Source organism: Populus nigra, chromosome 2, assembly GCF_951802175.1.
Source record: "Populus nigra chromosome 2, ddPopNigr1.1, whole genome shotgun sequence".
Classification (NCBI taxonomy): Eukaryota; Viridiplantae; Streptophyta; class Magnoliopsida; order Malpighiales; family Salicaceae; genus Populus; species Populus nigra.
In genome coordinates, this window is record NC_084853.1 from 43,317,737 (window position 1) to 43,435,278 (window position 117,542).

At 33.2% G+C, this 117,542-nt stretch overlaps 13 protein-coding genes and 1 pseudogene across 20 annotated transcripts; 8 read left to right on the forward strand and 6 right to left on the reverse strand.

The window, feature by feature from the left end:
- Positions 1 to 367: 367 nt before the first annotated feature.
- LOC133682763 (mechanosensitive ion channel protein 1, mitochondrial-like) lies at positions 368 to 5,959 on the reverse strand. Of its 2 annotated transcripts, none has more exons than XM_062106276.1 (7): positions 5,799 to 5,959; positions 4,623 to 5,531; positions 4,246 to 4,514; positions 3,005 to 3,105; positions 2,363 to 2,470; positions 1,610 to 1,831; positions 368 to 876 (listed from the first exon to the last, which is right to left on the reverse strand). In XM_062106276.1, exons 2-7 carry the CDS (start codon positions 5,414 to 5,416, stop codon positions 772 to 774), a joined length of 1,599 nt encoding a protein of 532 aa, XP_061962260.1. In that variant the 5' UTR covers positions 5,417 to 5,531; positions 5,799 to 5,959; the 3' UTR covers positions 368 to 771. The 2 variants fall into 2 exon arrangements, with proteins under 2 accessions (XP_061962260.1, XP_061962261.1); XM_062106277.1 differs by having other exon boundaries at positions 5,749 to 5,959.
- Positions 5,960 to 7,890: 1,931 nt separating this feature from the next.
- On the forward strand, positions 7,891 to 9,734 carry LOC133682369 (probable receptor-like protein kinase At5g24010). The gene has a single exon (XM_062105687.1). The coding sequence runs from the start codon at positions 8,020 to 8,022 to the stop codon at positions 9,445 to 9,447; it is 1,428 nt and encodes a 475-aa protein (XP_061961671.1). The 5' UTR covers positions 7,891 to 8,019; the 3' UTR covers positions 9,448 to 9,734.
- An 8,098-nt stretch (positions 9,735 to 17,832) lies between these two features.
- On the forward strand, positions 17,833 to 20,299 carry LOC133681943 (ferric reduction oxidase 2-like). Of its 4 annotated transcripts, none has more exons than XM_062105152.1 (5): positions 17,833 to 17,987; positions 18,354 to 18,681; positions 18,784 to 19,027; positions 19,148 to 19,854; positions 19,950 to 20,299. In XM_062105152.1, the coding sequence occupies exons 1-5, from the start codon at positions 17,967 to 17,969 to the stop codon at positions 20,087 to 20,089; spliced, it is 1,440 nt and encodes a 479-aa protein (XP_061961136.1). In that variant the 5' UTR covers positions 17,833 to 17,966; the 3' UTR covers positions 20,090 to 20,299. The 4 variants fall into 4 exon arrangements, with proteins under 4 accessions (XP_061961136.1, XP_061961139.1, XP_061961137.1 ...); XM_062105155.1 differs by having other exon boundaries at positions 17,881 to 18,021; XM_062105153.1 differs by lacking the exon at positions 17,833 to 17,987 and adding an exon at positions 17,994 to 18,220.
- A 600-nt stretch (positions 20,300 to 20,899) lies between these two features.
- Positions 20,900 to 31,883, reverse strand: LOC133682481 (uncharacterized). The gene is made up of 23 exons (XM_062105824.1): positions 31,507 to 31,883; positions 31,282 to 31,389; positions 30,613 to 30,761; positions 30,335 to 30,416; positions 29,795 to 30,210; positions 29,040 to 29,472; positions 28,719 to 28,942; positions 27,550 to 27,745; positions 27,244 to 27,386; positions 26,995 to 27,169; positions 26,811 to 26,864; positions 26,245 to 26,424; positions 25,383 to 25,495; positions 25,018 to 25,200; positions 24,218 to 24,275; positions 23,368 to 23,427; positions 23,228 to 23,269; positions 23,016 to 23,143; positions 22,784 to 22,919; positions 22,631 to 22,708; positions 22,061 to 22,177; positions 21,410 to 21,472; positions 20,900 to 21,320 (listed from the first exon to the last, which is right to left on the reverse strand). The coding sequence occupies exons 1-23, from the start codon at positions 31,654 to 31,656 to the stop codon at positions 21,234 to 21,236; spliced, it is 3,375 nt and encodes a 1,124-aa protein (XP_061961808.1). The 5' UTR covers positions 31,657 to 31,883; the 3' UTR covers positions 20,900 to 21,233.
- Positions 31,884 to 45,135: 13,252 nt separating this feature from the next.
- LOC133681968 (brassinosteroid-responsive RING protein 1-like) lies at positions 45,136 to 45,888 on the forward strand. Its single transcript, XM_062105179.1, has one exon. It carries the CDS (start codon positions 45,288 to 45,290, stop codon positions 45,783 to 45,785), a length of 498 nt encoding a protein of 165 aa, XP_061961163.1. The 5' UTR covers positions 45,136 to 45,287; the 3' UTR covers positions 45,786 to 45,888.
- Positions 45,889 to 51,235: 5,347 nt separating this feature from the next.
- Positions 51,236 to 54,497, reverse strand: LOC133681810 (uncharacterized). The gene is made up of 8 exons (XM_062104964.1): positions 54,251 to 54,497; positions 53,674 to 53,695; positions 52,919 to 52,975; positions 52,749 to 52,830; positions 52,457 to 52,552; positions 52,225 to 52,349; positions 52,114 to 52,132; positions 51,236 to 51,803 (listed from the first exon to the last, which is right to left on the reverse strand). Exons 1-8 carry the CDS (start codon positions 54,348 to 54,350, stop codon positions 51,564 to 51,566), a joined length of 741 nt encoding a protein of 246 aa, XP_061960948.1. The 5' UTR covers positions 54,351 to 54,497; the 3' UTR covers positions 51,236 to 51,563.
- Positions 54,498 to 68,975: 14,478 nt separating this feature from the next.
- LOC133682086 (uncharacterized) lies at positions 68,976 to 70,813 on the forward strand. Its single transcript, XM_062105344.1, has 3 exons — positions 68,976 to 69,363; positions 69,627 to 69,691; positions 69,854 to 70,813. The coding sequence occupies exons 1-3, from the start codon at positions 69,202 to 69,204 to the stop codon at positions 70,533 to 70,535; spliced, it is 909 nt and encodes a 302-aa protein (XP_061961328.1). The 5' UTR covers positions 68,976 to 69,201; the 3' UTR covers positions 70,536 to 70,813.
- Positions 70,814 to 75,485: 4,672 nt separating this feature from the next.
- LOC133683084 (syntaxin-71-like) lies at positions 75,486 to 78,998 on the reverse strand. Its single transcript, XM_062106599.1, has 9 exons — positions 78,699 to 78,998; positions 78,475 to 78,600; positions 78,206 to 78,371; positions 77,992 to 78,077; positions 77,782 to 77,850; positions 77,647 to 77,691; positions 77,227 to 77,289; positions 77,044 to 77,120; positions 75,486 to 75,721 (listed from the first exon to the last, which is right to left on the reverse strand). The coding sequence occupies exons 1-9, from the start codon at positions 78,852 to 78,854 to the stop codon at positions 75,709 to 75,711; spliced, it is 801 nt and encodes a 266-aa protein (XP_061962583.1). The 5' UTR covers positions 78,855 to 78,998; the 3' UTR covers positions 75,486 to 75,708.
- A 925-nt stretch (positions 78,999 to 79,923) lies between these two features.
- On the forward strand, positions 79,924 to 88,068 carry LOC133681903 (uncharacterized). Of its 3 annotated transcripts, none has more exons than XM_062105093.1 (14): positions 79,928 to 80,387; positions 80,975 to 81,033; positions 81,314 to 81,422; positions 81,780 to 81,880; positions 81,988 to 82,056; positions 82,690 to 83,295; positions 84,042 to 84,574; positions 84,654 to 84,718; positions 85,560 to 85,639; positions 85,990 to 86,094; positions 86,542 to 86,681; positions 86,760 to 86,888; positions 87,222 to 87,374; positions 87,485 to 88,068. In XM_062105093.1, exons 1-14 carry the CDS (start codon positions 80,192 to 80,194, stop codon positions 87,627 to 87,629), a joined length of 2,490 nt encoding a protein of 829 aa, XP_061961077.1. In that variant the 5' UTR covers positions 79,928 to 80,191; the 3' UTR covers positions 87,630 to 88,068. The 3 variants fall into 3 exon arrangements, with proteins under 3 accessions (XP_061961076.1, XP_061961077.1, XP_061961078.1); XM_062105094.1 differs by having other exon boundaries at positions 80,335 to 80,387; positions 80,975 to 81,037; XM_062105092.1 differs by having other exon boundaries at positions 79,924 to 80,387; positions 86,542 to 86,888.
- Positions 88,069 to 88,473: 405 nt separating this feature from the next.
- Positions 88,474 to 91,822, reverse strand: LOC133681904 (calmodulin-binding receptor-like cytoplasmic kinase 2). Its single transcript, XM_062105095.1, has 6 exons — positions 91,497 to 91,822; positions 90,454 to 90,695; positions 90,197 to 90,365; positions 89,973 to 90,062; positions 89,549 to 89,850; positions 88,474 to 89,285 (listed from the first exon to the last, which is right to left on the reverse strand). The coding sequence occupies exons 1-6, from the start codon at positions 91,744 to 91,746 to the stop codon at positions 89,019 to 89,021; spliced, it is 1,320 nt and encodes a 439-aa protein (XP_061961079.1). The 5' UTR covers positions 91,747 to 91,822; the 3' UTR covers positions 88,474 to 89,018.
- A 698-nt stretch (positions 91,823 to 92,520) lies between these two features.
- Positions 92,521 to 96,421, reverse strand: LOC133682190 (pentatricopeptide repeat-containing protein At2g46050, mitochondrial). 2 transcript variants are annotated; one of them, XM_062105469.1, is made up of 2 exons: positions 94,270 to 96,421; positions 92,521 to 94,164 (listed from the first exon to the last, which is right to left on the reverse strand). In XM_062105469.1, the coding sequence occupies exon 1, from the start codon at positions 96,236 to 96,238 to the stop codon at positions 94,424 to 94,426; it is 1,815 nt and encodes a 604-aa protein (XP_061961453.1). In that variant the 5' UTR covers positions 96,239 to 96,421; the 3' UTR covers positions 92,521 to 94,164; positions 94,270 to 94,423. The 2 variants fall into 2 exon arrangements, with proteins under 2 accessions (XP_061961453.1, XP_061961452.1); XM_062105468.1 differs by having other exon boundaries at positions 92,521 to 94,174.
- A 5,211-nt stretch (positions 96,422 to 101,632) lies between these two features.
- On the forward strand, positions 101,633 to 104,672 carry LOC133681499 (probable E3 ubiquitin-protein ligase RHB1A). The gene is made up of 5 exons (XM_062104549.1): positions 101,633 to 101,854; positions 102,134 to 102,246; positions 103,126 to 103,498; positions 103,646 to 103,755; positions 104,046 to 104,672. The coding sequence occupies exons 2-5, from the start codon at positions 102,184 to 102,186 to the stop codon at positions 104,082 to 104,084; spliced, it is 585 nt and encodes a 194-aa protein (XP_061960533.1). The 5' UTR covers positions 101,633 to 101,854; positions 102,134 to 102,183; the 3' UTR covers positions 104,085 to 104,672.
- Positions 104,673 to 107,550: 2,878 nt separating this feature from the next.
- On the forward strand, positions 107,551 to 110,529 carry LOC133682729 (G-type lectin S-receptor-like serine/threonine-protein kinase SD2-2). The gene has a single exon (XM_062106229.1). The coding sequence runs from the start codon at positions 107,758 to 107,760 to the stop codon at positions 110,341 to 110,343; it is 2,586 nt and encodes an 861-aa protein (XP_061962213.1). The 5' UTR covers positions 107,551 to 107,757; the 3' UTR covers positions 110,344 to 110,529.
- A 132-nt stretch (positions 110,530 to 110,661) lies between these two features.
- LOC133682730 (protein DETOXIFICATION 34-like) lies at positions 110,662 to 112,818 on the forward strand (annotated as a pseudogene).
- Positions 112,819 to 117,542: the final 4,724 nt, after the last annotated feature.

The following is a 117,542-nucleotide window of genomic DNA, read 5'->3' on the forward strand; positions in this document are numbered from 1 at the left end:
AGGATAAACAAGAATCAATCCAATTAAGTTTAAATTCAAATAAGTGATAGATCTATTTAAAAATGCAATGTAATTAGTAGGATTTCATGTCAGAAGTTTTGCAGTTCCCTTCAAATTCTTGAAAACCCGGACTACCTCGAATCAGTAGAAAAAAACTTCTTTTCTTTTTATTTAGTCCTTGAAAGTATCAATTTTTAATCCAACAATATCCCATATTAGTTACCAATCCAAATCCAATTCAATTTATTGGGTGTGTTCCACATGCTACAGTATAGAAATGCATAATTAATGTCTTTGTTAAGCACTATGTTGTATTCAGTAAGCATGCTACACTATCTGCATGCGTTATTTCGGTTCAAGAAGGCTGTATTTGAAGTCGACGCTCTTTAAGACTGCTGTCATGGTCTATCGCTACACAAAGCAAGAATAATCCTCATGAAGCATGTTCTGGCTTTTTGGTTTTTTCTTTACAAAAAAGAAAGAAAGAAATGATACCTTTTCAGCTGAACAAATGGATTCAAAACTTTCAACTACTGTTGGTCAAGAAAGTTGAAAACCTGTTCTTCAGTCGACTAGAGTTTGTATCTTGTCAGCCGTTACACCACAACAGTTTTTTTTTTCTTTTCTTTTCAGATGCACCATAACAACTCGAACACAAGAATCAACATTATGATACAGGTTTCTGCACAGTATGATATTCAAGTTGAGTGCGTGTAGAGAAGGGTCCAAGCTTCACCATGCGGAATCTCGTTTACCAGCATTGTCACTGTATCACTGACTGGTAGTAGTGATGCCTAATCTAGCACCATGCTCCTTTATTATCCTGACTGACTGCAGAAGAATGTCTTGCTCCGTGGAGTATAATTCATTTTTGCTCTGCACTCAGAGCAGTACAACATCTATTAGTAAAAACAGTGATGACAACAACAATAAAGCCTTAGTCCATACCACATGATTATAAACATATACTAGCATAACAGAAAAGGACATGTGATGGACTCTATGAGAGGATGGCGCATCCAAGTATTGAGATTCAAAACAGAGCTTCATGAGAAGAAAACCAGATCAATGACTGCAATCTTCTTTTATTCAATGGTGAGCATCAAGAGATGAATAAGCAGTTCATTTGGTCCTTGCAAAGAAACAAAAAAAGGGAATGGCTTCTCTGCAATTGCCTTGGTTATATTTGTATGGCAATATTTTGGAAATGTCATCAACAATATGAACCCTCAAGCTTGCATGTTTGGACATGTTATAAATACAATTCTGCCCTACAAAGCTTAACTGAATTTGATGCCAGAATCCTTATGTGATATCATTGAAGGTTATAAAGGACTAGGGTCGCATTTATTAGCCAACAGAGCAGTGACAGCTATTAAAAAAAAATGCCTTTATTCCTTGTTCAACATGTCTTTTAAACTAGAGAGACAAGCACAGAAGACAGTTCCAATCAACAGCAAACTAGATATATGATGTTCAAATTTCAAAGAATCAGAGCCAGGTACAGATGAAAATCAGCAAGTGAACACAGCTCATCTGCAAGCATAATGGTCGATTTTCTGCCCTGCATCAAAAGTAGAAAGAATCCATGGGGGAGATTGGAGCTTACCATTTGTTTGAGATTGCACCCAAGAGTCAATTCTGCGAATGAACTTTCTATTCTAGACAAGTAACAGTAAGGAGCCTCCTTTCCCAAGAAAATGTTTGCGTTGGATTTTAGCATGTTCTTGATGTCATTTGATATCTGGGGTATCTTCTCCACATCATCAACTGTCACAGGAATTTTGGAGACCATCGCACGCCATTGGGCACGAGATTTGTTCACAATTACCTATAACTTTATATGTCAGTCATCAAAGATTATTCAGGCAACAGTATTAGTATAAACATGGCAAAGAAGGTGCTCCTGAATAAGCATTCAAGACGCAGCTCGTTATTAGATACCACTATAATGTGTGTGCACATGTGCAATGCACTGTGGAAGACACATATATGTGGGAGAGAGATGGAGATGATACGCTTCTTTAGATAATGTAAGGTATCTGAGTGGATGCATATCAAAAAATAAAAATAAAAACACACACACCCACAGTTTCAGTCAGAGAACCGAATCAATGATGGATATTCATATGGCCACTTAAATCAATCAAAAATTAAGGATGAGCCATCAACCACTGAAAACTTCAACATCCAGATAAAAGCATAAGAAAAAGGAAATATAAGGCTTGAATATGATGACATCAGCAACTAGGTGTGTGATGTAAATATCCTTGGCAGAAACAGAGATAGAGTCCATGATAACACAGCTTTAGACCATGGTTTCCCAAAAAATACAATATGACTTGTAAGGAAAATGGCCTACCTGACTAGAAAACAATGCATTTGGAACTAAGACAGGGAATTTCTCAGCATTCAATAATGAAGTGGTGGTAAGTCCCATTTCGACCACTTGACCTTCTACAGCTCCAGCCTGCAATCAAAGAATTTCAGTGACTCTTTAAAGAGAAAAGGGACAAGACAAATGGGCTTGCCTAAAATTGCTGAGATTATTACAAATGCATAGGAAGAATAGCCTCTCTTCCATTTTTCACGAGTATTGACGAATAAAGAATCAGAATGGATAGAAACCCTTTTTCTGGTAACAAAATATATATCTGCATGTAAAAATAAAAATGATATAATTGGTTGGGATACTATCTGCACAACTATCATGCTCATTCCTAACATGTTCTACCACAAGTAATGAGGGGCTGGATGAAAGGTGCTTGGCAGTATAATTCATTACAAGATCAACAGCGGGAAAGTAACAACAAATAAAAACATAAACTAAGTTATGGATGTCTGGTGAAACAATGCTCTTGGACATTGTGAAAAGAGACTTCAGAGAACTTTTCACAGAAAGCCATAATTTTGATCTTTACTCATGGACTATTTCTTTATAAAGACTTTTCACTATCCAAAGACAAAAACTTCAATCAACCAAGGACCAATGACATGTTCTCACCTTTATTGTATCTCCAAGTGAAAAGGGCTTTGAAAATTGCATAGACAACCCACTGAGCACATTCCCAAGGACGTCTTTGGCAGCAAAAGCGGTAGCAACTCCTACATAATTTTATAATAATAAGAGAATCAGATTTTTATATATGATTACAAAAACACAAAACTACAATACAACATAGGATTGACCCTAAGAGAAAAGTGAATGGGTGGTCTAGATTGAGATATCATCAATAAGATGCATTTAGTTTTGGGTAAAATGTATGAGGGACCCATGTACTATTGGTCAAAGCACAAAGAGTTCCTGAACAAACTATTCGGCTCAAACAGTCCTAGAACAAAACTGGAGGTAAAAATTAGTTCTTCTGCTAAATGACATTAGTTTTCCATCCAATTTGGGTTAAGTAAAATCAAGTGTCACCATAGTCCACTTTATAGAAGGATCCGATTTCAGTTGAATAATTTGTTCAGGGATTATTTGCGCTTCGACCAATAGTATAAGGGAGCTTGACACTTTTTACCTTAAAAAAATTGAATGAAAACCTAACATCATTTACCAGAAAGACTAATTTTTATCCCTAATTTTGTTTGGAGATTCTTTGTTCTTTGACCAATGGTACAGGGGCACTCTACATTTTACCCTTTAGTTTTCAATGAGAAATGTAAAACTATCAAGCAATAACTAGCATTCACGTGAAAAAAGAAGTGGTAAAAAGATGTTAAGGTGAACAAATAACATGACTTGAGTCTTTTTTGCCACCAGTGTAAAAAAAAAAAAAACTAACTAAAATAGCAGACCACAGTCCCAACAACATAACTAAAGAGTATCCCTCCATTCATATGGAGGGCTTCTGTAGAGAACAAACAGTGTTACACATACATGAAGTTTTGGTAGGACAGTCTCCATAAGGTGTAAAGAAAAAATGGCAAAAAGAATTCCATATTGCTCGCCAAAACTAAGTGACAAGGGAAGTCAACAGATGGAGAGGGAATAGAGAAGTAACTTTGATTTAAGAACTTGTAGAGTTAACGTGTGCATTCAAGAAATCCATTAAGCATTTCAAAAAAAAATGTTAGAATGTTAAGATCGCACTACAATCACAAATAAATAGGAATTTGGAAGCATAAATCGAGCAAGAATAAAAAATCAGAAGATTAGTTAAATATCAGAATTTTTCATGCCAAATATTCCTATCATCACAATTACTGCATGTGTAAAAGCACAAGCCATTTACTAACACTGACCTCCAATGCCACCCACAGTAAGTATAGACTGCACTGCAACCCCACAAGCCTCAGCTAAAGCCATCACTCCAATAACAAAAAGACCAACAGAAGAAACTCTATCAAGAGTTAACAGCTTTTCCCGATCAACTGTTGCCGAAGCTATCACACGATTAAACACATTTGTCTTCCACCGATGCAGAAACCATACAAAAGAAAGAATAACAGCACCCCTCCATGCTTGTGCTATATACGGAGAAGCAATTGTAGTAGGTGCCACCATCACAGCACTGCAAATCAGAGTCCAAATATATTAGTCACCTAATGAAAAATATATACAAAAAATATGAACATTCACATATCATAAAGTGGAAAGGATTATAGTTGGAACTACTAACATTTGTGAAAATGCCATAAAGGTGATTACATATCTTAAAGGATCTTCCAAAGCACCCCAAATGCTCTTCTCATATGAAATTTGTTCACCAGATGTGCCTCCAGATAGTAAAGCAACAGGAGTTTGCACTGAATACTTGTGAAATCGCCTCAAAAGTCTAGGCATAACCACCCAAGCCACAACAGTACCAGTCAAAGTCCAACCAACTGGAACAACCACATTTTTAAGATATGGATGCGAATCAAGCAACTGCTGAACATAAGGGGTCAGTTCAGTGGAGATCTCTTTAGCCTTTTGCTCAGAATAAGTTACTGCATGCACTGCACTTTGCCAAGCTTCTTTAACCTTATCAATCCAGTCACTTCCAATACCACCACTGTTACTAACGTCCACATCACTTCCACTGGAAGAAGCTGAAACTTCACTAGCCCCAGATTTATCAACTTTGCCACCAGAAGACCAAGAGAATGATCTACAGCTCAACCCGGGGCTCATTGAAAAGAAAGGAACAGCACTTCGAAGCAACACATTTGACGAAGTTGACAAAAATCCTCTCATGGGTTTCTTCTTATAACATTGGTTATTGACACAAGCATCAGATCTCATAGCTATAATATTTGACAGATTTCCAGCCAATTTTGATTCATCTTTGTAATAATCTCCATTTATGATAGCAGATGCTGATCTTAGACTACTTCCATTAACATTATAAAATCGAAGCGATTGACGTTGTGAAGTGGGGTTGATGGAATTACAGAAAGACTTTTTTAGCATAGAAAACCTAAGTCCAGCCATGATAGCAACTTACAGCATGAGATGAATTCAACTAAACCATTTCATCAAAAAAATAAAATGTAACAAAAAATTTAGTACCAATTTGCAACCAAGAACTTGTCAAAAGGCTCTCAACCTGCAAAACACAGAGAAAAATAAAAAGATAGGAATCAGACAAACTTACTTGAAGAGATTAAAAGTAGTATAGATAAATTTGGGTCTAAAAACTAAAAAAAACCACCTTAAACAGCACTTTTAAGTTTTAACTATCAAATAATAAAATGTAAAGTTTATAAAAAGAAGAAGAGGAAGAGGAAGAAGATTAAAAACAGAAGCATCCTTGAACCCTAAACCTGTGCTGCAATCAAAATTTTACAGGCGAGCAAAATGAGAATCAGCTTACCAAAATGAGAATTAGCCAGATCTATATTTTGGCTACACAAGGTTTTGTAATTTTTAGAGTAAAATCCTCGCTATTGATAATTAAAAAAAAAAAAAGGCTTAGTGGTGTGTTCTGCTATGAATTATTGGGACTGTGGTATATAAACTTGTAGTATTAACTAGATTAGTGTCCAGCTTCACCGGTGGTCATTAAATGTTTTTAACGTAGAAAAACATTTACAGATCATGATAAACTAGTTAATTCCGAGTTAACTAGATTAGATAACTCGAGGTAAGAAAAAAAAAACACAACACTGAAGGGCTCAATAATATAATGTTAAAGGATAAGTATAAAAAAAAAAATTTGTAATGTCCAAGAAAAAAAATATGTGAACTTGGATCAACCTGATTATCTATCACATATGATATAATATCAAGATAAAAATATTAGATTTTTAATTAAAAAACTTAATAAAAAAAACTGAAATTAAATAAAAAAACAAGAAAAAAAAATGAATTAAAGTTACTTTGATTAACTTGTACTCGATATAATTAAAAAAAAAATCACAAAACTCAAAGATAATAATTCAATATCAAAAAATAAAATTTTAAAAATTAATAATTTTATAAAAATATATTAAAAAAATAAAATCAAATTAAGCTAACTCCACCCTCTCGAATAATCTTACAAAGAAAAACAAATAACAAAGTCGTAGAACTATTCATCCTTCTATCTTTCTTGGAGTTATTTGCATCCTCGAAGTTCTTGTAATCTAACATTTTAGTTCGTTTCTCCATTTAAATTAAAGACACAGGGACTAAAGACACAGGGAATAGCTTCTATTTGGAAAGAAGAGAGAGAGGGTGGAGGGGGTGAAACCATAGTTTCGAAACCCGACTTGGCGGGTCAATCCAGGATCCAGGGTGGGAACCGGGCCGGGTTTAAGAAAAAATAGAAAAAAGGAAAACTTGAGGTGATCCGGTTGATCTAGCAAAACCCGGTCAAAAACCCGATTGCAACCCGTTGAATTTTTTTTTTTTACTAAAATGACTTTATATTGATTTAAAAAACGGAATTGACTTGGGCAACCCGGTGACCCGATCAAGACCAGGAACTCGGGCCTTGAATCCAGCCAACTATCATACCGAGTTCAAAAACTATGAGTGAAACTACGAGAAGAGAAGATGATGGCTTCTTGTCCGCCATTTTCTCTCTCACGCCCAAGCTCAAGAGTGAACACTAACTCTCTTGTGATCGATCCAACTGCATGTATGTATTTTTTTCAATTTCATTTAATAGATACTTGACTGCAACCACTTTTGTATGCGTTGTGGATTCGTTTGAAAACACGGTTGAAATCAAATTTTTTTAAATTATAAAAAAATTTATCAATTTTTTTATGTTTTTAGATCGTTTTGATATGCTGATCTCAAAAATAATTTTTAAAAAATAAAAAAATATTATTTTAATATATTTTTAAGTGAAAAATATTTTAAACCGCAACCGCTACTACAATCCCAAACATGAAATCCTTATACTTTGCTTTGGTTTACCGCACTATAATGTAAATTAATTTGTTGTTTAGGACTATAAATCTGTAATGCCAATCACATAATATTCCATGTTTTTAATGTTAAATTTTACGTTTCGGTTTGAATCTTTCCATCATTTGTAAAGTAGACTTGACTGGAATAATTTTTGTGAAATCATAGGTTAAAACCAGATTTACTTAGACTTGTTTTGGATTTTATATATATATATATATAAATTTTGTTATTTCAAGAGTTTTTTTAAAAAATAAAACATGAATTGATAAGAGTAAATTCCCAACCAGTAACCCAACTTAAAAAAAAATATCATTATAAAAAAAAAGATGGTATGAAAATACCCAGATGATTAAAACTAAAAATAGATTCATTGGGATATTGGCAGAAAAGAGGAAAAAAAACAAAAAAAAAAAGGAAAGGAAAGGAAAAGGCAGCCAAATTCCAATAGCTGGTTCAAGTTAAACCAGCCTGGTTGGGTCCCAACACTGTAAGAGCGACGCGCTGGTTCTACCTCAATACCAGGTTAGCACGTAAAGTGGGGCCATAACCAAAACGCGGACACCAAATGACGCGTTGACCATGTCCCGAAAACCCAATTCAACTCGTCCCTAACTCACTATCACAAAAATAGGAACAAAAACTCTTTAATTTCCTCTTCACTCTCCGAAATCTCTATTCTTCAATTTCTCTCTCAAATGGAGGAGACTAACTCACACAGAATCCATACTTTCTCTCTCTTGATTCTCACCTTCTCTCTTTTCTCCACCCTCTCTCTTTCCAGCTTCTCTCCCACAGACAACCACCTCATTTCTTGTGGCTCCACCGTCGACACCACCGTCGACAACCGCCGTTTTATCTCCGATTCCAATCCGAGCTCGCCGCTTCTCTCCTCAGCAAAAACGATTCCGCTCACCAACCAAAGCCCATCTCCTTATTCTATCCAAATCTACAACTCCGCAAGAATTTTCAAAAAACCTTCAAAATATGCTTTTGAGATTAAGGAACTAGGGACTCATATGGTAAGGCTTCATTTTCACGCTTTTGTTTCTTCCAATTTGGACTTAAGCGATGCTCAATTTCACGTTTTGGTTAATGGATATGTTGCTTTGAGCAATTTCAGTGTAGGGAAAGTTAGGGACTTCGTAGTTAAGGAGTACTTTATATGGGCTGATTCTGATAAGATTGTGATTAATTTTGTGCCTGCAAAGAAGGGTAATTATGGTTTTGTTAATGCAATTGAAGTGATATCTGCACCTAAAGATTTGATTGCTGATGTGGGATTTCTTGTTAATGGTAATAAAGATGAGAAATTTGTGGGATTAACCAAGCAGGCACTTGAAACTGTGCATAGGATCAATGTTGGAGGTCCAAAGGTGACACCTTTTAATGATACTGTATGGAGAACATGGATTCCTGATTATGAGTTTTTGAAATCAAGTAATGATTTGTCGAAACGGATGTACTTTGGTGGTCGTATTCATTACCAAATTGGAGGGGCTAGCAGGGAAGTAGGTCCTGATTTTGTGTACAAGACTGCACGAGTGATTACTAACACTAATGGCTCAGTACTTAATGTTAATATGACATGGGAGTTTCCAGTGGATGAGGGTTATAAGTATCTTGTTAGGATGCATTTCTGTGATATTGCTAGCATATCGCTTGGTTTGATACATTTTAATGTCTATGTTAATGGGTACCTGACATATGAAGATTTAGATCTTTCGTCTATTACATATACGCTGGCTTCTCCGTTTTATGTGGATTTTGTTGTTGATGATGATAGCTCTGGGGTTTTGCGTGTTAGTGTTGGACCTACCAACAAGACCATGGCATATGGAGTTGATGGTATTTTGAATGGGGTGGAGATCATGAAGATGAATAATTCAATGGGGAGTCTTGGTGGAAAGATTTGTGCAGGCATGGTTTTGAAAAGTTGGCCTAGAGGAAACATTGGTGTTCTGGTTCCATTTGTTGCTGGTTTGTGCTTGTTGCTGAGTCTAGCTCTGGTTATGCATAGGAGAACAGTGGGAATGAGGAACCCTGTTTCCTGGTCCAAATTGCCTACAGAGGTCCCAGGAGTTGACTTAAATCATGGTAATCTACATTTTTCTGGTAAGGCGTGATTTCTGTTCTATAGCACAGGTTGTTGTATGATATAACTGGTGATGCAGATGCTATAGAATGATGGTATTCTCACCTTCTGCTATTTAAGGTCATAGTAAGTTCTTATTTGAAGTATCTAAAGCTTAATGTACCTGGCCAGTATTGTAATGCTAATTTGTAAGCAGGCTGTTTTTGTAGCATATAATATACTGTGCAACTTCTATATTTTGTAATGCAGGATGCAATATCTTCAATTATCTCTTGTACTTTGCGATCCTTAAATAAGATTCCAGCTATTTTACTGAAAGCATACCCATTCAACAGTTTGCTCGAACTTTCAACCTTAAGTTGTATTGTTTGCAAGCTTGAACCGAGCCCGGCTTTATTCAATTGATTTTGAATAGGCTGTTTCCGCTTTGGCATGCTGATACGACGAGAGGAAGTAAATTATGCTTAAAGTATCTCACCTAGGGCAGACAAGTGATTACTGTAATGTTATTACGTCATGAATTTCTTCTTGTTAGGATGGTGTTTCCCTTGATTCTTGTTCATATTGCAATGATGTTTCTATTTTTGTAAAGCAATCACTTGATTTTGATTGCATGGAATCACGAATTTGGCCTGCACATATTCATGAATTGGCACTTGAAAGGTAGAGAATATGCCTTGCGGAGGTAAAAAAAAAACTGACAAGTGATAAATTATGAGAAAACCCTTGTCTTGAAGTAATCCTGAAATCATTCATGGCGTTAACTGCTTGCTGATTTGTTTTCCTAATTTCCAACGGTGCCTGTAAAGCATCCCACTACTGCTAGATGATGTCTCGCATTGCTGTTTAGTGGGCCTCTATGGAATAACCCTAAGGGTGTAGAGATGAACTGTTAGAAGGCCGAACCTTTCTTCATGGCGATTTGAAAATTTTCTTAAATTAATATGAATATTATCACATTTACAGTTTGTTTGGGTAAGAAGGGAATGGAGGGGAGGGGTATGGAGGTTAATGATATTTTTAACCTTATTTAGGAAGAAAATATGTGAGGGAGGGGAAGGGAAATGAAGGTTTATTTTTAACCTTCTTTCCTCTTCAAAATCTCACCCTCAAATTTGGAGGTAATGGGTTGGAAGGAAAAAAAATATTATATTCCTTTTACATTAATTTATTATTTTAATCTTATTTCTTTGTGAAAAACTCAATCTTATCCATTTGATAAATAAACATTTTCAATCTTATTTATAACTTCATCTCTTTACCTTTACCTCCAAACTAGAAGTGAACTACTAATAAAGTATTGGTCTAGCGGTTAAGACACTACTATATCCTTACAAAGATGAGAATACAAATTTAATCCTCAAGAAGCGTATTTATTGGGAGAGCCAGCCACAAACTCCAAATAGAACTAGTTTTATTCTTTAAAAGGGTGTGAGGATACCCAGATAAAAATTAAAAAAAAAAAAAACATTATTTTCCATTCATTTTTTTGCCCCTAATTTTTTTTTTTTTCTCCTCCGTCATTTTCTTATCTATCCAAACTACGGGAAGGTAAAAACAATTTACATCCCCTCCCCTCGCCTCCCTTCCCCTCTTATCACAATTTTTTCCCCAAACAAAAGATGATTTAGTAAGAAATTCCTAACATTATTCACTCTTTTTTTTTTAATATAACAAGTGTCACTTTAATTAGTAAGTGTTGGCAGAATTGTGGGCCGCAAAAAAACCTTCTTAATTTTCTTCCAATTCAATTTCTCCCGGCGAAGCAACATATAATCATACAAAGAAGCTTCAGCCACCCTGTTACCTCTTCCTCCTTAATCCAAAAGTAACGAATTTCCATGAAGGTGAACTGAAATAAAGTTTAGTGTGATGGAATATTTGTTAAGGCCGTCGGGGTTATGTGGGACTCGTGGAAGTCTCAACTTTTAGGGCTAAATTCGATTCACGACCCACGGCTGACGGCATGCTTTTAGGCCTTGAAGGATGGCGGTCTTCGGTAATTTGAGTGGAATTAAAATGGTATGGAATTATTTTACGTAGTTGATGTTAATGCATTCGTAAGTTACAAACTGCAAGAGGTGGCTTAGCGAGATCTCATATTCACGTGTCTCAAATTTTTAAACGCGGTCACTGAAAGATTCAAGGCATGTTTCTGAGGCGTAGTGATTGATGATGAATCAGTATTTTTTATGCAATGTAAGAAAAAGAGTAAAATCGTGATTAAAAAGGTTCAGTAATATGGTGGTAACACAGTAACAAATGGATATAATGAGTTTTTAGATCTATAATGTTTGGGTTTTACACTAAAAATAGATGTGGTGAGTTGTCAAACTCAATATATTCATGTTTGATCACATGCTGAGTCGAAGTAAACGTTGTTCTTGTAAACTACCAGACTCAGCATACCTATGTTTGGCCACGTGTTGGATCCAAGTAAACATGGATATGACGAGCTGTCACACCGAATATACTTGGATCCAGATAGATACCAAGCCTAAGTGAACATGAATATGACAAGTTGTCAGATTCGACATACTTAAGTTTAGGCATGTGTTGAACCCAAATAAACATAAGTCTGGCAAACTGTCAAACTCATCACCCCTCAGGCTTGGTTACGCGCCTAGCTCAATTTATCTGAAGGTTGTTATAGACTCATGTTAAGGCCATAAAACTCTGTTTATTTACTTTTAAGACTTTTAATATGAAATATTCATCTTCTACATCTATAGGTATAAAAACTTTACTAATGACATATCATATTTTCATCTCATTAATGATATGTAAAAATAACTCTCCAGTCTCTTCACTCTATTATAAAATACAGAGTTCATGGATTATAAATATCTCTAAACCATCTAAGTAATTAAAAGGTTCACAATTTGTTTTCTTCAAGCATTTGTACTTTAATTTATAAAGTATTTATTATATTAAAATAAAAACAAACATCTTTATTTATAGAATTTAAAAATATTTTTATAATTTATTATTTAAAATTACTGACTTTATCACATGAAAGTATTTTTTTTTTAAGTCTTTGAATCCCACCAAAATGAACCGTTTGAAATGTGTTAGGATTCCCACAGCCAATTAGCTATTTTCTAAGCTCTGCAAAAGAGAATAATGATATAAACAAATAAAAAAAAACCGTCCATATATATTAATTACAAAAAATGAATTTTTTTTATGAATAAACCAATTAAAATATGGATGATTCACTCAAAGATTCAAGGGTAAATACTTAATTATTCAAAATACTTTAGTTGTTAAACTAGTCTCTCTTTTTTTTAGAAAAATAAATATTTTTTTAATAATTTTTTCTATTTGTTTTCTAGTCAATACTTTTATTAAGATTTTTTTAATGGTCTTTGAAGGTTTTACTTTCGTTATACCTCGTCATCATCCAACCAAAAAGGCATAATATATAATTCAAAAAAGCAAACTGGGGTACAAAATTAAGAGCTTGTGCCATTAATTACCATAAGAAAGTAGTTAGTCTTTAATTTATGGCCTGATCATAAGCAACCAACGACGTCCCAAGCCTTCCTTAATTTTGTCTGAAATTAACTTCATCTTAGCAATCTTTTTGGAGCTGGTCTGGTAATTGCTTGATTTTCTTCCGTTTCGATATTTCTGATTTCTAGATATTCTTCCCATACTGTCGCTCAAGTCATCAACATTTACTTCATTAATTACCATTATTTCTTGTTTGGATTTTAACATATATCCCGGAGGGGCACAAGTTAATTAATATAAATGAATTACCTTACCTTCATTAAAAATTAAGTTTTGATAGGTGGATAAAACATTAAAATTTTAAAAATAAAATAAAATAAAATATTGTTTTTATATTTTTAAGAATAAAAAACTATTTATTTATATTTCCTGTAGCAAGTTTGATGTCATTAGGGAGGGAGGCATGCGTCAGCCATACTATTTCCACGCATTACAGAAGGCACACGAGAGCCACGAGCCTAGAACACAGCAACGAGTGCAAAGGTTGCTCTATGCACGAGGCCAGTCATTCTAGATCAGATCCAGCTGCTACGAAATATATGCAGATCACAGTAGCACCCCTCAAATAATTCCCAAGAGTTCGAGAGGATGAAAATTCTTGGCTGATCATCCATTTATAAGATTTCAATGCGAACCATCCTATTTTTTACTTTATATTTTCTGAATTTACTTTTAAAATTTTGGCATTTGTCCCCACTCTTGCAGCTGCAATTGCAATTGAATTGACAAAATAAAGACAATCTGTTTCGAGAATGATTTTTATTTAAAAATATATTAAAATAATATTTATTTTAGATTTTAAAATTTATTTTTAATATTAGCATATTAAAACAAAAATTATCAAAAACATAATAATTTAGAGTTTGATAAAAAAACTAATTGAAATAACAGTAATCACAAATGTTAAATTTCAAATTGGAAAAGCATATATTTCACGAAAACATGAAGACACATTTATGGTTTCGGTAAATAAAAAGAAAAAAAAAACTATGGCACTTGCTAAGTACGTAGTTCTATACAATTAAATGAATTGTACTGAAAAATATTATGATCATAAATGGCATTCAATGCAATGATTTTGTAAGTTATATCAGTATGATTTAATTTTCTTCTTGCATGGAATAAATATTTCTCCTTTTTTTGAATTATAGTATAAGATATAATTAATTAATGTTACTTCTGAAAAAAAAAAATAGGTGTTCGGAGACTTACTATACATCTTGTAAAAACATTACGTACATTTCTTACATCCATACATCTTTCTACAATATTTATATTTATATCAAGATCGATCAAAACTTAAAATACTTCTACCAATAAAATCAATTAAAAATAAATATACTGCCTCTCAAAAAAAGAATGGTCGCACTAGAAATTAAAGCATCAGCTATATGGATCTTTAACCTTGGAGGCAATAAATAATTTTACCGAACAAAACCATACCAGCCTAAGGCATACACATGATCCACAAATTTATAATAAATTCCTACAAGCAAAAAATTAAGCAGTCATTTAATTAAGAAAAGATATGGTTCATGAATATCAACCGTAAGATTTATTGCAAACACAATAATATATATATATATATATATATATATATATATATAGCTCGTCGAGAATTTTTTGCGAGTGTGATCGAATGAGCTTAGTATCATTCCCATCATCAATCGTGTAGGGTGGCATGAGACTTGCCATTGTAGTGAAAGTAAACGCATCAACTTGTGCCATACAGAAAGCCTGGATGGAATGAAAATGGAGGGAGAGAAATTAATAAAAAGGTCTAGCTAGCACTCAAAATTAACATTTTTCTTTTCTTTTTTCGATAATTAAAGGTCAGCACAATCGTTGACTCCTGAACAATGACACATGCCAAGTATCGGGCATGCGCCACGGCCCCGCCTATTGTCAACCACGTAGGATAATGAACCCTGGAAACTTTGTTCTGCTTGCAGGAGGGAGGAGACGTGAGCCACGCTTCATTTTCATGTGCTGCCAAGCCTACATTCGCTATATGCATAAAAAACCATTATATCAATTCTTCACTATAAATAGGGCTAATTCCATTTACATTCTCTGTGTCTACAAGCTCTTAATTAACTCAAGTCTTTCTCTCTTTTCTTTCCCCGTGTCTGATATATATTCAGTGAGAGAAAGAGAGCATAGATTCAAGAAATGAATATGATCTGGGCAGGTATAAGGCTACTACTGATGATAGTGTTGCTGGGATATGCTATGGTGTGGATTATGAGGCCCACCAAAACATTCAAGGAAATATGGCTCCCTAATATCCGAAAGAAGCTTAATTCGTCTACTTATTTTGGAACGCAAGGTTTGCATTGATTAATCTTTCCTGTACACTCAACAAAACATTAATTCTATAGCGTTAATTATTGTATTTCTTTCCCACTCGGCAAATTAAAAAAAGTGTTTGAAATATATATATCAAGTATATATATATATATATGTTTGATGCATGTTTTGTTACAGGCACGGGATTTTTGGTTTTCTCGTTTCCCATCCTCTTTGTTGCTGTTGTGGGCAGTGTTTATCTCCATTTCAGGAAGAGGTCTAATGACAGCAAGCTGGAAAGGTGATTATTAACGAGAGTTTCAAGCACCCATTAATTTTATTTTATTCGTATTAATTTATTAATAATTTTGATTTCTACTAATTACAGCAATGGCAAAAAGAATCGTCTGGTCACGTTGAAAAAGCCGATGCTAGTAAAAGGCCCTCTAGGCATTGTTTCTGGCACAGAGCTAGCCTTCTTGATCATGTTCGTGGCCCTATTAATTTGGTCATTCTCAGTTTATTTACTTAATGGCTTTGCTACGATCACCCCACAATCAGCAGCAAAAAAGGGATTGAAAGAGTAAGAACTTTTTTTTTTTTAATCACAAATTACCACGATATAAATACTAAGGATGACCTTCTCATTGACGTCTTGTACGAAAGATAAATTAAAAATATTGGCGGTGAACTTAATTTTTGGCAGATGGCAAGCTAAATTGGCCAGTGCATCTCTGAGTCTAGGGCTTCTGGGAAATATATGCCTTACGCTTCTTTTCTTACCGGTGGCTCGAGGATCATCACTGCTGCCATTGTTCGGTCTTCCTTCTGAGGCTAGCATCAAGTACCACATATGGCTAGGTCACACGGTTCTGGTCTTCTTCACTGCTCATGGACTTGGTTACATCACATTATGGGCTGTCAAAAATCAAATTTCAAAGGTAAGAAGATTATTTTTTCTTTTTAATTAATTACACTCACAAATGTAATATTAAATATTCATCTCATTAATTTTCCTTTTATTTCTTCTAACCAAGAATGGCAAATAATATCTACCCAAAAGCGCCAAATAATCTATACATACATGAGTTAAATATAAGTTCGGTAACAATATTAATTAATTATTTGTGTTTTTTCAAATTGGTTTTCTTGGTGCCAGGCTGCCTTGCACATGTATTATATAGTTTTCTTTAATCAGAAAAGTTATTATATAGTTTGTATTAAAAAATTTACTTTATAGTTTTTCTTTTCTGATCTCTAATAGATTATCTGTATTATTAATTTATAAATAAATAAGTTTGAATAGTTATTATATCCAAATCAGAATAATCTTTTATATGAAAAATTTAGAATAATTTTACATAAAGTTTGATAAGTTATAGAATTATCTTTGTCCATCGCACCAGTACTATAAATATTATAAGTATCCCCCTACATTTTTTTTAATGAATGTCTAGATAACTAAAGCTGAAATAAAACTAGTTTGAAATTATGATTAAAACAAATATAATGATGTATTAAATAATTAAAAAATTAAAGATGATAATAAACATTCTAATAATTCTGATTTTCATATAAATATTCAGTAAGTATATGTAATTGAAAGCTCTTGTGAAAGCTCAAGAAAAAATAGAATTTGATGAATTATTGTATATCAAAAGCTAATATTTATATTTTATAACTGTTACAACATTGCAATGTATTTGCTAAACAATTTATATCATTATTACAGTATTTTTAAATCCTTTTGTGTTCAAGGTGTCCTATGTTTAACTTGGATTATGACTCTACTAACTTTTAATGAATATTTGTAGCCTTGATATTATATTAATTCTTTAATCATTTTATTTTAAAGAGTTTAATTATATGTGACGTGATTTGAAATTATATGGTGGTGGGATCGAGATCATATTCATGTCCTTTTTGCTAATGAAATCCTACACTATTTTACGAGGAAACAATTTCCCAGTGAAGGTAGAATATTCCGAGAGTTTGTGTCTTAATGTCAACCAAAAAAAGGAAAACTCAATCGTGAGTATCCACCATCGACGTGAATAGGAAACTTTCAAAACTATAACAGCTCTTGCATTTCTTGAAGAAAAACAAAACGTAAAAAGGAAAATCGAAAAGGCAAATGTCACGAGTTTGGACACTCAAAGTAAGCAATACAGTTATGAAAGAAAGCAGCAGCACGATCACGAGCACGAGCACTAGCACTAAGCACTAGCACTGGGGCTCATCCTCAACAGTATGCCTTTGATTAACAGATTACACAATATTGTTCTTGTTCTTCTTGCTTCTTTTTGGAGATCAGACCCCACAAGTCAATTTCTACGGTGGTCTGCTCTGCTTGCCGTAGGAAAGTAGTTTCTTTGTTTCGTTTTGTTTTTTATGTTTTTGGCATTTTCTATATTAGGGATATTGCTTTCTGATCACCTGTTTATCATGCATAAGGTGGTCACTTCATTCATAAATTCGATGGTGAGGATCATCTTATGGGTTGACTTTAGGGCAGGGAATCTACTGGGTAGGGCCCAGACTGGAATGTGCCTCTGAAATTTGATTGTTCTAGTGTTTCTTTCCCTTCCGTTCGGAAGTGAACTGGGCCTAAGATTTCCATCATGATCTTGGGTTTAGCAGGCATCCACTGAAATTCAGTGATAACTCTGCTAAAACAGGCCCCACCAAAAACTTTATTCGCAGACCAAGTGAGAGTCATTTCACGCGGTACTTGAAAAAATCCGTATGTTGCAGAAAGGGCTTTACGTAAGTGGCTCAAAAACTCACCATTGAGTGGACGGTATTTTCCGGGAAGAAAACTCTTCTTTCACAATTCGTTTTATCTTAGTTGCCAAACAACACTAGCTGTGTTGGTCAATTTGTGATAAATTAACTGTGACACAGCACGTACGTTTATATGATTTATCTACCATTGATTAATACGATACTCTAAATAGTATTCTCTTTAATCCTAGTTAACCTGCTGTTTCAGCCCTAGGGTAATATGTGCTTCCATCTTCTTTCTTTTGAGAAAATAATTACACTGTCTGTTTGATGTTCTGCCATTCGAAACAAGAACCTTGTTGGTTTTGTTAAATTTATGGCCTTTATAATGTTTTACATGTAATGCAGATGCTAGAATGGGCTAGAGATGATGTATCCAATGTGGCTGGAGAGCTATCTTTGTTGTCTGGACTTGTCATGTGGGCAACAACCTACCCTGGCATCAGGCGGAAAATGTTCGAGCTCTTCTTTTACACCCATTACCTCTACATCCTCTTCATGGTTTTCTTTATATTCCATGTTGGTATCTCTTTTGCCTGCCTTATGCTACCTGGATTTTACCTCTTCTTGGTTGATCGTTTCTTGAGATTCTTACAATCACGACAAAGAGTTCGCCTAGTTTCAGCCCGGATTCTGCCGTGTGATACTGTAGAACTCAACTTCTCTAAGAATCCAAGTGAGATTAATTAACAGAATTTGTACTTCTTTGTTTTAGTTAATCGGGTCGAGTTCTTCTTCTTCTTCTTTTTTTAACTCGTTTTCTGATTTATATTGCCAGGGTTGAGTTATAATCCCACGAGCATTTTGTTTATCAATGTGCCTAGCATTTCTGGCCTGCAGTGGCATCCTTTTACCATCACTTCTAATAGCAACCTGGAGCCTGAAAAGTTGAGTGTTGTCATTAAGAGTGATGGAAGTTGGACCCGGAAGCTACACCAGATGCTTTCTTCACCTTCTTCAATTGATCGTCTTGAGGTCTCAGTTGAAGGACCATATGGACCTGCTTCAACACATTTTATAAGGTTTGGGCCATAAAAGAAACATTATCTTGTGGATTCTATATATGTTTCAGCAACTTTCGATTTAGCTCTTGGCCAATATATCTTTTGACTTTTTGTCTGAAACTAAACCTTTGTATTTAGGCATGACCAGCTAGTGATGGTAAGTGGAGGCAGTGGCATTGCCCCTTTCATTTCTATAGTCCGAGAACTCATCTTTGCGAGCACAACATACAAATGCAAGACACCTGAAGTAATCCTAGTTTGCGCATTCAAGAAATCTTCAGAACTCACCATGCTAGACCTCCTGCTTCCAATATCTGGCAGCCCATCAGATATTTCCAAGCTGCAGTTAAAAATTGAGGCTTTTGTAACAAGAGAGAAAGGGCCGACAACGGATAGCTCGAAGACCCCTCGAGCCATATGGTTCAATCCCCACGCAACTGATGCACCTATATCTGCCATTTTAGGCCCCAAAAGCTGGCTATGGCTCGGCGCTATCATATCATCTTCTTTCATCATTTTCCTCATTATAATTGGCCTTATTACTGGCTACTACATCTACCCAATCGATCAAAACACCGAGGGGGGTTTCCCATTGGCGTTTAGATCTTTTCTCAATATGTTAGTTATTTGCATATGCATAGCCATGACAGCAAGTGCAGCTGTTCTTTGGAACAAGAAACAAAATGCGAGGGAAGTTAAGCAGATTCAGAACGTGGAAGGGCCAACACCAGCCGGATCACCTCAGTCATGGGTGTACAGAGCTGACAGAGAATTGGAAAGTGTCCCTCATCAGTCTCTTTTCCAGGCTATTAATGTGCACTATGGTGAAAGGCCTGACCTAAAGAGTATGCTAGCTCTAATCAGGATTATAATGATTTTGTGCCTGTTTTATGACTACAATTTTCTCATTAAGCTTTAACCAACCCTTCTTTTGATGCAGAAATCCTGTTTGAATGCAAAGGATCAAGTGTGGGGGTTCTTGCCAGTGGTCCAAAGATGATGAGACATGCGATTGCAAACATCTGTTCATCTGGTTTAGCAGATAATCTGCACTTCGAATCCATTAGCTTTACCTGGTGATTTTGCTCACCTCTGCCGAAGTTGTCTGTTCTCCTTTACAATCGCTTTCCGCTTCCTTTTTTCTTTTCTTTTTTACAGCCGGTGTTCTTCTCTCTGTATTATCAAGATGTGTAATATTATCCTTTTCCTTTTTTTTTCCTGAACAAATCATATGCAATATCTGATGTAGATTTTCTGATCGAAAAGAATAAAATCGATGTGTTAGTAGCCGATGATCTTCAATTATCTAGCGTGCGGAGTTCCATCTCATTGCCTAAAAAATACATGAGATGTTTAGGAAAGTAATGTCTTCGGTAATGGTTGGAGGATTAGTTAATTCTAAGTTTTTTATGATTAAAAAAAGAACTTCCCTACTACTACTACTTTATTATTTTCTTTGAGGGCATGTGGATGGGGAACAGGTTGGTGCTAAATGAAATAAAATCTACAAGCAACGCAAAAACCGTTCCATTAAAAATATTTTTAACTAATTTTGAGGAGTGTAAATTTGCTTCTCAAACATTACTAGTGTCATAAACTTTAACCATTAAAAAACTAAAAATTTACCTAATCGTTATTTTAAAATTTCAAAAAATTAATTAAAAATAAATTAATCAAAATATGCATAAACTAATCCAGATATCCACAGTTATCAAAAAATAAATATATAAAAAACCTGATCGTAAATTGCTATTATTCTTTTCCCTCTTCCTAGAAGGCTCCCGGGGGAAAAATGAAATAAATGATCCAGTCAGGATAGGTGCAAGTGGCAGGCAAAACCATAGCTCAGACCACATTAGTTAGAACATGGAAAATCTAGCAGTAACCAAATGCAGCGGGAAAAGCATTCATTTTATTTAGATGGTTATACAGCAGTAAAAATGATTATACACGGGTGAAAAAATGAAGAGGAACTAACTCCCTTGGTAGTTCTAACCTCTCATATCTACAATAAAGATTTTGTGATTTCAACGAGATGCGTAATCAATAATACGATAAAACGGCCATCCTTAACATCATGTGCACATATTCTCATCTCTTGGTCAAATAACTATACAAGTGCTCATCTACTGCAACATGGTATGGCTGGAAAGTGAGGCTCAATAACCTATCAACCATGCTTCTTCTTTTTATGAGACACCTGGTTAGAGACCCAGACCCGTCCTCATTTCTCTTGCGAGTCTGCGACAGATGAAAGTCTCTCTTCTAAGCCTTCAAGCAGATCATGGTATTCGGAAAATGCAGGGTGCGACTGAAGAACAAATCAATAAGGCTGGGTGAGACTCCATAAAAACAACATTATTATTTTCATTAATCAGCAATGCTCTAAGAGATGGTTACCTGAAGGGTGACGCTATAAGCTTTCCACAACCTCATATCACGCTGGAAAAGATCAAAAAGAACCTATTGAAAAGCATCACACAAGGAATTAGCTTGGATGGCAAGCCACGTGCCAAACTTGGCATCAGACCGCATGGGTTTCTGTGCACCTGCCTATTTAATGAAATTACAAGTGGCAGCTATGCCTCTCTACATGTGCAGTTATTGTTGGTGGAGAGGGAGGGAGGTTGAGGAAAGGGCAATCAAGTTACAAGAACAAGGCCTATATGAAACAATCTTAACAGATATCATGAGCATGTGCATAAAGAGCAAATAATTGGCAACATCTTAACCCGGTCAATCGAACGGAAAAATGCCCTGCTAGTGCAGTAATGCGTCTCATCAGTTCCGTAATTAATTATAAGTACCGCATCACAAGAAAGGAAGTTCAAAACTTCCAGTGCACAACTAGGATTACAAAGATATTGTACCCCAGAAAGAGAAGTTTTAAGATTCAAGCATAAACCACACAAATCAGACCTCAAAGAAGTTTGCAGAGTTAAAGGATTTGCCTAAAGATGGAAGGAAAGACAAACAATACAAAGCAAGCTGGCATACTCATGAGACTACAATAAATGCCAAAGTACTATACATAAACTAAGCTGATTATACCTCAGTCCGTCTTAGGAGTGTGGCAAGAACAACTATCCATTCCTTGAACTTGACAGAACACATATGAGCCAATAGAAACTCCGCATCCAACCGGCTTTGCAATGTACCCATTTGAAGCTGGAAACATACAATAAAGGTTCTGAGGATTAAATAAAACGCAAAGAAAATTTTCAAGTAATAATTATCAAAATATTGACTATGGCTTGGTATTGCTTCAGGCAATATAGAAAATATGATAATGATATCACTACTGGTATAAGATATGTGATATGTCTCCTTAGTACATGTACAAGAATTTTGATTTCAAATATTTTGTTACAAGCTAAGAATATTGTGATTAAAACAAAGAATACCACTGGTATACCACAAAATGGCTCTAAAAAGTTATTTAACCTTACACATAAAATGAGCAACAAGGCAAGAGGTTATATAGGAGTCCCAGTATGCCATTTCTAATTTTTTTCCCCCAGAAAGAAGAGATGAGAGAAAGAGAAAGTCATGCTATGCAGTCTATATGCAGCTTGTCTAAAAGAAAGAAAGTTGCGCAGTGAAGAATTTTAAATTGTTCACCTTCTGCCCAATTAGTTCCAGTCCTGATGCAAAATTCTCTAAGCGAGCACTACCGTATCTTTCTCGTTGAAGGTATTCCTGCAATTAATTCACCATCTCAAATACTGTACGAAAAGCAGATCATCCTTCAAGAAAACTGTAGGTTTTGCTTACCACTAAATCAAACTGGGTGCCTTTTACAAAAGCCACAAGCTTCGAAAGCTCTTTCCCTGACATCAAATAACTAGCATGGCTTTCTAAAATGTTCTTCACAGAAGCAACATGAGCACTTTGCTCTTTGAAGGAAGTACTGCTCCAAAGAAAAGGCACCTGATTAATTAGTAACTTTTGGAAACTATTGCAAGGGTCTGAGAAATGCAAACGAGAACAAGGTGAATATATCAACCTCTTGTCCAATGATGGCTTCTTGTAACTGGAACGGAAAAGAAAATAACCCAAAAATCTGGGAGATAGTCTATCTGAATCAGGTGGTGTCTGGTCATATTCCTTTCCAGACCTGAGCAAGAAGCGCACCTGATAATGACAGCAAAACAAAAGGAAATAAATGTACTAGTTTAGGTAACATATGTTGAAGAATAATCATGCCCAGAGTAATACCAGTTCTCCAGCAAGCTCATATAAAGATTCATCGAGTGTTGCCTGCATAAGGTTGGTAAACCTTGTCAAAGATGTAACATAGAGGAAACCAAAAAGAAAGAGGAAAAAGTAGCTACTGTAAACTACTAGCATTTGCCTACCTGCAATAACCGTAAAGCACAGTATTGGCTGACTGCGGGACCTTCAAGTTTCGCAATCACCTGTAACATTTGCAAAAAGAAATGACTTAATCAAACACAATTTTGACTACAATGCATTTGTTACTAATTTGCATGCATAAAAAGCAGAATGAAGCTCTTGAATCTCATTCATAAATTATGGCCTTGAGAGAATGGATAAGCTTCTTTTTTTCCTTTTTAATATCATGGTGAATCTCGTGAAAAGATTAGAATACCTGTCTTCCCAACCATCACAATCCCTCAGTAAATAAACACGTGATATTTTAAGAATACAACCATTCAGTTGAAACAATTTAAAGCATTGAGCATTACCACTGATTAATGCTAGGGATACTAACGCTTTTTACAAACACACATAGCATCCATGATACAGGAAAGGATTTAAATCACAGTGGTGTGACTTTAAGCATTTAATGATATACTTGCTATTACAGAATTAATCAAATTAATATAACACGGTTAGAACCTACCATCAACCACCACATTATTTAGTAAAACGAATATGTTTGCAAAAGTTCTAGTATCTCTAGTATTATTCATCACCATAAAAAAAACCATATCTAATCAAAAAATACAACTAAAATACAACTATATGTATTGTTTGAAAGTGACAGCATAGAACTATACTTAAGTTTACAGTCAGTTGATCAGAATTTGTCTTTCTTGGCTAAAACTTGAAATGAGAAGAGGAAAGAAAATTAAATAAAAAATTCTTATATTCAAGAGCTATGCATAAAAAAAATTAAATAATACTAGCAAAAAAAGGACTTAACAACAATAAATGTTCAAAAGAGAAAACAGCAATTCTTACAAGTATATAGCAAGCTGCAGTGCGGTACCATCTCTGTTGGAAGCATTCTTCAAACAACCTTAAACATACAAACAATGAAAAAAGTATTAATATAAGAAAGTACCAGTATTGTCTACCCCAGAGCAAAATAGGGTAAAATAAGAGAGAAACCCATCATTTTAACTTTCAAACTCATGAATGAAACTAAAAAAGCTATCAAGATTGCAATTTCTCCCAGGCTGATGGGGTAAAATGGAAGGAATCCTTATTTCTACACTTACCGTGCACTAACATCAAAAGTCAAAACATTTAGCTCCCCTATTTTCATAACTTTATAAGGTGTAGAAATAATAATGTGTGATGGTAACCCAATGAATAGCCTGATTGGTAGCGGAAGGGCTAAACCTTTCCCTGAATGAGAACGTTGCTCTTCCCTAATCATATCAAATAATCAACAAGAATAATGTGTAGCAAATGAAGAATAAAAGGATGCGGTAAACATGAAGGCATGATGGTGTTAGAACAATATTAGGAAATAAATTATCTTTTCTTGCCAGGGCCAAACTATGCGCTAAAAAGGGCAGAGACCTTGCATGCAAATACCTAACCATGTCTATCTAGTACCTACAAAACTGTCCAAAATCTAGAAGAAAGCAACAACAGAAAAAAGGACTTCAAAGCCACACTTCAAATACTGGTGAATGTGTAAATACCAGCCTTCTTCAATGCACAATGTTCCTGTCTAAATATCTTTGAGAATTACCATACAAAAGTAAGGTAAAACTCAAAAAAGGTATCTCTTTAAGGAGTAGAAGTATTACTCTGTTGATCTTCCAGCAGCAGAAAATAAATCTGCCCAGTGTCGACCATCAGTTTTTCTTGCAACACTCACAACTACATCAAAATACTCAGAGAAATTTCTGATCAAATCACAAGTCTTCTCCAAAAGAGAGCGGTTGCCAGCATGTTTAGGGACTGATATCTGGTTCTTGTTTGCATTTTGCCTGCAAGGAAGTAATTTAAATTAGAAAGTCAATAACCGAGTTCATACTGATTGTTTAAATCAAAACATAAAGACATATTGCATATTTCAGTAATATCTGACTTCCAGATAACAATTCTAAGTATTGATCTTCTAATTATCATACATGACATGATTCAATCTCTCTTCACAAAATACACATACCTTGAAATCTCTGCATCAAATACAGTAAAAAGAAGCCACTCCAGGCAATGGGAAAAGTGAGGCTTTTCTGCAGATAATTGTGCTAACCGTAAAGCCTCCTCTTTTTTGTCCCTCTGGCAGACAGAGAAACAGAAGGAATTAGTAAAGTATGCCTTAAAGCTAGCAAGGAACATGAGCATTCAGCTTCAGCAACTGATTTGTTTCAAAACAGGACCAGCATTTTTTTAGATTGGAAAAGGCATTTTATTTGCTCACGTTATCAGTGAGCAGTGAATCTGTGATATCTAAAACTTTTCACATGAAAAAAATACACTTTCATCCTCAGGGCCAATTTATTTCTATCTCCAAAGTGAAAGTAACACTGCAGAAGTAAAGTACTGACAGCCAAAACCAGAGAAGTATCCAGATGCTGGCTTGACAATTGCCCACCTCACAGCCTAACTGCTTAGTTGATTGACAAAAGCTCATGTCATATAAATTGATGATTCATACACAGAAATTATGTTTCACATGAACCGAAGCAAACTTCTTATTTCTAGGGGGCAATCATTACCCCCCAAATTGGTGTTTTTGGAGGGTAAAATTTAACCTCGAAGCAATATTTTCTGTGTCTCCTTTTTGTCTCAAAATACACACCAAATAATTTTTTTATCTCTCTCACCAACCATTACTGATAATTTAACTATGTTCTCTCTCTTTCTAACACGCTAAACATCCTGCAAAACTAACTTTTACGTCCTTAAAAATTACTCTTTTAATAATTCACCCCCTTTTTTTAACCTAGTACTAAACACCACCCAAGTAAAAATCATAAGGTAAAGAAAAGAGAAGTAGCAATAAAAGAGTAAAAATGTAGTCATACCTGAAGAAGGTGTCTGAGTAAGCAATGCAATATAGTTTGAGCTTGAGAAGATGGCTCAAAACATGGAAATTCAGTGCAAGCTGAAAAGGACATTCTCTGGGAGACACAAACAACAACCCCGGCATTTGGAAGAAGCCCTAGAGGATACGCTTCACGATCAAATTCCAGCTCTGGATCCAACTAAAAAATATATCATAAAATGTCAATTTAGGCCTATTCAGGATACAGCAATCAAGAACCAGAGTCGAATCACTGAAAACCAAAAGGACTGTTAATATATATAGATACACACAAACACAACTGACATAGATGGATGGAATACAAAATAAGCTAAATCAAATACATGTAGCATCAAATAATGAAAGACAGAAAAGGATATAGATTCCTTATAAATAAAGACAAATAACCATAATGCTAATATCGCAGTCAAACCAGAATTTGAAGAAATTATACTGACTAACTCAATCAAAGCTAATCTACAGTGCTTAAAATTTAACTTGAGGATTACACCAGCAAAAAGTCTTCCTTATAATCTTGAGCCTTGATGTAACTGATTACATACATACCTGCAAAAAGTCTTCCTGCATAAAAGGATCAGCACCTGGAGATGGATACCAAACCTGTAAAAGAAAGCTTCCAATAAGATCTACAGGTGAGTACAGTAGACAAACACTAGAGGTGGCCAATAATAGAAGCTAATTATAGCTAGTAGTACATGAAAATAGATTATAGAGTTTAGCACTAAATTACTTGCATGCCTCGGTGGCCATAATCCAGCCAAGAGACTTCCTCAATTAGACTTGTCTTCTCCTCTGATTGACCACATGTAACCCAAAATAATTCAACAGAGTCGGTGAGCTCTCTCTCACGTCCATCATCCAAATCCAAAAGCGAAAGTTCCCCATTTGTTCTCAATATCAAACATCTAGTAAAGTGGGCAGCCATTCAGAGACAATTGGTACACAAAAAAATTTCATCAATATTTGCAAAGATGAATACCTTGCAGGCTCTCTGTCCATCAAATCTGAAGATAAAGTATGATTGTTTGAGGCCGACTCTCTTTGAAGCTGTTCAGGGATGAAACGCATAGCTGCGGGATGGCTCTTTGCAGTCATGATAGAAAGTTCTCGTACTGTAGAAAGCTGTTTGTCATTTTATCACTTAAATGTATGAAGGATAAGGTTTCATTAAGAAACTCTCATTCAGAGAGCAAAATTAAACTTCAAGAGCACACGGATATCAAGATATTCATATATATAACAATTACGATGTCTAGTAAAAAGAAGCTGGAAAATATTCATTTACCTGCAAATCTGGAGTGCTAGAAGGAGTCAGTTCACCTAACAGTCTCACATGGAATATGTGGACATCAAATGGGCGATAGGTGACAAGTATATGGTCTTGATAGACATCCATCACCATTGGTTTAGCAAGCAATGGCTTTCGACAAAGCAAGGAGCTCTGGTCAAGATGGTATCTTGGATAAAAAAGTAATTCATACCTGCAGAAAACCAATTATTTGAATAACAAACTATAATACTACAGGGCCAAATAAGATAAAAAATTGTAAATATACCCAAGACACAAACCAAAAATGAGAAGTGCCATAGAGAAATGACCTAAGAAAACAGCAAGGCCAGTACTAAGCATCGCCTAGGAACTTTGTTGGACAAATAGGAAAAAACATTTTTAAGGCTTTCTCCAGTGGCATCTCAATTGTGGAATCCAGGGGCTTTGTTATGGCAAACCTCACAGCAACTTCAACTTCTCAACAACTATTCTTCAGTTTGACTTTACTCTATATATCTTTTTTCAGTGTAGTATCAAGTCCGAGTCCTTATATAACAAGGAAGAATCTGGTGTCCATGAACATCTATATAATCTCTATATTTTTTTCTGTGTAGTATCAAGTCCAAGTCCCTATATGACAAGGACAAATCTAGAGTCCATAAACACCGAATAATCTAGTAGTTTCCTAAAGTTTTTTGTAATGGACTTGCAGATATTTACTATTTCCAAAGGCAATGTCTCAAGCACTGTGTCTATATGCCTACCACATAAATCATAATTCTTCTGATATCAAAGAAATGAAACGAAAATCAGAATTTCCAGATTCACCAGCTTCCCCGCCCCAGATCAGTATTTGCAATCCCCAGATTTTGTTCTTTTCTTGTTTAAATCAGCCCCAACTCTCACCCAAAGAATCAGAAGGGTTCAGCTATCTACCTAATCATAATTCAGGGGCTAATTATAAAACATTAAAACTGTTAGAATTGAACAATTCATGAATCAATAGATACGCAGTGAGCACCATCTGATGCAAATTAGTCAAATAACTGAAAAATTTCCTACATCAAATTGTTCCCACTGCAGATCTATAGATACATGAAATACAGATTTTGTTTCTACAAAAAAATACCAACTTATAAGTTAGAATAACCAAGCATATATGTAAACAGACATTGATAACTCACGTGTTAGAAGAATCAATGTAGTTGCAAACAACAACAATCTTCCCCAGCCATAACAACCCTTTGCACTGAATCTTTTGTTCCTGAGTAATATCTCCAAACACTCGCCACTTTTTCAACCGTATATCATATAAGATCAATCCATGGAGGCCAGCAACAGCTAAGTGCATTCCATCCTTGCTAGCTGCAACATGTTGAACTGGCCAGTTTTGGGAGATATAGGAAACCTGAGCCAAAGCAAGTGCATATCAGCCTCAATAAAGTACAGAGACAACTAACTGGTGATAACAATCAACAGCTAAGTTTGCTATCTGAACACATAACTGGAAGGTTTAGATGTAAAAATTTGAGTTCATCAGTATCTTCGGACTGAACAACAAGCAACCGATCTTCGCCATAAATAACTTGGCAAACATATGTCATTCCTGAAACTCCTCTGGAAAGGCAGCATTTTCCAAATGAAAATGCAATAACTCTTTCCAGAGATCCTTCTTCAATCACATAAAGCCTGTAACCATATTCATCCCACTGCATCAATGAGGTGCCATTCATCAATGGTTCATATTTACGATCTTGGTTTGGCTTAACCTTTGGAGAAGATACAGAACTTAAACCAATTTGACGAATTGTTGACATCAAACGACAGCCAGATACAGACCAGACTGTAAGACCTCTTAGCTTCCACCCAACAGCAAAAGCAGAATAATCAGGTGTCCATGCGATACAACTGACAGGACCAGTATCATCCACTGAATAGCTGCAAAATAATTAAACCATGACAGAGAAGCTTTCAAATTTCGTGATCTAAAAGTCAAAACAAAAGAGGCACGTGACATAGCTTCAAGTCACAAACCAGGAGCAGCTGATCATGTAAAAGTGAGGAGGTTAGTCTGAAAACCCTTGGATAAGGTAAATAAGTTTTTAAGGAATATCCTCATTTTATATCGTTTACATGTGGAAGCAAATGATCATTTCGGAGATCCAGAAATTTTGAGTTCAGTGTCTACAGAACAAACATCTGACCTATTGAATTACCTTACCCCTACAGTAACTCAAATGATAGGATGGAAAAAACTTACCCCCAGTCACACAAAGACACAGTACGAATGAGAGATGCAGATTCTGCTAGGTCATATAACTTAACAACCCCTCTTCTGGTACCAACAGCAAGGATTTGTTGATCTGAAGCTACTGAAATGCATACAGCGTCACCAGAACCCAACTTTTTTTCAGCTTTGATATAATCAACTTGCTTTAAACCTTTCTTGCTTATAGAGCATGATATTAGTTGTCCATCAGAATACAAGACAAACAGCAACCTCATCAGCAAGCAAAGCTCCAGCTGCACAATAGCGGTCTTCCTGGTCATATTATGATTAGATTCCGAATCTGTTGGAGCCCTTCCAGAAGCAACACCATTACCTAAAGAATGAGGTGAAACAGAGGCATCGCTGCTGTCACGTGAACAGTGATCAAGTTCGAAAGCTCCATAGAACTGTTATGAGATTAAGATAGAATCAAAAAAGAATTCACTCAACAGCCTCTGTTAATGGACTTTTAACATTAAATAAAACAAGCATCGCAAGTAATAATAATCAATGCCTATTCTATCTGATTACCTCCCCCTTCCAGGAGATACTGTATAAAGATCCATCGGAAAGTCCTAGTAGCAAATGTTTGTTATCACTTACAAAATTGCTCCTGGACAAAAAAAAAACAATATCAGAGGAAAACTATCAAGACCGAGAGTAAAAGCTTGTGAGAAAAAAGAGAGAGAGAGAGGGAAGACCATATGAAAAAAAACAAGAGCTATATAAATTTAAAAAAAAAAATCTCAAAAACACTAGCATTATATACAACGGTACCGAAATAAAAATGGGCTGGCAAGGTTGCTTACACTGTCAAGTCCTTATCTGCAAAAGGCACTTGCTCACTAAGAAGAAGAGATACATTAGCAAGAAGCAAACCAGAAGGTTGCTTCCCTCCTATTTGTATTCTTTTATCAGAGAACTGAACCTTGAATATATGTAGAAAGAAAGATGATGTCTGCAAACAATAAAAAACATATATATGAGCAACACTATCAGAATTCACTTTCCATAAATTCAATGCGGGCTTTATTTTCAGATCAGGAGTCGAGAAAAAAAAATTAATTAAGAACCGCTCTATGTGCCATTTTGTCTATATCATTATCCCAGTAAAAAATAAAATAAAATAAAACAAGAAAGAAGATTGTTCCCCATAAAACTAAGTAGTAGTACAATAATTTGGTCGATAGCACCAAGTTCTGGTTTCAATTGTGCATCCAGTGAAGCTAACTAGCTAAACTCACCCTTGACACCTGCCGATCTTCCAATTTCAATAGAATATTAACAAATGTGGATACGTGAACCACGTTATTTCTAAAATGTGATTCGACCAGAACCATGTACATGCATTTGCAAATCGTGTAATAGGTGTAAATGTATGTGAATATATTACACGAGAATAATCAAAATTTGCCATAAATAATGCAATAGTATACATAAAAGAAATCAAAATGTAAAAAAAAATAATTAATACTGACAAGAATGGCGATCAATTTGGTATCAGGTCTCCACACCGCTTGTAAATTCTCGCCTTCTCTCTCCAGCGACTCTGCATTCCTCTTGTACTTGCCTAACCTCACTTTATGCTGCAGATAATCACAAAAACGAACAAAAATTCACAAATATAAAACCCTAGTTTTCCACAATCAAAGAAAAACAAGCACATGAATGCGATCACAAACTCCGTGTAAATGTGAAAATACCTGAGAGGAGCTCCAGAGCTCAAGGTGAGAAGGAGAGACAACGAGGAAGAGACGATTAATGACTTTGAAATAAATGATATGCTTCTGTGAAGAAGGACAGATTCCTTGTTCTAGAGGTATAACCTGCGGCCATCCATATGCCATGTACATCTTTGATTCGGTCTTGATGCGTTGGTTTAGATATCAATCTAGTAGCGATGTATGGAATTTGATGGAGAGGTTATTAGGGTTTGAGAGACAGGGAGATCTGTTGCATTTGCAGGGAGAGTGATGCAGCAGCGTAGCAAAAAAAAAAAATTTCTCAATTCCATTCAGTTAGATCTCGCAGATCCATTTCAGTTATTAAGTGTTGGTTTTGTTTTTTCGGGTCTTTACCATATTTGAGTCTTGATGGAAAAACGACGTTGCACCCAACTAAAGGCATTGAAGATTGAAGAGGAATTTTACACGGTGCGTTTAATTTTATTTTATTTTTATATTCGGATAGTGGTTGATTTTTAAGATATTTTTATAAAAATATATTAAGATAATATTTTTTTATTTTAAAAAACTTATTTTTACTATTATAAAACAATATAAAAATATTAAAAAATATAAATTTAAAACAAAATAAATTTAAAATTTATAAAAACCACACCATAGAGAAAAACAGTCTTTTAGTCTTTGTCACTTTTTGTCTATATGTTAAGAAACAAAAATCTTAAATTAAATTATTTATGATTTTTTATCGTTTTAATATGTTGATATTAAAAATAATTTTTTTAAAAGAATTATTGTTATATATTTTCAAGTAAAAGATACTTTGAAAAGCAACCGTTATTATAATTTAATAAGTGAAAGTTTTATTTCATCTTTTTAAAACACCCCAGGGAATCTGGACATTAAAATATTTTTTATATATTTTATTTCTAATACTATATTAAAATAATTTTTTATATATTTTATTTTTAATATTACCACATTAAAACTATTAAAAAATAATATAAAAATATTAATTTAATGTTTTTTTTAACTTTAAATATTTTTTAAAGACAGCCAAATACAACGATAAATGCGATACCAAACATACTTATTTTACTGTTCTTGTTGTTGTTTGTTATATTAGGTAGGGGTGATTATTTTCGGTTCGGTTTGATTTTTATCAAAAAAAATAACCATACTGAATTTTTTTAAAAAACCAAAACAGGTTCAAACCGACCGGTTTGGGTTCGGTTTGGTTTTTTAGGACAAAAACCTGTTCAAACTGGTTTGGCTCGGTTTTGTCGGTTTGGCTTGGTTTTCTTGGTTTGGCTTGGTTTTTAGGTTTGGCTCGGTTTTTTTCTGGTTTTTTCCGGTTTGGGTTCGGTTCGGTTTTTTTTTAAAGCTTATAAAATTAAACCGGTCAGTTTTTTAAAAATTTTAATCAGTTTTTTTTATTATTTAATTATTTTTTTTAGTTTTCTCAGTTTAATTAATTTTTTTATTTTTTTTTATCACCTCTAATATTGGATCTTCACATTCAAGAGGGGTTGAAAGAAATAATTTTTTTTTTGCAATGTATTGGTTTTAGTGATAAAGGTCTGCTACTTTGCTTGATATACGATCGTGAAAAAACTTGCGTAGTTGTATGAACATTGACCAAATAACGTCGCCCATTAAGATAATAAACAAATTTCTAAATCAAAGACTTGTATGTCATGCATCTTTTTTGTCGGTCAATGTTTGTTCAATTTTTTATCTATCAATTTAAAGGCTTTTCAAAAAAGTTTACAAGTTTTTTTTTGGGTGATTTTTTAAATTAACAAAGATGGTATAATAATTTTTCTATTTTTATAGTTACGAAATAAATTATATAGTAGTAAACATGAAAAATAAAAAAAATTATTATAAATCAAAACTTTCAAATACTCAAAATATCATAATTATAAAAAAAACATTTTAAAACTTTTAATTTTTATTCATTCATATTTTTTCTTGCCAAGAAAAGCTATTAAGATCCTTTATATAAAAATAATTAAAAAACCCTAGTCCACCAATGTTTTTTTCTTATACAAAAAATATGGATAGCATGGCAAAGTACCATTTTTTTTAATTTAATGGATGATTATCTCCATAACCAAGATTAGCGTCAAATTCCTTACCAAAACTAGGCTAGCCCATATAATTTTCAGGCTAACACGTGTAGATCCACACTCCCTAATCTTCATCTTATTTTTTCTTTTTTTGTATATATATATATTTTTTCTTCCATACATCTACCAACTTAAGAATTGATGTCTTTTTTGTTCTCATACGAGGCTGTTTTTTAAAGAACATGCAAGAAACAAAAGGTCAAAGCCCATCAATAATCCACCACCATCCCAGTAATAAAAAGTTTGATTTTTGGGCACCAGGGTTTTTAGCCTAGCGGTTGAGGCAAGATTTTCTTATTTCTGTTACCTGGGTTCGAGCCATAACATGCATGTTTATTATCCTCGCAGTGTCTTACATGTCTACTGGGCTTGCAGGGTGTTCAGTGAATCCGGGGATTAGTTGTGGTACCCGTAAGCTGGCCTGAATACCCCGGATTACCAAAAAATAAAAAGTTTGATTTTTGGGTGAAGTTTTTTTCATAACCCCGTCAATTATATATCTTACTTAATAAGCTAAATAATTATATTTACGATACCATACATAAGTAAAAGAATTAGTATGGCGATATTGTTAATTTAGCAAATAGACAACGCGATTTAAAAATATAAATGAAGCAATTAAGATTTAATTGACTTAGTCTTTGCATTAATATTCTAATTTTTTCATAGTAAAAAGCAAGATGGAGTCTTGAATATTTCAACATCGTGATTTTTATGTGCTTTTTCCATGGATGTGATCAAGTGGGGTAGATAATTTGCAGTATTTAATTAAATCATGGGCTTTATGTTTAGGGAAACTAAGTGTTATAGTTTATTGCGAAGTAGACATTTAAATGTAAACGAATAAAAATAAATTACAATGACAATATCACGGAAAGAGGTTATGAAGAAATTAGAACTTTAGCCGATATATTTTTTACAAGGAAATTCTGAAAGATAATTTTCAAGTAACAAATTTAACAGGCAAAGGAGTTTTATTACCAAGCTAGAATATTGCTATATATTTTAAAAATTTAATTTTTTTGTTTAAAATTAATTTTATATTTTTAAATTATTTTGATGTGCTGATGTTAAAAATATTTTTAAAAAAATTAAAAAAATATTATTTTGATATATTTCTCAATAAAAAAACATTTTAAAAAGCAACTAATATCACACTTTTAAATACCCCTTTAATATTTTACGATCTTGAAAAGATTTATTATTTTTCTAGTCATGCAATAATCTTAAGCACAACATGGATAAAAAAAAATTCGTAGAATCATAACTATTTTTTTAATTAAAACTTACACAATTCCAGGTTCATCCTAGAATGATAGAGAATCGAATGTAAATATTGTAATTTCATAATTATTAACGTAGACTGTTGTTTAACGTAATCTCATAACACACACACACACACACTTTATATTGTTACACATGCTTGCATTGTAATTTACTGCTAGGTGACATTGATGAAACTCCCTCTTATTTTCAAAAGGGGAAAAAGACAAATAATAAAAGGTAAACCATTGATTAAAAATTCGACATTAAATTTTTTTTTTTTTTGAAATAGGAGAGCGGTAAATGAAAGTGTTTAGGGATATTTGAAAATATGACAATAATTATTTTTTTAAGTGGTTTTTTACTTATAAATATATTAAAATATATATTTTTTAATTTTTTAAAAATGATTTCTGATATAAACATATTAAAATTATTAAAAAATATAAAACAATAATTTTAAATAAAAATAAATTCAAATTTTGTTAACCCAACCCCTGATACACATATTAGCCCAGCAAAGATTTATAAGATGGACCAGGAGATAAAATACAAACTAAATTTGAGACCAACAAATGATGACCAGGCCCATAGGAAATCCACACATTTGGCTGTCTGGCTAGCAAACGTGCTTGTGCAACTTCAAGTCCCTCTTCAGATTGTATCTCCTAAAAATAATTATTTTATTTGATTAAAAAATACATGTGCTCCAATCGCCTCGAGTCGTCATTTTTCAACAACCCATAAATAACAATGGCCTCAGATACTCCGACAGAGTGCTTAACCCATAAAATATAGCAGGTAAAATTATAAAAACTGTTCTGAAAGCTTATTAAAAACTAAAATACTTGTTTGTTTGCTTGTTTATTTTTACGGTGGAAATATGTTTTTGAAGAAAAATAATTTTTTTATGTTTTAAAATTGTTATGATGTATTGATATCAAAAATAAATTTTTAAAAAAGTAAAAAATATTACTTTGATGTATTTTTAAATAAAAAAATACTTTAAAAAGCAACTACTACCACAATATCAAATAAGCTCTAAAAATAGAAGATATAAAATAAAACTTTTGAATCTTTAAGTTTTATAAATTATAAAAACATTTTAACCACACGTAATATTAAATATTTTTTATAATTCACTTGAAATTTGTATGGTTATTAACTTTAAAATTTATAAGATTAGTTAAGATATAGGTACACATAAATTGGTATCAACACTCACGTTAGTGATCAAAAGAATTACATTTTATAATTATAACAGCCACATCACTTAATCTTAACCGGGCAAAAAATGTGAAAAGTTTCAAGCATAGGCAATATTTGTCGGGGATAGAATCGGGCAAGGGAAAAAAAATCTAGAGTTATTTTTTTTCTGGAAACTATATTTTTATTTTTGTTGTTGAAGAAAAGATCCAGGCAAATAATTATCCAGCCAGAAACAACATTTTTCTTCACCCCATTTACTATCCCTGGGCCTACGAGGAAGATCTAATTAATATTCCACAGCTAAGACAAATTGCCCACCCGCTTACATCGACCGCTGACATGCATATTGCCCCTCCTTTTTCAAGCAGTAGCCACGTATCCATTGTAGATTTTTCCTTGATCTTATATCGCCGCACCTCCGGCTTGAAAAATGTTGTCGGGTCATTATACGATTTCGAGCCTGTTTGTCTAAGTGGTAGCGTTTGTGTTTCTTGAAAACACACTAATATACATGTTTGGTTACCACATACTTGCAAAAATCTAAGACATGGGTCCCACCATTTATTGAGGCAGGACCGTGATTTTTAAAAAGCAGTAAAATCCTGCTTCTTGCAAGTTTAACCACGGGTTAAACTTTCTAGAGATAACAGAGAAGGAAAATTTATCAGCTTATCCTTTTCTCTTTTGTTGCTCCTCTTGTCCGTTCTTCGCATCTCTTCACTGCATACAACAACCCTACAGGAAAACCATTAGTGCTACACGACAAACAACAATTAAACTAATGGTTGCGTGTCTTTCTACAAGAAACCATTGAATTATGAGGAAAACACGAGGAGGCAAAGGAAGGGGGCATGAAAGAGTTAGAAATGCAGGGCAGTTGTAAAGCCATTAATGTCTGTATAAAGACTAAGTTTGGTCAATATTTGTAGTGAAACTCTTTTTCAATGGGTTTGAACATGTATCCCATGATATTTTATTGGCTGTAATATTTTTTTACGTGATTGTTTATTAATATTATGAATGAAGTTTTTATAAGTAATTATACCATAATATTAAATTGAAAAATAATTTTTAATCAAATACATTAAATTATTTTTTGTTCAATTTTAATTTCAACCACAGTTTTAATCAAACAAATATTTTTTCAAACCAACCACAACTAAAAGCACTTTTTATAAAACTACTTTTTTAAAACCACAACCACAACAGCTACCACAATGCCAAACACACTCTTCATATATAAACAAGAAAGCAGAGGGTGGTCAATTTGTCATAGGGATTGATTAACTAATCAGTTTCATATTTATTCTTTAATAGTTATGAGTTTGAATTTTTTTAAAATCATTAAAAATTTATATATTAATTAATTTTAAAATCTATAAAATTAATTAAAATACATATAAATTAGTGTTTATGTTAATAATAATAATAATAAAAAAGAAAACATTTTCTAAATTTAATGGAAAGGACAGGCTGAAAGCTTGTTTCCACAGTTTCTAATCAACTGTCTGCTGCAACTGTACGCCTAGGATCATGGGATTCTCTGTGCATACGAGCACATCCCATTATCTTAGTGCTAATTCCTAATTAAACAATGGCTCCGGAGTCCGCGCGTTTCATGGCCCTGCAACCTGCGGTGTGGATTTTTTTGGTAGAGCAGTCGGCAGTGGGCGGTGCGGAAATTAATGCCGCCCCAAGTCACGACAGTTTGACATGGACAGAGAGAATGTGTAGAAATATCGAGACCCAAACAGAGAGGAGAGAGTTTGATGCAAAGGGATCGTTCATGTCATAGCAATGCCCAAAATGTTAGATTGCATTAAAGAGTATTATTTATTTGTTTCCCTCTCCCACTCAACCATTTGGTCCTCTCCACTTGTGGACTGTATAAATGCTAATTTTGCTAATCTTTTTCTTTTTTTAAAAAAAATAATTACATTAGTTACTGACTTACACCATATCATATTACATGGGAACATATTACATAAGTTGACTCTGTTTCTACACATGAAACTTTTCCTGTTCAAAAAGAAAACAAAAAGAAACATGTTTGCACGAGACATGCCCACGTACGACTCCCCGAAGTCATGCTTGAGCAGAGCCTTCAACGTTCTAAACCCAATATCCTCACGACGTACAGGCGATGGTTTCGTGCCTGGGGACTAGGGCGTTGGGGGCGTTTTACAATGAGCACGGAATTTATTTTAAGAAAAATAATAAATATAATTAATGCTATTGATAAGATGATGATATTGATTGTTGTGATAATGAAAATGAAGATAATAATTGTGACATTGCTGGGAGATGATGGCAGCGGTTTCGACAATGATAAAGATGAAGATTGGATGGTTGAGAAGAAAAATAGTGCTATGAATTGATTACTATCCCTAAACTATTTTAGATAATTTTATGGGTTAATTTTATGGGTTGGGAATATCTTTTAACAAGTAAGTTAAGTTTATAGATTGGATATATTAACCAAATCTTTGTAAATTATTTATACAAAACAAACACTCTTCTCATTGTCATGAGTGACAAATAGGAAAAAAGTCTTGCTCGAACATTTAATTCTCAAAAGCCCATGATCTAAGTAATGTGTCGAAACCAGCTTAGTGGGTTCTATTTTAGGAAAGAATCCAACTCTTCTGGGCTTGGATATATTTTTTTATTAATAATTTTTAATGTGTGTAACTCATTAGATTTATAATATATCAGTCCAGATATAAATTATAATTATGAATAAATAAAATTAAATAAATCAAACAATTTAACTTATTATCAGTTTCAATTAATTTCTATTTAAAATCAAGTGCATCATTTAGTAACGTGTTATGATCCCCTAAATATTATGAAAATTATAAATAGTTTGACTTAATTTTTTAATGACCGAATTCTCAGTGTAGTTATTATCACTTCATCTATCTTTACAATTTGTCGCTGTTGGAAATACTTTTACTTAGACTATAACTTCAAAAATTATTTGGTTATAGAAAATATTTATGGAGTTCGTCTTACATTGTAGTAAAAACTTGGGTTCAAAACAAGCATGAATTTTAATTTTTTTATTGAATATATTTTCTTCAAACCACATAAACTAATTCCATTTCTAAACATTTTATTTAATTTTATTTTTATTAAAACATTTTATTTCATTCTATTTTTATATCAAATTTAGTTTTAATTTCTTTTTTTATTGATTATTTTTTTCAATTTCATTCCTCGATATTTGTTTGATTAAAAATTTTACTTCTTTATTTTTTAAAGCTTGCCTTTAATGGGGTCACCTCAGTCTCATAACCCAGATAAGATATTCGAAGATTAGTCCAAGTTGACTTTTGTTTTTTTAAAGTATTTTTTTATATTTTTTTCTGGTGTTTTTAATTTTTTGCTTTCTTATTATTTACAGAGTCTTTTTAATTTCATGTTCTATAATATTTTAATTTAAATATTTTAACATAAAATATGTCTGTTATGTCAAATCATATTTGTTCATAATATTATAACCATTAATCCTTTTAATAAGACCAACTTCTTAAAATATGTAAGTGCGGTTTTTTGTTTTTCAAAATTCAATTAAAATTTGTCAAAAACATTCCAAATCCTGGAAAAGTATTGGCTAGAACCAAAGTGGTGAATTAATAAAATTGAATGGACGCAGAATAGAAACATGTCCACATCAAATATATATATATATATATATATAAAGGAGGAGGAGGAGGAGGAACGAAGATGTGAAATGCAGTTTAAGAAGGAGCCACGTTAGGAAGGAAAATAAAACAAATCAGGAGTCAAGATCGAAGCCCACACTTGAGAGAAGATAAGACTATAATTGAGCTGCTGGCCTGAGGCCTGTGGGTGTGCATGCACTAGAGACAGTTGGATAGGAGACAGAGATCAGACATCTTGGTTCTGCATTAGGTCCCCATGTCAGTAAATTTCAAAGACACACAGGAAAATCCAACTATGCTTCACATCAAATCATTGTATAAAAATTTAACTTTCAGCTTTATACATGGCCTGCACTTAACTTAAATAATGTGAAAATCCAACCAGATTCTGTTAGGTATAACATGAGTACAATTTTGTGCCCTATTGATGAGCATTGCCCGTGAAGTCTCTGCGTATGGGAGCTCTTTTTTTTTTTTTTCTGATTTGCTTTGTGGCTCCATTTTCTCTTAGCTTGGGATCTTGTAGCATCTGATATACCAAAACAGTGGAGAGGGAAATTTGTTCACTCGCAAACTCCCTTGTCCTTTTACTTTTCTGTGTTTTGATCTTGAGAGAATTCTTTTTTCTCCTTTGAGAACTCCATTGATGATTATAATTAATTTGGTGAATTTTGGATTCATTGGAAGCCAATCCATGAATCAATGAACCACGAGCCATCACGCTGGCATGATCCAAACACATTGATGTCCTTTGCATCTATAAATATGTTGAGTCGAATCCTTGTTGTGCGTCTAGCTAACCTAGCACAGGCCCTAGAGCCTACCCTTTCTCCATTCGAGCCAACCCCACCATGCTAAGAGTCAAATTTTTGTTCTGTCATTAGGAATAATACTAATAATTTCGCTGTTTTCTGATTTCAGAAATAAAAGGTGTTGCCTTTTGAAAAAAAAAAATAAAGATAGTACCGACACGCTGCCATAAATTTTTTGTTTGTTTGTTGAATTTAACTCTCCTTGTAAAGCAAGATCTAGATCCCTGAGTTCTTTCACCCTCATACTTTTCATGATTCATGGATGTGAACTGTTTGAAATTTGAATAGATAGTGTGTGTGTGTAGTTTGCCATTTCCCTTCATCAAAACTACGCACCTATATATATATATATATATATATATATATGAAGTTTTAACTCTTTGTTTATTTACTCGCTAGGTCTTAGTAGATTTTGGCATGCCCTACAGGTTTGATGACAATTTAACTACTTGCCATGAATCAACAGCTAAATACTTGGACAGCGATGTTCGAGCATCTGGGACATGAGTGTCTTGTCCTAGCCAGGCAAACAGCTGCAATTGTTAGATAGGATTTCATGTTCATGGTGCGCACTTTCATCAGCTGAATGTTCAGAAAAACTAGAGCTTAAAGGATGGTCTCCTGATCCAACCATGAGGGCTTGTTGGTTGGCCAGGGTTCGCACCACCGACGATATTTGTCCTGCCTCTTTCCCTCTCTGATCCCACTGTTACTGGCCTGCCACTCTCGAGTATTAAAGGACCCCCGGATTCTACTTGCCTTGCCCCCTTATCATGCTTGGACTTTTCAAATAGGCTTTGCCCCACATCGTCTATTTCAATTCGGTCCTGACTGCCATCACTTGGACTTGGCACTATCTTTCAACAGTATCACCCTTTTCTTTTCCTTCTATTCTTTTCATTTATTGGAAATTAAATGATTTACTTTAGAAAAAAAGATATTTTAAAAGCGTGTTAAGAAAAAAAAATTGACAATAGTTAGCCCTATTTGTTTCCTCTTTCTACCTGTCCATAGTCGAGCAACATTGAATATGGATCATGATAATAAAGCCAGTTACACACTGAAGATACTGTTTGCTTCACAGCCGGTCATACCTTTTAATAAAATAAATAAAATAAAATTTACTAATATCAAAAATAAATTTTTAAAAAAATATAAAAATATTATTTTAATATATTTTCAAGTAAATAACACTTAAAAAAACCAACTCCTAACACAATATCAAATACTACCCAGGAGGTTGCAAAGCTACTTTACAAAGTCTTGGAAATAAAAACTTAAACTTGGACCTTTATCGATGGACGGGAATAATAATTCAGTTCTTATGATGAGAGGTTTTGGTAGGGGAATGGAGTTTCGCAGTTGTCCTCTTCTTCCTCGATGATTCCTTGTATGAGAACATATATAATTGTCCACTAAAAGTATATTTTTAATTTTTCAGACGAGGGTTTAGTGAACAGAAAATGGTCAATCTTCTCCCTCAATCCTCCAACATTTCAAGCACTGAAAGAAGATTATTTTTTAATTTGCTTCGAAATTATGCCAAGCAACTTTACATACAAGCCATCTTACACTCAAAAAAGTGTTCGATGATATACCCTTTTGCCACGGCTTTTTCTAGCCCATATATATACACTATAAGTAAGCCTCCTTGAATCAAAAGTAATTTCTTAAAACCTTATTTGTTTTTGTATTTTTAAAATATTTTAAATTTTTTTATTTTAAATTAATACATTTTTAGTGTTTTCAGATTATTTTAATGTGCTGATATTAAAAATAAATTTTAAAAAAATATTATTTTAATATATTTTCAAATAAAAAATAATTAACACTGTATTTTTAAATTATACTTAAATAAAACCATAAATAAGCAAATGTATGTTTAAGTGGCTAGGGGAGCCGAGTCAACAATGATTAGATGCGGGATGGAGAGATCCGCAATAATATTGTAATTAATGCCATTAATGGACCTCGAGGGAGCATATCGTTGATTGATTGCTTTGTTCTCTTAAGACGTACAGCCAAAGCAGACCACACATGGAAGTGCTCGAATCATTTAGCATTATGACAGAGAAAATAAAAATATGTGCATTAAATAGCTATTTAATGCAAGCAGCCATCAATGATCGTTAGCATTCAGCTAGTGGTGGTAATAAATGATTTTAAAATTAAAATAATATATTTTTTATTTTTTAAAAATTTATTTTTAAATATATTAACAGAATCTAAAAGCATAAAAGAAAATATTTTAAAGAAAAAAAATCAAATTTTTTTAGAAAAACAAACTGCCACTTAATTAATGCTCTCCCTCGAATGAGTGAAAAAAGTTTGCCTCGCCATTTGCTAAACTTGAACCTTTTCATGATGGGCTAATCCATGTACTAATAATGGCTCTGATTACTAACTACTAGTGCACTTTATCTTTTTAATTTACCGTCAACAAATACATTAGTCAGGATTAAAATTTTTAAAATAGTTAAAAAAAAGTCAAGAGTGCACAGATTTTTTTTCCCCGGTGTAGTTAGCCTGGCCAAGCATATATTAGTCTTTTAATACTTAGCTATAGTGTTTTTTTTTATTAAATTATGTATGAGTTAATCGGGTATGAATCAATCAATGTAATGAATTCAAAAGGTAATTTCGATGATTAATAAAAACATTAATTAACTTTTAAAAAAATTACATGATAACTTTTTAAAAAAATATTGAGAGGAATAAATAATAATTAAAAGAATAAAAATAAAATAAAAAATAATTTAAATGACATCTATAAATTTTTTATTGGAGAGTGGGATTGAAAAGAAAAATAAATTTAACAAAAAAGATAAAAAAAAAACAAGGACCAAACTGAAAAACATAATATACCATGAATTTGGATTCAATATGAAATTGAAAACTAATAAAACCTTTATAAGATGGTCAAGAAAAAAAATTAAAAATAAAAGAACCAAATTGAAAAGAATGAAAACTAGGATTGAATAATGAAATTGAAAAAAAATAAAAATTTTACAAAAGGATAAAAAAACAAAAATTATAAATAAAAAAAATAAGGCCGGGGGTTGAAATGTCAAGAACAAATAGGACTCAGCTGTAATTTTCAAGGAAGAAGAGAGGAAAAAAAAAAGAAAAAAAGCTCCACTAGCGACAAACCATTCCACAACTGTCGATACGCTCTACACTAACAGGAAAAGGATGCGGTGATGTTTCCAACAATACGAGAGAATGTCATTATTTGACTGCTTAGAGCACTACACACGCCACTTAAGATGCTCGGGCACGTGCATCAACAACTTTTTCATTTGAACAATAATAAATTGTTCTTAAAATACCAAATTGCCTTAATGAACGTGGTGATAAAAAAATAAGGTGAAAATATCAAATTGACTTGAGGTAATCTTATCATTCTACTGTGTTAGAAAATAAAAGGATGTAAATATCTCTGGTTCCAACTTTAAAACTTCTAACTTAGAGAGTAGTCAAATAATTTTATTGTGCTTACAAAATTGAAAAAAAGACATTTGTAACCTTGGCCAATCTTTTGATTATTAATGAGCAATATAAAAAAATTGAAATACCCCTAACACAATGACATTTGAGTTTTTTTAAGGGTGAAATGATAATTACATTGTAGCAGTGAATAGAAAGACATGTCCATGGTCAAAGTGAACTCGCCTTCTGTTTTAAATATTTTGTGATACCTTATTATAGTTAAACTTGAATACTACAATCAATTGTTTTTTTATAATCAGCCTATTTAAAATCTGATTAAAAAAAGACAAGTCCATTAAAGGACACATTATTCACTCTGCGGGCCTTCTCTCTCTTAGTTATACTGTATATCAACCCAATAAATAAAGCTTACATTCAAAGTTTTATTTTTTATTTTGTAAAGTATTTTCCTGACTTTTTTATACTGGACTGCATTGTGAAAAAATAGTTAATAAAATTAATTTTCCGGTAAGAGAAAAGAATAAGCTTTAGGTGGAGGAAAGTAATTTACTTTTCTACAAATAAATGAGTCGTTAAATCCGTCATTACAAGACATTGCAACCGTTGAAAGAGGAATTTTGTAAGATAATCTATTAAGATGTGATTCACCAATATCTCCAAAGCAGAGAGAGATTTTTTCAGTCCTGGCAATGCTGATGACTGTCCTCTCAGTTAATAGACACAAATCACCACAAGATAATCAAAAAGAGCAAAATTACAAAAGAGATAGAGCAGCCGAGGCAGATGATTACCATGCCAGCAGCATCACTTCCTCTCTCTTTCCACAATTACAGCACGTGGCACTTGTGCAAAATGTCCTCCTTGTGTATAATAAAACCGGTGGCTTTTTTCTAACAACTTCGGGTTTACGCGGCTTCCACAAAGTGAAACTACAGAACTACCCCTGATCACCACTGTCACAGACCAGTCAAATCGAATCCAGTTGCGGCGACCCACCTAAGAACCCACCCTTCTCCTTTTCTATTGGCCCTGGTAGAAACACCAAACTTCACAGCTGGTGACTTTATCACTCCCTCACTCCAGTCTCTCTGTCCTATATAAGAGTATGGAGGCACTCCCTACATCCCAAAACTGAAGCAGCTGAAGCAGAAGCTTCCCTTCTCTCTTCCCTTCTCTCTCTATAAATTCTTGAAGAAATACCCTTCTCTCTCCCATTATCTATCAGAAAGAAAATCCTTTTCTCTGTTTTCCTCTCCTTTTTCAGCTAAATGGGGTTTCCAGTTGGGTACTCGGAGGTTTTGTTACCCAAGCTGTTCGTTCACGCACTTTCCTTGCTGGGTTTCATCAGGGGCCTCGTTTTGTGTCTTTTTACCTATGTGGGTCTCTCAGATTTCCTTGAGACTGACAATATTTGGCCCGATTACCCGACCCGAACGCCCTTCTACCCGTCTCTATCGGCTGCCCTGATCCGGGAAATCTTGCCTGTCATCAAGTTCGAGGACCTGCTCGGCGGAGATGGTGGTTGTTGTGACTTGCCGGAGAGTTGTGCTGTTTGTTTGTATGAGTTTGAAGGAGAGGATGAGATCAGGTGGTTGAAGAATTGTAAGCACATTTTTCACAGGGCTTGTTTGGACCGTTGGATGGATCATGACAGGAACACGTGTCCCCTCTGTAGGACTTCGTTTGTGCCTGATGAGATGCAGGGGGAGTTTAATCAGCGGTTATGGGCCGCAAATAGCGATGATAGTGATTTTTACGATGAATAGAGTCCTGTTTCGGTTTCTTAGAGAGCTTGATGAGGTTGTCTGAAGTGTATATATACATGGAGATTTGGCAATTCAGCCAAATAAAAGATTTTTTTTAAAAAAATGTTTTACTCTCTTGGCATGAATGTCTGTCAGTATTTTATTTTATTTTATTTTTTCTTAACTAGTAAACAGGGATTGAAATGCATAATTGATGGTCAATTTCTTGATGCTGGGGTTGGTCTTCAGGAGAAACGGGTCAGCTTCATGAACTGGGTACACGAACCTTTTACCCGTATGATTAATGGGTTGATATGATTAGTGTGGGTCTAACAACTAGCATTAATTATTAGCTTAATTTGTCAATCTACTCCTTGGTTTTTATCCAGTGATCTCTTCTGAAAAACAGAGCTAAGCATGTTGATTTTAGTGAGATTTTGGCTGTAAATCCTCCTGGCCTCCCGTAGGCCATAGGGCATCAATCTCGTAGTTTACAAAAGAGAAAAAAAATATACTATCTCAAGAGAGCCTGAAAGCTCTTTCAAGGTGCATATTTTATGAAAAGGCTAATAAGCTAGGCTAGTCTCTTCATGTAACGCTCTCTAGTTTATTGCTATAGTCTCTTAGGGGGGGGAATTACAATTATTGGAGTTTGGATTGTTAGGCGGATTGCTAACCCTGTTGGCGTGCAGGTTGCTAGCCGACTGGCTCGGATCTTGTCAGTTTATGTTACGGGATTGCAGAAACTTCAGCCCGTCTCGTTCTATAATTTCCCCCTTTTTACCTCTTTTGTTTTTTTAGCTCTAGTACTTTGCCTGGTGTTGGTGGTTTGTGTTTTTTAATGATTTAGAAGGGAGTTTTGCTAAAAAAAAATAAAATAAACTGATATTTTTTTGTGTTTTTTTTATGTTCTAATGTTAAAAATAAAAAATTAATTTTAATATATTTTTAAATAAAAAAACTTTTAAATAGCATTCCGCATCGCAGTAAAAAAAATATAAATGGCGTTTATGATGTATTTCTGCTGTTATTTTAATTTCTTATCATGTCATGTCTTTTGATTAGCTAACACGTTGATCATGGTTTGTGTTAAATACGTCACGGCCAAGTCAGGTATCAAATTTGAATTTGAAGACTTTTTTTTTATATATATGTTTTTGCTTTCTGACAATAGAATTAAAAAAAAAAAGTCAATTTCAAATTTACCACTTGTGTTTTTTCTTCCCTTTTTTTTTTACAATAAAATAATAAATAAGATTTAACTCCAATTTATCACTTGTGTTTTTTCTTAAAACATATTTTTATTACTTGACAGTGGAATAAAAAAAAATGAAATTGAGATTTTGACATGCCTCACCCTAATGAATCTCATTGAGAATAAAATAGAACGCCCATAAATGTTTGGCACTGTGTTTCATAATCGTTTACTAAAAAATTTGAAATTTTTTTATTTTTTATTTAGTTTTAAAATTAATATATTTTTGATTTTTTCAGATATTTTTTATCTGCTGATGTCAAAAATAATTTTTTAAAAATAAAAAAAATATTATTTTAATGTGTTTTGTAATAAAAAACACTTTAAAAAACAGCTCTTACTATACTCCCAAACACCTTATATGTAGAATAACATAATTTAAAACTAACCGCTACAACAATCCATAATGTCAAACCCTACATCAATATAATTCAGCTTTAATTAACAAAACATTAAATTTTGTATGGCATTTTTATTGTTCACTTTCTTAGATATTCACTATGAATTTTAACAGACTTTTTCCCTAAATTTGTATTGAAAAAAAAATCTAGAAAACTTTTCACGACATAAAATTAGCAGTTAAAATAACAATGATTAAATCTAATTGAAAAAACAATTGGAGGATGAAATAAAAAAAAATATTATAAATCACCTCAAGTACAATAAACAACAACAAAAAGAATAAGAACTAAATTTAAGAGATGAAAAAAATTAAAAAATGATGAAATTAAAAATAATTTTTTCAAATAAAAAATTCACAATTGAGAAAACTATGACTAAATTTGAAGGGAAAAGAAATTGAAGGGATAGTGTGGATTTTCCAAGGGGTAACATGCAAATCAAGGGGAATAAGAGAGAAAGAGAAATAAAACGTGAACGTGCACAAAATCGGGTTGAATCACTGTGCACAAAATCGGGTTGAATCACATCAAAAGAGAAAGAAAATGTTAAGACAAATAAAATAATACGATGGAAGCACAATTACAACCACTAGAGTCAGTCGCACATGTTATCCGAAGATAATTAACACATGGTTAGCACACGTTAACATCGTTTTCTTTTATTTTATCTTGAAAATTACTAAAATACCCCTATTAATAAATGATAATAATAATAAAAAAAACATTATAAAATCACTACTAAGCCCTTAAAGTCAAGGCTAAAAAAATTTGATGGTAAGGGCAATAAAGTCATTATATTATTTATAGTAAAATAAAAATTGTATAATTGTTTATAGTAATGAGAATTACTATATAGATGATAAAATAGGAATAAAAAAAATTGGAACCACTAAAAATGATAAGAACAATTTCAACTAGTTCGAAATATATATATATATATATATATATATTAAAAAAAGTAAATATTAATAATTATTTAAAGAGTAACAAGAGATTTTTCACGCAACATGAGATCAGAATTAACGTGGTATGTTTCAATATAAGGAAAAAACATCCTTTGTTGGATCATATTATGGGATGGCAGTGTGATTCCTCTCTCAAGCTTATCTGTTCAAAAATGGCACTGCAATCGTGTTGGTGCATCAAGCGTGCCATAGCGAGGGCTGGCTGTAAAGGTGGTGGGGGTGCATTGATAATTTTGATGTTTGGTGGTGTGATAGTGAAATCGGCTTCTGTGAGTAGGACAGGGCAGACTAGGTGCATGACACAGGTTCAGAATCTGTCAATTCCCTCTGATCAGACCACCTGGATGCTAATTTCTTCAAGATTTCCTAGTCGAAGGTGAACGGCTTGACAGCATTGGAAATGCGAATTCAGACTCAAGAAGATCAGCTTATGATCAATACCATCTGATCACAGCAGGAAAAGAGAGGGACCTATCTCTGGTTCGGAGCTGTGCTCGAGAGGGGAGTTTGTCGAGTGGCCGGAGATGATAAAGAGCCTGTAAAAATTAGATGCGAGAGAGAACTACAAGAAAGATCTCGGCCCGGATTTAATTATATATATTCAGAACATTTAAGCAAGACGAATGATTGCAGTCCTTGACGCAGTTCTCTCTACGATGCTCAGAACATTCAAGCAAATCAACAATGATGAAGCATGATTTTGGCCCAGATATAAATGGAGATCCATTAATCATCTGCTTTATGTAGTGCTCTAGTGCCATGTCATGGATGACTTGAAGTTATCATGATTTGGTTAAAAATTAACTCATTTTCTGTAATTGAATTACGTAAATAAAAATCTTTTAATTGCTTTGGTGTAACAAAAAAATCGAAACTTCTTAAAATCATGGTAAGAAGCAGCCTTTATGCAATAGCCATAAGCACGATTGTGTAGTCAAACTTGCTTGACTGGTCGGATTTTTAATGATCCTATTAACTTGGTTATGTTATTGGGGGTGGGGACGGAATTGCTGTATTTTATTAATAAAAATAATCAATCTAGATTGAATTCAATTCAAGAATTTACGATCTAGTAATTCATATATTTTTTTTATGTCCATGTGGAGTCTGAAAACAACCTAATAATTATTTAAATTCATTTTATTTTTTAAATGATCGCATTAGATGGATGTTTATGGTGTATGCTAGGGGTGATCTTTTTCGGTTCAATTCGGTTTTTATCAAAAAAAAGTAACCAAACCAAATTTTTTTAAAAAAACCAAAATCAATTCAAACCGGTTTGATTCAGTTTTTCAGTTTGACTTGGTTTTTTCAGTTTGGGTTCGGTTTTTTGATTTCAGGCTTATAAAACCGAACCGGTCAGTTTTTTTAAAATTTTAATCGGTTTTTTTTCACGATTCAGTTTTTTCAGTTATTTTTTTCCGGTTTTCTCGGTTTTTCGGTTTTTTTACTCACCCCTAGTGTATGCACCCCATATACATTTTTTTTATTAATATTCTATAAACAAAAAAAAATTAGGACTATAATGTCATTTTGCTAAATATATCAACCTTAGAATAATTTATGAAAATCTTAAGATTCTACTCCCTTAATTTTAAATTCTATTCGGCACTCCTAGCAAGCACGTGAGAAGCTAATATTATCTGCAATTTTTTCCTTTCCCTTTTTCTTCTTCATTTTTTATCATGATGTTAACGAGGTTGATTAATCAGCTGCCGTTAAAAAATCCATCTTTTTACTGCTTGGAAAGCAAGTTTTGATTTCTAAAAGGCTATAGGAATAGAAGCCGGACCCACTTAAGTGCGCGTTAACGACATAAAGGCTTAAACCCACTTTAATTCCCACTAAATGGTTGTTTCGGATTAAAACATTTTAAACGTAAAAAACATTTTCAAGCATTCTAAACATTTTTTATATATATAACTTGTTTTTTTAATAGTACGTTAAAAAACAATTTAGGATATCAATAAAAACATAATTTTACTAAAAAAATTAAGATAATTTATTTTTTTTTAAATATCAAAACAATAATATATTAAATTGACCTAGGTAGAGTAGGGTTAACCAGTTAAAATCTATATAAAACAAATCAAAATAAATTATAAAATTTAATTCTCAACTAATGTAATATTAAATAATGAAATTAAAAAAAATTAATTAAAAAAAACTTACTCGGATCAACCTGAGTTAATTTGTCATATTCATAACTTGAGTTATGAGACCAAATTAACTGAGTTAACCCGCAATATGGATTGTGAAACTGAAACATGAAACAAAATATAATAAATTAAGAGGTTTAATCTTTATTAAATAAAATATCAAAGAATAAGAAAAGGAATTTTTTTTAAAAAAATAAACAAGATGCGCTGCAGGGTTAATCAGTCGGAGAGGTCATCCAGACCCACTTGATAGTCATTGGTTCATGCGTGTTACAGAATTTTGGTTTCATGTTTAAGCAAACGCAGTTGCAGGGCGTGCCAATTTTGCTAAGAAACTGTAAGAAACATCCAGAATTCCAGAACCTATCACTAATAATGGTGATGAAGATGACGATACCACAATTCCTGATTGCGATTCACAATGATAATCCACACCATTCATAGGCTTCTGATGACAATTGCAGGGTTTCCGAAACTATACAGACAATCACTCGATCAAAGTGCACAAATCCTGACAATGGGCTAAAACCTATCTCTATTTTCTGGTCTTCGAAAAAAACAGTGCACAAGGAAGCAAAGTCTAGCATAACCCTAAATACGCAATGAATTGAAAATGGTAAACTGTGGTGTATAAGCATTCATCAAGTGTCCAGCCCTCGTGAATTAAATTAACAGAGGATAATGCCACTGCTTCTGCATAAATATTTACTGGTAAATTCAACTAGAAAAAACCCAAAACCTTCTTAGTCCAAACTCAACACTGAACAATTGACTTTTTTTCAACCAACACTTAAACAGTATGAACAATCTGATTAAAGGTATTCGATGTTCCAGACTATACTTCTCAATCAATACATCCTCAGGCAAAGTGTTCCTAAAGTTTTAGGATAGTGGACAATCCCGGATACAATTGCTGAACTATTAGTATCTAAATAAAGAGCATAAAAGGACTCGTAATCATGGAAGATTGAGTAGAACAAGCATGTTTTCACTGGCGTGTGACTGCATTTCAATCCAGTTCACCTTGAGTAGCCATGTGGAGGATAAGCATGAGGTTGTGGATAGGCAGGAGGGTAACCTTGAGTTTGCGGGGGTGGAGGATAGCCATAAGGCTGGCCATATGCTTGTTGAGGTGCGTAGCCAGCATATGGAGGAATTGGCTGATCAATACGAGACATCTGCTGCACCGAAGGAACTGCCATAGCAGGCTGTGGCCCAAACTTACCATCTCTCTTGTCCATTTCAACCTTGTGCTGGGTCTGCATAAACCAGGAATTTGCAGAAAATCATGTAATTGTAAAACGATTCTTTTAACCCACCAAGGAATTAGATGATTAAGATTGATAATTTATCAATCTATTAAAAGCCACATGTTGCAAAAGTTGGGCATCAAGATTTTGTGATGTGTGACCTTTTCAATCCTGTTTCTTAAAGAAGAGTAACTTGTAGATTATACTAATAAATTATTTCAACAATCCTAGATGACCTAAAGCGGGTCCTGTTGTTTTGGCTACAAGAGTAATATGCCGATCCATTCAACAGGCACTTGAGGTTTTATTTATAGCATACCTGAATACATGCGCAGACCCTGCCAAAACAGAAAAAGGAAAAGAATTAATTCAAGATTTTAGATTTTGAAGTCTCTCGAACATTGAAATAAGTGGGAACTAAATTCCTTACGAGCAATAAACCAAATCAGACAAACAGCTCAGCATCTGGGCAAGGTCTCCAATTTCATCATTTCCAGTTATGCAAGCAACTAATGAACATATACATGCTAATTGCTGCAGGCAGAACATAAATCCCTACAAAAGGAAGCATGTCATAGTTGAGGTAGCTTTCTGAAAAATGGAAGAGCTTTCCATGCGAAAACATCATCCACAATAGAGAAAGAGAGAGAGAGAGACAGTACAATAATGCAGTTGTCGCATTGTGTAGTTTGTATATTGAATTCATCTTGCAATAGGAAGCGAGTTGAGGCAACTGAATTACAGAAGCAGCAGACGACCTGAAGAATAAGGGAAACAGGAAGAGAAATTAATCTTCAAGGATACTTATTGTCGGGTGGGTGGACAGCATGTTAAAAACTCTGATGATCCATAAACAAGAGTCCAAAAGAAAGATTCTCTGCCTATCCATCTAGTTGTGACAAGAAGTTGGGGAACTCCATAAATAGATGAAAAAATAACAGATCAGTGTCAAACCTCAGTGCCAAGGCAAAGTTCAGGACATTTACTTTCTCCGCACTTCCCACTACATGGAAGATAGCCAGCACAGCAGACATACCTACAGGAGAGCAGATGCAAAAATTATGCTAGTACTCGCTTTGATTCTTGTCAGAGTGGAAACCTAAGGAGAAAGCAATAGCAATTACCTTGACATGTCATTGTAAAGAGCTCGTTTGCGCAGCATGTATGAGACACATGGTCCACTATCACAAACAAAACAAAAACGTTCTTAATCTGATAAATATTCTCATATCTTTCACACAATTCAAAATTTTCGAACACAGCAAAAGCAACACTGGCAATCACATAATACCTTAAGTAAGCCAGAGTTCATGACAATGACAATTCATTTTTCGAAGTCCAACTTCTATAGTGATGTGTTTTTATACAATAAAGGAACTTCTTTTCTCTTGTTAGGAAAAATCTTTCCATTTAATCTTATATCAGGCGCTCAGTTTCCAGGCATTAAAAGCTTCATAAACCAAATCCCACTAGCTCAAAAACTAATTAACACAATGAACTTGTAACCATACTCATTAGAAAACACTGCTTTCATCACTCTCCCGATCTTATTAACAAGCATGCAGCAAAAATATCTTTATTGTATCCTTGATTTTAGTAGCAACCACTACAAATAACTTCAATCTTCGAATGATTAAGTCATACGTGTTTGCTAAACAATCCATGACACTGACCAGGAACTGCAATTTGAATCATTATAAAATCAAAACCAAAAACACTAAACATCATATTCCTGATCGACAAGAATATATAAAAAACAAACTCATATAGCAATCCCACAATCATAAATTCTTTCAAACAAATTAAAAAACTGACCCAAAAAACAAGATCCAAATGCAGTATCAAAGCAACAGTGCATTAAAAAGATGACAGAACTTACCAAAATAATGAGAACAGACAATCTGCATACCAGTCCACCATAAAGCAGAAAATCAGAACAGAGATCAAATGTAAATAATAGTATATTATCAATAATATATCAAATTTTGGGATAAAACAAAGTATAATTATAAACAAAAATAATAAATTCAACTGCCAAGATAAAAAAAGAAGAATATTAACCGGAAAAAACAAGCAGTTTGGACGAGTCCTAAAACTTAACATTTCGGTTTCAATTTTACGTTTATATTTTTACAAACAACCAAACAGATGGCTACAAAAATAAAAACAAAGGGCGCTAAATTGTTTGGCAGCTGAGAAAACGAGAGGGAAGACAAATTCAACCTATGAAAATCTCAGAGTCAACTACGCCATAAAAAAGAAAAGCAAGATTAGGCTAAGTTTTGGCGAAAATTCTGTTTACACAGCATTAACAGAATCGCGTTCAGAAATCAAATCAAATCAAGATTGACAAAATAACAACGAATCAAACAAAATAATAGAACCAGTAAGAGAAATTCTAAACGAGGAAACAGAACGAAAAGAAAAGGTGTGGGGAAAGAGAGAAGAGTGCATACAAGGAGTATCGGCGGAGATGGTGCTCAAGAGATTGGTGTGCCAGACATTCCTATAACTCTTACGCATCTCCATTTTCTCAACTTGATCGTCCAGCCCCATTTTCCTCTGGTTTCTTAGAGAGAGAAGAGAATGGGAGGGGGATCTTGTCAGGTACGGGAAGGAATTGTAGCGTTCAGTATTGTGGTCTCGTAAAATAAAGAAGAAATAGTACTAGCACACAATGCGGACAGGGAAGGCTGCTTCGTATTTTTTGAAAATGTTATATATATATATATATATATATATATATATATATTAAATTTTTGTGTATTAAAACAATTTAAAAACATTATCTTTAAATAAAATTAAATTATTTTTTCATAAAATACCCTTTAAAACACAATTACAAACAGCTCCGAAACAGTAGCGTGGAAATTAGAGATGTGTACAGCTGGAAAACGCGCAATGGCGTAATAAAATTAAGACCCTCTAGAAACAATTTGACCGTTTAATTTGAAGTTGTCAATAAAATACCTTTCATTCTCACCTCCAACCAATCCATGTCTATTACAGGGTTTGAGGCTTTCATTCCGTACGTCCTTATACTTTTTGTTTATTGTTTAAAACGTCCCTCGAGTATTCTTTGTTTTAATATTAACCTTTTATGTAGCAATTTTTTCAATGTTGTCACCCCACTTGTGTTGGTGTATGCGACTAATACTAGAATGTTGGCACGCAATTAAACAGTCATGACATGAGTTGTTTTAAGGTAACAGCTCAGTCCTTATTCTTCTTGATTTTGCTAATACATCCTTTAACGTTTTCTTTACTTGATAGTTTTTTTTTATCGATCAATTGATCATGGATATGGCTGTTTTTATGATTTTGATTTATTGTGTTGTTATTTTTTCATGTTTGAAGGGTTTATTGGTTGTTTTGCATCCGATGGAAGGGTTAAATTGACGGATTGATTTTACGAGGATTCAATTGTTGTTTGGGGGTTGTGGAATTTTCCAATGAGAATTGCCAAGTTATTTTAGTGGTCACACCAATTTTATTGTGGGCGTAGTGATTTCTTAGTTTTATTTGTTCATTTAATTAAATAATAGGAAGGTATTTGGTAAATCAAAATTTCATCGCTATATATTATCTTTTAATCACCTAAAACTACTTTATATATATATATATATATATATATATATATATATATATATATATATATATATATATATATATATATATATATATATAAAATCATGTGTTCTAAGTTTATCAAGAGTCATTAAAAAATAATTTATAAATAATTTTATAATTCGCATATATCCCTATGATATATTTCTCATGAGCATTCCAAACATAATTACAAGTAGAGGGATTTATACTCGCAAAAAAAAAGTATAAAAACACAAAAATTCTATAAAAAAAAACTTTTTTGAATGACTTTTACCTTAATATTTTTTTAAAAAAAAACTCTCTAAATATTCATAAATTAAGGGATTCATACTTCAAAAAAAAAAAAAAGACATAACACGAGTTCTCTTCAAGAACAAAATTTTTTAAAGAAACTTCTCAAGCATACATATTTTCTCTCTTGATTTGATGTCTTTGAACATTAAAGTTATACTAGATCAAGCCTAACACGCCTTGTAAAGTTCACCTTCAACACCTTGAAGAGAGATCAAGAAACATATTCAAAGTATTCATCAAGTCAAGCCAAGAAAAGTATATCAAATCTTCACCGTGTTCTCTTGAAGCATCAAATCCCTAGCTTTGAAAGATCCGGGTCTTCAAATATTCTTCAAAAACAAATCAGTGGGATGACAATTCTTTTGTGAAGAATTTTCTTATTAGACAATTGTAACATTTTCTGATTTCTTAGACAATTTTGCAATGGAGCTTGTGGTTAAATTTAATAATGAGATTGTTTGGGAGTGTGATTGTGGTTGTTTTTTAAAGTACTTTTTACTCGAAAATATATATATTATTTTTTTATTTTTTTAAAATAATTTTTAATATTAACGCATCAAAATGATCTAAAAACATAAAAAAATATATTAATTTGAAGTAAAAAAAATAAAAAAAAATAATTTTAAAAAAAACATTTTTAAAACATAAAAATAAATAGTTTTTAGGACTTAATTCCACCCAATGAAATCGTAAATATAAAATTGATATCAAGATAGAAAAATAAAATAGAGATTTTTCAAATAAAAAATGCATGGATGTACAGAGGAATTAAACCTTTACCTATTGACTTTAGTTGTGGTGAAATAATACTGTTTGTCTACACATGCATTCACTAGTTTCCCGGCCCGCGCAGCTGGATAAAAAAAAATTGAATGCGAAATAAAAGTTTGTAAAATAGATATCATAATAAAAATAGATATATATAAAATTAAACACCAATTAAAAACTAAAATATTCTCATGAAAAACAAAATTAATTATAAAAATTAAATAAAAAAAAATCAATTAAAAGAATAAAAATGAAAGATAGAATTAAAAAAACAAATAAAATTATTTTTATTATTATCAAATTTAACTTAGTAGGTCAATCTTAAAACTCTTAACTTGATTTATTATCCAGTTTGATTTTAAAATTAACTTGTATAGAAGCTGCTTTTATAAGACTCAACCCCCGTTGTGGCTTTAAAGGTAACATGAACAACCAATAAAAACATGGTTTAGTTTTAAATTTTTTTTTAAATAATATTTTTTTAATATTAAAATGATAACATATTGGAATAACTCCGGTTTCGCGGCTTAACTTACCAAACACACAACCCAAATCATGAACCTCACCGAGTTTTAAAATTTTCTTAAAAAGAACTATTTTTTATTTAATAATATAATAACAAAAATAAACATTTACAAATTTAACACTAGTTAATTATTGAGAAATATATTTGAAAATATGATGATCTCAACCCAAACAATTTATGTTAATAAAAAAAAATGTATGGAAATAAAAAAACACTAAAATATAATTAATAAAAATAAAAATAAAAATAAATCTCTTTCACTGTCATGTCGACGGGGGAACCCATAGTCGTTGATTTTCCATATATATATGTATATATATATATCAACTGGTGTATATATATATATATATAAACAACGGTTCTATAGTACTCGTTTTGTCCAATTTAATTAGCCTTCATGACTCTTCAAAAGTCATTATAATGTATATTTGACTATTTTTATATAACATTTATTTATTTCTCGAAGAGAAACCACTCTACTCTGCCTATCGGGCCGACGACCCTTGGTTATTCAATGCCATTATTATTTATTACAGAGAAAAATGTCATAGACAGACAATTCGGTCTACTTTTCAGGTCAAACTTCACCCTTTTTTCTTTTCTTGTTTTGTACTTGTTATTTATTTATTTATCAATAATTCTTTTTCATCTTTTTTTATTATTATTATCATCATTATTATTATCATCTAGTTAATATTAAAAAAAAATTACATCTCAGGTTGAAATCTTATCATATTATAATCATTCAAAGAGAAAAGTTTAATCCGCATAACACTACGAATCAAAAAAAAAAAAGAATGAAAAAAAAAGGGCTTTAGGTATTATATTATAATCATTCAAAGAGAAAAGTTTAATCCGCACAACACTGCGAATCAAAAAAAAAAATGAATGAAAAAAAAGCATATAAAACAATACCTAAATTACATGTAAAAAATTTAATTGAAATTAAATTAACCAGCTAATCCCATAATCCAAATCAATTAAGTTACTTAGATTAATATGTTTTTTTCATCAAACTACAGTACAATAAAGTGCACGAGAAATCTAAGTACGGGATAGTTTTTTAAAAGAAAAAAATTACGAAGACGGTTATGAAGGAATAAAACAGCAAAAACATGACTGATTTTATTTAAGCTAAACAACAAAAAGAGTTTTTTTAAAGTTAAAAACAATAGATAATTGATAACAACAGTAAAATTATTTTCTTTTTAATTTTAAAATAAATAAATAAATCATTGATAACATGGTTAAATTGTAATTTTTTTTAATTAAAGGACCAAAAATACATTAGATAACAAAAAAAAATAGCTTGAACGTTGCAGCTTAACTCATCAAACTTGTTATTTGAGTTATAAACTCAACCAGGTTTAAAATAAATTTTCTCTTAGATTTAGATATGTTTAAAATCTAAATATTAAATAAAAAGTTAGAAAAGAGCACAAAATCATATCTTGTAGCTTAATGCACTTGGGCTTTTAAAATATAAGCCCAGCATGTGGGCTTTTAAGCCCATGTCAGCATGTCCAAGCTTTTTATTTATTTTAATCTTTTCAAGGGGTGTCATCCATCCCTTTTTTTCTCAAAAAAAAAACAACAAATGATATTTTTTTTGTTCAAGCAAACAACATGTTATTTGTCTATCCAAATTCAGCCACCATCATAGTGATGAAAAAAATCAAGGTATAGTATTTTTAGCCTAAAAAATGCATTTTAACCTAAAAACATCTTGCAAACACTCTCAGAACATTTAAAAACTAGTAAACAAAAAAAAACCAAATCATAAAATCAAACCTGTTAATTTTTTTCTTCCTCTACTTCAATGTGTTTTTAGGCAATATTGAGGTTAATGAACCACTACAACACTTGTCTCATTATATAAAACTCTTTGGCATCAATTTTAACTATTTTTATGGTTAAAATAGGTGTCAATTATTATTTTCAATTTTATATTGGAATTTGGTGATTTTCTCTCTCATCAAACAAATTATGAACTGAAAAAAGAGGAAAGTAGAGTTTTGTACTAAATTAGATATTTGATAACTAAAAGGATCGATCACCTGTTATTTGAAAAAAAAAGGATCAAAATTAACTTTTTGTATAAAATTCAAAGTTGCCATATGTTTTACCTGTCTCTGTAACTTTGAGCCTCTGTCTTTTAATTCAAACATTTCTTAAAATAAAAAAGTAATTGAGTATTAATTTGGGCTATAAAGGGTGCAAATAGGCAGAAAACAAATTTAAGGATAAAAATAAAAAATTAGAAAAAAATACTCCAATTTATAATGAAAATATAAGAAAGTGAACAATAAAATGTAGAACAGAAAAATGCCAAACAACTTAATTTTTGTTAATTGAAGCTCAAATTATATCGAGGTAAGATTTGATATTATAGTAGTAATTATTTTTTAAAGTGTTTTTTTTATTTTGAGATATATGAAAATAATATTTTTATTATTTTTTAAATTTATTTTTAACATCAACATTTTAAAATAATAAAAAAATTAAAAAATAATTTAAAATAAAAAATATTTATTAAAAAAAACATGGCATTACCGGGTAAACAAATAGGTATAAAAAGAGTCAGGGACCGTGATACTCTTCTTTGGGAGCTATATGGCTACCTTGAAAAATCAGCCATGATATTCCCTATCGGCCAAACTATTTGGACTCTAAACCACCAGCATTCTGAATAAATCTGCTCTGCTACATGAGAAGCCAAGTCAGGGGGGAAAAGCAGCAAATATAAATTAAACAAAATATAGTGTTTGTTTCTGCGGATTATCTGTCTTTAAAAGTGGTTTAGAAACTGTTTTCTACTGGAAAAGCATAAAAGTGATGCTTTTGAGTTTTTTTTAATATAGTTTTGGTGTGATGATATTATAATTTTTTTTAAAAAAAATAAGAAAATATTTTAATATATTTTTAATTAAAAAAATATTTATAAAAATAATACTACACTATACTACAAAACAAACACCAAGTGTTTGTTTTGTAATGTAGTGTAGTTTTAACTATTACGAAACCTAAAATATACAGGCAAAATACTATGGATATGCATTGAATTACTGTGAATTGCAATAATAAAATTATGATCTTACCTTTAATAAAATAAATAAATAAAATGATATTGTGGGGGTAAAATAATTGATCTTTTCATGAAGTTAATTTGTTATTTTTTATTTGTCTGGGACAATAATGCTTTTTTTTATTTTTTATAATAGTTAAATTATTATATTACTCTTAAAAGTTAAAAAAACTAACGTTGGGTCTAGGGGCTTTGTAGGATTTTCATTTTACTATAAACAATGTAATGGCTCCATTGCCCTTACCATCAATGTTTTTTAGCCTTGACTTTCAGGGTTTAGTTGTAATTTTATAATGTTATTTTCTTGAATTATCATTTAGTCATAGAAGCATTTTAGTATTTTTCAAGATAAAATAAAATAAAAATATACATGTTAAAGCATGATAATCACGCCTCAGCTATCTTCAATTGGGTTTAATCTTTGTTCTTTTAATTGCTAATTTTATATCTTGATAAGTTTTTTAGTTTGATATATACTTTTTTTATCTTTCAACTTTAAATTAGTTGGGATTTGAGTTTTCTAATTAAGCCAGGGTCTTATATTTATCAGGTTATAATTTTGGAATATATATTAACTCAAATTTGAAAATTCATCCAAACATGTTTTGTTTTGCATGATATTAAATTAAAATTGTCTTTTTTATATTATTAAATTAATCGAGTTTATATTTTGCATATTTCATGTTATTTTGGAATATTATCCCAATATTTCCTTGACATTTTCTTCTTACATCCTGGAAAATTTACCCCAGCCTGAGCCATTACGCCCACCCCTAATTTAGATTTATTCAAGTCATATTTTTTTAATTCTATATTTCTTTTTTGTAACCACCCAAAAAAAACATATAGAAATATATGCATGTGTTGATTTTATTTGGTGCACCTTTGTTTTTTTTTAAATGATAGAGTCTTCTCTGTATTTTTAATATCAAATTATCGATTCAAAAAATTTCTCAACTTGCAAATAACAACAGAATGCTCGTCCCATCATATTAGACTTCACAACTGAACCAAAACATCAACTTTCCTTCTTTTTCTTTAAGAGTTAGCATTATAATATTTCATATAACAAAATTATAAAACTAATTAGTTCACAGCAAGCATTAATTTATTAAGAAAATAAATATGTTTAATTTGGTATACAACAAAACTATTTACTAGCTTAATATAAACAATATCCTTAATTATATCGCCGGCCAAAAATAACTTAAACATTTAAATTCTTAAACACACATATTACATAACAACAAAATATTAACGCTTCCAAATACATAATTAATTTAAACAAAAAGTTTCTATTTATGCATCTATTTTCTATCTTGAGGGTGTGAGATACCTAATAACATATTTATATGACATGTAAATATTAGGTACAAATTAAACTTTACACTTAACAATAAACCAACAAAATAAAAACCATTTAATTCATACTTAATAATACATTCACTATATCATTTAATGGAGTAACTTATCATCAATATGTTAATGTCCATGCCTTAACTAAGTATTTTTCTATTAATTAGGATACAACCATTTAACATGATATTATTTTCATTAACATAAAATAATCATTCGACACACTCATTCAATAATGCATTATTTTTATTAATTAGAAAATAATCTTTGACATACCCATTCCACATGATGTTATTTACACCCTTTTTTCCCTCATATTTTCACTAAATTATAATCAAACGAAATTGTTTATAGAACTATAAAAATAAACAAATAATTTATTTCAGGATAATAGACACCTATATGATACATGTGCATGTGATGTGGTCTCCTGCTACTGGCCTAACTCTGCACCTCACTTGTATTATCAAAATTTACACTAATCCTTACTTTACCATGAGAATTAATCCTATCTTCCATGTAAAATTTTTAAATTTAAAATTAACTCAAGTCAATAAGATTCACATATGTTTTTCTTAGAATATATAAATTAATCTTAATTAAACATGTTTCCTTCACTATAAGTTCAACCCTCTCGTTTTTTGTAATCTTAACCGAAACCAATGGAGAGAGTATAGAAGGATCTTTTTTTTTATTCTTTCACTCCATTTTAATATTCAAATAATATTTAACATAATTTTAATTAATATATTAATTCTTCAATTTCTCAATTGTATTAATTCTATCTACTAATTTCTCATAATTTAATGAAAAAATATTTCTAAACACAATATTTATGGACAATAAAGGCATGACCTGTTGGAACCACATAACCACTTGATATTTTTGAGATGACGCCGTTTCTACCGTAATCTCAAGAAGAAAAAAGAAAAAACAAGAAGTTAAATCGTTTCCAACAGTATAACTTGTTGAAAATATAAAAACAACCGTGAAGGCTGTGCTGATCCACCAATGTAATTTTAAAAATAAAAAAGTTAAGTTGCTAAACGATGAAAAAATATATATAAAAATCATGAAGGTTGTAGCAATTTGGATATTCATCTATTCAAATGAATAAAATATTGGTTGGGCTGCAAGTAACAATGTAAACTATTGATTTGATTTGAGTGATTATGTTGTTCTAATCAGAGTAATTTTTTGAAATTTATTATGTTATACTATAAAATTGCATGGTAGGGATATTCTGATACCTTATCTAACAACTTAAGTTTATGGATTGAAATGATTCTTTGACATGATATTAGAGTTTTGATGATTAAGTGATCACAAGTTTGAATATCACCATCCCCCATTTATTTGATCAAAATTAAACACAATATAATGTGGGCATGTGCAAATTTTAAGTCCAAATAGCTTTCACTTGAGGGTGTGTGTTAGAAAATAATATAAATTATATCCTGAAACCTCACATAACAGTTTAATCTTTTAGGTTGAGATGATTTTTTGATAAATAACAATATAATTTATAAATTTTGCTATTTCAAATAGCACAATTTTTATATTTTTTAAATAATAGACTGTATTGTTGCAAGCAACCCAATAAAAAAATATGTTATTTTTAAATATTTTTTAAGAAACATGATTTGACAATTTTTTTTAATTATGTGTTGTTTTCTTAAAAGAAATTAAGGAATCACACATTAATCCAGACTGATTTCGAACTTGATTATTGTGTTTCAAAAAGTGATTTAAAAAAATAAAATATTTTTATCTTTTTATTTATTTCAAATTATTTTTTTAATATTTTAAAATAAAAAACATACTGATATTATGATGCAAATGATCTCGAATCATTACAACCAAATTGCAAGTTGCATCAGTTCGGTAAGCAACAGAAAGCCGGTGGAACTGCGGAGGCTATCCAATCTAGCCTGGAATACCTTTATTAAAGTGCCCGGGTAGCTACATCATTACAGCTGATTCCAGGCATGCACATTATAATGGAACCACTAATAAATTTACAACTCTTAAAGTTTTTTTATTTTTTTTAAAAATCAAAACAGTTAATTAAAAATTTCGGAAAATAACATAACTAACAAAAATTGATGAATTAGCATAATTTTTACATATCACAATTGTAAAATACAATTTTTATAGCTTATTACTATTTAGAATATTAATTTCCTTTTTTAAAAAATTAAATGAACATGAAAGAAGGAAAAAAAACATGGAAGACATATCGAAACTCCTATTATAACAACATCAATATTATTAAAAAAAATTTAACGAGATGAATTTAATGATAATAGAAAACATCACAAATAATAACTTAAGTTGACCACACTTGCAACCTAAAATAAAAGGGTCACCCTACCTCTTCTAACAGAGAGTTTGGTCTACTCGAATCACTGCTAGTGATATTTTTTAATATTGTTAGACTTGTCTAGTTGAAATCCTTATAAAAGTATCAGCTATGTTATAATTAGAGTTTTTGTATGTCATCGAGATATATTTTTTATTTTCTTCTCTCTTATACATTTAATATTTTTAAAATCATGTTTTTAATCCTGACATATGTAAAATGTGTTTTTTTTTTAATTTCAACTGTGTTATTTTACTAATATTTTTTTTAATTTGAAAAATATTAAAAATATTATTTTAAAATAATTTTAATATAAAAAAATAAAAAATATATTTTAAAAAACATCTTTCACTCTAATGACAAACGTACACGAAATCCCATCACCAGCACATCTGCCCCTTTAATGCTTAATTATTTGTCCAGGGCTCTGACTCTGACTCTGTTTCTTTTTCTTTTTCCTTTTTAATTTCTTTTCCTGGTTTCCCTTGCCTAGCTGGTTCCATAAAGCTACATAATTTTTCTTGGCTCCTTTTCAAACATATTATATATTTATTTTATATTCTTCTACACGTCTGGCTTTTAAGTTCTAGGGTTACGCGTATTCCTGGCTGACTTTCTCATGCTATTGATGAACCCTAAACAAACTTCCTGTGATCTTACTTCTTTCACCAATGCAGGCATTGGTTAATTGGTTAGCGGCTATATTCATGTTATAGATATGTCACTGGCCGCCGTCAAAATCCAAGTAAAAGATCTATTTATCTGGGCTGTGCCCACAAATCTGAAAACATATATCAGGAACCCGAAATATTCAACTACCTTTAAAAAAAAACAATTAGGGTTTGTTTTTTGATATGTAGGTTATAGTGAGTGTTGAATGCCACAAGGCGTCTGATTTAAAGTGATCTGTAATCCTTTCCCTCCTTCTTCAGACTAGAGCTATATATCAAGAGCTAGCATTGTCTCTTAAATTTATAGCAGAAGCTAGATAGTTTCCGTGATAAGCAAAAGAAGAGATCTGAAGAGCATGAATGTATATGAAGCAAATAACAAATACAGCATAGCAGAGCTTTGTTTTTTCTAGGATGCGATTGGACTGCAGCATTCAAGCTCAGATTGAAGATAATATCAAGCTTCCTTTCCTCTCTGTATAAGGTCTGCCTCATCACAGATCGCTATAACAGAGGACTTTTCGAGAAAGAGATCTTGTTGTTAAAACCCCAGAGGTATTCCATTCTTCTCTGGCTACTTCTCTGCAAGTCGACCTGGTCTCTCTCCTTCTTTCTACTGGATTTTGGAAGGGCCGGTTTGTTAATTCTCTGCGCTCTTGTTTCTATCGGGATATCATGAAGAGCAGGAATGGCGAATATTTTGGATTAGATATACTTGACAGAATAAATAGAGTAGAGCTCTATATACAGAATCAAGGAAAAACAATATCTTTCTTCTGTAATTTTTTAGTAGAAAGAAATGTCTGTTGTGATTGAAGTCTTGCATCGATAACAGGATGACCAGCAAAAGAATGTTGTGATGTAGATATAACTGCCGCAGAACTCCTCTTATTCAATTTCCCTGGAAAAACAAAAGAAAAGAAAGAATAAGCGCTCTAATCCAGAGTTTTCATAAAATCCCCAGATATCAGCTAGAAGCAATTCAATTATTCTGATCTATACACACACACACACACACACACACACACGGTAAATCAATATATAGAAGTTAGAAGGTAACGGTCAGAGTGATTCTGTAGAACAGTAAAATGCTTTGAGCAGAAGCTCTAGCTTTTAAAGCGTTTTTTTTATATGCGAGGAGAGATTAAGCCGTCATATCATGTCTTCAATAATTAATAAAAAAAACAAAGAAAAAGCAAAAAGTAAGGATATATACGAGAAGAAAAGGGCTTTTTATCAGAACCTTTCCACTATATATTCATCAATGAGTCACCAACAAAATATTTGTGATCAGGAGTGGGGTAAGATTCTCAGGTAAAGGAACATTAATTAATATATCCATGAACAGTCAAGCATGAGAGGTAAAGGAATATTTATGGAATGTGGTACTGTTCATGTGTTCATTCCCTTTATGTATACGCTTGAATTTGATGTTTTTTAATCTATTTATCACACTCTTTTATAAACCAGATTTAGAAAAAAAACCTTTTTACCAATTCCAATATAATGATTGTTCTGCTGCTTTTGTGATCTTGGAATCGCATCTTCATCTTTTTTTTTCTTATTAGCCATGGATAAGCACATCTTCAATATCTTGAAATAGAAACAAAGGTAAAGGTGGTCGGAACATTTATATTAAAGATTAATATAAAATTACTCTTAAAATCTTAATCAATAATTTAATTTTTTAAAATAATATCAAAATCTTAATAAATATAGATCCGTAAAGGCTTCAAACAAATTTTTACTTGAGAAAACATTCAAGTTTTAATATAAAAAAATTTTACTCGAATAAAATTAATTATAAAATAATATAAAACTATTATGCAATCTTAAATTTTGACACCTTGTCTTTGGTTCCTGGCACAATACTTGTCTTCAAATTCTGGTAGGAGATTAGATACAAAACAAATGGCATTGGGACAAGCCCAACAGCAGTCCTGATATTTGACACATTAGCTGTTTTTTTTTTTACATCGTGGAGCTTCCAATTAGTACATTACTTTTAACAAAAGATCAAAATCAGCAACCCTTTATGATCAGCAAGCATGCCATGGCCCATGCCATTTTTGTGTTTTAGTGGTGCCCGCATCTTTCTTATTTTTACCTGGAAAGATTTTGTGCATTTTATAATCTCTAATTCAGGCCTCAGGGATGCATGAATTGCAGCTCAACTTACCTCCCCGGCCCCCTCAGGTTTCTCTTCTTTCTTTTCCATGGGTCCTTCGTTTTCAACCACTTAACTGGTCTCTCCATGGCTGCCTGCGTGTTGCGTTTTCTAGCCATAGCTCTTCCAGTGATTAAAAAAAGCAACGTTGGTTTTCTCTAGGGCACAATCCTTACGCTCACAGTCAGCTCAAAATGGTCTAGCATCCAAGTTTTGTTTTGCACAGACTGGGACCCCTGGGCATGGCTCTTCCTGTGGATAAAAAGAAAGGTATTTCGTTCGAATGCCCTCTGTTTTTAATTGCTTTAAATTGCCTTTTCCTTAACAACTCACAGTTATTTGTTCTAATTGCTTTTGGATGTAAAAAAATAAAAATAAAAAATACATAAATATTCATATTTCTTGTTTTAGGCATTTACGTTTCTCTGTATTTGATCGATCATCTGCTAGCTATCCAATATTCTGTGCCATGGCCGCATGCACCTTCGGTCATGAGTCGATGTTTGACCGATGCCTCGGGATGGATTCATAAAGGAAACAATATACAGTTTCAATTTCCTCAATGGCGCCACAAAAGAACACTGCCTATGATAACAAGCTTTTTTTGTTCTTCCCCATGCGTTTTTTTTTCCATTTATGTGCACGCTATTATTCATAAGATCTTAGAAGACAACCTCTCAAGTTTTTTTTTTTTTTTTAGAGGACTGATTAAGGCGAACAACAAAACTCTCTCGTCCTTCCTCGTGTTTTTTTCATCTGCTGACATAAATGCTAATATACACACATATATATATATATACACACATATATATATATACACACACATACATATACATATATATATAGACATATAGAGAGAAGGGGGGGGTAATGAGGGGCATTTTCCTTGATAAGGCATTCTGGAATGGAAGTAATATGCTTTCACCTCGCAAAAGTATTCTACTAGCATGCTTTTTCTGAAAGCCTACCTCCAGGTGACACGTAAGACACTAATCTCTGGTATCGGATTGTGAGTTATCAAGCCTTGGTAGTCTCCATCGTCTCTCAAAGCATCAGAGCCGTCAATCTTCTGAGACAGCAGGGACCCACTAAGTACACTCATCAAATCCATGTTTATGTGGACCAAACGTGCTCGCCACCTTCTCCAACCGCGAGTGGGTTTGGAGCGTGAAGCCCACGCACCCTCTATCTTCCCTTTGTTCTAGGGGAAAAAAGGCGTTAGGTTTCACGTATTTTTAATCAATTTTGAAAAGCTTCATGTTACCCAAAATACCCCTCCATCCTGATACGCTTGGGGTAATGATCACGTGGGCAAGCTCCTACGGAGTTTTATCAAACGGAGAAGGTCATTGCATAAATGAGGAGAGATTAACTGTTAATAATGTAACTCTGTATTGTTACTGCAGCACACATTATCAATTATGGAACGCCGCTGCAGTTGTAAACTGCAGTTTGCTCTCACGTTTTACATCTTATTTGATTTTATTTTTTTCGCTTTTACGTGGTTCGGTATTTTTTTATAAAAAAATAAAATTTTAAATTTTATTTTTACTTATAAAATATATTATTACTGGGAGAACTTAACCTTTTAGTAGACCAACCTAATTCAATCGGATTAGTTAAAGTCTGGTAAGCTCTTAAATACTAAGATTTAGACAAAAAAAAATCAAATAAACTCATTTTGTTTTTTTTTTTTTTGTTTCTTGCGGTAAAATAGGTCAATTTTTATATATCATAATGATGAAAAATAATACTTTAAGATTTTGTTATACTAGATAAGAAAATAAATACAAAACAGACAAAAATATATTTGATTTAAAAAATAAAAATAAAAAATATAATAAATATGTTTTTGACATAATTTTAAAATGGATTTTATATTTTTTTTAAAAAATATATCTTTTATTCCAAGAAAATAACAAAACACCACTGACAGGTGCATGAAATTTTACTTTCCAAATGGCTAAATTACTATTTGTATGTAAAAATCTTAAACTAAAGTACTCAAGTGGTGAAAAGTATAAAGTCTGTTTTGACAATTAGACAGCACGCTGGCTTATAATTTCTAACTCGAGTCAAAAAAATGGGAAGAACTTTCTAGATATGAGTGGATGGCAACTGAGAGCAAGACAGATACACCTTACCTTAGCAAGGACTAACCTCATACGATAGTCGCCCATCTATAGATGCTTTGGACATGTATCATGACGTGTAATAGCGGCAGGCTTTTTTCCGTTTGCTCAAATCTCCAGTGTAAATAATAAAACAACGTAAGGACAAAACAGTCCAAATAAAGAATATTAATAAAAATCGAAACATATGAAGGGCCGAGAAAGCAACAGAAAGTTAATAAGAAAACCCTCAATATCGAGTTCTGTGAGATCTGCAGCGAGCAAAAACAATAGCGAAGAGAGCCAGCCCCCTCTTCCTCTCCTTCCTCTCCTTCCTTTTTTCCCTTTGAATCCCAAAAAACCTTGCCCTCCCTCTATCCGTTGGATCTAATATACAGAAACAACCACCTTCATCTTGTAACTATATAAACCCGTAATTATTATTTTCTTCTTCAAACATGAGGATTCGAAAGAACGCAAAGCTCTCATCTCTCATGCTCTCGCAGGGTTCTTCAGGAGCTCAGCCACTGCAGACACACGTTTGCCAGCTAAACCAGTCACCATGGGATGTGATTTCTTTCTCTCAAGAAACTTATTACCCATCTTCTTCACTCTACCAGGTAAGTTTTTTTGTTATGAAATGCCTCTCTTCATTTCCTTCACTTTCTTTTTTTTTTTGACAGATCTACTAAAACCCTTCCTCTATTTATCCTCTCTTTGCCTGCATTTCCTCCTCCTCTTCTTAGGGTTTTTCAGATATCAAACATTAGGGTTGCTTTAAAACCCTAAATTTTCTTGGTTTTGTCGTGTATTCTTCTGCTAATAGATTATTAGGTTAATGGGTCTCCCTCATTGATTACTCTTTGGTTCTTCTATCTATCAGTTCGAAGGAGAGGATAGCTTTAATGGAAATGGTAGCTTAGGTGATTCTGTTGGTGCTGTTGAGAGGTAATTTCATCTCTACTACCAATTTTGATATATCGTATTGTTTAGCATTAGGGTTTTTGGAATAGCTCGATATTTCGGAAGTAATTGTTGGAAATTCTTAATGGAATGGTAAGTTTGTGTTTGCGGCTGTTGAATATTGTTGGATTATATAATTATGCGCAGTGTCGCGTCGATGATGATGGAAGATTCAGAAGAGAAAGGAATGATGAAAATGAAGGTCGATCATATGGTTATTGTTGACGATAATTATGAAAATGAAGGTAACAAGAGATCAGAAATGTTCGGTGATTATGAAGAAATGAAAATAGATAGCGAATTCAAGCTCAAGAAATGCAACAAGACCGACGGCAAAGGCTGGCATTGCAAGAACGACACTAAAAATGGGCACACTGTGTGCGACCATCATCATCATTTGACATCTCACAAATCATCATATAGCAACATCAACAACAACAATATTAATGGTAGTGCTGCTACAAAAAAACCCGATAAGGTTGCTTCTATTATTGGGGCACGCCGTGGTCGGGCAAAGTCAGCCAAGAAAGGGTCATCATCGAGCTCAAATCCGTATGAATTTTACTATTATTCTGGGTTTGGGCCGTTGTGGGGAAAGAGAAGAGGAGATAAGGATACTGTCAACAAGAATGAAGCCAAGGATGTCGATAATAGTACTGTTATCGGTTCCATGATTCCAAATACGACACCGTCTTCAAGTTATTCACCGATTGAAAATAATCAAGGGTTTGATTATGTTGATGAGGATGACGACGACGAGGAGGAAGACAGTGGCAAGAAACGGATGCGGAAACCCGTGAAAGCGAGGTCTCTGAAGTCTCTTATGTGAAGGGTTTGGAGGAGGGGCAAGAGAGGGGAAGATGCTGCGGCTGCTGTTTTGTTTTTGTTTTATTTTTATTTTTATTTTGTTGTATCGAAACTATCGGGTTTTTTTTTAGGTAGAGGAGTTTTTGTGATAATTTCGTTGCACATGTTGTTGTGTATTATCATGCGTGAGGTTAATGTTTTCTCTGTAACATGCCAGTAGGAGAAGTTGTAGGGTGTGAGACGAGTGTACCTAAAGATTGTGTAAGTCAATGGTTTGAGAATGAAAGGGTAGTTTGGTAACCTCAAGTCTTTGTTTGATATTTTTCAACAGCGACTCATGGAATGTAGGTGCGCAGATTTTTTAGATATGGAGTGACGTGGCGCGTTATATGATTGTTTTGCAAATAAAATAACATGAAAGGGATTATCACATACATTTTGTAATTTTCTCTTCACATCAATTAGATTTTCTCAGCAGCCCTCGCTTTTATTTTTATCATGACGGAAGCAATTGAATTTTCATTGTGAAAAAAGAAAAGAAAAATAAATCTTTTTGAAATATATATATATATATATATATATATCAATATTATATTAATACATTTTTAAATAAAAAATATTTTTAAAAAATAATCTCCACTACCCTTTAAAAAATTAACTAAAGCAAATTTTGATTAACATATTAATTAAAACAAAGGAAGTATTAATTAATATGAGTGATTGTCTTGATTGTACAAATGGTCTCCTTGACCATCAAGATTTTAACTTCATGTGGTGATTGACGTGGATAGTTGCTTTATATGAAAATTAGTCTTGATGTATGAAAGTTGGTTCGAGGATAATTAAAATAATATTTTTAAAACTAGATGATGATAATATTTTTTTCAAATAAAATTAGAATTTTTTAATAATAATTTTACCAGCTACTTTATGAATAATTATATATAAAACTAATATGTATGGTTTTTCTTTTTAAAAAAAGATTTCATGTATATTCAATGAGAATAAAACTATATAATTTTTTTTATTGTTAAGTATACAATTTTTAAAAATTAATTGCATGGAAATCATTGAAGCGTGACTGTTTTTAGTTGAATTTGTTTTTGATAAGACTTTATTAGAAATATAATGTTATAAAAATTATTTCTAGACACTTTTGGAAAAGATTTATTGAAAAGAAAATGTTTTCCCAGCATAATTATGGTAGTTTTTTTTTTATAAAAAAAATACGAGTTGTTCCAAGTTTTGTTGCAAAAAATAACTTGATATTGTGATAAACATTGTACATGAATTAAGTAAATTGGTTTATGAAAGTATAACAAAATTTTGTTTTAGATGTAAAATTATAAAATTAAATAAGATTACTCAATTAATTTAATTAAAAACCAACGACACAGTGTGTACGATTAAGCTAGTTAATAAAAACGCAAGGGAACTCGGTTGGTGTTTTATTATAGAGGATACAAAATGTTGTGTTGAAATATGATGCTTTCCCTTCTTAAATAAAACCATCGAACTGGCTATTATGAGCAACATAGTTTTTTTTTTTAAAGGATTTATTAGTTATTATTGAATTGATCATATCTCGATTTTTTATATTTTAAAATATAATAATATAACTAAATTATTTTTAAAAGCAAAATTTTTTAAGTGAATATCCAAATACTACTTTATACTTTCATTATGGTTTTAAGTTATAATGAAGTTTATCTATGAACAATTTGATATTTTAATAAATATAAATATTATTTTAAAAAAAATTGTTAACACATGCAAAACACGTATCAATGAGTGGGAGACGACTATGCCCTTTAGGTGGCACTTGAGGCATCTCTTGGTGGCCAAGCACTACCTTCTATGATGGTAAATTAAAAACGTCCCGATATCCTCTTTTTAATAGTCAAGCGCGTGTAAATGCAACGATTGAGTTTTTATGAACTTTTTTTGTTTCCCCCCAACCCCTATCTCTTCTTGCCTCAAGTTTTGCAATTTTCCTTTCAAAAATTAAATGTATCATATCAGTTTATATTTGTATTAGTTTTGGTTCTTATTCTTTTGAATGTTATATGTCTTGATTTTAATGCCTTTTGAAGTTGATCTTGTTTTCTAATCTGTCCTTTAACATATGATTTTATCTAGTTTTTATATTCATTTTGGTTCTCATTCTTTTAATTGCTATTTTTTAATCATTCTCTCCTTTTTTTTCTTTTAATTTTATCCCTCATTTTTTATTTCATTTAATTTTATATCATATTTGATCCTTATTCTTTTGATCCTTATTATTTTATTTCTTAATTTTGGATGACGTAGGTCAAGAGTTTGAAAGATTTGCTCAATTTGATCTCGGTAATTTTCAGGTCTTTTTTTAAAAAAATTTCATCTCTTTACATCATGTTTATTCGGCTTTGAATTTCATGATTTTATGCTTTTTTTTTCTTTTGTGATCATCTCGATTTCATATCTTGGATCATGGAGTAGTCGAGTTAACTTAGTTTTTTTCTACATAATTATGTTATTAAATTAACATAGCTTATTAACCCACTTGAATCAATGACTCTGATTCTAATTTTGTTTTAAGTTTTTAAAAATGCTATCACTATCTGACTAATTTTTCTTACTATCACATAAAATTTAACCTTACTTGCCGGATACTGCTAGCCACCGATGACATGAAAAGTTGGTTTTCCCCTGGGAAAAATGGCCGGGATTTGAAAGTTGTTTTTTTACTAGCGAGACCCGTCTTGGTTGGAATGGGTCTAGACTCTGGATCAAGTGGGATAATGGTTTTTGATACAAACCAAAATTAGCGTGGAAAAATTAATTACAAAAAAGTATATCTCTAAAAAAAACAAATTTAATTACAAATTTTAATTTTAATTTCTTTTTACAATTCACTTCACGTTTATTCTTGTTTTTATACACGATAAAACTTAATCTACAAGTGAGAGAGCCCGGTGACTATTTATATTAACTACAGTAGTATATGCCTTGTCAAAAAAAAAAAAAAGTAGAAAAAAAATTGATATCGACTTTAAGTTAGCCATAGCATGCCCATTCGAGCTATACGAGATTTGTCGCAAAAATCCCATCATTTATAACAAGAATCATCCTATTTAATTCTTGAATGCGACAGAATAATACGAAAAGTGAAAGTTAATGGTGTAGACCATCATATTGTATAATAAAATGCGTCTAGTACGTATAGGTTTATACTTTATATTATAATGCTTGCTTGCTAGGCTATGCTGCCTTTACTTCACTGTAGTATCGGTGACTTGGTTTGATTAAACTAATCACGTACGTGGTCGATCGCCAGAAACTTAGTTTTCACGACTTTGTTCTATTTCAGAACTCGAATTTCTTTCCTGGCGTTTACTTGCAATTTTCTAATATTTATTTATTATGCATTTCAGGACTTACTAATTTAGCAAGATAATAGAAAATACCTAACGAGCTGTTTGTATGCTAGAGTTAGCTATGTTTTAGTGGAACTTATTTTTAAAAAAATTCTTACATCTTATAAAATTATCTGGTATTGTGATTAAATCTCAAAATATATTTTGAATTTTTTTTTTAAAAATAAAATTTTCTATTAGCTTATCTTACCAATAGAGTAATTTTAACTGGAACCATTCAGTCCGTTTTTTTTTTAAAATATTTTATGATAGAAAGTTAATAAAAATATTAAAATAATATGTCAATATTTTATATAATGGAAAGCTGAAAAAATTGATTTCAATGGAATTTTTATGAATAATTTATTGTTAATATTATTATTTTTAGATCATATATATAATAATTAAAAAAAATAAAAATTTATAATTGAACTCGTGATCTTTGTCATATCATGAATGTTAATTGACTGAGATACAATACATATTTTTAAAAATATATTAAAATATCTCAATATTTATATAAATAATAAAACAAACCCAAGATTCAAGTAATTTTCTAAGAAGCTATTATTCATCAATTTGAAAAAAAGCAAGTTCAGAAACCAATAAAAAAACAAAATTATCCGAATGGAAATGGCACATCAAACCAGTACCCGTGTGGTGAAATTGTGTAAGTGAGCCAAGAAACTGAGTCGACACACGAGTGTCTGGGATGTTGGGAGGTGGGAAGACAAAGGAATTTACAGACCAAATTTCGTGAATAACTTAATTTCAATTTTGGGGGGGAACAAAAGGGCACGTACCCTCTCCCTTTTGGTTTGGATTCTTTGAAATCTACAGAATAAACTCCCAGAAATGAAAAGAAGAGCACGCTCCTCATGCGAGCGTGGGGACAGAAGTGGATGGCTCATGTCAGAAAAGGCTGCAATCAGATGGCTCATCTTTATTTCACTGTTGATTATTTGGCAATCAAATAAATGTACCACGTTTAATTATTTGAAAATCCAAAAAAAAAAAAAACCCCGACTTTTGAATCAGGGTTGAATGAAGCTGCTGATTCGGCCCCATTTGGGAAGTTAGGAGCTTTTGCCCCATTTGAAAGTGCGGTTTTAAAAGAAATTGGTCAAAATTTATTATTTTTATTTAAAATTATTTTTTATGTTATTGGTTTGTTTTAATATTAAAAATTAAAAAAAATATTATTTTAATATATTTTTAAATAAAAAACGCAGCTCTTCATTGCATAAATGTTAAGGTAGCTGCGTTAAATTATGCTCTCAAAGTTGTTTCACTGGCTTTTTTTCCTTTTCCATTGAGCTACAAAGCTATAAATTTTACTACTTATTTTCCTATAAAACATATTCGACAGTACTTATTGCTATGGTAAAAAAAAATAAAAAATCTAACTTCTTTTTGTTTTTTATTTATTCACTTGATATCACAACCATACCATTCACAAACTAAGTTTTATACCCAACTTGAAAGTAATCTAGCTATGCATGGCGCAAATTAACTAATGATCTCAAAATACTTCATTAGCAGCATAGAATTGAAAACGCCAACTACAAGAGACTCGATGAGACCCTGATAAAGTGGGAATTATATTAAAATGTCTCAATGTTTCAGTTTCAAGTTGCTGGAAATTACAGTTTATGAAGAAATTAATAGCTACAGATGTAAAGACTCTTCCAGTAAACATTATGCAGTACAATGATGCATGCAAAGACGACCCAGTAGCAGCAGAAAGCTGTATGTGCCAGGAGATTAGTAGTTGTGGAAGTGTTTGCTGGAATGCTCATTTCACTTCAGCACACTGCAAGAGAGAAGCAATGATCTCAAAATATGTAATAAAATCGTCAAAAGCTTCATCAGCAATCCGAGGTTAAGTAGTCTGCGTTTTCTTTCACTGATTGGAGGAAGATGGTTCAAGCAGCTCCTAGCTTAGCCCAGACAGTTCTGGACACAAAATGCATGGCAAACAAAGCAGAGCAGCCAAACATACCAGTGCTTTGAAGCTCATAACATGTAGACAAGACAAAACCTTTAAACAATCTTTTGACAACACATTCATGGAATCATCTTATGGAAAAATTTGCTGATACTTTTCCCCATTTAATGGCTTCTGTTATTTCACCATTTCCTTTCTCTAGAAATGACAAGGTTCAGGGGTATTAAAGATTCATAAGTTTTTATCTTTTAAGATAAAAAAATACATATATTTCATAGCATTAACCAACTTAAAACTCAAGAACAAACATCTTTATTTCTTGAATTTAAAGTTCTTTTAAATCATTTATTACCTTGCATCATTTTATACATTTCCCTTAAATATATTGATTTTATTATTGGAGGGTCTTTAAGCCCCCTGATTATAACTGTTTTTGTAAGTATTCAAGTTTCTATTATTAGCTTGAAGTTCCTTAGATTAAGCAGAAGAAATCCAAGCATTTGAATATATTAATTAACCATTATCCCAAAAAAACACTAAATAACCTTTTTTAAATTACATATCTTGGATTCGGACATTATAAGTTAGGACACTGGGATGGATTTTTCATTAATTCTACCTCTTTTTCCGTCTTATGTTGTGGGGGAAGGGTTGTGGGTAAGCACACTTGCTGGAAAGAAAATTTTGCCTTCAAATTGTATAAATCCAAATCTAACAGTTTCACTTCTAGGAAACCAGATGCTCTCCGCATCATTGATATGCAGGGGAAAGCAAGTGACGACAATGCCTCTAGACAAACATCAATCCGGAAGAAAATATATCACTGGATAAACTGCAGTATGGAAGCACATGATGACAACATAAAAAAAATATATATATAGTTGCCAAGCATAAACAACTACGAAGATGTCAAATATCGTTCATGTTCATAGGAAGATCAGGACTTGTCCAACATGAAGTCAACAAGAAACAGGTTGAACTTCGAACACTCATGATTTGTTAAGTCACACCTGATTGATTCATTGAATAGCTTGTAATTGAGCTAATTCTGACTTGAGCTAAAACATGTTGAAACAATAATGTAGCATGGTTTGCCTTCTTTAATCAAATTATTATTTGATATTCCAAAACAAAATAGCAAGCAATATAAGGAAGTCCCATGTCAATCTCGTCCAAAAAGAACTTACTTGTAGAGATAGGCAGCAATGCCTAAGATTATAACCAAGAGGATGATATCAATACAAAAGTTGCGACTGGACCTCATCTGTTTTAATATCAAAAGGCAAACATAGGAAAAATGAGTGGTAGACTTGAAACAGGGGACAGCAATAGTTTTCAGTTTCGAATTATCAAATTAATGATGCATTTACCTTGTTTATAGTATCTTTAAGTCTCACATTAGTAGTTTTAAGGTCAGAGGCTGCTCGGTCAACCTGCAAGAATGTCAGAGGATTACTACTGAAATTTGATGTAACCAACCGTTTAAGTTAAAACATCAAAACAAATTACTACCATTTTGCAATGAATAATATGCACAGCTTCTACTATTATCTAAAGTATTAGATGATCGTTCTATATTCAACGTAATGATCATTACTTCTAAGAAAAATGTCACTTCCCAATAACCAAATCACGATTAGTAACTGTGATTTTGTTTTAATAGATCAAAAGCAGGTGTATACTATTATTGCCCAAGGGGAAAGCCCACTTGCCATTATGCTATAGCTGTTAAATACCTCCGGTAAAATGTACAGTTCAAAGGATTATAATACCAGGAAAGTGGAAAATACCTTGTCATCAATTTCATCCATCAATGGCACTTGTCTGTCCACCTCCTGCAGACAGCATTCGTAATTCAGTGATAAACAATATTCAAAATATTTACCACTCATCAGAAGTTCATTGAAAATAGGACATAACCAAACCTCATTCATGTCATGGGCCATGTTTTTCAGAGTGTCCAAACCTTCTGCTATAACATCTAAACCTTGATCCTGCAAGAAGTCAAATCAAATCCCAGAATAGATCATCAATAACTTCACTCAAGTTTTCTCCATTAACCTCATTGCACTTGAAATCATGACCTTTTCCGATCACGATACAAGTAAAAACAAAGAAAAGCACAAAACACTTGCCTGTTTCACTCTCCGCATTTCATATTCCTGCCTAAACCGATCCGACTCTTCAGTTTGCTGAAAATACTCATCATCAAATCTTCCATCTGATTCCAAATTCAAAAAAAAAAGAAGAAAAAATCATCGAAACTTCAACTACAATCATCCCATCCACGAAACAAGAATAAACAATCAAAAAACCACTAATCAACTCCAAAAAAATTCATTTTTTTACCATAAGTTGAATCGAATTTAATTCCTCCATGCGATGCTGAAGGCGCAGAATCTCCACCTTGTTTAGCTGCACTAATATTTCCATCTGCTACAGCTTCGATTCTATCTTTTAATGCAGCAACCAAATCACTTCTCACCTCGCGCTCTTCTTTCGATAGCCCTTTCACCTACACCCAAAATTATTATTATCCCATTAATCTCCATTGTTTCTAACAACAAAAACACGTTTTTCAAATAGCTAATCAGATATAACAAATTTACAAAAACAACCTGTTTAAAAGCGAGTCTCTGTAATTTAGGAATTTCCTCAATTAATCGAGCCTTTGTTCTTCGAATCTCTGCATTCATAGCAACAGCCGTAGCCCTGCTTTTCTCTATTTTCGCTGCCTCTGATTTCTACCAAAAAAAGAAAGAAACACCCTTTATTTCCCTTTTCAATTCAAAGAAAACAAACAGGGAATAAAAAAAAAAAGGGAAACCGAGGTGATATTTACCTGGAGAAGAGCATCGAGGTCGGCCTCAACGACTGCGTATAAGCGAGCGAAAGCATCGTCGCCAGCAGCGTTAAGGTTTTTCTGCTTATCGACGTCGTATTTGTCAAATTTCTTGCAGATTGAATCGACTCGCGTAACCAAATCGATGACAGTCATTTTTCCGGTTGGATTAAAACTGAAAGTTGTGATCTTTTACGTGTTCTGTCTCTGACCAGTTTCGTTTGAGCGGTTTTTTTGTTGTTTTTAAAGTTGTTTTTGTTTGGACACGGAACAGAACGAAGGGACGGCGAGAGTTTCGAAGGCTAAAATTCGGTGGGTCCTATGTCTAAGTCCTTACAGTTTTAAGATGGCCGCTTGATAATGACACGTGTTGACATGGAAGAGTTCTTTTGACCAATCGGATGGTTGCGGGACAGGAGTGGGACAAACAGTCTTCCTTTTCTTTGTCTTTTCTAAAATAAATAAAAATAGTTTTTTTTAATTCATTTTGAAAAAAAAGATGGATGATGAAATTAAATACGAGACTTATAAAAAAATATAATAATATCTCTTCTGCTTTTTTACTTTTCCTTATATTTATCTTTATAAAGAAAAAAATTTACATAATTAAAAATTATTTGAAAATATCATAACGATTATTTTTTAAAATATTTTTAATTTATTTATCAAGTTTGTATCATGTAAATATATAAAATTTCTATGATGATAAAAAACTCATTAGTATGAAAAAAAATAATGGTGGTTAAAAATAGAGAAAAATAATTATTTTTATGGATTTATTTTGAAGAAAAATAAATAGATAACAAAATTAATTATGAAATATATAAAAAATATAATAATATTTCTATCCATGCTGAATTCCCCCCTCTTCTACTTATTTATGTTTATTTTTTTTATAAACATGAAAATTCATTTTAGAGGTGTTGGGGTGTTATAGTAATTGATTTTTAAATTGTTTTATGCTTAAAAATATATTAAAAAAATATATTTTTTTAAAATTATTTTTTAACATCAATATATCAAAAAGATTTACAAACATAAAAAATAAATTTAATTAAATTTTTCATAAAATATTGTTTGGAATATAATTTTAAACGGTTAAAAATAAATTTACGAAAAAATGTTCAGCTAAAGTGACATAGCTCATGAAATAATCAACGTGTACCCTCTGATGTAATGCTGTTTCCAAGTGGAATCAAAGATTCTACCTTACAGACCGTCCTCCCCTGTCCTTAGTCCTACCCCCAGGCAAGTGGCGCGTGATAAAGAAAACTCCATCATTTGCACGTGTGGTTCACTCTCCCCCAAACAAACCTAGACAGAAGTCGCAGAACTCAAGTCAACAACTAGACGTAGTCACCTTACGCGAAATCACATTAAACAAAGAAAGAAATCACCTACACACACCAAACAAATGCTAATTTATTACATCCATCCCCTGCTTAATAAATCACATCATCTCTTATCATATCTTCATCTTCTGCACTAAAAAAATGGCAGAGAATTCGATTCTGTTCTGCTTCCCTTCTTGTTATTTTACGATCCTGTCACGTCTTTTCGTGTTCTTTTCTCTTCTTTTTTGCTGCTCTCATTCAGCAAATCAGTTGGGTCCGTACAATACATTTACTGTTTCCAGTTTTAGTTACCCAACAACTAATGTCAGGCCGTTTGATTTGCGTTACATACGAGGTCCGTGAGTTCATATGAACTGGCCCTTTTAAGCATTTGATTGGACGAGTATTTGTTTTTTTTTTTTTTATGGATTAGTTTTGTTGGCTGTTATATGATTGGCTGATCGTCTCAAAAGTTCTGAATTAAGTGAAGAATTTCGTCCCAGTTGTTGAAAGATGATTGCTGTTTTTACTTTTATGTCTTTGCTAGTTGTTGATTTTGATTAAAGTTCGGCTCTTGTTTGATTGCTTATTGTTTTCATTGATCTTGAGATCATGAATGGAATTCATGATCTGAATTATTGTATGATTCAAATTGATTCTGTCTAGTGTAATTTATTTGAGCCCATGAAACTGAGCTCAATTACTCATTTCTTCTACTTGATTATTGTTTTTATTGAACACTATGATGTTCATATCCCCGTATGTAATTTCTCTTAATCAGTGTGTTAAAATTTAGGGACCTCAACATCAAGATTTAAAATTTACTGAATGTGGGATGGCTCTTTCAAACTCAATTCAATATTTTCAGCTTCTTGGATTTTGCAAGATGTTGGTTGGAAGATATTTTAATCCTAGCTTTTCTGGTTTTGTGCCTTTTTCCAGTTGATTTGCCCGCGTGGTTCTCTTCTGTGTCTATAACAGTGCAGTCGGACGTAGACCTTGTGAGTATGTTTTATCTTATCTTTTTTTTGCCAATGTTATCAGTTTTTTGAATTTTGCAAGAGAAGAAAACAAAAGAAAAGAAGTGAACTGTGCATTTTTCGGATGGCTACTTTTGATGCCTTCATTTGAATTGCTATTCTTTAATTGGCTTGCACGGATAGTGGACTTGTGCTATACAAATTGCCTTTGAAAATCGATGCAATTGCTGATGTTGATTGTTAATTTTGCTCATATCATGTTTTTGATTTCTTATTGGCTCACGGTTCAAGTTTTTCACAGGATGCTAAAAGCATATCAAAGGTTCCTAAGAGCACACTGCCACTCATCTGCATCAGAGATGGCAGTCCTCCACTGCCAGATGTCTTAAACAGTTCCCTTATAGAACTAGGTAAAAGAGAGAAACAGATCGAATTGTTTTAGTTTATCCTCATGAAGCTCTTTTTTCCAAAAGAAGAAAGAAGAAAAAATAATCAAATGTTTTGCATACCTTTTATTACTGCCTAAATTCTTTTTTCAGTTGTTCCAATGAAAGCACCTGACTATTTTATTCTTGCCCACTGAATTCTTCACAACAGTGTTGTACATGAAATGCCAGAACCTGCCTCGTTTTTCTCTGATAGTCCTTTTTCTGTAGTCCTTATTTCTGCTTTTGGTCGGGATGAGTGAAAATCTTTTCTTTATTCAGTCTCATTGTTTGAATCAAATGAAGGAAAGACTGAAGTAGCTGTCACTGTTTTGGTGTCAGGATCCTTCTCTAATGGCTCATTTCAAAGAATTCAAGGTCCTCAGAATGTGCAGTGCTATCCAATGCAGAGAAATATAACAGCGACACTCACAAATGAGCAGGTATGCCAACAATCCTTTCCTAATTGTGGTAGGTGTGGATTATTTCACTAGTGCTCTGTTCCCTTCATGTCAGCGAGCAGAGTTTAAATTATAATTTTTTTATGCAGATATCTCCAGGAGTTTGGTATCTAGGTCTTTTTAATGGCATCGGACCTACAAGGACACAATCAAAAATGGTACATTTCATTTAAACTAGCTGTATTAGTAAGCATTCCTTGTGATGTCTCTTTTGAATTTTGATCAAATTCTATTGTTTCAGTGAACTTCTTAATCTTAGGAAGCTAGCCAGCATGTTGCACCAGCTAAAAGGAATATAGTTGACTAATAGGAGCACTGGCTTTAGTGAAATAGCTGCTGCTGTTCACTAGGAGAAAAGTTTGGCCATATATAAAAACTTAATGTTGAAATCACTTTGATAGGCTGAAGTTAATTTTTCATTTGTAATAGCAGGATGAACGCAGCTTCTTATTTCCAATTAAAGGGAGAATCAAAAAGTTTCAGAAATTTCTGATACAAGTGTTTATAGTAGCAGATTTAGAAAGCCCTAGAATACTGAAGTTGATATTCTGGACAGACAGAATTCATTCTCCTCTTTATAGTCACATTTAATTGGTTTTTGTTAATAACAGTGTGTCTTTGTGGCTGTCTTGGTGTCTTACTGGTTTATTTCCTATAGCCTTTTTCATTCTAGTTCTTTCTTTTTTTTAGTACCTTCTGCCCCCCCTTCATCGAAGGACTCACATTGGGACAACGATGAATATTGCTATTATTTAAATATTGAATTTACTATAAGTCATCTGGCATTGCAGATTATCCGTAGCCCATCATACTCCTTTAGTGCCAACATCAGTGTGGAAGGATGTGCAACATCAACAATGTGGGGACAGTATTGCAACCAGACAATTGACCCTTTTTCATGTTCTCAAGCTTACAGCTACAATCCGACAGAAATTTTTTCTGGTGCTAACTTACAGACAATACAAAATGTGGTTTCATGCAAAACTTTTGAAAGTTATTGCCATGGAGAAGGTGAGCCAAAAGTATATGCATTGGAGGTGTTGGGAATAGCAGAACAATTAAAAATTGTGGCAGCAAATGTCAGTTTCACTGCTGCCCCAACAAATAGCACTGGTAATGCTAGTGTTGCTAACTTATTGTATTTCGCTCGGCATGGTGCAATGCCTTCAAAGGCACTGTATGATTATTCTGGTGACATAAGTAAAGCTCCTCTTATCATTCGTACGCCAAAGGTTGGTCGATGGTTTGTTACTATTTTACCCACTAATCTTTCAAAAGAAGTTGGGGGGATTCAGAATACTAACATGCAAGTTTGCTATTCCATTACATGGCAATTGCTTAATTGTCCAGTGGGGAAGGCTGGATTGAATTGCTCTTCAGAAAAGTACATGCTTCAGGTAAACTGTTCCAGGAATGTGTGTTCTTTGAATCTTGATTATGAATATATTCCGACATGCAAATCTAGTTATATGATTTACTTCAGAATTATCTGAATCAGATACTTGGATTTGCTTATATCGGTGACACTGATAGTGGGGTTTGTATGGATGAAGTTGCTATACATCTTATGCTCCTATGGTAGCAGAGAAATAGGCATAATGCTTGAAACCACAGAAAAATATTGAAACCTAGGATTTTAATTGAATAGAGAATTCAATCTTTAACATAGAAAAATAATTATAGTTATTTTTACTTACATGTAAATTTGGTTAGTGGGTACATACACCACCATGAATTCCCACACTGATCCTTGCCTGTCTGAGCTGTAGAAATTTGAGTTCATAAATCATAGAATGGCTTGATATACAATCTGGGCTCCCCCTCCCTCCCTCTAACTCTCCCACACACATACTCTAAGGATGGGTGATGGTGATGAAAAGCATGTGTTAGCAATTGTGTCTAACAAAATGGGATCAAGATTTTGTTGCAGAGATATTGTGTTGGAAGCACTCTTCTGTACTTCACAATAGTTATGAATTGACTTACTGATTGTGGAGTGTGATATTAATATCAATTTTACCGCTTCAAGAAGAAGTTTGTAGATATCTTGTTTAACACAGCACGTTTTTGTTTTATTAATGCTTGATGGAAGTTATCCGGACATTTTCTTTTTTCATTTACAAGCCAAGACTCCTTCTTGCAGACAGTTCTCAGGAGAGACTCCACACCCTTCGAATCCTATTATTTGCCCCTTAGTGGAAAAGTGTCCCCAGATTCAGCTGATTTTCCTCTTGAACCCCTTTCAAGCAATTCCTCATACAGCAATGAAACAGATACTTGGACGTATTTTCTCTTAAACATTCCTCGTGGTGCAGCTGGAGGGAACATCCACATCCGGATGACTTCAGACGTGAAGATAAACTATGAAATATATGCTAGATATGGTGGGTTGCCATCTCTTGACAGTTGGGATTATTATTATGCAAACAGAACAAGAAGCAGTGATGGTTCCATGTTTTTCACGTCGTATAATTCAACTGAAGAAAAGATCGATTTTTACATTCTATACGTCAAGGAAGGAACTTGGACATTTGGATTAAGGTCTTTAAATACCACTATCATCCCTTCAAATGATCAGACTGTCATGTCAGTCTCTGTTGAGAGATGCCCAAAAAGATGCTCCTCTCATGGGGCATGCAAAGTAGCTCTGGATGCCAGTGGATTGGCGTCATACAGGTTTTATATTCAGCACTTCCAAAGTATGACACTTATCCGCCCCCCTAACTTCTCATAACTTTGCCTTTTTATTTCTCAGCTTCTGCTCCTGTGATCGAACGCATGGGGGATTTGACTGTAGCATCGAGATTGTATCACATCAAGGTACATATTTTTTTTTTTTTTGGTTTTAAACATCCTTGTAGGGGTCATTATCTAGTGAATGGTAAAATTCTTAGAGCTTGCGGCCACGGAGAGTAGGTTTGAGTCCTGTCAGTCGTCACTTCATGCAAAAAATGTTGAAAGACTGGACTCCCTCCAAATTCTCCTAGGACACTTCAGTGGGGATATAACTTTAGTTTTCTTTTTATTTTTTTAATACAAGATATCCTTCCTTGCAAATTCATCCCTGATAGTTCTTTTCTTCCAATACTTCTGGAATCGCTATCATGTTGTTCTCACGGCTACACTTTGTCGCAATGGAAGTAAGCAGAGCTTTGAAAAATCGCTCACTGACTATGTAACTTCTTAGGCATGCAAATGGTTGCTTTAAAAGAAAAATATTTGTAAGGCTTTCAGAAAACTGGCAAATTTAGAACAGGAAGTTTGAAATCATGGTCAAACTGTCACCATTTGACAGAGATCTATGTAATTCCTTTTCTTTTTCCTGGGTCGTGAAAGATACTTTAGGAAGCCTTCTGAGAAAAGCATTGATCTCATCTAACAAACTTGGATTTATGAAGTATAGACCTCTGAATGAATTAGCCAGTTGGAAGTTGCAGGAGGCCAGCAATGGTTCTTTGACTTGAGTTTGTGAGACGAAATTGGAGAGAAATGCGCTTTGCACCTTTTCTTTCACCCTTTTTTCTTTTAAGAATTCCATTTTGCATGTGAAATGAAGGTCAGGAGTTATGTAGGTCACATATGGCAATCGATTCCCTTTTTTCTTTCACCCTTATCATGCAACACAATAGCCCCCTATTCAAGTAGCTTTAAACTTATGTAGGTCACATATGGCAATCGATTGCTCTAATTGGATCAAATGCTGCAGCTATACTTCCTGCATATTGGGCTCTTAGGCATAAGGTAATGCTATAGTAATTTTTTTTATTGGATTGACTATTTTTTAAATTTAAAGCAAAGATTAATTCTTATTGCTGTCATGGTGAAACACTTTCCAAGCAGCCCAACCTTTTACTGTAATTGGTTTTTTAGTAACAGTGTACGATTGATTTGCCTTGCAACCAACAAGAAGAGGTGAGCGATGATTCATGAATCTCAAGGATGTGCCAGTGGTAGATATCAGGGATAATGTTCATATCTATACCAACCCAACATTCAGCTTTGGAGTTGATTTCTTCAATTGGAGAAGATGAACCTTTGATCCCCACTATTTAGTTTAACATTACCAAAATGACCTTTTTTTCTCAATGCAGGCATTTGCAGAATGGGTTATCTTTACTTCTAGTGGAATTTCAAGTGGATTATATCATGCATGTGATGTAGGCACCTGGTGTGCATTATCCTTTGGCGTCTTACAGGTACATCTCAATTTTCCTTGCTTTTGTATGCACTATTGATGGAGAATATGATTTCTGATGGCCCTTGAAAGATGATTTGCTTATATATTTTACTGTAATAATGCCAAGAAAAGTATCTCAGAACCAAGTGAACCTAGGATTTGTGTTTGTTTTGACATGAGAAACACAATAAACAAGCCTTGAAGCTATTTGAGGATCTTTAGTGAGATATTTAGAAACAAAAATTTATTTTCCCTTTTTCAGAACGTTTGAAGGAATGTGTTTGCATTAGTTTAGAAAATAAGAGTTGTATAACATTCAGCAGTTTTGAATCTCTCTCCAACTCAAATGCCTTCATTCTTGTATAACTTTATATTATTGTCTATTAATTAATTTATTTTAGGAAAATGTGAGATCTTAGGTTTACTGGCTTAAGATGTTATTGACTCATCAACTGGAATGTTTCAGTTCATGGACTTTTGGCTGTCTTTCATGGCAGTGGTGAGCACTTTTATATACTTAACCACCATTGATGAAGTCTCTAAACGAGCGATTCACACAGTTGTTGCCATCCTCACAGCCCTAATGGCGATAACTAAGGCAACCAGGTATGTTTCAAGTTTGTCTGATGCATTTAGCAGGGTACTGTGGGAATTTAAGCATGTAAGGTTGATTAAACTCTGCAGGTCTTCTAATATTATTCTTGTGATGGCAATTGGGGCACTTGGTCTTCTCATTGGATGGTTGGTAGAATTCTCTACCAATTTAAGCTCACTTTCATTTTCAAGGGGATTCTGTTTAAATGTGCCCACAAGGTAAGCATCTTTTTGAGATCACCAATGAAGATTTAATATCATGCTCAAATGTGATATATAACAAACAATGAGCTGCGATAAATGCATGCATTGACGTCAATGTATTAAAATTAAGATTTTAATGAGGTTTGCGTGCTTGAATTTCAGTTTGTGCTTTTTTTCGCCATTTTTTTCTCGGAAATTCTCATTGCTTTTGGTAACAAAGTAAGTTGCAGATAAAAGTATTTTTACATTCCATACTGGAGGGTGCATGCATTGCTTGAAGCTGTATATACCAAAAAAAAAAATTGTGGTTTTCAATTTAAAGAAAACCGAGCTTGTCTTTTATTATAGGTGGGAAACCATTGGAGCCCAGCTCAGTAATTTAGTCAAGACACTTTTGAGAAGATTCCGATGGGGTTTTGTGCTAGCAGGGTTTTCTGCCCTGGCCATGGCAGCAATAAGCTGGAAGCTGGAAAGCAGCGAAAGCTACTGGATATGGCACAGGTACTATGAAATACTTTAGCAAATATAATGTGGTTTTATTAATTGTTTATGTCACTGGTTTATTTTTTATAACTCTTTCTCTGATGTTTGGCGTGTAAAATGGTTTGCAGTCTGTGGCATGTCACCATATATACATCTTCCTTCCTGTTCCTTTGTTCAAAAGTAGACATAATTATAAATAGCGAAAATCAAACAACCCCAGATGGAAACTATGGGTTGACGCGGCAGGATTCATTTTCAAGAGCTGAGCCATAGTTAGAGGGAGGAGAGATTTTTGCAGAATTTAGCCCTCAACTCCTGAAAGAAAATAAGCTATCTCCAGTACATATGAGAAAATGTAGCCTGTCCATACTGAACAAGACTTCCTCGATTGTATCTGCTAAAGCAGCTCTTACCGAAGTAAAACATGCGTCCTACTACATCAACAAAAGCCGTGTTGCCAATTCTTCTTCTCATAAATATGAACCCTTTTTTGCCAGGATTTTTCTTCTTTTACATTTCTGTGTGTGTACAAACAAAGTTAGGTTCGACAGGATAGGGAATTAAGAAAAGATGGAAATATTGAAAAGATTTAGGGGGAATAGATCCACCATTGACGATGAATTTCTTGATCTATCAGTCTTGTAAGATTATGTCGGTTATTTGATACATTTTTCTGATTAATAAAATTTAACTTCCTCATCGTATTTGACTATTCTTCGCTCTTGACCACTTGCAAATCAGATCTTAACTTACAATGATGAGAGGTAGTTGGATGCCAGAAAAGTCTGGATCTGTTGATTAACTGGAAAATGAACAAAAAATATAAAAGCTGGATTTTAGTTTTGGAGGTTGTTCAAGGAGCATTGGTGTCTCGCCCACGGACAAAGAAGTTATCGGTCATTAAATGAAATGAAATTATTGTACCTTGACATATAAATTAGCAAGTGGATAGATGGGACCTCGTCCTCAACTAGAGAAGTGCCAGCTGCTTATTGCAATCTGAATAAACTAAATGCAGGAGAGAGATTGAACCAGACATCTAGTTTCCAACTTAGACGCAGTTTGCATGCAAATGGAGATCACGGGAGGAAATGTTTACATGTAATTCCTGAAAAAGTGATGGAAATATTGCAAGCCTATCGATATACAATATTAATCACATAGTTTACAATGTTTATGTTCTCACACAACATCCATTTGACATGGATTTCTCAAAATGATATCGTTCTAGATTGGGGGGTGGTCTCGAAGAACTATTTCTCTGCGACAATACAGAAAAAAATACAAACCCCACTCTGTTTAGAAATGTTGCAGAATGGATGGAAACAACATGAAAGATTAAAAAACAATTGTAACCAAAAAGATGAAGAAACAGTAAACACAAAATCAGGTGGAAGAAAGGCACTTCGTCACCTTAAAACGATTTTCCTATATACATTCATAACTTCACAACGAACACCTCCTATGATCTTGCAAGCAGTGGAGTCTTATTGAGCAATATTGTGCCATCTTGGAAATCGCTCTATGGAAAGCTATCAATCTTTTTTCTACTCTGACCACCCTGCACACTTACTCTCGAATCACTTGTTCGTCTTAAAAAGCAACCTGCTTGGGTTTTTTCTCTTCACATTATCATTTCTGCAATACTAGGCAGCTATTTGTTTATTCTTCTGTTATTACTGAAATACTCCCCTGTGATTTAGAAGAAAAGGAACGAAAATCTGAGGCTGATTGTTCCTTGTAATCCTTACGGATACTCCAAAGAATCTCAGCACATTTCCTCATGCTTGGCCGACTCTGCCTGTGAGGAGCCAAACATTGCAAGGCCAGTTCAAGAATCTTTTCCAGGGCCAAGTTATTTGCAGCGGTACATTTTAGTTTCGGGTCCAGTATTAAAATGGCATTACCTTCCGCAAACTTCTTTATTGCCTGCGCAAAAACTGACTGAAATCAGAACAGATCTATTATTGATTGCTTTAATTCTCTTGGTACACAGTTCCAACAAAATGTGAGATTAGATGGGAGGGCTGGGATTGCTTTCTAGGCTCTGTTAAGGACTTCCATGGTGGGATCCATCAGATATTGCTAGCACTGGATAACTATAGAGCTGGGATTTTATAGTTTTACATGACATAATTAATATTTAGTAAGACTTTTATTGAGTGAAGAAACAGAGGGAAAGAGTATTGTACCCATTTTGCAGTTATACGCTCCTTGATTTCCCTTTTTGCTTCAATAGGGCGCCTACCTGTCACTAGTTCAACCAGCAATACACCGAATGAATAAACATCACTCTTCTCAGTCAATTGATAAGTCCTCAAATATTCTGGGTCCAAGTAGCCAGCAGTTCCTTTAACTTGGGTAGACACATGGGTGGCACCTGAATCACTATCAGCTGCCAGTCTAGCAAAACCAAAGTCAGCTACCTTGGCTCGAAAGTTTTCTGTGAGGAGGATGTTGGAGGACTTTATATCCCTGTGAATAATTGGGTGATCTACATGGAAAGCCACAATGATCCAATAAGAGATCTCAAGCTTTTCTGCAAGTGTCAGAGAAATAGCAAAAGCTCTAACTTTGATACAAGTAAAATTAGGTTGGTTGCAATTAAAAGAAAACCTGTGTACATGTGAAGATAAGTGATTGCATGAGCCACATCAATTGCAATATCTAGGCGCACGGCAAGGTCAATAACATTTCCATGAATACCTGCGTCAATGTCATTCGTGAATCAACAAAATTCCCACATTTGCAAACATATATCTTCATCTGCCACATTCAACACCCATGAGCGTGCACACAGACACACATGCAGGCATAGAGAGAGGTTGCGAAGAACTCACAATCCAAGTGTTCTCTGAGAGTTCCATTGGCAACATACTCCACAAGAACAATTCTTTCATCTTCATGCTCCAGATATCCATAGAACTTTACTAGATTTAAATGCTCCACCTGTGCCAGTGTTCGAATCTCACTTTGAAATTCTACACCTAAATGCTTATCATATACACTCTGCAGACACAGATAACCAAGCAATCTGTGAAACCTCAGAATACTCACATTCACTGAAGCAGAAAAATAAACTGCAACTTTTACCAACCTTCTTGGCACGTTTGATGGCAACAACAGTTCCATCTTGGAATCTTCCCTTGTATACTGTCCCAAAACCACCTTGTCCAATCTTGAATGTAGGAGAGAAGTTCCTTGTGGCTGCATAGATTTCCTCCATGGTAAAATTTACACTCCCAGGTTCTCTCCCATGGACTGAATTGGCTGGACTGCTATATATACCTCTTCTTGAACTTCGTCTCCTTTCATTGCCACCAGAAGTACTAGATGCAACTGAAAGGAACAAATTTGAGTAGTTCATTCTAACTCTACAAATTCATTTCATATAGAAAAGGAAAAAAAAAGAAAAAGATTCACCATGTACTTCAAGTATGCTTCAATGCTCTGAAACTAAAGCGTTGTCTCACAAATTGTTATGTGTTTAGTAAATAAACTTAAAATCGGATATACAAGTTTACTTTCTTTGTTTGTTTGTTTTTTTATTAATTACGCTTTTTTGAAATGGGCCAAGAACCCCCAGTTCCTGTTGCTTTGGAATAATACCAAATCTGCTTATTTAATTTGTTATTATTCGGCCCAACTTTTACCAGAAAAGCGATAAATAACAAAGAAGTAAATCAAATTGGTGTATATAACAAGTAATGCCTTTAAAAAGGGAAGGGCAGGGTACCAAACACATTTGTTAAGGTTTCAAGAAATTTATTGATAATCAAACGTTGTCATAGCATAACAATAAGTAGACAAGAAGTGATCTTTGAAAAACCATGCATATTCAGTAATTTCTCATTTATATCCAAATAAAAACTTATAGTAAAAGAAAACTATTCAGGATCTGATCCCTTGCTTCCAACACAACATTTAAGCCATGATTTGTTTACACAGAAGATAAATTAAAAACAAACCATCATTACTGTGTTGCAATCCCATTCTATAGTCCAACCCAAAAAGAAAAGTCTCCAAAAAAGACTATATCATATGAATCAAGAACCACGTCTCAAGTTTCTTACCTTTTCTCTCAGCAAAAACCTTACCGCAAAACAGTAAAAAAGTCAACAAAACAAACAAGGAGTTTACCAGAGGGAGCTTTTAACTCTTCAGAGTAACCAAAGTCCTTTGAACTGTTCGGCTCAGGCTCGGGAGGCGTGAAACAAGCAACAAACACACCGGCCATTGATTTCGCGGCCACCGACAACGGGTTCCGTTTCTTCAAGGTGGAGCCGCTGGAGTAGGAGGAGGATGTCGGGGAGTATGGAACACAGTCCGGCGTATGCCCTACGCCGGAGGCTGGGGTCCGGCGAGCGTAGCGAGAATACGGGCTCTGCATTGTTTAGAGAGAGGTGGGTAGAAATGGCGGGTAGCTGTTGTGTTAATAAAAAAAAGGGGAAGACTTTGATTTTTCAAAGGTGGGTGTGGCTAACGTGAGCCGTTGAAGTTATGAATGGGTAACTGGCACCAACTATAATTAAGCTTGATCATCGAGGTTTCAATTTGATTATTATAAATGATTAGCATTAAGGCCCGCTGTATTATTTTTCTTAAATTGAAAGTTTTTTTTTCTTTTTTTATATAAAATATTCTTGTTTTTGTTTTTAAAAAATATTTTTATTTTTTTATTATTTTTTTATAATTTTAGATTGTTTGATATTAAAAATAAATTTTAAAAAATAAAAAAAACACTATTTTAATTTATTTTAAAATAAAAATATTTTAAAAAGCAATCATTACCATAATTTTAAACATTACCTTTCTTAATAAATTATTGAAAAGCTAAAATAATCTAGAAAAATAAAATTATAACTCTAATAACAAGTGTGAGTATGAAATTTTAAATTTTAGATACCGAACGGGAAACTTCTAATGAGTTTGAATAAAAAATATGATTAGTAACACGCAAGTGTTAGATTATGACGGTGAACAAAGGGAAAGTAGGAGTCAATGATAAAAATAATAATAATAATAAATAATAAAATTGGCAGAGTCAGTAGAACTTGTAATCTAGCAGTGGAGTCTCTTTACGGGGATTAAGATTCGGCTTGCAATAAATTAAAAAGGAGAACAAAACCAGAAAAGAAAACCAATTAACAAGTCAAAACACTAGTAGGATGAATAGCTGAATAAGATTAAAATGACGATACCAATACATTTTGACTTGTTAAAAAACGGATCTAAAGATTGATCGATTGATTTTCCACAGAAACAAAATCATGTGTTGGTTATTGACGCTATCAACACTCTAGAAATTAGAAAAAGTTGTTAAATCATGAGGCCGGGAGTGTGGACAATCTTCTCTCGTTGAGCCACAAAAATCCCACAAGGAAAGGGTCATCTTATTGCTTGGTTGTGCCCTGAGTCAAATCCCAGCACTTGGTAGCGGCTAGTGGCCTTCATTTCACTCATAAAGACACCGAAACATCCTGGCCTCTCTTAGTGCTGGACAATTTGCACAGAGACAGAGAAGGGCTGTGATGTTACACTTAACTGACACATGTCAGTTTCAGGAGTGTTTTGAGGGTCTGTGCTCTATTCATTTTGTCCCCAAGTTGTAATGGATGGTAGTTTCTGATCCTTTCCTTGTCCAAATCACAGTTGGTTTCACACCAAAAACCCTGATAGAATATAACGTTTAGTTGATCAAGAATTCTTGCAAACTACTTCAGAAACAGAAGCTGAGTGGTTGATCACTTCAGCAGGCCCCACAGATCCTAGGATAATAGAATTCACAAAAACCTCAAATTCCGTTACTGACAAAGCAAGAAATCATCTGGATTGTCTACCTTCTTTGTTTCTCAAGCCAGTCTCACACACTAACACGGAAACAATGCATAATAACTCTTATGACAGAAACATTAATTTGATTATATTCTACCAAACCCTCCCAGATTAAGAAAAAAGTGATAGCCGTTGCAAAAGAGAGGTCGTGTCCATGAGGAAAGAAACTCCTTTCAGACTATTCATTTTGTATTATGTTCGGGAATTAAAATTAAAATTGCTTGCAGCTTTAAAGAGCATTGGCTAGATTACTGATTGCAGTTCGAGGAGAATCTTTCCAAATCATTTGCATGCGCAGAATTCGTACCACACAAATGCACCACAGAGGTGGAGCTTGACAGACATAGGAATAACATTTATATCATGAGAGTGCACCGCACATGAAGAGAGAAACTCCTTACCCTTTGATTAGAAGTCAATCAACTGGTCTGTGCAGTTAGGATGGAGATTGTCAGAGTTATAAACAGTGATAAGTACTGAAGTGGCAGTGGAAAAATGAAAATGACAGGGTTTTGCAGTTTGTTGAAGATTGCCAGAGTTTAAAGGGAAACTTTCCATCAACACCTGTTTTACAACAAATAAAAAAATGGATTGGTGTTAATTTGAATTGTTACTAGGGAGATGTGACCATTCAATCAGAACCCAACCAACTTTTAGTGGTAGAAGGCGGTTGATGTTTCTATACTGGATCTCTATTACCTAACATATGCTGATGTCAGCAACACAAAGAAAAGGACGAATGGAAGACATTTCTAGCAAGGATGTTGCGATATTTGCATTATGAAAATTATCCAAATGACTTCAAAGATGCATACTAGTATCAGATTTTAGTTGAGCCACTTGTTCAATGACTCGAGTGAGCAAAAAGCTTGACACCTGAGTTGCGGTTTAACTTGCCTTCTACATTTGGACTGTCTCGCCCAACTAGGCCCAGTAAGATGAAAGGGGGTTAACCTTGCCATCCAAACATCTTCTGCGGATTTCTTGTTAGGAACAACAAAAAAAAATTAAAATTAATGATCATCACATTTGCAAATAGGCATACCTCTAGACAAGAACCAAACTGATAAACACTCACCACCAGTCGAGAAGCTTGTTTCAAGCCAAGGCATCAGAAGAGGGGAGCTATAGTGCACGTTCATCCCAAACATTGTCATGCATGGCATGTACTTCGAAAGAAAATATTGTTCCTGTATTACCCATAGGGCATTCCCTAACATACCATACACCGATTAAATTTTGACAGGAACTTCATCTATGGTACCAGCATATTCCATCCAGCTACAACCTGGAACTCCGTGACCACACCTATCCCTCATCAGTTTGTGTATTCTTGCCACATCATGCCAGTGACCTTCAGAAGCAAAGACGCTAGACATAAGAGTATAATTTACAGGCTTGTTTGGCTCAATTTCAAAAAGCTTTTCTGCAGCCCATTTAGCTAATTTTACGTCTCCGTGGATTTTACATGCCCCGATAAATGCTCCCAAGGTGTCTGAGCTATACCCAATTGACATTGAATTCAAAATATTAAAAGCCTCATCCAAGAGACCGGCTCTACCAAGAAGGTCAATGAGACAAGTATAGTGCTCTAAACCTGGCAAAATATGATAATCTTTCATTAAACTAAAGTAATGAAGCCCCTCATTTACTAGCCCTGCGTGGCTACAGGCAGAAAGGACTTCCAGAAAGACAATTTGATCTGGCCATACACCATCAGCTAACATCTCCTCAAAAGTATCAATACTATTTTTTGGAAGACTGTGGAATGCATACGCACCAATAAGTGAAGTCCAAGTAACAAGATCAGGCTCCAGAACTGCGCTAAAACACTGAAGCGACATTGCAATGCTACCACCCTTGGAGTATGCATTTATTAAAGCATTTGCGATTGATAAAAAGGCATGGAAACCATTTTTAAGTACATAAGCATTGACTTGCATAATTTCGCAATAGGTCAATGCACTGCTGCATGATCTAATAATGCTAGCCAGAGTAATTTCATCAGGTCTTAAATCTTCTTGAAACATTCCAATGAGAAGTTTCATAGCTTCCCCCCCATCTCCAAGGCGACCATAACCCACAACCATAGTATTCCATGAGACTACATTTCTAGCAGCCATCCCATCAAAAGCCTTGCGAGCATCATCTATATTTTCACTCTTTGCATACATATCAACAAGGCCACTAGCCACCAATACATCTAAATCAAAAGACAGTTTGATAGAAAGACCGTGGATCTGTCTTCCTAGGTTACAAGATCCCAGAGTTCCACATGAATTGAGCATACTAGAAAATGTAAAACCATCCGTCATAAAATTCTCCTCTTGCATTAACTTGAAGAAACCGGAAGCCTCTTCAGCTAAGCAATTCATAGCATAGCAAGACAACATCACATTCCATAACACCAAATCTCTACAGTATACTTCATCAAAAGCACGCCTCGCTTCCTTGACTAATCCACATTTCCCATACAAATCAACCAGAGCACTGTTGACAAAACTATTCACTGCAAAACCCAATTTCACTATAAAACAATGCAATTCTCTACCAATCTCGACATCATTTAACTCGAGACATGCGCGAAGCAACCCATTAAGAGTTATGGCATCAAAACCTACCCTATCGAGCAGCATTTTCCTAAAATAACAAAAACTCATGTAGACACTTGACTCATAATTACTGCCCCTGCAGTCTACAAGCCCGCAAATCACAGTATTCCATGTAACCACATTTCTCACATGCATTTCGTCAAACAATCTGTGCGCATAGTTAAAGTCTTTGCATTTTATATAAACATTCAAAATCTGATTTTGCAAGGACAATACATTACAAAATCCCAACTTTATAACATGTGAATGTACTTGTTTTCCTTCACGAAGAAAACCCATTTTGGCTGAGAAGTTTAGGGCTCTGGAGCAGAAAGAATGGGTTGAGTGGGGATCGGTTAAGTGAGTTGACTCGGGAACGGTTGTTAATGATCTGAGTCGAGTAGGAGGGAGAAGTGAGAGAGATTTGGTGAAAAGGGTTGTTGTTTTTGGCGGCATGATTTGGTTTCTTGGAGAAGGAAATGGCGGGAATGGTAACTGACGTTTGAGAATGGACGGTAGGGATTGAAAGAAAGTGGGATGTGGAGATCGTCGGAAGATGCAATATGAATTGAGCACCAAAGTTGATCGTAGGAAAATTATGGAGTTAGTTGCTGGAACTTAGAAGAAATGATTAATTAGTCCTCAATGGTTTTAAGAAATATATATATTAATTTAATCTCTATGTTTTTAAATCCATTTATAAAATTCTTTGTCTGTTTTATGCTCTTTTCTAGTTTATTTTGATTTTAAGAAAATAAATAGTATGAAAAGATTGATGAAAAAAACATTTTTTATGACAAAAGTATGCTAAAGTATGCATGATTAGCATTGGTGAAGGAACTATTTAATTGTTTTTCATGATATATGAACTATTTGATTTTATTGTCGAGACTTTGCAATAAATCCAATTTTTAAAATTATTATTTTTAAAATTAATTTAATTTTTATTATACTTTCAAATACAATCGAGGTTATCAATTTACTTAATCATTTACAATTATCATTCTTACTTAAAGGATCTTATAGTTATTTTTTTCTTGATATGTTTAAGAGAAACAGCTTGAATGTCTTTATATTTTAAGGATTATGTCCTATCTATTTTTATATATTTAATTATATCTAATTTATAATTGAGAAGTCCTTAGAATGTGTTCAGGAACGCGGTGCAAATCGTATTTTTAAAAAATAAAAATAAAAAAATTTACTAAAATTTAATATGATTTATATGTTTTGAATTGTTTTGATATGCTGATGTTAAAAATAATTTTTTTTAAAAAAAAATCATTGGCATGCATCACCCTACTAAACACTATGTTAATGTCCCTAGCTAGTCTATTATTCTGTTAATAGTAAAATTAATGGGAATACATCACATGATTTGCACATGACCAAGTTCATATATATATATATATATATATATAAAAGATTACATCACCCCGTAGTCTTCTTCTTGTGTATGCAGAACAAGAATCTTTGACATTAAGATAACATAAAGCACAAGTAGTGTCGTCGTTCAGGGATCACGAAGGCAGACTTTGCGGTTTTCGTCTTCTAGGGAATGGTTGTAGATACAAGGTTAGGCGCAGGTTGTTTACAGGAAGTGATGTTGGTGGGATTTTGTGTGGCCACGAGACCTTCCTGGAGCCGAGGGCCTTGAATGGCTGAAATGTGCATCGAGTCAGTAATAATATCCGAGGTAATGCCATGAAATTATTTTCTTATAGTAACAAGTGGGCAAAAAATTATAACTGGGGTATTGTGGAAAGTAATGGCGTGTGTTTGGAGTATAATAATAATTGTTTTTAAAAATAATTGTTATTTTTAAATATTTTTTAATTTTAAAAAATGTATTCTTAATATTATCACATTAAAAAAAATTAAAAATATAAAAAAAATTAATTTGAAATAAAGAAAAAATTCAAAATTCTACAAAAACATTTTTAAAATACAAAAACAAACATATCCTATTTTGAGATAAAAAAACGAACCCAATAAAAAAAAAAAAAAAACAAAACTTGCTGGTTTCTTACTTCTCAAAGCTGGGATTATGTAGTAGTATTTTTTTCCTTTTCTTCCTCCTCTTGCTTCCACTACCTAGTTTTAAGTTCATATACTCTATTTATATATAAAATTACCATGACATCCTTCGGTTTACTTGGATTTTAAACTTTATCTTTATTGTTTTAGAAGTTACAGAAGACACCGTGACGAATGAATATTTTAAATTGATCAAAATAACCTCGTATATATTATATAAGAAATCTTAAGGAGGGTAATTTATTTGATTAGATTATAGATTTACTTTCTAAAGATTATCAGTTTTAGTTTCACAAACCTCACGATCACTAGAGATTTATATGATCATTAACTTTAGGGTTCGTGGGATTAGTAAAAATACAAGCAAGCTAGTTCGGCCACGTCAATAAAAAAAAATCATCATAAAACGACCTGATCCATTTCACTCTCTTCATCTTTCTATTTAATCTCTAATTTTAAGAGTTTAACTTAATTTAAAATGCATTGAAATCTACTAATAACATGTTAGACTCCTTGTTTTTCTAAATTTTACTGTTTCGCATCAAAGTAAACCAGAGATTTCATATGAGTGTTTGATAAGTAATTTTATGTTCTCCGGCTGAACTTTAAAAGGTAAAAAGTGATTCCGTTTCATTTTAAAAACACGTAGGAGATATTGTTTGAAATGAAAAGACAAAAATAATCTTGATTTTTTTTTCCCGATTAAGTATGAATTCCAATCCACATGTCGCAGGACAAGGACAATCAACGCAGATTGATTTTCCATGGCCCGCATCTATCCTTGTTTTCTTTTTTCTTTCTATATCCGATAATTAGAGCAACAAAAATTAACGAGAGAAGGGTACATTTCCACGTGAGCCAATAACAACACTGCAGCGTGCTTATCCCGTGACGTTAGAAGGAATCCACCACCATGTTTAAGACCCTTGTCGTCTAGCTAGGCCTCACGACCCATCATTCCATATGCTTACTAGTGGGAGTTTGATAGCAAGGTTTTTTTTTTAAAATTCTTTTTTATATTAAAAAAATTAATTTAAAATAAAATATTGTTTGAAATACAATTCCATTATAAAAAAAATTATAGCATATAAAAAAAATGGACGACGCATTATCCCGTGTATTAAATGGACGACGCATATAAAAAAAATTATAGCATGCTCTTAAACACACTTTAACTGTACAGAGAGATGTGACTTTTGTTAGATTCTTCGTTTTTTTTTCATCTCCTATAATGCATGATTTTCCTTGTTTTTTTATAAACTGGTATAATTCTTAAACTGATAAGAAATGTGTAAAGTTACGAGAAAACTTCGTAGAGTTACAGAAATCTCATCCCTTTCAAAATTCAGAAAATATAACAAATACTAGATGACGAGAGGAATCCATTGTTTCCTTTCTTAAAGGTTTCTGTTCACTACATCAATGATTTTTCCTCTTCTTTTTTTTTTCTATGTATTTTTTTATTGTTTAATATTAAATTTGTTGAGAATTGAATTTATTATTTTGTTTTAACTTGCCTTGTACAAGATTATCCATAACCCAGGTTAAAAGTCTAGCAACATTGGATTGAGTGGAAATTAGGCTAAATAATTTGTTTCGGTTTATTTTTTTTAGGGTTATTCTAATGTCATGAGTTTAACAAGTTAATTTTAGTTGATTTAAGTTAATTTTATGTCATTTTAATTGATTTACTTTTAATTTTATCATTCGATATTAAATTGGTTGTGAAATGAAACTTATAATTTGTTTTCTACATAAAGTTAATGTAATTTAATAACTCGGATCATGAATTAACATGTTAACATTAGATTAACTCAGTAAAACATAATATATTTTGGTCTTGATATCTAGAAAACATGTTTTGCTCGGGTGAAAAATCTCCATCAAATCCTTCTCATTATTAAAAAATTAAAGAAAAATGATTAAGTTTTAATCTTTAGGATGCCTTTTTTTTTAGGGCTTTGATATTATTTACCCACGAAGGAAAAAGAAAAGGCCTGGTTAGTCGAGTAGGATGAAAACATTGCAGCCAATGCAGGTATACATAATTCTTCCATGATTCATCCAATTTGATCAGTCAAATTTCATTGATGACCGGAGCTGCTTAGAGGTCACGAATGATCTTCAACGTTTTTGGATTTTGTAGAATAGATGGAATCCTTTTTCCTTTTCTTTTCTAGTTTTTCTCGATATTTACGTAAATATAGATAATAAAAATAATTATAGAAAACGAGTACTGTGTGCGTTGGCACGAGAGTACTATTACTAAAATACTTTTGTTTGAATTTTTTATTTTTTTAAAAATTGATTTTATAAGTAAATTCATGGAAAATATATTATTTCTCAATGGCAGTACAATAAAAAAAATGAAAAAAATTATAGAATTTGATTATATAATGAAAAATAAACTGAAAAATAATTTATTAATTTTTATTTTTTAAAAGTTTATCAAAATAATAAAAACCAAACCCAATAGATGAAAAGTTAAAGAATGAAATAGATTTTTTTTAATTTTGTAAATTATTTTAAATAAAATAAATAATAATTTAAAGAATATAAATATTTTTTAATAAAAAAAATTAAAAAAATGCTTTAAATATTTATAGTGCTAGACATGAAAATGTAAAATGAGAAACAGAATAAAGAAGAAGAAGAAAAAAAAAAGAAAAGAGAAAAGGCTACAAAGTACGAACACTAAATTACTGGCTAATAAGTTACGTGAGCCGCCTCCAGACTACAGAGAAAGAAATTCGAACCACATTAAAGAAGGTTATCTCTAGCCATCGTAAGGCTGTCAGTTGCCATACTTCCTTTTGTATTGATTGAGTATTTGTACTCTTTATTTTATTATATAAGGGTGCTTTCATCGTAATAATACAAATATATTAGAGTAATTCTTTCATTCTTTAAATCCTATAAATTAAAGAGATAAAAAATAAAACATAAAAATAATTTACTTCAATTAATTAGATGCATTTAGGTTTTTTTTCTTATGTAATTTACCTTATCTTAATCATTTAATTTTAATCTCATTTAAAAGTTACTGTTTGTTTTTGTATTTCAAAAGCGTTTTTAAAAAAATTAAATTTTTTAATTTTTTTTGTTTCAAATTAATATTTTTTTAGTATTTTTAGATAATTTGGATGCCCTAATATCAAAAATAAAAAAAATATTATTTTGATATATTTTCGAGTGAAAAGTTTTTGAAAAACAATCGCAACCACATTTTAGCACGTTTGCACATATAAACTTTTCTACGTTTTACATTGTGATTCGATCGTTTTTTTAAGAATTTTTAATTTTTTTTATTTTAAATTAATGTTTTTAATATTTATAAATTGTTTTAAACAGCCGCTGATATAAAAATAAATTATGAAAAATAAAAAATATTATTTTAATACATTTTAAAAAATAAAATTATGAGTCCTACAGTTAACCACGCTCATGCTAAATTATTCAAAATAAGATGACTCCCTGACGAGAGTTTTGACGCCCTCTACTCACCGAGCTTGCGAGATACGCTATTCCACTCGCGAATTGCATGCCAAAGAGATACACAAGCATGCCTTTTATTTCTTTCTCCTTTTAGCACGACAGAAAAAAGGTTCCATGAAAAAGAAGAAGAAGTTGAATATACACAGTGTTGCATATCAGCGCGTCAATGACGTGTTCAAGACTGGAGAGCAATTTATTTATCGTTGAGATTTGAAAATTAACAATTTGTTAAGGCTAAACCATAAAAAATTGACTGGAAAATAGACCAAACCCATCTACTTTCATATATACTTGACAATTTATTAATAATGATCAAGTTGCCGTAGTCTTTCTGAGATACCCATTAATTAACTAGGCTAAAAGGGACGAGTCGACTCAGACCCAGACTCAATTGGATAAATGAGTGGAATGCAACAACAGAACAAAGTATAAAGCAACAAAGGTGAAATTACAAAATCACTGCACTCTTCAGCTCCTCTCCACCCTTTCCTTTCCTTTTCTTCTCACCGAATCGAATTTTGCTTCCGCATCTCTCTTCAGGTAAGCTTCACCCTTCTCATCACCTTCTTCTTCGTCTGATAGATTCTTCTTGCTTTATCATCCTTCTTGGTAACTGTTTAAATTACTGTTTTCTTTCTTTCCCTTCTATTACCGGCAAACCTTTCAGATTAGGGTTTATTTCCTCTCTTTGCCCATTTGGTTTCTGAATTCGAAGCATGATGTTGTGTGCTGATAACTTGTGTAGTGTTAATTTTGTGATTCTTAAGGTCATGTACGTGACTCGTTTTAACTTTGCTGTTCACTTGATGGAAATAACAGGAAGCTATGCTACAGCCATTGGTTGAATAACAGTAATAAAATTGCAGGGAATGGGAGGTTGCTGTTGTTCTTCAAGGAAACCTCATTTACACGGAACGCCCGTGTATTACTATGTTAGTATTATTATTAATGTCTTCGTTCTCCTGAGTATATATTTATGTCTGCTTATCGTTTTCATTTTTTATAATGTTCTAGTAGAGAGTGGTTGATTTTAATGTCGTGTGCTTATCGTGTCTTGCGTTTATTGAAGTGGATGTTGAGCGTTGGGAAATTTGGGAGTTGGATTTAGCTGTTATTGATTCCCGAATCGCGTATAGGATTTGGAACTAGCAAGCAAGAGTCCTAGGATGTCTCTGAGGATCTTAAACATGGGCTGAGATTGTATCATACATGATGGCATTTGTGATTTGTACGTCTCGGTCTTGAATCAACTTTACTTGGATTGGAAAAGGAAAAGACACTTTTTAATTATGTTTTGTGATAATGGGAGAATTTTAGGGTCAGCATTGCACCTGTAGAGGACAAAGCATGTTATAACTCAGTTGTTTTAGCCTTGAATATAAGCTCAAAACCATGCCTCTAATTGTAGCTTTCAAATTCTTGCACTACTTCACAATCTATGCCTTGTCTGACAGCAAGATAAATAGAGAAAATTTGTGATGCTCTTCAAATTTGCTCCATCATTTTTCATGAGTGATGTATTGATGGAATCGTAGTAAATATATTTCTATATGACCATCAACGAAGAGGGGGGGAAAGATTAGAGGTTTGAGGATTTTTATTGTCAAGATTCTGTCAGTGAAATGATGTAAATTGCCATGATAACATAATCTTAGAAACACCCAAAGTTCTTGCATCCTTTTCCACACCATTTCACAACGACATGGCCTAACATTGCTTCCACTTTCAAGCGGAAATCTCTTGAAATGGAACCAAACGGGTTCTTTTGGCTAACAAAATACCATCTTGAAATTTAAAACACCCTTGTGCAGTGTCCACCAGCTTTGGAAGAGCATGGATCCTTAACATCTCACAACGGCGCAGCCTCTGCATTCACTGCAGGTCTCCTGGTCGAATTGCATTTGAATACATCAACGCCTGATACTTTCCGCCCCCCTCCTGCACCTCTGCCATATGATGTGATTTTGGGATGTCCACAGTCACCGTATTCTGAATCTGTTCAAGAAACAATTAGTCGTGGTAGTTTTGGAACGTTGGCAACATGTGAAGATCTTGATGAATTGGACTGCAAAACTCAAGCCAGTTCATTGCTTGTCTCTCCAAGGAAGTCAGAAGTGACAAAATTACATGAACCTGTTGCGTCCGCAACAGAAGAGGAAGATGCTTGTCCCATATGCCTTGAAGGTGCGGTAGTGCCATTTCCTAGGAGAAAATGCTATTTCCATTTTATTATTTCATGGTGTTTCTGGATAGGTAGAATCAAGGTCATGCCTGAAATGATGTGTGGTTGTCCTAAAGTAATTAGTCAGTGTTGTCTGCTTCCACTTGCAGAATACGACTTGGAGAATCCAAAACACATAACAAACTGCGAGCATCATTTTCACCTCTCCTGCATTCTAGAGTGGATGGAAAGGAGTGACACCTGCCCCATATGTGACCAGGTTTGTTTCTTGTAAAATGACTTTATGTGCAGTTAGCGGATGATTTTGCTGCTCTTATTACTGATGAGATGATTGATATAATCTGGATTTTTTTTAAATATCGCTTGCTACCCCCTGGTCAAAACCACACACCAATTTACTATTTAGTTGGTTGTTTCACATAGAAGGTGGAAGCACATACGAGGGGAAACATTAACTTTACTCATGCTTTTGGTGGAATGACTCTAGTTCTTGCTATTGACACGATTCTTATATACGCTCATTTGCACTCTGCTTTTTTAATGTTACAGGAAGTAATATTGACCACAACTTCATTTAGTTGTTGTTAATGCTCTTTGAGATGGAGGTTTATTTGTTTTTTCAATTAAGAGCTTGCCAACTTTAGTGGGCTGCAGATGGTGTCAGTTCTGTCTCACAACTGGTCAGCAGAGTGCCCCCTGGTTAATTTTTTAATTTGGTCTTACTTGGTTTGAAGGGTCAACTTATCATTTATGCGGTTCCTCTGGAGAAGTTCAGAGGTAAAGGAATGAAGTTTAGCAAAACATGGAAACAGGTTTCTCTCTGTTCGTGCCCCCTTGTCCTTGTTAATACTTTGGTTGCTAGTTATGGAATGGATGTGCAGATATCTACAAGGTTGTTGACGGGAGTACATGCAAACAATTCACCTCCAAGTTAAAAGCAAATGGTCTGTCCTGTCTTCCATGTTGCGTCAGCAAACTATTTTTCTGTTTCCTATGCATATTATTTCAACTTGTTTGTCGTATGCTGCATATAGTTGTTCTTTTGCACTGGGTGATTTGTAAATTACGACTGTTAGTTTTTGGATGGATTCGGCATTTAGGATTAGATGAATGTATGAAAAGTGTAATGAACAATGAAAAGTTATACTGTATTTACAAACTCAGATTGACATGGCATTAGAGATCTACGACACTACTGTTTAGTTTCAAGAAAAAATCTTGGATCGCCATCCACTAAGATTCATGCTTCTGCATATCAATTCCTTGCATGTATGTTTCACATGCAGGATCGCAGATCTACCAGCACCTCCCATCCTCTTCCCTTTTCATTTAATTTTTTGGTTACACGAGTGGATGGTCTGTGAAATTGTTTCAGGCTGCTCAGTGCTACGTCAAAAGCTTGAAGTTACTGGTATTGTATAACAATTGTAATACCTTCATCTAAATCCTTCTTTGGGAAAACTAGCTGAAGCATACTTCTGGGAACTTTCTTCTATTTTTTTAATCAAACTTCAAGAGTTGGCCATGCTCTGTGGTAGTTGCATAGCTACTTTTGGATCACCACACCGCGATCCACAGCAAAGCCCAAGAGACACTAGCTATTGCTAACTGGAGCTGCTATGTCCTTCACACAAAAAAACAGAAAAAGAAAAAAAGAGAAAGGGGACTTGCTAGATAGATCATTTTCTTCAGTAGTCGGTAGATGAAAATATCAGAGTGGTTTAGTGTCAGTGTCGACGCCTAACTTCTGCAACATGTGGTGGTGAGAGCCCCACTATCACACTATTCTTGGGATTAAGTAAAAGGCGGTCGTATTCGTCTGTCAAATTTTTCGTTTCAAGGGCCAATCAGTAGATGCCGTAATTTTCAACTTCTATTTGAGGTTTTCATTTGAATTTTCAAGCTGTCGACAATTCTTTTTCTTTTTTATAAAAGAAAGAAAGAAAGAAAGAAGGGCATCGGTAACTTTCAACAGCGGCTGCTTCTAGAGATGGCCGCACTAGTCAGTCTGTCCTAGCTAGTAAAATTTCTCTCTGGTGCCTAGGAATTTTAGATTCACTGTCGAACTCGCAAAGGAGTGTTGCTACCAATTTATCAAAAATACATGGGGTATGAGTTTTCAGCCGTGGCACTTAACATTTGGATTGTTATAGTAAAATTACTGTTTGGTTTTTCAGTCAAAAAAATAGAAGCATTTGTATTGAGACAATTTGCTCTTTTTAGTGGTTTATTTGTCATTAAAATTTTGTTTTGGGGTATATACATTTTTTTTCCAAATTTCTATACAATAAAATGATTTATTTACTCTCTCAGATTAAAAGCAATTAGAACTGTCGACCAAGATTAAAAGACATCTTTTTTTAATACTTGTTTTTTTTTTAAATTGAATTGTGTGTATTTTTTTAAATCATATTATTCTAATTTCTCTATAATTTTCCATTTGTTTTACACAAGTGAAGCTTATTTTAGTAATAAAATATATTTACTTTTAGATAATATTTATAACATGTTTGGTCATGTATAATATTTTTTTATTTTATTTAATCAATTTTATATGTAATTTTATTTTTATTATCTTTTATTGATTTTAATAAACAAATTTAGTGTACATAATCGGGTAAATATTTTATTTTGCATTTAAATAACCTTTTGTGTCGAAATGTATGCCAATGATGTTTTTTTATTTTTAATAAATTATTTTTGATATCAGCACATCAAAACAATGCAAAACGTACAAATCATATTAAATTTTAACAAAAAAAATTAATTTTTTTAGAAACGCGGTGTCCCAAACATATTCTAAATATCTTCATGTATATTTATCTTTCAATTTTTTCAGTTTCTCTTTTAATTTTTTTAACTATTTATTTATACAGATAATTATTAATTTATTTAATTAGTTTCTCAATTTATATTTTGATTTTAAAAAAAAAATAATTTTTTATATATATATATATAAAAAAAGCATACAACCTTAAAGAAAGAGTGTTGCTACCTTCCGAGGGTTTCTTGGTGATTAAATTCCAATTTTCCATCATTCGGTGATATAACTTGAAAACATCTCATGGACAGAATTGCAATGTAATGTCATGAATTTTAAAATTCTGATACAAGTTCTTAACTAAAGACATAATTAAAAAAAGTATTTAAGAAATTTTTTAAAATTATATGGAACACAAAGGTCAAAGGAGGTAGTAGATTGTTGACTTTAAGTGCTTTTGAGCCAATAAAATTCCTACACGATCTTTCAACTTTCTGGCATTGAGAACCACAAATCTCACCCATCCAGAACGCAACCCACGCGCGTAATTATTTTATGATTTTTCTCGAACAAGGTTTTCTGAAATTCATTTAAAAATTAATTTTGTTTTGTTACAAAGATACGACGACCTCGTGAGTGGGTTTCAGCACTTTTGTCTGCCACCAAACCACACTATCCCGTAGACCTCCTCAGCTTTCACTTCCGATTTACCAAAGTAACCCCTACAAAAGCTTCTTATTACTATCTAGTCCTCCAAGCTTCTAATTACCAAACCAACCCTAAACAAAATGGCTTCCCATGTTCTATTGTCTTTTAAACCACCCCTCACGTATCAAGAATATGCTATTATTTTAATATATCATAGAAAAATCACGAAAAATAATTAAAAAATATTAATTTATTTTTTTCAGGTAAAAGATACTTTTAAAAAATGAATAGAACCATATTTTAAAAAATGCCCTTATTTACATCACATGATATTAATCATAATAAATTCAGTAGTGTGATTAATCAAAGGCATTCATGATCAAATTAATCTAAGTTGTTTTAAGCAAGATTTAGATATCAAATGAAAGCGCACCATCAGTGAAAAAGCAGTGAAATAATAAGATATTTACAGGATCAAAGAAAGTTATGAAGGGCATTTTTGTAAATATATGGTTTCATCCTGTTAATAAAAGCACTAGATGATAGATTCAGTGCAAAATGTGTAAAGGACATTTTTGTAATTGAGCAAGACTTCCAATAAATTTAACTTTTTTGTTTGTAGCTTTGAGTGCTCAAAGTGGCAGTTTTATCAGATATTCCATAAAAAAATCTTCTTCTCACTCTAAAAAGTTGAAAACTTGAATCAGAGACAGACTGCTCCCATCACTGAACCACCCACACAGCACAAAGATTCTATGTCATCGTGTAAGTGCGAAGATCATCATCATCAATGTCACCCTTCAAGTGAAAAAGACATGCCTTTTTCCTCCAAGACCCCAAAGCTATGAAACAATGCCGCTGATGATCAGTGAAATGTCACTAGCCATCTTCTTCGCTTTCATCCTCTCCCTTCTCTTACCAACCTCAAATGCCTTGCTTGTTTCCAAATTTGAAACAAACAACACATTTACACACACATTTACACCTTCAACTCCCTGCAACCCAATACAAAGCAGTAGAAGCAAGAAATTGGAGACTGCCAATGTCCTTATCACAGGAAACTCAACCATTTCAAGCCCAAACAAGACATTCAATCTGGGTTTCGTTAACCCAGGTGGGAAACCCAATTGGTACTTGGCCATTTCGTATGCTTCAATTCCAACACCACCAATAGTTTGGGTAGCAAATCGTGAAAAACCCATTACCAATCTCACCTCTACAAGGCTAGAAATCACCGCGGAAGGCAAACTGGCCATCATTGCATTACCGGGTTCAACGATTTGGCAAAGCACAAACACAGAGGAAGCCAGACGGTTGCTCCTTCAAGAGAATGGAAATCTTGTTCTTTTATCGGCCGAAGGGTTGATTATTTGGCAAAGTTTCGATTTTCCAACAGATACATGGCTGCCAGGCATGAATATTACAAGTGAAAGATCTCTAATTTCATGGAGGAGCATAAACGATCCGTCGCCTGGTTTATTCTCTTTGAGGATAAACCCGCTAGGGTTTAATGAATTTGAGCTTGTTTATAATAAGAGTGCCAAGTATTGGAGTACAGGTAATTGGACTGGTGATGCATTCGATGGTGTACCTGAAATGACTATTCCTTACATTTATAAGTTCCATTTTTCGGATCCTTTTACGCCAAGTGCATCCTTTTGGTACACAGAGAGGGAATTAGATGGTGGTTTAAGGCCACCACTGACTAGGTTTCAAGTTGATGTTATTGGGCAGTTGAAGCAGTACACTTGGACTCAGCAGAATGAGTATTGGAACATGTTTTGGTCACAGCCAGACAATAAGTGCAGAGTTTATGGATTATGTGGGAATTTGGGTGTTTGTAATAGCACATTGTTAAAGCCTTGCGTTTGTGTTTCTGGGTTCATTCCTGTTAGTGATAATGATTGGGAGTCTGAGGATTATACTGGTGGTTGTGTCAGAGAGAGTAGGCATTTGTGTGAAGAGAGTGATGGGTTTATGGAGGTTGGTGTTGTGAGATTTGAGGGAGCGGCTATGGTGTCTTTTGCGGGGACTAGGAATGTTTGTGAGAGGACTTGTTTGAGTAATTGTTCATGTATCGGTTTGTTTCACGATGGTAAGACAAACTTGTGCAAGAATCTATATGGATCTTTGTTGAATTTGAGAAATTCCAGTTCTGATAGTACTTTTCAAGATGTGTTATATGTCAGGGTGCCGAAGGAGGGGATTGTGAGGAAGGGTGTGTCGAAATCTGTGCTTTTGATTGGTAGCATTGGTGGGTCAGTTGTGCTTTTGGGGTTGGTGGCAGGGATGCTGCTGATTTTGAGAAAGAGAAGAAAGAACGGCAAGGGTGTGGAAGGAGATGGTGTGTTTCCAGGGTTGAATTTGAAAGTGTTTACTTATAAAGAGCTTTGTGCTGCAACTCGAGGCTTCTCGGATAAACTTGGACATGGTGGATTTGGGGCAGTGTTTCAGGGCGAGTTGTTGGATTCTACTCTTGTTGCTGTGAAACGCCTTGAAAGGCCAGGCAGTGGAGAGAAAGAGTTCAGGGCAGAGGTGTGTACTATTGGAAACATTCAGCATATCAATCTTGTCAGGCTTAGAGGATTTTGCTCAGAGAGTTCTCACAGGCTTTTAATTTATGATTACATGCCAAATGGCCCTTTGAGTGCGTATCTGCGACGAGATGGTCTGAATTTGATCTGGGATGTTAGATTTCGTGTAGCAGTTGGTACTGCTAGAGGAATTGCATATTTACACGAGGAATGTAGAGATTGTATTATCCATTGTGATATCAAGCCAGAAAACATCCTTTTGGATAGTGATTACACAGCTAAGGTATCTGATTTTGGCTTAGCAAAGCTTATAGGTCGCGACTTCAGTAGAGTATTAGCTACCATGAGAGGCACCTGGGGCTATGTTGCACCAGAATGGATATCTGGTGTGGCAATTACCACGAAAGCAGATGTTTATAGCTACGGAATGACATTGTTGGAATTGCTTGGAGGCCGTAGAAATGTAGAGGCACCGCCATCTGCTCGTGGTGCTGGTGGCAGGGAGGGTGAGAAGGCAGAGAAATGGTTTTTCCCTCCATATGCTGCACAGAAAATAATCGAAGGCAATGTGGCAGCAGTGGTGGATGATAGGCTAGGCAGCGCATATGACATTGAGGAAGCTCAGCGTGTTGCATCGGTTGCCGTTTGGTGTATACAGGATAACGAGGAAATGAGGCCTACAATGGGAATGGTAGTGAAAATGCTAGAAGGGGTGGTCGAAGTGACCACTCCTCCACCACCAAAATTGTTACAAGCACTGGTCTCCGGGGAGTCTTATCATGGTGTTCAGATAGATTCTGGTAAGGGAGTATCTATTGGTGGTGATTGTTGTGGTGATAATGCAGGGGTATATAGTTCTGGTTCGCCTTCATCTCTTGGTAATGCCTCTTCACCAGCCAAATGAAAATGTGAAAGTTAACTGACAAGCGTCCTGGAGATTGGTGGGTAGCTGAGGAAAAACTAATTCCCCCCCCCCCCCCCCTTTTTTTGGCTTTCATTTTATGTGAATTGTAGCCTTGTACGGTATCAGAAATGTAAATGGAATTGCTTGTTGCTCAAATTTTCAAGGATGTCAAGCTCTTCAAGATTCTATTGTCCCATTATTTATACTGCGTCCGTTTCATATTTGATGATCATTCGTGTGCCAAGAGCCGAGATTCATTAGATCGGTCATGCTTCTTAAAATGAACGTTATTTGTACAATTGAAGACCAGCACACGTCATTCCAGTGATCACAGATTCGAAAAGGAGGAGAAAGTTGGTCCTGGATGGCCATGTTTAGCTATTGATGTTCATTGCTTGCAGAGTTACCCTAGCTAAAAAGTCAACCATTCACTGGTGGCCTGTCAACTTCAAATTGGCATGTGCTCAACTAGTCTTGTTAGTTGCCAACTTCAATTTCTTCCTTCTTTTCATGGTTTGGCAATTGACAGGAGAGGTCTTGTGGGTCATGATCACCATTTGACAATCCCTCAGGTAGACAAAGAGGCAGTTCAAGGATAAAGAAGAGGGCAGACAGGGAGGGATTATACGGTGTATGCCCCATAACGTTTTGTCAAATACTGTCCATTACCTGCCTAACCGTTTGCTTTGTTCAATCCAAACATACCAATGAGCAGAGCCCCTTTTGAGCCTCCTGCTGTGTGCTGTGAATCGTGTTCATGAATGCCTTTTTCAACCCTCTCTAGCATAAAGAAAACACGCCACCATCATTGCTTTTTTTTTTGTCAAAAAGAACATCCTATAGTCGCAATGCCACGAAAAAACCTCAACGTTCTTTTTAAACACAGGTATCTTCTCTTTCTGGCCCTTCTAAATGCATGTGAAAGCATGGAAAATTTTGTGGTTTACATGCTTTCACATGCATAAAGTAGCACGAGTTATGAAGTTAGATAACGGGTTGGCTCAATTGACAAATGGATACTCTCTATGTCACCAACCAGGATTTAACTTTGAAATCAGAAATTTCATAAATCTTCTAGTCTTAGCATTGCCTGTTAAATAAAAAGAAGGCTGCAAAATTTAAATGTTGGCCAATGTTTCAGCTAGTAAATTTACTTGGAGTGTACATGCAAAGATCATGGATAGTTCTGTTTGTTGCTTGCTTATTCCCGTTGCCACTCCAATCCTAAAACTCCTTGGACAACGAAAAGATATAGCAGAGCTTGCTAGCAAATTTACTATTCGAGTTATTCCTCAAATGTTCTCATTAGCCATCAATTTCCCTACCCAAAAGTTCTTGCAGGCACAAAGCAAGGTTAGAGTTTTGGCATGTATTGGTTTTGCAGCTTTGATCATGCACATTGGAGTGCTTTATCTCTTCGTTAACGTATTCAAGTGGGGGTTGGCTGGTGCTGCTATTTCTTATGACGTCTCAGGTTGGGTCATTGCTTTGGGTCAGTTAGCTATGTGGTTGGTTGGTGCAAGGAAGGAAGGACAGGATTGTCTTTGTTAGCCTTCAAGGACATCTGGGTCTTTGTTCGGCTCTCTATAGCTTCAGCTGGATGCTTTTCCTTCAGATTTGGTATTTTATGGCCATAATTGTTCTCACTGGACACCTTGAAGATCCTATCATCGCGGTTGGGTCACTTTCCATCTGGTGAGAAATCCCTTTGCTGAATTAACACTTCCTGTTTACATCCAGTATCTTACAGTAGCAAAGAAAAAGAAAAAAAAAAGAGTTGAAAACATATTCCTAAGCAAATCTTAGAAGCACCTTGAGAGAAGCAGAAACACCTTTTCCTGTTTGATTATAAGAGACATGCGAAAGAACTATTATTGGTTTATTGATTTTGGCTGCGCTTCAGCATGAACATCAATGGTTGGGAAGGCATGTTGTTTATTGGAATCAATGCAGGCATAAGGTAAAGCTAACCTTACCTCGTTTTCTGGGCCCCTTTTGCATTAGGATTTTATATATATACACCTTTCATTCGATGTTAATTCCTCATGAACAACAAATTGTCCTTTATTTCGCGATGTTCGAGTTTCTAACGAGCTAGGATCAGGCCATCCAGAGCTGCAAAATATTCTGTCATCGTCACATGCATCGAGTCTCTCTCCTTAATTGGGATCCTTTGTGCGGTCACTACTCTGGGAATTCTAGGAACGACTTCGCCATAATCTTTACAGGTAGCAAAGAGATGAGAAAAGCTGTTGCCAATTTAGCATGCCTTCGTGGTATAACCATGATGATCCTGAATTTCATGGAACAATTAACCTTGCCATTACGTTCATCACATGCAGGTGTTGCTGTGGGAGGTGGTTGGCAAGCCTTGGTAGCTTATATAAACTTGTTTTGTTATTACATAGTTGGCCTTCCTCTAGGGTTTCTTCTTGGTTACAAAACAAAATTAAATGTCAAGGTATTCTTCTTTTATCAACTTTATCAAACCAACATAAACTTGAATATTGCTGAGATACCGAATTTAATTGTCATTATTATGCATGGATTAAAATTTGCACACTTTTAATTTCATAACATACATATATATATATATATACATGTCGAGTCCATTTGTAGATCTAACACTTCAAATCAAATTCTAAAAAAAACAAAAACCCACTTCCTCTGCAAGTTGGAGAGAAAAGATTCTGCGGATTGAGGAAGATTTTCTCTTCATTTTCCGTTTTTCCTCTTATCTTTACAAGGGAGAAAATGACGACAATCCGTCTTCCCACTTTCCCTCGTTCCAAACACGGCGTTTCATGTTTTGTTTTCTAGATTCTTTGTCCGCATAAAGTTTGGGGGGGTTCTGGTATTTACTGAAAACGGAACCCTCCTGTGCAATTCTTTATAGTCTTCCCACTTTTTCTTATGACCCACTTTCCAAATGTCTAATATCACCAATGCCACTCAAATTCTGTTTATTTCCGGACCTCGCTTTCGTCTTTTGGTAATTACTATACTAACCCCGCTCCTCACTTTGAGTAATTGCGACGTAGCCCGTGTAAAAATCCCTGTTCTCTTTTTCCGAACGCCAACTTTTCTTTAATTTCGAAATCACACTCACAAGATAAGAAATTTTTTTAGGGTTTAACAAGTGGAAATATAGAGAGAATCCGTTCGCTTAAAAAATGAAAGGAGAATTAAAATTAATGAAAAAAAAACAGTATAGAAATGGCTTTGGACCTCGTCTTCTTTCTTTTCTGAACAAATCGCTTCATTTTACCTGGCAAAAACAGTGCCTTGCATCATTTATGCTTTCCGGCTGCTATTTTCTTCTTCTTCCTAGTTTGACCTTAAAAAACAAAGAGAAAATTCCAGTCAAAGACAAGGGAGGATGGGGGGTTTTTTTATAGGCACCGGAAAAAGAAAGGGAAAAAAAAAGTAGTCTCAGGTGACAAAGTAAAGATTATATGGGAAGACGAGCATGGTGAAAAGGTAACAACATTACTAATTAATATTGTTTTTTCAAATATTTTTTATTTAAAATAATATTTTTTTAATTTTTAACATCAAAATAAAATAAAATAAATCAATTTAAAGCAAAAAAAAAAATCTCAAAAACATGATTGGATCGGGAAACAAATACTACCTTTGTAAATATTATTCACAATTCACCTATCTATTAATATTAATTTAATAAGATCTTTCATCAATGAAATTTCTTAATCTGACCATGTACTGTTGTTTTCTTCATCTCATAAGGTCTTAGTCTTTAGAAGATACTAGCTACTTAGTTTGTGCTTCGTCAAGAGTTGGGTAAAAAAAAATTTCAATGCAAAACAATAATATATGCAAGCTTTTTCAACATGATTTTTGACAACAAGAAATAATTCTTATTGTAAATTAAAACTTCATTGCATGTATTTGATTAAGTAGATTGAAAATCATTTGTGCCAATAAATATATAAAAAAATTGTTAATGATAATCAATGATTAGACAGAAAAATTGAGAGATAGATATAAATCAAGATATTTGATATTGTAACATGGATCATGTACCCAATTATGTTTAATAGCTTTGTTTCTCGTAATTATTTTTGTATATAATCAAACAATAGTAAAAACACACACGCATGAAAGAGATCGAATAAAATCCAATATATATAAAGCCTCTCAATATTAGAAAAAAAATGTTATTGTCTCATGTGAAAACCAGTAATAAAAATTAAATGATATTTAATTAAAAACTAAATTGAAAAGTTGAGAGTTGGATGTGGATCTAGATATCTAATCTCAAAACACAAGGTTATAGACCCGGTTGTATTTAATAACCTTGTTTTTTGGAACAAAATTTTTATTTAATAAAATAACAATAAAAAATAAATGCATGGGAAAGCAATTGAATAAAATCAAATAAAATATAAAATACAAGTAGAGATGCACACAAAAAAAAAGAAGCCTACTAGTATTAAAAAAATGTTCCAATCTTATTTGTAAGTTATGTAAAAATTAAGTGATATTCTATTAAGAAACATTATAAAAATTAATCTAATTTATTTATTTTAAATAACCTCAATTAAAACTCAATATTTGTTAGGTTAGGCATTTTACGCATACATTTAATTAACATATTTTAATTAATTAATATTTAAATAAAAAAGAAAGAAAAAAGCTAAAAAGGAACCATATATATAAGAATGGAAAACCTAGTGTGTCTAGCCCATTAATAGAGAAGGCCACATGGGCCTGTAAGAATAGGCTGTGAACTTGATTTATTTGTTTGGTAAATGAATGGATAACAAGTCACATGTCATTTGTTTTTAAAAAAAAACAAAATTGTATGCCTACAAACAATCCAACCAACACAACAATGATTGAAAATTGAAAGGTTGTTTAGCCTAAAAATTTATTTTTATTTTCACCTAAAAAACCCTTATAAGCATTCTTATAATATTAAAAAAAAATATTTTATCAACTAATAAACCCTAAAAAATGACCTATAAACACAAAATCAAATCGATATAAAATTATCTCTCTTGACCTTGATCTATTTTTTCAAGTAACATGAAAGTTCAAAAACATCTCAATAGGACTCCCTCGTTGAATGAAACTCATTGATATTAAAATCAGTTTTTTTTGTTGTTGAAATGTGACTAACTGACGACTTTCTATGATAACCCCAATTTTCTTTTATCATATTCATTGTAACATATAGCATTATCATTTAAAATACATGAATTTTATACATATACACGCACCAAAAATTTAGCAAGGTTTTCTTTATGTTTTTTAATACCAAGTTATCGACGCAATCAATTTTCATAACTTACATATAAAAATTCATTATATTTCCATCATTTTGGACTTCTATGTTTATATATTACCTCTAGCACAAGAATAACTTCTTCCTTTTCTTTCAGATTTCCTCAAACAAATCAATTATTATATTATTCTAAAATATTTAGTTATGGGACAATTAACCTAGTTACAACATAAAACCAACACATATTTATATTAATGCAAATAGAACCTAGATCTTAGTCCACATAATTATATAGGTTTAATAGAAACTAATTAAGATATACATATTTAATTTAGATTTATACACTACTTGGTTGTAAAATTATACTATATAACAAAATATGCATTGATTTCACCAAAATTATAAATGTGATATCCATTATTTGTTAGGTACCTAAAATTTATATAATACTCAATATAATTAGCTTATACACATAATATTTACTATTATTATTTTTATGTGAAATTATTTCTAATTCATACAATTTATATAATTTAAGAACACAACATCTTCTCTTGCCAAACCAACACTTGTTCTATTTCTACGTTATGGATTTTTGTAATATCCCATTAACTAGGATATTAGTCACAGTAATCTCATGAACTAGTGTCTCCAATTTTTCATTAATCAGGGAATTGCTCTATTTATCAAGGGATCAAAATCTCCATTTACTCATTAACCAGAGCATGATACAATTAATCAGGGAATCAATATCTTCATCTACCCATTAATCAAAGCACTAATCTTATTAATCAAGGGATCAATATCTTCATCTGCTCATTAAGTAGGGCACTAATTTCATTAACTAGAGTAGTAACTAGTTTCTTAATCACCCATTAAGCAATGCATTAGTTCTTTTTTACTATGGTAACTAGTTTTTTCAATGATTTATCATTTATCAAATAAAATTACTATACATTTAAAGAAGAATTACAAATGCAATAAAATAATTCTTAAATTTGAAGGTGTCAAACACCTACCTAACACCTAAGTGCGTGAAATGGTTCCCTATTGCTAAACGGGTCTTACAATATCTCCAAGTGATAAAGTGAACTTTTATCCTTAACCAATCAAAATTTTTTCGGCACTTCCTATTTCCCCCCTCATGGCTATTCTAAACATTTTTAAATTTTTAAATTCTCTCATATCTGTTTGGAATTATGATAGCGATAACAGTTCAAAATGTTTTTTGCTTAGAAATATATTAAAATAATTTTTTTATTTTTTAAAAATTATTTTTAATATTAACATATTAAAACGATTTAAAATAAATATAAAAAAATTAAAATATTTTAAAATATAATTTATCCCGTATTTTCAAACACACTCCACCTCGTTTTGGGTATTGCTTTGAAATAGAACAAGTGTGGATGGTACCCTGGATCTCCTCATGTGGACTTCAACAGTTATTAGGTTCGGTCCTTGCATTTTAATTTGTTTTCTTTTGGCCCTTCAAGTGGCTGAATTGTAATCGTATCTTCTCTTTTCATCTCTCTCTCATTTCATTTCCTTTTCCTCCTCCTAAACATAAATCAACCACGACCTCCATGGAATGAAGCCCTCATCAACACCCAAAACAAACCTCACATTCCCTTCCCTTCTCTTTATCTCTCTCTACCCATTGAAGTAGAGAACAAGAACGGAAGAAGCTTGAAAAGAGAAGGTGGTGATGTATTATTATAATTGTCATGGAGTTAGTAATGCAGCAACCAGTGACAACCATTAATGGTGGAACCTTCCTTGGTTTAAGGGTCCTTAAAACCCATGCCACCATCATGCCAGTTTTTCCTTTCCTTTCTTTCAATTTTTTGATGTGTTTTTTTTTAGGTTTTTCATTTTTGGGTTTTGTTCATTTTTTTTTTTGCTTATTTAGATTTGTTTGGCTATTTGAGTTTCTGATATTTTGTTATTT

What these genes read in the sequence shown, in the direction of transcription:
- LOC133681810 (XM_062104964.1), bottom strand. Translation starts at nt 54,350, where the DNA reads ATGGGGCTGGACGATCAAGTTGAGAAAATGGAGATGCGTAAGAGTTAT. An exon ending in CATCTCCGCCGATACTCCTT is followed by an intron (nt 53,696 to 54,250) that starts GTATGCACTCTT and finishes ACTGGTATGCAG; the next exon opens with ATTGTCTGTTCTCATTATTT. An exon ending in CTTTACAATGACATGTCAAG is followed by an intron (nt 52,831 to 52,918) that starts GTAATTGCTATT and finishes GCTCTCCTGTAG; the next exon opens with GTATGTCTGCTGTGCTGGCT.
- LOC133681903 (XM_062105092.1), top strand. Translation starts at nt 80,192, where the DNA reads ATGGCAGAGAATTCGATTCTGTTCTGCTTCCCTTCTTGTTATTTTACG. An exon ending in CAGTTCCCTTATAGAACTAG is followed by an intron (nt 81,423 to 81,779) that starts GTAAAAGAGAGA and finishes TTTTGGTGTCAG; the next exon opens with GATCCTTCTCTAATGGCTCA. An exon ending in ATTGGGCTCTTAGGCATAAG is followed by an intron (nt 85,640 to 85,989) that starts GTAATGCTATAG and finishes TTCTCAATGCAG; the next exon opens with GCATTTGCAGAATGGGTTAT.
- LOC133682763 (XM_062106276.1), bottom strand. Translation starts at nt 5,416, where the DNA reads ATGGCTGGACTTAGGTTTTCTATGCTAAAAAAGTCTTTCTGTAATTCC. An exon ending in TACTGTGGGTGGCATTGGAG is followed by an intron (nt 3,106 to 4,245) that starts GTCAGTGTTAGT and finishes AAAATTATGTAG; the next exon opens with GAGTTGCTACCGCTTTTGCT. An exon ending in GGTGCAATCTCAAACAAATG is followed by an intron (nt 877 to 1,609) that starts GTAAGCTCCAAT and finishes CTCTGAGTGCAG; the next exon opens with AGCAAAAATGAATTATACTC.
- LOC133682369 (XM_062105687.1), top strand. Translation starts at nt 8,020, where the DNA reads ATGGAGGAGACTAACTCACACAGAATCCATACTTTCTCTCTCTTGATT.
- LOC133682729 (XM_062106229.1), top strand. Translation starts at nt 107,758, where the DNA reads ATGCCGCTGATGATCAGTGAAATGTCACTAGCCATCTTCTTCGCTTTC.
- LOC133682086 (XM_062105344.1), top strand. Translation starts at nt 69,202, where the DNA reads ATGAGGATTCGAAAGAACGCAAAGCTCTCATCTCTCATGCTCTCGCAG. An exon ending in CATCTTCTTCACTCTACCAG is followed by an intron (nt 69,364 to 69,626) that starts GTAAGTTTTTTT and finishes TCTATCTATCAG; the next exon opens with TTCGAAGGAGAGGATAGCTT. An exon ending in TCTGTTGGTGCTGTTGAGAG is followed by an intron (nt 69,692 to 69,853) that starts GTAATTTCATCT and finishes AATTATGCGCAG; the next exon opens with TGTCGCGTCGATGATGATGG.
- LOC133681904 (XM_062105095.1), bottom strand. Translation starts at nt 91,746, where the DNA reads ATGCAGAGCCCGTATTCTCGCTACGCTCGCCGGACCCCAGCCTCCGGC. An exon ending in TCTCAGAGAACACTTGGATT is followed by an intron (nt 90,063 to 90,196) that starts GTGAGTTCTTCG and finishes ACATTGACGCAG; the next exon opens with GTATTCATGGAAATGTTATT. An exon ending in TTATCTTCACATGTACACAG is followed by an intron (nt 89,851 to 89,972) that starts GTTTTCTTTTAA and finishes CTTTCCATGTAG; the next exon opens with ATCACCCAATTATTCACAGG.
- LOC133682481 (XM_062105824.1), bottom strand. Translation starts at nt 31,656, where the DNA reads ATGTACATGGCATATGGATGGCCGCAGGTTATACCTCTAGAACAAGGA. An exon ending in TACTCAGACACCTTCTTCAG is followed by an intron (nt 25,496 to 26,244) that starts GTATGACTACAT and finishes TCTGTCTGCCAG; the next exon opens with AGGGACAAAAAAGAGGAGGC. An exon ending in AAGCCATCATTGGACAAGAG is followed by an intron (nt 22,920 to 23,015) that starts GTTGATATATTC and finishes TCTTTGGAGCAG; the next exon opens with TACTTCCTTCAAAGAGCAAA.
- LOC133683084 (XM_062106599.1), bottom strand. Translation starts at nt 78,854, where the DNA reads ATGACTGTCATCGATTTGGTTACGCGAGTCGATTCAATCTGCAAGAAA. An exon ending in ACCTCGATGCTCTTCTCCAG is followed by an intron (nt 78,601 to 78,698) that starts GTAAATATCACC and finishes TTTTTTTGGTAG; the next exon opens with AAATCAGAGGCAGCGAAAAT. An exon ending in TGGCCCATGACATGAATGAG is followed by an intron (nt 77,692 to 77,781) that starts GTTTGGTTATGT and finishes TGCTGTCTGCAG; the next exon opens with GAGGTGGACAGACAAGTGCC.
- LOC133681943 (XM_062105152.1), top strand. Translation starts at nt 17,967, where the DNA reads ATGTTGCAGAAAGGGCTTTAC. An exon ending in GCTTCAACACATTTTATAAG is followed by an intron (nt 19,028 to 19,147) that starts GTTTGGGCCATA and finishes CTTTGTATTTAG; the next exon opens with GCATGACCAGCTAGTGATGG. An exon ending in TGAAAGGCCTGACCTAAAGA is followed by an intron (nt 19,855 to 19,949) that starts GTATGCTAGCTC and finishes CTTTTGATGCAG; the next exon opens with AAATCCTGTTTGAATGCAAA.
- LOC133682190 (XM_062105469.1), bottom strand. Translation starts at nt 96,238, where the DNA reads ATGCCGCCAAAAACAACAACCCTTTTCACCAAATCTCTCTCACTTCTC.
- LOC133681499 (XM_062104549.1), top strand. Translation starts at nt 102,184, where the DNA reads ATGGGAGGTTGCTGTTGTTCTTCAAGGAAACCTCATTTACACGGAACG. An exon ending in TTGTCCCATATGCCTTGAAG is followed by an intron (nt 103,499 to 103,645) that starts GTGCGGTAGTGC and finishes TTCCACTTGCAG; the next exon opens with AATACGACTTGGAGAATCCA. An exon ending in CCTGCCCCATATGTGACCAG is followed by an intron (nt 103,756 to 104,045) that starts GTTTGTTTCTTG and finishes TTAATGTTACAG; the next exon opens with GAAGTAATATTGACCACAAC.
- LOC133681968 (XM_062105179.1), top strand. Translation starts at nt 45,288, where the DNA reads ATGGGGTTTCCAGTTGGGTACTCGGAGGTTTTGTTACCCAAGCTGTTC.